The sequence below is a fragment of the Neolamprologus multifasciatus genome, chromosome 9 (genome assembly GCF_963576455.1).
Source record: "Neolamprologus multifasciatus chromosome 9, fNeoMul1.2, whole genome shotgun sequence".
Taxonomy (NCBI): domain Eukaryota; kingdom Metazoa; phylum Chordata; class Actinopteri; order Cichliformes; family Cichlidae; genus Neolamprologus; species Neolamprologus multifasciatus.
The window spans coordinates 20,394,993-20,509,947 of NC_140447.1; the positions used below are offsets into that span (position 1 = coordinate 20,394,993).

Here is a 114,955-nt window from a genome sequence, read left to right on the forward strand (position 1 = left end):
CCCGACATAGTGGCTGTAAGGTTTGCTAATTATAATGTTACACACCAAAACACACACAAAAAAGGTGGGTGCTAATTTTAACTTAAAATCACAGTTCACATATAATAATCGCTTGCCAAAGCTAAACTGATGCACACAACAAAGAGCTACTGTAGACTTGGCTACCAATGATACATGCTATTAGCAGACAACAGTGGGTTGTCCTAGCTTACTCCAAGTCCTTATGAGACTTTCTGGTGCTGCACAGATGGTCAGTATGGCTCTTCTTGTATATTCAGCTCATCATTCAAAGAAGACAAGATGTATTTGCATGACGCAGACAGAGCTAGCTAGCAAACTTGTGGCTGCAACATCAGTAAGTGTAGCGAGAGGAAAACCACTGATGCTAACCTGTTCTGGTGTTTAGGCAACTGAGTACTCACTCTAACTTTATTTTTCAAACATGCATATGTTAAAAAATGATCTGACCTCTAAAACCTAAAAAATCGAATGTTTTAAATCTTACATTTATGTTGCATGTTTGTTTGCTGAAACTAGCATGTTTCTTTTATATAACCACAACTGCGCTTTTAGCTATGAAATCTATATATGTCGTCTCTGTCCATTTGCATTATAAAAACAAGATTTATTTTTTAAACTGTTAAAAAAATTTCAACATACTGTAGTTTATTTTGATGAGTCAAACTCATCATTCAAATACAAACAAAAAGGTTAGCTGAGACCTTAAAAAGCACCTTATTGATTTTGATTAATTTGTAATTGAATCAGAATCATATAAGAAGGCGTTTTAAAAAAATTTCTTTGAGTGGAAATGGAAGGAAGAAGCTGCCTGGAAAACCTAAAGTGAACCCTTTTTTTCTGTTTGAGTCGGCTCCGTGCTTTAAAGGTCTTTGCTTGCAGACTGCCTGAAAGCCTAGCCCTGGAGTAGCATGTTTTTTGTGCCATGGAAGCAGCCTCGCAGTGTCAAGGTGGGTCATCACAATAAACATCTTTTCTCCTTTTTTCTCAGAGAGACTTCTTTACTCACCCTCTTTAAAGAAGCTTCCAAAAGATGTGCAGACAGACACTTCAGTGGACCAGCTAAGCTGTTGCTAGCAGACACGGTCTGTTATGAACCAAGACCATTTCAGTCAACAGGATCGATCTAACTCAGGAAAAAAAAAAATGGGGAAAAAAACCCATCGCCCTGTTTTTTTCTCTTTTTTCTCTCTTCTTCTTCTTCTTCTCTGGATTGCTTCCAGCAGAGTCTAATCACCTCGCTGCTCTGGTATAGATCCGAGTTCACCTTCCATTACAGTGTTATAGGGCCTGAGTCGTAATTGAAAAATTGATTACAGAATAATCACATGACACTTGTTTAATCAGCTCACTCTGAGCCAAGCAAATAAACTTGAACGCACATGCACACACTTTCTGGTGTGTGGGTAATGAAAGCTGCAAGGTGAAAAAGCACTTTATCAAATGAATGGCTGAAACAGTGCCGACCATAGTTATTATCAGTCCAGGCTGGAGGCTGAGACTCCTGTGAAGACAGGGATGCAGCAGAGCGTAATCTCTAACTGGATTTAATTGCTAGGTACAGAATGGCTATAGGGAGGGTGGGGGGATTGGAGGGGGGAGAGGGGGGGGATTGCCATATTTATGAAAGTAAACACGATACCTGGCTTCCATGCTGCCTCCTCACATGTGGTTTCCCAATCTCAGGTCATCTTCCCTGCATCTGCGCCTCATGAAGGCAACTGCTGGGAAATAAAGTATTAATTATGGCTGTGTGGTTGAGTGGTGTCTGGGGGTACCACATTTTAAGTTTTGCCCTTCATAGTTCGTCTGTGTTTGAGCTCAGATGCGGGACTGGGCATGCTTTCGGTCTGCACTGATGTATTCAGGGTCTAAAGTGAATCCTGAAGAAAGCCATACATTTGCATTCATGTATTCAAAATAAAACAATGACCCTCTCTGTGGCTCCAAAAAGGGGATAACACAAGATATTTGACATCCACACTGTGATCAATTTACTCCACCACACAAACATGTTTATTGCTGACCGCCCCGCCTCTTTCTCTCTGATCTTCTTTGGTTTGGGTGACTTGCACTGCACTGCAGACACACGCCATCGCTGAATCCTATATTAGCGGTGTTATCTACATTGTGATAATACGGTCACTCGATATTTTGTGGTTGTCCACATTGCATCAGTCATGGCAGCTGCAGAACTCTGGGAAAAACCATTATGCAGTATGGTTTCATACATTTCCATTACAGTAATTTTCAGGTCTCACTTTTGTTTCAAATTTCCGGCTAGAGCTTTATCATCTGCAGAGCTAACTGTGCATTGGATCACCTTGTTTTTAGTTTAAATTCTCATTTGCTTTTGATGTTTTCTTCCATGAAGGTGAGGCAGGTTAATGCACAGGTATCAGTAAGAATTACAGACAGGTACCTACAAACTGTCAGCCACACTTTCTTGTGGCCTACTAACTACAGCTGGCTGTTGTCGAAGATAAAGGGCTACTGTGAAGTTTTACATAAATAATTATGTATGATTTCTTTTCTTTTTTAAAATGTTCTCTGCTTCTACCTTTGAACACAGGATGTGTTTCCAATGCAAGTAATTAAATCAGGGCACGGCCATTTTCATCCGCAGTCTGTCAAATGACTCAATAGAAACCTACCGACCTGCAAAAATGAAAAATCAATACAATGTAATATTATACTCCTGGCTGCACTATTGTAAATTACTTAAATTGTGTAATGAGGTAATCAAAGCAAACTTAATCCGAGCCAACTTCTAAAACAGTTTCTGCTCATCTGGTAATTTAGAAGTGCCTTGGTTGAACCCATTGCTCTGCATTTCCAAAGTGGATAGCATACTGAAGATTATAAACTGCAGAAGGAAGAAATGACAAAGCAGTTTTTGCAGGATACTGAGCCTCTCAGTGAGACTGGGCATTTGTTCTTTTTTTTAAAAAAAAATACAGTTTTCGTCTGACGTATAGACATATTTCTTGCCTGCTGCTTTTTTCATTTCATGCTAGATGACTAACAGAAGAGTGGAGTTATGTTATTGTCCGTAGGACGTTTCTGTCTGGTTGCATTCGATGTCTTTCACGGCAAACACTAGAAGCACTTTATGAATACAGTCCACATGCATCTCTTCCTACAAACCCCTAATGGGCAAGTTGTTTCGATAGTTTCAATTCAGAGTTAAATGAGAAAACTAAACTGTGGCATCCAAACAGTTTTTTTCTTCTTTTACGAGTTATACGGTGTGGTGGTTTGCATCACCGCCTCTCAGCAGGCAGGTTCCTGGGTTTGAATCCACTGTGTGGAGTTTGCATGTTCTGCCAATGTCTGTGTGTATTCTCTCTGAGTACTCAAACTTCCTCTCACAGTCCAAGTATATTCAATTACGTGGTGATTCTAGACTAGGTGTGAATGTGAGTGCAAATGGTTGTCTGTCTCTGTGAGTTAGCCCTGCGATAGACTGGTTTACTTTCCAGGGTGTACCCTGCTTCTAACCGCTGGGATAGTCTTCAGCCCAACTGTGAGCCTGAACTGGGTAAGCATGGATGAATACTGTTATAGTCACATTGTATATAAGTATATCCTTTATGTGTTAAATCCTAGCATTTACTAATATAGTTGGACAAGATCATAACAATCAAAATCAATTATTCAGTCAAAACAACCACCATGTATACGCCAAAAAAATCACAACAGTCATAAAAAGCATTAGAAAAAATAGCGGGCAGAGTTTTAAGATCTCTCAGTGGAATAAATAATATTTCCCACAAGCTCCGTGCCTCCACAGAAGAGGGAAAACATATAAAAGCAATATACAAAGCAAACATCGCAGGTAAAAAAAAAAAAGAACACTTTTACATGTTAGAGTTGATGAATATTATCAAGATCAAAATCAAGTTAAACTTACATAAATATGAGCACCACACTCTGCTACACAAGAAGTTGAATATTTACATTTAAGTGACATAAGACATTAAGCAAATGATTTTTGGCCCTCTAAAACCATCTGTAGGGCCACCGAAGGATCCTGAACCTCATGTTGGCATCCGCTGCTCTCTGTGCAAGCAGCAGACTGGCTGACTCAGTGGCTGCCCTCACTATTTCATCTACAGTGATGCCTCCAGAGCCAGTGCAGCCTGAGCACCTCTCTATTTCTGCCAGCCAGCAGCATCAGTGATGTAATGCTCATCCAGAGACACAGATATGTGATATTACATCATCGGTACTAAACCTGGGTAGAGAGTACACACACACACACACACGTGTATGCTGTATGCAACTGCACACCCACACACACATTTAGGATAATTAAGCTTTTGCTGCTCAGCCTCCATTGTTGACATTCAGCAGCCTTTCAGAAGTTTTGAATGTGGTGCTAATTTGGCAATGACGGTGCCTTTTATCATTTAGCAGATGCTTTTCAATCATGTGTAATGCTGTGAGGGAAAATGAGTGTCTCAGGATAGTCTAGAGGAGTTCGGTAAGTTGGTGGATTTTGGGGGGAAATGAGGAAGCTTTCAATGTGTCTACACTCAGGGCGGGAATGACAAGACCAGGGTGCAGGAAGAAGCAATTACATCCCCTGAAGAGTTGTTTGACAGTTTTATAGTGCAACATCTATTTTCTCTATCCTCCATATCGACATCTGTCTGAGAAATAGAGTGCTATTAGTTTCTCGAAAACACATCTCAATAATTAATGTTATGCTTCAGAAAATCACTGAATAAGCTGGATGGAGATGTTGGGCCATTGTTTTTTACACTGGTCTAAAGAACGTATCAACCTCAAGGATCATTAAAGGCCAAAACATATTAAATGTTCTTAACATGAGCTCGGAGAATTACTTACGGGATTGTTGCAAAGCAAAAGCACCACTGTATAGCGAACATGCAAACTCCATGCAGATGGTGGAGTCGAACTCGGGACCTCTTTGCTGTGAGGCAACTGTGCTGACAGACTTGCACTTATTGATCTGTGGGCATCTGAGTGCCATTTAACAGCCTCACAGGGATCAGCTGCACTTTGATCAAGGATTTTTGGAGAAACACAAAAGCTATCTCTCTCTTCCTCCTTTAACCACATTTTTAAAACTAGAAACAAACACAAATAACAACCGCAGCTCTGGAGAGCGCCCTGTTAGGGCACTCAAGGTTTTTAAACCAGGTGGATATGAGTTATGGTTTGGATTTTATAAACCAATGTCTACGAGTCATTTTGCTAGTTGGCAACTTGCTGCCACATCACAGGTGAAAGCAACTGACAATCTGATTGGCTGATTTGAGTGGTTCGCTCTCTGTCAGAAGATATTTGATGCTATAGCTGCTTTTTTTTTTTTTAGCCACACCTGTTTACCCTAAACTTTTTAGCAGCAGGCTGCAGACCAAGAAATAACAACAATCCCACCACAATTGCCCCAGAAACTGCATAGTTTAGTTTTAAATTATTTTACAATTATTTTAGTTGTCAGTTGTCATTTGAATAATTTAATAATAAGAATAATAATTGAATTAAAATCTTGATATCTGGGTGATGAAGGATCTGAATGGCTGGCTAAGCTCTTTTATATGGAGTAAACGCAGACCAAGGGACTTACTGTTCTTTAAGAACTTTAAAGACATTAGATTGAGCTGTGATAATCCAGTCACACTTAATACACTTAAGGCCTGGCGGTCAGTATGTCGAATTGAGGTTTAAGTTAACATCTGTGTTTACCCCTATTGTGAATAATCTTGACTTTCAACCGGGGATGTTCGATATAGGTTTTAAGGAATGGAAGAACAAAGGAATTCACAGACTGAGGGACTTATTCTCCGACAATGTAGTTATGCCGTTTGACCAAATGGTTGAGAAATATTCTCTCCCCAAACATGACTTTTTCCGTTACTTACAGATAAGGTGTTATATCTTGCATAGTACTAAATTTAGTGAGAGTCATGAAGTTTCTCCTGTTGAAAAATTATTATTTCTAACAGATAAAGAGGTACCTGTGAAGAGATATTTTATAAGGCTTTATATTCTGTACCTTCAGTGATGTCACAGAGGCTTAAAGGCACATGGGAAAAGGAGTTAGGTATAGCAATTGATGAAGAGTGGAAAGATGTCTGGAGTTATGCCAAATCAATCTCAGTTTGTAATCTTACCAAAGCAATACAGTTAAAAATCATACACAGAATGCATATATCCATATTTCGCAGACATCAGTATAATCCTACCCTTTCACCCATGTGCCTCAAATGCAAGACAGAAATTGGTACCCTAACTCACAGCTTCTGGTCATGTTTGAAATTGCAAGAATAGTGGTCCAATGTGTTATCTGAAAAGGAGGAGATTTTCGGTTGTGAATTGGAGATGGACCCTCTGTCTCTCATACTGGGCCTCCCCAGCCGGCGGTTAATATCCGAGAATAATAGGAGATTGTACTGTGTTCTCACCTATGTGGCGAGGAAGAATATACTACTCCAATGCATTAATGAAAAAGCACCAACTATTAAAGGTTGTTGGATCTAGTGCCATTGGAATATCTTACATGTGTACTGCACTCAAAAACAGATCAATTCTTTAAGGTGTGGGAACCATACTTGAATTATGTGGAACCTGATGTCTCTAATATTATGTTACAAGGATTCTCTTGAGTGTTCAAACTGCAACGTACTACTGGGACCACAGGTATGGTACTGTATTGTATTTTTTAGATGGACCTGAGCTGGTGTTTTGTGCTTAGTTATCAGTCTGTTTGTTTTGTTTATTTGTTTTTGTTTGTTTTTATTTATTTATTTTTGGTTCTGAATTGTACACTTTATTATGTTATGTAATTATGTACTATTTGTGAAAACAGGAAAACTAATAAAAAAAATCTTGATGAAGTTGGTGGTAGTTGTGAGAGTGCTGCAAAAGAAGAACCGACAGCCTTATTATTTTTATTTCACATTTTATCTTCATCTTGTTTCAAATATGACAAATAAAGTTGAGCATGTTTTCTCCTTACACGCAGCTCTAAGTTACCTTTGTGCTTATCTTTACTTTTCCAGGGCTGAAGAAGGAAATGAGGCACCTCAGCCTGGCCATATGTAGTTTAGTTACACAGGTGATAAGGATGAATTTCCAGATATTGCAGTCTAGGACAGCAAATATTTACTTCTCCCTGCTAACCTGCTTTACTTCTCCCTGCTAACCTGCTTGCCAAAGTGCAATTACTCCCCATAACATGCTCCTAACACCATCTAATGACACTCCCAAGAAGATGAGATTAAAATCAAAACCAAATTCCTCAGTTCATATGCAAACAAACCATAACATTTTCTTTTGCTTAGAGTTATTAATAGGTTAATATTTTCTTATCAGGCTGTTATATATTATTTAGAACTGCTAATATTTTTGCATTTAAAAGGAAAATTGAAAAAACTCCAACATGACATCACAGGGTTAATTGTCCTCATAGAAATAGGGGCTGAAATCTTTTTCAGCTGAACAATAAAGTCATTTTAACTGTGCACAGTAAGGTGTAGTATCATCCGTCCCTTTAGTGAGTGAGCAGACTTTGAAATGCCTCAGGTCGCACTCTCTGGGCCAAGTTGTTTCCTCTCCACTTAACTGTTAAAACAGAGTAGGCCTACATAAATACACAACATATTACATAAAGTGTCTTCATTGTAGGCTGAGATGTTTTTAATTAGCACATCAGGATTCACGATCAGTGAAGCATTCCTGTCAGATTTGTTAGGGCCTGCAACATTTAGAGTTTTTATCCCAGCTCATTGAACCTGTAAGACAGAATATGCCCATCAGGGCCTCCAAACACACCACAGACTGTGTATGTTTTTACAAAGAGACGGTATGAAAAACCTGCTACTATTCAGTCTAGAAAAATTAGGATACTTGTCTTGAATTTTTATTATAAAGTAAATAAATAATCAGACATCACAAATTTGTCATAACTGCTTTCATAGCACCTGTATTATCTACAAAAGGGAGATACTTTTGGTCAGTACAAACAAAGAAAAACATGCATTTTTTCCCCTTTAGGTCTTGGAAAGTAAAGAAAAGTGTGTAATTTATTTGCTGCAAATTCAAAATATCCTGTTGGATTAATCGTGGGGCCTGGTAGTGTTACGATCAGCCCTCAGCTATTTGCTTCTCTAATAAAAAGACAGTACTGCTCATATCTGTTTGTGAATGTTACTTTAGACCAGTAAGCAATGTCAGTGCAGGTAAGGTTATGTTTTAGTTGACACCTGTCCACTTGTTTTCACAGATGTGGAAAGTGACTTAATTGGAAAAATAAAAGCTCCCTATTTAGCATGTGGTAAATGGTAAATGGACTGGTTCTTATATAGCGCTTTTCTACTCATCTGAGCACTCAAAGCGCTTTACACAACTTGTGCATTCACCCATTCGCACAAGCACATCTTTCTAAGTGCTTTATAGCTAACATCCACACACATTCATACTCCGATGGATGCATCGGAGAGCAATTTGGGGTTAGTATCTTGCCCAAGGATATTTGGCATGCAGACTAGGGGAAGCCAGGAATCGAACCACCAACCTTCCGATCAGTAGATGACCTGCTCTACCACCTGAGCTACAGCATGTGACTACAACAAAATCTAACCCTAACCATGCGGATGTTAAGAGGTTAAAGTTTCTGGATAACATCATTTTTAATACACCGTATCAACTTTAGCCATTTCATCATGGCTCTTAGAAGGTGCTTCTTTTGCCTGTGCTTAACTAGCTCCTCAGCATCTTATTCCACATAATCTTTTGAGGTGTGGGTACAGCGAAGGGCTGCAGAATAAAAGCAAAGTCGCTTGAGAAAGGCTTCATTGTGTTGAAGTATGAGAACAGTGTAACCTGTGCGGCACGTCTGCAACTCCTAAGTGTGTCCAGACATAGCCTTCTGCACATCACCGTTCCCCTAAGCTGCTATTGTCTTCAGACTCATCATCAGTGAGTGTAATCCAGGGATGTGCCACTAACTGGATGTTTATTGAGCCAAAATTGGCCAAGTGGAATCTCTGTACTTAAAAATCTTACGGCTGCTGAAGCTGACGCATCTCATATCAGCAATCATATCATGTTCAAAGTTGCCTAAATCACATGTTTTGCCCATTCTAACATTTAGTAGAAAAGAAGCTAAATGCTGACTCACTGTCTGCAGGATCAAGCTGTGTGTGCAAACAGGAAGATGTCCCCAATGAAGTGTCCACAATGTATATAGACAGGGAGTATCTTTCATCCACCCAGTATTTTCCCATGGAGCAAATTTCATAACTGTATTGCTGTGACGCATATACTTCCTTATATAACATAGGCGTAAATGTATTACAGCTTTTGTAAGCAGTGAGAGTCCTTGTTGTCTCTCACAATTACGTGTGAGTGTCATCACTACTTAGCTGAATACCCTGTAATACTATTTCTTCTCACTGTGAATTAGGGACTACGAAAATTACAGGCTGGAGGGCTGCCTCACAGTTTTATGAACTTTAAGTGCTGATATTGATGGAAGGGTAATGGTAGACCTCGGCCCTGAGTGTAAATAGTATCTAAGGTGATTACTCTTTTATCACGTGTGGAAAAAAAAAAGGTGGAGGGGGAAAGATGTGAGACATGGCACATAACAGAGAGAGCCACAGTCTGAGAAACTGAGCACTGGTATAGTTACATTGTAATGTTTACATGTTTTAGTTGACGGAGATGGTCTACAATTGAAAATCACTGCTTTAATACTGACAATAGTTAATATTGCTCATTTCTTTAGAAAAATTAGGTAAAATAAAAATTATTATTATTGTAAGGATGCTTACCATACCTACCATTAAGCATAAATACACCTAATCAAGGTAGACTAGAGCCTAAGTTGGGAAAATATATCCCTGTGTAAGTACGCCTAAATATAAATTCAGTTGTAAAAGTTGGGATGCTGTCTAAAATGTAAGTAATGCATCCATTTGTGCATCATTGAACATATTTATTTAAAATAGCACAAAGACAAAAAAGAAGAAAACAGGAAAAGTTCTGTGATGTTTCAATAAAAACTAGTCACATGTTAATTAGTAACAGGACTAGTTTTAAAAAAAGGCACCTGTGAAAAACCTCGTGAGCAAACAGCTCAACAATGTCGATTAACCAAATAACTAAGAATTTAAGGATTTCATCATCTATGGTGCGTGATGTCATTAAAAGAGTAACAGACTCTGGATAAATCACAGTACACCAGGGAGACACTAAGCTTTTGTTTAAATTAAAATATTGTCTGTGATCTTCGGGCCATCAGCACTGCATTAAAGTTCAAACTGACTGGGGTTAGGAACATGTCTTCAAAGCCCTGTCTATGAAAACAACTGTAAACTATTATGCAAAAAAGAAAATGTACTCTGTGGATAAAATTACTGGGTCACGTGAGTTGTTTGGCCATGGAGAGCCATGCAGCGAAGCTCCCAGTGCACAGTTTTTGTGCTGATGTTAATGCCAGAGGAGATGTAGAACTCCATAGTTACTCAGTCAGCAGACTGTGGGTGAATTTGTGCAGCGTTCTACAACCCTGCAATGCTAGCAGTACAATCATGGAATATAAAGGAGAGACAAAATTATGCAGACTTGATGCATCATATTCACTGAGCTCCTTAGATCAACCCATTCTTTCACAATACACCTGGAGCAATGACCCTGAAAACACCTAAACTCAGACATTCAGATGTTTTTCCCAATAGTTTTATTAATATATTGTATACAAACAACACCCAGAGACACAGATACCGTCTCTTGATCTTTGCTCATTTAAGATGGACAGAAGCAAACTGCAAATCCAGGAAGGTTAGGAAGCTGGACGATGTACTGTAAATGCAGGTTTTGGAGCAACATATGCTGCCATGCAGATGTCAAAGCACATTCTCAGTGCATTACAACGAAGTGGGTTGCCTGCAATCCAGACCTTACACATATTAATAAATTATGTTAAAAGAAGAGCTAATGCAACACAGTGGGAAACATGACCTGGTGACCAGATTTTATGATTTTACTTGCAAATTCCCCCGTGTGTTTGCTTTGTTGTTAGGTAAGTAAACAATTACTGTTGAGAAAATCATAATCTACATAGCAATATAGCAATATATATATAGCAAATTTAATACTCAGTGGATTGCTTCACAATGCAATGTCATGATGATGCGCACCAAAACTTCATCATTTATCACCATTTTGTTCTGTTGCTCTGTTTTCTAAAATTTAAGCATTTTTATGGAGATTTATATCGATAATAATTTGATCAATAATCTTCACACCTGCACCAGAAAGATTAAAAAATTTGTGCTAACCGTTAAAATACGTGTTGTGACAAACGTAAAAAGACAAACACTAAATGTCAACAACTGTGTGTACATAAATGCTGTCGCAGTTTGGTGCTCAACTGAATTATCAAATTTAAAATATTTCTGATTCTGATATTAAAATCATATTGCACCAACTCATATAGCACCAAATCACAACAGCAGTTGCCTCAAATTATTTTGTACTGTGAGGTAATGATCTTACAATAATACAGAGAAAGCCCCAACAACCAAACAACACCCTGTGGAAGCACCTGGTGACAGTGGGAAGGAAAAACTCAATTTTAACAGGAAGAAACCTCAGGCTCAGGAAAGGGCAGCCGTTTGGGGGTAAGATTGTGGGATATATATAAATATTTCTATAAACCATGTAGATGCTGACACTTACGGTATGTAAAGGTCAAGATTGGTTGACTTGTGTATAAGGAAATAAAGAACATATAAGTACCATAACAACAGCAATGGCTGCCGTGACTCACAGATGCTCCCCACAGTATGCGAAACGTGACTATGGTATGACTGTAAGCTTCCAGAGAACATTGTAAGTTTTATATGTAACCCTTTATATTTAGCTTTATATTTATATAAGTATTTTAAAACTTATATGGCAATTACTTAAAAAAATAGCCTTGTCAAATCGGCAGATTTTTAAAATTAAAAATAATTCCTGTAGTATGATAAGTTTACGTTTAATCCAAAATAAGCTTAGATTATTTTTAGGTGCTTCACTTGTATTGTGTATTGTATTTACACCACATGTCTCCACAGTCTATATGTCAGGCCATGTAAAGTAACTGAATTTTTGTCAGTATTTGTATTGTTGAAATTGACATATTAGTTGTGTGTCTTATATATGATGTTTTTGTTAAATGTTTTATGATTGTTTCCATTATTATTATACATGCAGTTTAAGGTTTAATACCTTGGAAAACACTATAAATGTAGACAAAAGTGATTTACATGCACAAAAGACACATATTACGTTGATTCATATGAATTCCACAGATACACCTAGTACTGAGAGAGTCCAGGTCTGAAGAAGACTGTGATAACTAAAAACATTCAAATATATAGCATTTACAAAGAATAATATACACACAAAATACAACAAGTAGTTTCTAAGACTCCAGGGAAACTAAATCATTACAAATCAAGTGTGCAGCATTTCTGCTGAATACACTTCAGCTGATCTAAAGATCTGGCAGTGGTCCACAATCTGTTCAGCATCGCTCCACAGCTGAGGACTTACCGTTACAGAAAAGCAAAAGGCATTTTGAAAGATGCTCTCCTTTGCTACATTTCCAATCAATCTGCCTGGCAGCTCCTCTGTTCACAGTTAAGCAGCTGTTAAATTGTTTTGGTTAATTTATATCTGAAGGCTCTCGTTACGCAGCTCTCCCTAAAAAGCTCTCTTGACACCCATGTCGAAGGGTTAAGATTTTTGATTTTCATCAGCCAGCCGCGTTCCCTCCGTCCTGCCCCTCCACCCAGCTATTGCATTTGGCCCCCTTCTCTCTGCTGAACCTATAGCTGATATCTTTCAATCAAGCGCTCTCCTGTCTTTGCAATCACAGTGTCATTGTTCATGTCATGTTGTGGAAAGCTCTTTTGACAGAGCGCCGTGATGAATCACCTGGCTAAGGCTTTTGGAAAAGAGGCCTTCAGATCCCATCGCCCTCCTTTTTCATAGGAAAAAAACATTCAATTCATTTCTCCTGCTCTTTCATGTCTCCTGCTGCTTTTTTCGTTTCGTACACAGTGTTTTAAAAGTTATTCACTGCAAACCCTCCTCTTTTCTTCTCACCGGGCTTCGCAAAGCAAATATCTGGCAGGTTTAGTTCATAAAAGAAGCGCTTTTACTTGCTTAAGGTGCTGACGGCAAGGCACACTCTGTTATGTTGAAGGCTTAAAAAAACAAAACTTTGCAGGGTAAGTCTCAGCCGCCAAATTAAGTGGCAGAGGCTTCTAATTCTTCTCTGCTCACCCCGCGGAAAACTGAATCCCCTTGCTCTTTTGTCCAGTAAGCCGTAGCAATGTAGAGGAACTCGTGCTCTTTTTTTTAAAAAAAAGTTTGTCATGAAATTCTTGCTGGGTTTTTTTCCTCTTATATCAACTGCTAAAAGTGAAAAGAGGGACAAATATAAACTTGCAGGAGGAGCGTGTGAGCACACGATCATGTCCAGGGTGAGTGTTTTCAAAAGGTTGAACACATCACACAAGAAACCTGACTGCAGGAAAAGTGCAAATGACACTCCCTCCAAACGGGCAAAAAAAGTGAGCACGCTGTGCTTCGAAAGCCTGTAACAGGTTGAAAATGAAAACAGCCACACATGTGCAACATATATCAGTATTTTAATGGTGTCAAGCAGCGGATTGGCAAAAGGCATTTTCCTGTGATTACAAAATATGTATTTAGGATTGTTACCTGTTGAAGATCTAACAGGATGGGGTTGGGTAAAGGTGAGGGATGTCATGCATGGCTGCCAAGGAAAATTTATAGATCCAGACACTGTACCTCCCAGCTGTGCAGTGCTTACTCCGCCCAGCCCACTAAATCCAGACATCTCTGAATGACAGGAGGCAAAGTTTGAACTGGCATCCAAAACCTTACCCTTAACCAAACACTTCAAACTCCATTGACACAGAGATCAAATCTTATTAATACTTGCATATATTATATACACACACACATATATATATATATGTATATATATGTATGTATTTATACATCAAGCAATTTGTGCATTTGGTGATCTGCCAAATGCTTCCAGGCATGACTATTTATACACAGCTGAGCAATTAAAACATATTATTGCAGTATTATACAATGCACAGTAATTATAATACAGTCTTGATTAATGTTGTTTGGAAAGAGTGTAAGTACAGTTCTTAAAAGCTTTGCATACACAACACAAAGCTGGATATTAAACAAATGTTAGTTCGTGAGACTTTAAAGGTTGGAAGTTTTTGTGTAAACACTTTTTTTAAAACACTACTTTGAAAAGTGTTTTGAAAAAGTCTTTTCCTGTTTTTTTCGCAGCCTGAAACGTCTTGAATGCAGGGCATGTTTCAACCTTTCAACGAGTCACACTGGTATTTTGTCACAATTATTTTAGGAGTTTCTTTCATGACTATGCTGAATGAGGCGATTTGTACAATTAAGGCACAGAAGCTTCAGCAATGTGAAGTTCGGAGACCTGGACAAACCCTCTGCTGTCTGCAGCGGGAGGCCTGACACCTGGGCAAACACTGCAGCCCAGTGATCTGTCATCAGCTATGGAAACCAGCACCAACTTGGTCGCTTTTGTCAGTGCACAAAAGAAAATGCCTCAAATTAATTTAGCACTCTGCATTCATCTTCTGTTGAGGCTTAAGACCTCATCTAAGCTTGCGAAACAGCGAGGAGCTCATGGGGCTTCATGTAAGAATTTTGGCTCATAGGTGAAGCCAAACGCTGTTAAGACGTGACATGTTGACTGTCTAGTGAAGTATGTGTATCCTGTTAATTCAGACAGTTGGTAATACCTGGGATCTACAAAGCCCTCAGATGTACTTCTGTGTGTACTTCTCTGATCTCTTTTACTCAGCCTTTCTCTACAATACCAGACCTCTTGAGGACATACAAGATAATTGTCCTTCTCCCACAGACAACCTCAAATAAACCGCTGCCAATTCCAGCCTGTCTTGAGCATAGCAGTGATGACTTCTCAGAAGATTGGCGAGGCTTTGCTGAGTCCTGATGATGCACTGAAATAAATATTCACATGGTCTGGAATGCAAATATTCAATGATGCCGTAACCTTAACTCGTCATTTGACAGATTGAAGTCAATAAGTTATTAAAGTTGGTTCCCTCTGGATAAAAAGTCAAGCAAATGATTATACTCATGCCTTAAATGTGCCGTGACAAGGTGAGTATGCATGCTCAGTGTTTTTCTTTGAGCTGGGACACCAAAGCAAATACATAAACAATTATACATACTCCAATATGTCAGTGGCTTATTAGGGAATTGTGTTTTAGGCCGTCCAAACAATAAGATTAAATGGGATGTAGAAGAAGATTTTTGAACATGTATAAAATGAACCAGGCTCTCATCAGGGAACACCCATTTTAATAACATCATAAGGTAATATTTTAAAAGCACATCTGCTAAATATGATAAAATAATCCAGAATGTGTCTGCAGAGCATTTGTCTTTAAAGTGCATCTCATTTGTATTCCACGCAATATCTGCACATAGCATATCATAGCATCATAGTGTAGTATATCAGAGGGACAGCGCAGGTTCAGCAATTTGAAGTTAGAGAGGCTTGCTGAGAGGTTGAGGTGATTTGCAATGTGCAGAGGATGTATTGGACAAAGGATGTTGAAGAAGAGAGCTGCCAGAGGACACTTGCAGAGGGTTGGTGTGACAGAGGAGGATGCAAGGGATAGGGTGAGATAGAGGAAGATGATCTGCTGTGGCGACCCCTAAAGGGAAAATCTGCACAGTTACACTCATTTTAGTTCATTGGCCTCATACAGCGCAGTATGATTGCAACTGGTTCAGACTAACAAAATGCTGCATATGAACCTACTGAAAAACACCTTCTTTTTTTCTTTTTTTACTTGGCTTTCATTGCAAAGAAGTACAATCTGTAGAGGTTCCTGTCCTTTTAGAAAACAGATGACGAATAGACTGAGATGTCCTCTTGGATCTGCATGATGTCACTGAGTATGGAGATTAATAGGTCATGTTAGGCATACAGCCCACAGTAACAACTGTAGCAGTAGTTTGTTACAGATAGTGGATGAACCAAGGGACTACACCAGGCCCACTTTAAGATAAATAAAGACCATTTTGGAACTGAATCAGCTGGATATTGGAAAGTAAAGGAAAAGGTCTACTTAAAAACATGTATTGGAGTTTTTTCAGCCCAGTCACAGACTGGTGAGACCTGTCGCCAGGTATACTCTGGGCTCCAACCTCACCGCATCCCTGAACTGGGTAAACAAAAGAAAATGGATGAATAGATGGATGTTTTTAAACTGTGAAAAAGAACTAGTTGCCCCCTGAAGAAGGTGTATTTTGTGGTTTAACCCAGACAACATGGCTACAAGGTAGAAAAAAAATGTTAATTTGAACACTTTAACTGTAATAATCACAGTATCACCACTGCTTTTCTCAAATCCTGAATAAATTCAGCCCAAACCGTCCACATCATTAGAACTAGCTAAGAGTAAGTGAGAAAATATGCCTTTTTGGAATCTGAGTGCACTGACCTTTTCCTTTGAATAGCATGGCCATTTTCTATTAAACCTGCAGCTATGAATGCATGCATTTATTGCAGGTATAAGTGTAGCACAAATGGTGTAACCTGATTGCCATTTCCATGGTAACATCATGTGACTTGGCTGCAATCAGCGCTGCGTAGCTGTCACACAAAGCCATTTAGACAGCCAATTGAGGAGAGGCCTTAAGAGTAAGACGGCCGGAGAGCCAGTGCAACAGGACCTTTTTTTTGTCTCGGTGGAGCATTATAGGGCACACTGCTCAGACGTGATCACACACCAGAGGAACTCATCTTAAGCTCTTTAAACTAGCCAGTAATCCGCCAATATGTGCAATGTGACATGAATCTTTTGGCTGGAAAGGAGGGCATGCTACTGCATCACATTCAGGTCACCTAATTCCTTGTCAGTGTTATCCATCCCACATCCATGTTATTATTCTTAACAATACTTGTCTTCAGATCAAGCACTTAAAAGGGCATTAGTGTATCATCTGGATTTACTTGAATGGCAGGAGAATTTGGCAAACGCACCAGATACAAGTGAAAAAATCATTTTATCTTAAAGTCTTTCTCTTAATTTTGGCGTCCGTTACATCATATATGCTCCAATAAAAAGCAAGTTGATCCATAATCACTTCGGCTGTGTGTGACTCACTTATACCTAAATGCACTTATGCAGGGAACAGACTTTATCCACAGCTAAGCATGGCATCTTAGAGGATTGTGAACAGGAAATATGCGGATACTATATGACCAAGTCCTTGGTGACAAAAAGACTTATGCAAGAACAGCACCTCTTTATGACTGTTTATTCTATCAAGGTGAAGTCCACCTTAGGATGAACTTTATAGTGGCGTTGAGGGGTCAAATGGACTGAAACTTAAAAAGAAAAACATGAACAAACAGAAAAATGCCACAAAATCAGACAAAACACAACAGAAATAGAAAAAAAAATGCCACAAAAAGTTAAAGAAACAAATCAAAGAAAATGAAAGTGTTTTTTGTTTGTTTGTCTTTTTCAGCTTTTGCAGCATTTTTCTATTTGTTGGTGTCCTCTTAAGTTGCAGACCATTTCACCTTTCAGGGCCACCATAGACTTTCACCCAAATCCCACATAGGACCATAGTTTAGATCCCCCCCCCCCCCTTAAAACAAAAAAGAAAAGAAAATTTGGGGCTTAAAAATTAAATCAGTGCAGGATTGAAAATATCTGCAGTTTCTTGTGAGGTCACTTGAGGTGAGGCCCAAACACGAGCCAATCCCCACAGACTCACGTGGACATGGGATGATTTTTTTTTTAACACACCCTTTTGGGGCTTAAAGTGAAGGGTGTGTACACTTTGACCAATGGCCACATGCCAACACGAGCAGCTTCGAGTCATCAAACTGGATTTCTTGACCTTGGAGGGTTTTCTTTTGTTTTCTTTTGTTGAAAGAAGTCATTTGACAAGAATTTTGTCTCACTGTGCAGTTACCTGTAAGAACAGACCAAGAAGAATGGGCTTTGTTATTAGTTTTTTGTTGTTGTTGTTTTGGGGGGTTTTTTGCACAAAAACTGCTAATGTTGAAGCACCATACAAACCAGTGAATGCCATCACAATGGCTGTGTCCATCTTTTATATAGTTTGTGATCCATGTAAATGAACAACCAGAAGAATGCAGACAAAGCCTTAAAAGAAAAGTGGGTTGTTGGTGATTCAACACCCAACTTTTAGCAAAATGTAATTTGAATAATGCAATAAACGTTAACTTCAGCCCCTATGTTTATCATTTATAACTAATATATGAATATTTAATGATTAATATTTACTGTAATCTAATTTTGCGTTTTTTAAAATAGTGACATTTTCAAAAGTTGTCTTTGGACAACAAGGTCCTATCTGGAATGATCCAACAGTATGCAAGATTATGTATCTGTCAGGTATCCAAAATGTTTACGGAGAGAACACAGGAAGATCTGATCGGTCACCAATACTTATATGAATATTACCCAGATATCCATTCTCTTCCACTTATCCTTGTCAGGGATGCAGGGGGGTTGGAGGCTATCCCAGCTGTCTTAAGGCAAGAGGCAGGGTACACCCTGGTCCCTGACAGGTTGCCAGTCTGCCACAGAGCTAACACATAGAGACAGACAACCATTCACACTCACATTCACACCTATGGGCAATTTAGAGTTACCAGTTAATCTATCCCCACTAACTGCATGTCTTCGGGAGGTGGGAGGAAGACATGCAAGATATGAATATGAATATATTGTAGAATTCAAGAGACGTGTATCACAAAGATTGAAGATGTGGCAAAATGTCATCAAAGACCTTTCGGGAAACTGAGTATATCGGCTAATTTTACATTAATATAGTTATTACATTTTTCAATACTTCTTACATGCTAGAGAAGGTTAAAATAATGTATTATGTAATGCTAATAGCTTTAAGTAACATGTGAGAAAAGATCTGCTAAAGCATGCAGTGTTTGCCCAAGACAAATAAATACAGTCATACTGGCTGTGTCCTTTAGCATGTAAAATGAAAAGAATGCAAAGTATGTTAATTGTTTACTGGGTTTTAAAGCTGGGAATCACCATGACTGCCTTCTTGCAGGTGCATCATTTTTTTGTGAGAAGCTTAACATATGAATAAAACCATTTCAAAAGCAATTGGGGTGATTGATAAGATATCAACTTTAACATCTCTATCCTTCAGTCCCCGGCTTACAAATCCTTCCTAGATTTCCTTCAATTCAGCCAGAAGATGAACAATATTCTTTGTCTGCAAATCCAGTCTCATGGCTGCCTTCCCCGCAGGTTTCTTTTCAGCAACAGGTTAGCCACAAGGGCAGATTAAGCCTTTTCCCCTCCCCAACCATCCAGTAACGCCAGCAGGCTGTATAGAGCCCATGTTGGGTTTTGCCTGTTGAATAGTGGCTTATGGCAGCTAAAGACCTCTAGAGGGGGAATCCTGAGGGGATTACTCTCACGTCCTCCATGAAGTGGGAAATCAAAACACGTCTTGAGCGTCTGGGGGTGATCTAAAGCATTCAGCATTCCCCCGCATGCACGCACACACACACAAACGCAAGCGAACACGTCTACGCTCATTTGTCAACATGCACAGTTGCACAGCCTCACAGACACATGCATACACAAGTAAACTTTGGGGATATTGGATGCTCCTGTCCCTTTTACCCATTGACACCCAGAGTTTTTTTTGATACCCACGTATAGACATCTAACAAGGGCCAACTCCACTCTGAGAGGATTAGTGTAAGTCGGACTGATAATGAAATCATGGACTGAGTAGCTCTTGGGAGGATTTTATACAAAAGAGACCTGAATTACTTTGTCTTTTCTTTTTTCACATCCTTTATTTTCTATGGTGAGAACATTAAGAACAGTATGAATTCTGCAGCACATGTCATCCTGTGACCCCTCCCCATCCCTCCAAGCAGGGAACCCCAACATTTCCACCATCCATACAGAAACTGCTTAGCCTTCTCTCATCAGCAGCGGAACACATCATCATGGCATTAAGCTGCTGTAAGGCCCGCATCTTCTTTCACCGCAAGAGTTCAGCTGGGATTACACAGACTATCAGCATTCTCCTGCATAAACAGATTAAAAACTAGGCTGTGCCATGGTGAATTGTCAAGCGTCATCATGAATTTCTAAATTATCGTAGAAATGCAGCGAGTTATGTCTTCATTTTCTCCTCCATTCGTCTAGTGGCTCTGCGAGCGGTGCAAGGTTATATGTAAATTTGCATACATAAACTGTACGTGGAGAAACTGCAAAATCATTTCTTAGACAAGAAGAAATATTATTACTATATAAACAATATAATTACCTTGTTGGAATATCCAAAATCTGAAAGGTAGATGTGATTTATGAGCGTTGTTTTAATAAATATTATGTAATTTAAATTGAATTAACTTGATATATTATTAGTTTTCCTGAATTCCTGCTCTATTTCAAAACTTTACTACAGTTTTCCTGATCTGGCGGCGCCTCCTACATCAAAGTTAATTATAATAATATCATTTGTTTGTTTAAATGAATGAAACCCATCAGTGAACTAAGTAGAACAACACATATTGTTAAAGCTGAGCCCCTGATGAGTTTTCAATACAGGCAAGTAAAAAAAGAAGATACGCCCTTTTATACTTTTAAGGTTCACATATCAGGATATAATAAAAATCATATTGTCCTTACCAGGACTTAAAGTTAGGTAAATATAACCTCAGATAAACCTTAGCACATGATTTATTATATCATGCCCTCATTTATTTAACAGAAATTTACCCAAAATGCAGAAGAATTTTCCATTGGCATTAAAAGTAGCCAAGTGCTGCTAATCAAATGCAGCTGATTAATTAATTGATCGTCACAAAGTGTGAGCACCTGTATGAAAGCAGATGGTTTGTCAGTTTGCTGCTCTGAGGTGTGTGTTAACACAATGCCAAGAAGGAAAGGCATAAGCAAAGATCTTAGAGAAGCAACTGTTGCTGCTCTGAGATCTGGAAAAATGTTACAACACCATTTTCGATTGCAAAATTACATGTGAAAAAAGTTGAGATGTTCGGCCATGAAACAGCAAGCACGGTGGTGGAGGGGTGATGATTTATGCTCGTTTTGCAGCCACACGTGGACACCTTGCAGTCACTGATCAATCATAAACTTCTCTGTATACTAAAGTACTCTAGAGTTAAATATGAGGCTGTCTGTCTGACAGATAAAGCTTGGCCCAAACTGGGTCAACAGCAAATCTACAACAGAGTTGCCTGAAAAGAGAAGAATCGAGGAGTTAGGGTTATGGCGCAGTCACGGTCCAGACCTCAACCTGATTGAAATGTTGTGGTGGGGCTCTGCATAAAGAAATGCCTACAACCTCAATAAACTGAAGCAACGCCATAAAGAAGAGTGGGCCAGAATCCCTCCACAATGAAGTGAGAGACTGATAAAGCTAGACAAAAAATGATCACTTCAAGTTGTTGCTAATAAAAGTGGTTCGACAAGCTACTAAATGATTGGATGCGCTTAGTTTTTCTTTTAGTGCTTCTGCTTCTTCGACTCAATGTCACCACGATGTATTATGCCATGTGTTGTTCATTTAAGGTTGTATTCACCTAATTCTAAGACCTAATAATGATGAGATCATTTTTCATTGTAAAACCTTAGAACTGACAGAGGGTGTTCTTTCTTCTTCCATGGCTGCACATACTGTTTTGAGGCTCCAGTATTTATGTGATTTCTGTCACGTAATTACACCATTAAATGTCATTTTACATTATGCCATGCGATGTCACGTTAGACGGTTTTATGTTACCGCTATGCCTTGTCTGTGTTCTGCACAGCATCAGAAGGAACATATTAATGCAGACACTTTATTAGAAACTACATACAGTAGAACGCCATTCAAGGACCTGTCCACCCACATCATCACATCATCAAAAGGAGGATTTTCAATCTTAGGAACTTATCTTTTAGCATTTACAATTGCAGTGAGTCATGCACAAACGCCCTTTTAACTTGCTGTGAGGGAACACGAGCATAAACAGCTGTTACTTGTGAAAAGAAGGCTACACTTCTGTTTGGCAAACATTTAGAAATAGCTTGCCCTCCATTCAGGTTGGTCAGACTCGAGCGATTTGCTTGAAGTGTCGAGTCACAGCTCCAGTGAAACTGACCTGTAGCTTATGCACAAAGAGCTTGGGGAGAAATGTAGGTCAAAAGCTAATTATGTGGTCTGGCAAGTGGGGCTTATATCAAGAAATTTCTCAAGGGCTACAACAGATCTGCCTGCACATGCTTGCTCAAGACACGTACCATGTGATCCATTAGGCTATTATTTGTTTAGGTACAAGACACAGTCACACCTTCACCTCATGAACTTAATGGTCTTCGAGAGCCAAAGTCCAAATGTCAGTGGCGGCTGTCACCATGCATTGTTGACTTAAATTAAAGGTAGAATTCAGCGAGCGCAATCATATTTGTCAAAACCATCCCTCGTGGAGGGTCTCACGTTAGAGCAGTAATTTAGGGATCAGGAAGGGAGAGCCACCTGTTGAGAGACAGAGGGTAAAAAGAATCCGCAGGCCTTCCCAGAATACCTGCGCTCGCAGCCAGGAAGTACAGTTTCGGGGCTTAATGTTGCATTCCACATGTTGCCTCTCGCAAGAATGCTGCTTCCAAAGTGTGTGAGATTAATATTTAACACAACATTGGCTGGAAATGCTGCTGCTGCTCAGATTCTGTGGTTTACCTGGCTGTGTTTTCCTAAGAGCTCTGCTGCCACCGTTATCAAGCTTTCTTCATAACAAAGTCTCAAATGACTGATGCACTGGTAACTGTATAGTCTTGCTCTACAGGATTTTTAAGGGACAGACAATATTTTCCACTGGACATCATAAAGTATGATAAATATTATTTAAATTAGTAGATTACCAACTTAAAATGGATATATGCATTCACAAATATCAATGCTGTTCATGTCTAAATATATAATTTTTTTCACATTTTGAGATACCTCACCAAAGAAAGAAATACACATTTCTGTATTAGTCAATGCCATGTAATTTGTCCCCCCTTGTCTTCCTATTATAACACATTGCTAAGACTGTTTAAAACATCTACTATAAGGTGCCATATACTTGAATTAGGAGCAACCTGGGCCCTTTGACAGATCCACATATTGCTATAGCAACAACAGCCTAGCCATTGAGATATGAACAATGTGGTGGGGCAAATAGAGCAGGCTGAGATTGGAAACACAGGAGAGATTGGAAACTTCAGCTATAATGATGATGTATTGGATGCCGCCTCCGTTTCAGCTGCAGATCATTCAAACTGGCATTCCTCTGGCCTTGTCAACGTGGTATGTTCCTCAAATTTAGAAGGAACTGAATAAATTTGTGATCATTATCAATAAAACGATAAATGGTAATTGTCGTAGAGCTTTAGTTATAGCAATTTAGATGCAAATGATAAAAATGGAGCAACACAATAAGGCTTTTGATCCATTATTTTTATGTATCACAATGACGCTGTCACTATAAAATCAACTGCGTACATAAAAAGGCTCTGGCAGACTCTTATTTTTATTTTCGTGCAATTCTGAATCTGTATTTTGATGCGTTCATTGTCGGCGTTACGTACTCTGCTTGATTGCTCCTCAATATTTCTGAGTTACAAAGCACATCAAGCGGTGCAGGTTCTAGCTGCACAATGAAAAACATCCTCCTGTTATTAGTTTGATTCATTACTGTGTCATTTTAGTTCTACGTGCAAAGGGGACCGCTCACCTGCAAATCAAATATCCCCGTTTTTCATCAGGTCTGCTGTACTGTTTATCCAGCTAGATTGTTTTACTGTGAGCTGCCCGGTTTTGGAGATACTGGGATGTTCCCTTTGTGGATTTGATAGAGTAACCAGGGCCTGATTTCTCAAAGGATATCTCTTTGGGTTTTCCTTTTTAGCTATTATTTTTTTGCATTACATACAAGAGAGGGCAGACATCAACCAAAATGACCAACTCACACCGAATCAGTCTTTTAATCTGAACTGTCTCTGTAAGTGACATAAAACTATAATCAAAAAGAGCTCAAATAGTTTGTAGGTAAAGAATGTGAAGAGTGTTAAGGGGGGAAAAAAACGTGCTGGTCAAACATAACTCCCTTAGAGCGATCATTGCACTGATTGGGTGACAAAGATGAAAAAGGCCTTTCAATATCTCAGACTAATGTTGTGCCTTTGCTCAGACCGGCTGTTGCCCTGGGTGCGTGTGAAATGCTTGGCGTGGACAAAGTAAACCATGGCCGGTGCCCATGCTCCATTGTCCTCAAAGCCTCCTAAAGAGGTCTCTTCACAGGTCCAGCAAACACACTCTCCAGACTCTTGGCATATCTCTGAAGATCCTCCTTTTGTGTGAGGAAACACATTACTCTCTCAAGGAGAGTAACAGGGGAAACAAGGCAGCACTAGTGAAAAGGCTTAAGTATGTCACCCCCCACCCCTGTCAGACCGCCTCTCTTCCTTGCCAGATGATAATTGGGACTGAAACACTTTTTTGGTCGAAGCCTAATTCAGTGAGTAAATTGCAACATGGGAAAAACATGAATGGGGCCCAAGCTGTGTGGTGACTCAGCCACAGAGACGCTAGAGTCGCTCTTTGTGGCGGTCTACAAAAGGGAAATGTTCTGTTAATCAGCATTGTTATATAAGTAAGTGTGCTTTCCTTTAAAACTTCGAGTGAATGCTCATGCCAGACGAAAAATATCGATACCGAAGGACACTGAGTTTGAGCACCGCGCGCAATCTGTGAACATCTTTGCAATGTGTTTCTACCTGCTTCATCTGTTTGCTTCTCAGCAGAAGCCTTTCTGGTTTTAGCCCTTTGTTTTCTGTTTTAACAAGTACAACTGGATCACTTCTCATTCATTTCTCACAGCGGTTTAAGTCCTGGAAGTGGGCATGGAAAACAAACCACAATGCTGACCTGACCAGCTTATACTGATTTGTTTCCCTGTGCTTGTATGAAAGAAGAAGAAAAAAACGCAAAGCAGATTAAAATTTAACAAGGAATGCCAAAAATTCCTCTCTGCACAGATCAGTAAAGGTTTAAACTATGCTACACAAAGACACTATGTTTCTCCATAACAGCAAAAATGAAGGTGTATTAACGAACTAATGCACCTCAGAATAAGGGACTGTTACTTACAAAGCAGCTACATGCTGTAGTTAGGATGGATGCCAAGCAGCAGTTTCAGCAGTACAGATCATTTTAGCAGCGCTTTGCAACTTCATATGTGTGTTTTCATATCAGGAAAAAGGTAACATGGGATTTCCAAAGAAGCCATGTTGCAGTTCTATAAGTCACAGAAAAAAAACACAGTTTGTTAAAGCTCGACCAAAATTTGTCTCCATTACAGTACTGTTGTCATAGAGACAGCACACACAGCAGAGTAGCATCACCGCTAAGTAAACGATAGTTTCATGGTAACTTGATAACTACTCTGTAAAAAAAGGTCCTTCAAAGTTAAGAAAATGACTTAATCATTTTCTCCTTTCAATTTTATTAAAATATACATATTTCTATATTCACCAACTCCCAAAACACGCGGTGTGGCTTTGGATTGTATCTAAAGCCATAAAACAAAAGATCATATTTGTATATATCCACGGAATATTTTCAGTTATTGTCCTAAAATGTTGTGAGAAAAAATTATCATCACTAATATAAGTGAAGATATAATTTTGTCATAAAATTATGAACATCAGCGAACCTTTAGGGAAGGTTTACTGTATCTACTCGCCCCCCTTCCATCAGATCAGGGAAAGAACTGAAGATTTTCCTCTTTGACAAATAAAATTCATCATTAACCTCAGCTCAAGGGGTAGAAAACATAAAAAGAAAAGAAATGTAAACTTTAGTTAAGATCAGAAAAATACTACTAAGCTAAAAGCAATATGTAGCATTGGCTATGCAGCCAACAGGACTGCATAGCAGATGCTGTGCACAACTACAAACAGCAGCTCTGCAAAAGTAGAATCATCTGCTAACACAAACACTAAGAAAGACAGTTACCTGTAAGTGAAAAATATAGTGTGCATGTGTGTGTGTTTGTGCACACAGGGTGCCACTTTAAAATAAAGCCCAAATAATACTATGCAGAGGAAATTATGAATGAAACTGCCTCTTTACATCCTGCAGCAGCTACTAACTCCTTAAACCCTGGGCAGGCTCTGCTTATACCAGGAAATAGGTTGAAAATAAGAACAAGAATATACAAAAGTATAGCTTCAGGCAATCTGAAGTGATAATTTTCCAAATTGCTAGTCTCTTCTTTCTTGTGTCTCACCGTGCAAGTTCAAATCCTTCCCTCAGACAGACGACTCTCTCATTATCTCTCTCTATAGATATGATGCGAACAGGTAAACAGTAGCTGAACTTGCACCCAAAATAAGTTTTACTATATAAGGAAAGCACGGTATTTGTTTAAACTACAAAGACTCATTTTAAATTAGCAGCTCAGCGAACCCCCACTTGTCATGTCTCACCTTAGAGTCATACCTATAGCTCATAAGAACACATTAGATATTATACATTATTTCCTCTTTATGTTTGTCGCTTTCACGTGTTTTAGCAGGATGTAGCCTTATCGCTACTCCAGGATCCTGGGAATGTGCTTTCCTTGTGTATTCTGTATACGCACCACCCGCAATCGGCAGCAAACCCGAGGACATAAAGGATGATAATCTCCTTGGAATTCCTCTGCGTTTTCTTGTAGAGATGAGGGGAGTGCTGGACAGTGGGGTTAAAGGGTCAACGGGACCAGTTTGCTGAGGCCCATCTGTCGGCCCCTGCTCTGTTTACGCACCATCTCAGGAGTGAAAGGCAAGCGTCTCGAGAGCTATCCTGTTCTCATAACATCTCAGCGGTTCATATCTGTGGAGGAGACTCAGAGGGGAGCTCGTGGTGGTCCGCGCCCAGTGACCAATGTTCTCCCTCCTATTCATCATCTGCTCGTCCGATGAGACCTGCAGACAAAACTTAATAAGCAGCAGAAAAGGGTTTGACTCAAGAGGGCTTTCAGCTTTCAGCTTTGAAGCTTAAAATTTTAAGGCTTTTTTTTTTTAAAGCAGATGAAGGTTTGAAATACATGAAAGCATGAAAGCTTCTCTTTATAAAAGGTTATTTTGAGAAACTTCCTGTCAAAACATTCACATTTATAGACTTTAAGAAACACACCGGGCTAGAAACACAACAGAGAGTTAAAAAAAAAAAAATGATGATGATAAAACAACTGACACCGACTGTATAGAACAAATTCCAGGAAATTGGGTTGTCCTCATCTGCATTCATTTTTAATTTAAATTTAATTTCTCCAGAAAAGGAGTTTTCATCATCTTCTTGTTTATCAGTGTGTTTCTGTTTTGTTATAAAACTACACTTGTGTTCGTGTTCAACCTTCCTTCCACAATGACACATTTCAATTTGGGGGCTTGCCAAGTATGAAATAAAAAAAGAAAACTCTAACAACTCTAAGTAAATGTTCCATACCTGCCATTTTGAGCCGTTTCATTCACAAAATCTATGATTATACATTTTAATAACACCAGAGATAAGAGAAAGCGTGGCTGACTGAATATCAAATGGTGATATATATACAAAATGAGATGGTTATCCCAACCATTTGAAACTATGATACTGTATTTAGAGTGCATTTTGCCTTAACTTGTAAAAATTACAGCCCTGGCTATGTATTTAAGAAGAGCTGACTACAGTCGGAAGGCAAAATATGAAGCCTATGACCACATTAAAAAGCACTTTAATATCTGACTTCAAAGTGGCAAAGTAAGAGCACCAGGAGAAAGCACTAAAAACAAAAACAATAATTTCACAGGTCATTATAAATATTAGTTAAAATTAAAATCTGCTTTTGGGTGGATTTTTTTTCATGTTTACTTCACCTATATAAGATTGCTGGATGATGAATGAAACAGGTAAGGATGACATGATCAATTAAAATAGTAGAAAAAAAGGTTTCTTGTTGGCTTAAACACAGTAAAAAGAATAATAAAAAACATCCCCTTACCATTGTTACTAAAGACCACTGTCAGAAGTCTTTAGTTAAAATGTGTTTAAATATGTTAAATTTGTATTTTTATTTTAATGTTTGTCATGTGGTCCTGTAGAAGCCTGCTGGCAATAAATGAATAAATGGCCTTATTTTTGTTTCCACACTTTATGTTTTAAGAACAGGTTTAAAGAAACCACATACAGCATGTTAAGCCATCCATCCATCCATTCGCTTCCGCTTATCCTTTTCAGGGTCGCGGGGGGCGCTGGAGCCTATCCCAGCTGTCATAGGGCGAGAGGCGGGGTACACCCTGGACAGGTCGCCAGTCTGTTGCAGGGCTAACACACGGGTCAGACAACCATTTGCACTCACATTCACTCCCACATTCACACCTATGGGCAACTTAGATTAATCAATTAACCTATACCCACTAACTGGAGAGAGAGCCCACGCAAACACTGGGAGAACATGCAAACTCCACACAGAAAGATCCCAGCCTGATGGTGGAATTGAACTCAGTACCTTCTGCTGTGCGGCAACAGTGCACAAACATGTTAACCCTCTCAGGCTCAGATTAAACTTTTTGTTGCTAATGCACAACCAAGTCCTGCAGTGGTACTTCTGAGTAAAAAAACCTCATAAAATATGTATGTGGGGTAATCAGGTTGTTAGTTTTTAACTGTTGCAAATCGGCAACGCCTGCCTTGAGAGGGTTAAGCGTTGATTATATTCTGCTTGTTGACACAGCTTGAAACACCATGGCTAAACAGCCATTGTAGTTATATTTCTTGTAAGTGTGCTTAGCCCACCACCGGAGGCGCACTTCCACACGTGCATGCAATCACAAAAAAAAGTGGTCAGACATTACAATGGGTGGACATAGCTACACTGGCGTCATCCATTGGTTGGGTCCCGTATTGAAACCTCCAGATAAGTGTTTCCAATGCTGCTGTTGATTAAAAAAAACTGGAAAGGATGGTCTCATTGGCTAGGGACTTGTGATTGACTGGTCCTTAGCCAATGAGGAGACCCTAGATAACCCTCCTTTTTGAAAAGTATGACCAAGATTTGCTAAAAAGACTTAATTTATTATGTGACTGAGCTCCTACACTCAGTGTTAAAGTATTTACAGACAAAAAGTCAGAAGTCTGTTATTTTATGCAGTTAGATTTGATTGGAAGTCTTTTTGCAACCACAGCTGTCGCCCTCTGGTGGCATTCAGATAGAATGCAGGTTTAAGGTATGTCTGCGTTAGCTTAGTTTTTCCAGCCCGTAAGCTAGGTCTATGGGTTTGTTTTGTCTCTGTGATCCACATGTACTCTTAAGCTTACTGTCTGGTATTTTTAATAATTTACATCTCTGTAACTCAAGCGGATAATCAGGGCTTTAGCGGGCACATTTGGTTGCATTTGGGCACATTTTCTGCCTTTATGCTAAGCTAACCTACTCTAATGCTAGGTGCAACCTCTATTGTTTAATTGAATGCCATATTTCTCACAAAGAGTCATGAATTTGAAAATTTATGAACTTGTGTGTTTGTGAGGTAGAAAGCATGACTCTGGAGCTTGATGATCTTCTCTTGCAATATTATATACAGTGGGGCAAAAAAGTATTTAGTCAGCCACCGATTGTGCAAGTTCCCCCACTTAAAATGATGACAGAGGTCAGTAATTTGCACCAGAGGTACACTTCAACTGTGAGAGACAGAATGTGAAAAAAAAATCCATGAATTCACATGGTAGGATTTGTAAAGAATTTAGTCGTAAATCAGGGTGGAAAATAAGTATTTGGTCACCTCAAACAAGGAAAATCCCTGGCTCTCACAGACCTGTAACGTCTTCTGTAAGAAGCTTTTCTGTCCCCACTCGTTACCTGTATGAATGGCACCTGTTTGACCTCATCATCTGTATAAAAGACACCTGTCCACAGCCTCAACCAGTCAGACTCCAAACTCCGCCATGGCCAAGACCAAAGAGCTTTCGAAGGACACCAGGAAAAGAATTGTAGACCTGCACCAGACTGGGAAGAGTGAATCTACAATAGGCAAGCAGCTTGGTGTGAAAAAATCAACTGTGGGAGCAATCATCAGAAAATGGAAGACATACAAGACCACTGATAATCTCCCTCGATCTGGGGCTCCACGCAAGATCTCATCCCGTGGGGTCAAAATGATCATGAGAACGGTGAGCAAAGATCCCAGAACCACACGGGGGGACCTGGTGAATGACCTGCAGAGAGCTGGGACCAAAGTAACAAAGGTCACCATCAGTAACACACTATAACGGCAGGGAATCAAATCCCGCAGTGCCAGACGTGTTCCACTGCTGAAGCCAGTGCATGTCCAGGCCCGTCTGAAGTTTGCCAGAGAGCACATGGATGATACAGCAGAGGATTGGGAGAATGTCATGTGGTCAGATGAAACCAAAGTAGAACTTTTTGGTATAAACTCAACTCGTCGTGTTTGGAGGAAGAAGAATACTGAGTTGCATCCCAAGAACACCATACCTACTGTGAAGCATGGGGGTGGAAACATCATGCTATGGGGCTGTTTTTCTGCCAAGGGGACAGGACGACTGATCCGTGTTAAGGACAGAATGAATGGGGCCAAGTATCGTGAGATTTTGAGCCAAAATCTCCTTCCATCAGTGAGAACTTCGAAGATGAAACGAGGCTGGGTCTTCCAACATGACAATGATCCAAAACACACCGCCCGGGCAACAAAGGAGTGGCTCCGTAAGAAGCATTTGAAAGTCCTGGAGTGGCCTAGCCAGTCTCCAGACCTCAACCCCATAGAAAATCTGTGGCGGGAGTTGAAAGTCCGTGTTGCTCGGCGACAGCCCCAAAACATCACTGCTCTTGAGAAGATCTGCATGGAGGAATGGGCCAAAATACCAGCTACTGTGTGTGCAAACCTGGTAAAGACCTATAGTAAACGTTTGACCTCTGTTATTGCCAACAAAGGTTATGTTACAAAGTATTGAGTTGTATTTTTGTTATTGACCAAATACTTATTTTCCACCCTGATTTACGAATAAATTCTTTACAAATCCTACCATGTGAATTCATGGATTTATTTTTTCACATTCTGTCTCTCACAGTTGAAGTGTACCTCTGGTGCAAATTACTGACCTCTGTCATCATTTTAAGTGGGGGAACTTGCACAATCGGTGGCTGACTAAATACTTTTTTGCCCCACTGTAGATTTATTTTCAGTTTATCACTAAATTTTACTATTCTGCCTCTGTGTGTGAGGCATGTTGAACACATCAAAGTGCCTCGCTTTGTTTGCAATAACTGCATTGAAAGAGGTGATTTTTTTTCCTAGGAAAACTGCAATTTTCACAAACTCCAGCATTTTCAAAGGCTTATATCAGCCATACCACCAGGTTACAGTAATATATTTTAACGGGAAAAGGGGATGCAATTATAAAACAGCTCTGTGAGCAATGCTCCTTACAATAATTGCATTAAGATTAAGTCGGCTCAGTTAAAAGATGCTGAGTTAACAACCCTCAAAATCTTTACTGGCAGGAATCCTCAAAAAAGGAAACAATGAGGCTAAATCTTTACAGATAACTGAGTTGGAGTTGTGTAAACTGGGGAAATCCCTATTGTTGGCAGATGTACCAACAGGTCTTGAAAGTCCTAAAGGCATCTACAGTGCAAGTCTTGGTTTTATGAGCAACAGCCTGAGGAGCTCAGACGAAATATTCAAACTCCAGGCAAAAGAAAAATCACACAGGTGAGAAAAGAAACAAATTATGTCATTATGTCCACATGTGGAAAATAAGCCTAATTATGTCACCTTAATTTTAAACCATTCAGTAAGTAGCTTGTATGAAATAATAATGGAGATCGTGACAAATAGGAACATCAAAGTACTTGTGAAACATTTAGACTTGCTTTGTGTAGCCAGACTGTGAGCATGCCTGAACACGCCTGCATGAACTTTTAATAAATCTTACATTGCAGGAGGAAAACCCTTAACAGATTGATTAACTGCTGACAGCTTTATGACAAAATTACTATTGTTGCACTCGGAGCACTCATCATTAGTTAAATCAATGGTAAGACATCACCATTTATACTATACCACACTTTATAGCGTCTCTGTCAGCCCTCTCATTTGGTCCAAGTCTATCACCAGTCCACAGCAATACAACACACCAGCTCTCCTAATAGACAGTAGTTATGACAGTAGCTGTCATGTGACACCAAATAGCATTTGATATGCACATTATATCTCAGAACAATTTAAGCTACGCTTGTATAGAGCTTACACGTGTCATTTTTAAACAGGAATAGTTTACTTTAGACAGTTAAACTGGCATTAGCCAAACCGAAAAGGCAACCCTTGTAGCAACTGAATCAATTTACCAAAGAGTACTTTTTGCAGAATCGTGTTCTGTCTCACTAGCAATATTAATGCAATTGGCAATTAATCTGCAACACAAAGTACAGTATTTTCCATAATTTGCACATGTGGATGTCATATTGGTACAGGAGCACAGGTATTTTGTTGTTTGGTGGTGGATGTGTAGTGTACACGGGTTTATCTGTTTTTTTGTATTTTTAAAATAAATAAAGCTGCCTACTGTGGCTAAACAATGGGTCATTGGGGGCTTTGATACTAATCCAAGACATAATTATGCCAACTATAAACTCAAAATAATGAGCTGAAAGATGATTAAATACTTTGCAGTGTTTTAGGGACCTGCAGAGTGTGGTAATACTTCATATTTCTCAAGCCTCGCTCTTCAAATCATTTCATCCATTGTTTATACAAAACAAAAAGGTTACTGTAGCTTTAAAATGTTGCTTTTAAGTGAAGTCAGGACATTGTAGGATTCTTCATGGGCGCAGTTTTTTTTTTTTTTTTCTTTAAACCCGAAACTTAAAAACAAGTCGGCCTTAAGAAGGTGAATATCAACAGTCTTTGAGGCAGATAAAACAATATGGTCAGTGGAAAAACCCGCCGAACAATTCCGACTTGTCTGAGTGAAATGATTAGGCTAAATCACATTTGTTTGGCTAAAGCAGCTTAAAAGACGCATGCATCGCCAAGAGTGTAATAACACAGTGACTGGAGGGGGGCTTTAGAAATACCAGAAGTCTGACAACATAACAAACAATTGGGTCCAATGTCCTCATTCAGTCTGTGTTCATGGTTACTGTTCATTCATATCAATTTAAAGTTTACATTAAAAAGTTAAACCGAAACCATCACGTTCTGTCTGTGTTGCCACTGTTATTGTAATCTGCACTTGTTGTTTCTAGATCACACCTGTACAGATGTGATCAGAGGAGATCTTAGAAATATCACAAACCGTGATTTATGTTGTTCTATACTGAAAAGAAGCTGCGTGACTCAAGATAAATGAGATTGATAAATATTTTGCACACTTCTTATTGTCTCATTGGTGGTGTTTTCTGATTTTTGGCTGTGCACTCACTGCGCTCACAGCAACTTTGGATCCCAGTGGATGGGTATCCCTTTCCTTTCAAAACGGTGCAATCTAATATGCCCTCAGCCCCTTCCTTCAGCAGCAGCCGCAGAGTTCCAGCAGTTAGTAACTTCATCTCATTCACATCATCTTCCACAAAAGGTGTGTCTGTTTACAAAACCCCAGCAAATGTGACACTTACAATGTCGGCAGGTACAAAGCCTCCGGCCGAGTGATCTGGGACTAGCAATGAAAGATGAAAGCGTGGACTGACACCGCTGCTGTGGAGCGCGTGTCTGGATGATGCTCTCGTCAGCCGTCAGACAGACAGGTGAACTGGGAAAGATGACCAGGAAAGCAGAACAGGGAGTATCAGGGTTGATTCTTGGCCAAGGCTGGGCTAACCGTTTGATATACTTTGATATGTGCACTCCACCTGAGCCCAGACTGTGAGTGCGAGGGGTGATAAGCAGGGACTTGTCAGGCACTTTATGGGATGCGGCGTTTGTTTATTAATCACTAGGTTCTGTGATGTGTCTCTCATCACCCCAACAGGTATAATTAAGCTTTAAAGGGCATGGGAGGCTTGATGTGTCTGCAATTCATTTTGTTTTATCTCCACGTTCCTTTTGAAGTCACTGCTGCACGAATAAGATGTGCGTGTACAGTGGAGGGTGTGTGCACAGAGGTGAGTAAATCTCTGCATGGTCACACAGGTTCTTGATAAAGATGTAGTCTGTGGTTCCCATGTTGCATGACCTGAACTGTCTGCTTACACGCCAGCTTGTTTAGCCTGACACGTCTTGTTTAGCCTCAGCGGATTCAGTCATTTCAAGGCTGACAGTTCAAAGGTTGTCAGTCTGTGATGGCCAGGTATTGCGGCGCTTGTATGACATCTTGGGTTCCCAGCGGGGCAGCTGCGGCAGCCTGTTTTTCAGCACAAGTATGTGACAAATGTTGAGGGGAAAATAAACAAAAAGCCATCTAGCTGTGAGTGACGTAGCCCTATTGACCGTATCAAAAGGTTAAGCAAATTGCAATATACATCAGAGGAATGTTTGAATTTCACGGGCCCTTCTCCACTTCATCTCTCCTAAAATTGATTTGTGGTGTCAAATGAGATACTTGGAGTGGGACATCATACAGGAATGTAAACACGTTCGCACTACGCCTTTCTAGCCTTAATCTTCTGGCACTTCTAAAGCATTTTGAAATCTAGCCGTTCTTTTATTCCATACAAAAATGGCTTATTTTAAATAGCCAGCTTGAGTCAGGGGAGTCTATCAAAACACCTTTGCTACTTGTAAGTAGGCCAAAGCATCGTCCGTATTGTCTGGTGTGCTTCTTCTTGATTCTCTTCCATGTGATTCCCTGTCAGGAGCAGGCAGAGGTGCGAAAAGATGAGAAGCTCACCTGTTTACTTTGGCAGTGAAGACCGAGCAGGCGAACAGCCAGTAGCTTGTCACTCTTCCCACTGGATCCTCCCGTTCTGTCCCCACGCATGTGAGTGAATCGATGCAAGCCATGCAGAAACGTTACCCGGCGTCGCACTTAACATGACGAGCACGGGTCAGGGGAACATTTCAGTACGAGCCCCTCCTGCAGGAGCTTATGTAAATTAACAGCAGTATATAAATTACATTCCAGCGGAATAAATGTGGCACTGAGAGAATGCATATCTTGGTAGATAGAGTAGATGAATATCGCTGCATTTTGTTTTCCTTTCTATATCACTCGGATCCTTAACTTTACTCAAGTTCTAACTTTCTGATCAGGCAACAGTTTACAAGGTGTCTATCAAAGGCTCCTGTGCACACAGTGTGCAATGGGAAATAGATTTAAGTGGTGACAATCAAAGATTTACAAGTTACTAATTCATTGTGCGCTGCAGGCAACAAAACAAAAAAGACACACTCATTGTAACTTCTCATTAGTGGAAGGAAATCATGATTATAAATGTGCAGACTATTTATTATTTTAGGAATCGGGTTTATGTTGTAACCAGCGGCTTACTTTCAAATAGTAACCATCAAAGCTGAGGCTCACTTCATGAGACAGTTAATGGAAAGGAAAAACACCTGTGGCTGCACCTACCTTTGCCACACTAGATGCAAATAAGTTTTGCTACTTTACTTTCATCCCACATGAAAATTACAACAAGAAACCAAGAGATGATGCATGTTTGGCAGTCTTTCTACATGCTTTGAAGTACATGAGTTATGGTAAGTGAGTTGCTTTCAGGAGATGTTATTTTCAGTAACTGAAATCAAATTGTTTGGTGTTGTTTGACAGGAGCTAATCACTGAACATTGTTGTGGAAAGGCAGTGTGAGCTTTGTCACGTGTGACCTGTTTTGGGGTTGCTTTTTTTGTTATATGAGTGTATGTGTGGAGAGTAGAGGGTTAACATTTAATGAAGGGACAGAAAGATGGGGAATTACGTTAGACAAAGGTACATAGGTATACATAGTTGATGTGATGTCATGTGAACAACCTAATCCTCTAACCCAACAGGACACTTATGTAACCATTAATTTTCTGTCAGTAACACAACGCTAAGGTAAACATGCTCTGTAATGTTTATATTTAGCAGTTTCTGTGATTTCCTGGCTTTGGTTTTGAACATTCATGCAGGTGAGGATTTTTTTTTTTTTTTTTTACTCTATTGCCAGACCAGTGCACATCAGTATTGGTCCCATTACGCTACTTTACCTACTACCCCATTACCTACTAAGTAAGTGAAGTTGTGCCTAACACATATAATCTGCTATTTGGGGGTTTGATCAGCTCACATCTGTAATCAGCGTCCATCCATATACCTGCTTTGCATTGTTGATCTCTGTATGACTGATATGTGTATAAGTGTATTTATTTGTATGGAAATGCAATAAAATAAATATATATGGCTGTCATTATGATAGCATTACGTCTCGTGCCAATTAATGCCTCTTTTGTTTGCTACTAGAGGTGTTTCCATACAATTTAAGTGTGCTAACTCATTATTTGCAAATCTATAAATCAATCAAAGCCACACTGCTTTGTGTGAAAAATTTTATATGGTTTGTGTCAATGTAATGTTGGATCCCTGGTACCTGGTCCCAAGTCCGAATTCCAGACAAGCCCCCAAATTGTTAGACTCATCAAAAGGTCCTAGGGGATGGGGAGTAACAATTTAAAAAGTGTCTACAAATAAAACTGTATTTTTTAAAGGTTTCAATTAAAGAGATAAGTAGACCGATGTGTCCATCAAAAACCTGAAACAAAAAGTTTGCAACAAATCCTCAAAGCTGAAAAAAGTCAAATGGTTAAAAAAGAAAAGACTGTTAGTTATTAAGTAAGTAATAAGTAAAATGTATTCATATAGTGCTTATTAAGATGAGAGCCAGTCACATAGTGCTTTACAGAGGTAATACACTTTCTACTACAATTCTTGTTCACCCAGCGCTTTTATGTATCATTGTCACTGCACTGGGGCAATTCAGGGCACAGTTGCCCCAGTGCCCAAGGGGCAACTATTTCCTGCACAAGGATACTTTGACACATGGACTAGAGGAGCTATGATTATGGCAAATAACCCACAGTTTCTCCTGAGCTATAGTCGCCCTCAAATAAGGAAGCACTTATAACAGTGCCAGAGCTGGCCGGTGGGGCTGGCCAGTTAGTCTTCAAAGCTTTTATACTCCAATGTTGATTGCTGAGTGGAGCCTTCTGTGCACTGTCGTGGCAGGAAGGTGCATACACAGCATTACTGCATGTACCAGAGCCAGACATCTTCTTTCTCATAAAAAAATAAATAAAAATTGCCTTTGTGACTATAATACACATGGCTAGACCACGTAATCTATGTTATAGCTTGTTTATTGACACAAGAGCTGTGCAGATATTTAAAAACAACCAAATCAATGTGTCTGCTACTTAAAAAAATGTTGTTACTGTCCACAGACTATATTTCCCTATCTTATATCACATGTATGCTATATTCTTTTCGTGGTGTGGCTATATTCAATTGTCCTTTTATTATATCAATATAAATGTAATAAAGATAGTCCTCTCTTTGTAGCTTACAAGAAAAAATAAATACCATAAAAATTTGCAGGCCTATGTGACCTTATAAAGTTGGAAGCATCACAAAAGACAACTTGTATAGCCACAAACTTTAGCAATAAACTGCTCTAAATCCCTACTATATGCCTTCTGTAAAGTCGGGGAAATGAGAAGAATTAAAAAAGATGTGAAAAAGATTAATCCACTTTATAACTTGGCCCGCAGCTTGAAACGTTCAGCATACTTCTGTCGTAAGATGGGGAAATATTAATTGTTTTTCAACAAAATTACGACGATATTACAGACTACTTAAAATTATTGTACACTGTACTGAATTTGAATTTACTTATAGTGTAATTTCATTAAATTTTTACAAAAAATGTACAAATCTGACGATAAGCAAGCACTTGGTGACAGCGGGGGAAAAGGACTCCCTTTTAACTCACAATGAGACATCCAGCAGAACTAAGTCAGGGAAGCATAGAAAAACAAGGGCAAAATGTAATGCACACATTTATATAGTGCTTTTCTATTTTTATTGACCAATCATTTAACATATATGGCAAATCTAGAATCACATGCAAGGACATGCATGTGATCCTAGGTTGGATACCCAGAGAAAACCCACAAAGGCACAGGAGAAGGCCTCCAGCAAGAGCTCTACTTCACCACCACATTTTCTACTGCATACTGATGTCTTTCAACTTTCAATTGTGACTGCAGCGTCTAATTGTACTAGAATACAAACTCTAATTTGGGATGCAAAAGGATTCCTGAAATATTACATTCATCATGCATCTTGATCAATAGTTTATTTTACTTGTTATTGTCAATATTTTAAAGGAGTTTTTAATGATATGCATTGGCAGGTTTTATATGTGGCTCATCTTCTTATGTTTCTACACCTCATCACCTTAAAGATGGATTCATTTGTAGTGGTACATGCAAGGTGGGAGGAGGATACAACGAGATCTTGTGCAGACGGGGAAAGTCCCCAATTATGTGGTAAATTTAGAGAGTGGTTGCGATATTTATTCTTATTGCCCAAAGAACTTGGCATTTATGAGACTTGCCGCAAATGCATTCCCCGCAGCACAGGCAAACTTCAGGCTCATTGCAGCAGCTCAATCAGATGAAATAGCTGCTGCTGATGATTTATGGTGGAGTTTGGAAGAAAGTCTCCAGTAGCTCGGCTTATTTAATGCAGGTGCCCTTTCAAAAAATGAAACAAGTTAATTAGGTTTACAGTAGCTCTTCTTTTAGAAGGTCGATGAATATGTTTTAAAATTTCCAGAGCCATGAAAAAAATACTAGAAGTTCTAAGAGTCCAAGCAGTGTATAGTTTATGTAAAATTGATGTATCTGCTACAGATGGATAGGGATTATATCAGGAACCATTGTATGTCATGCTTTCAATCAATAATGCTTTTCTTAGCAGAAATCCTGGATTACATTGTGCCACTAAAACTCTGCAAAGGTCATTTGAGTGTGCTCTGTGCTTAAAAGGTATGATTTGACGCCACTGGATGTTCATTGTATGTAATCAGCATGGAGTCAAAATGTAAGGACTGAAGGGAATGTACAGAAGTTGCAATGCCTCTCTCACACAGCAGGGGTGATGTGATTTTTAAGTGCCCTTGCAGGGACAATTTATGGCCATTACGGTGGACTATTTCTAGCCATAGAGATGGATTAGGGTCAATTATTGTCCATTATGGAGAAAGATGGCCGCACAATTCTACGAGAAATTACTGGTTCTGGCTGCAGTACATTACAGAGAAATTATCTCTTGGGCCTAAAGTAAAATCTGTTGTTTTGTGACTGATTCCTTTAGTTTTGCCTGATGTGTTTTTCCTCATAATGTTCTCATACTTGTGGCCTATTAAATAATATTACATATTGTGGGGATGCGTGCACTTTAAATTAAATGTTGCCTTTTTTTCCCTTTTTCCTTTTCTCTTTATTTATTTATTTAATTTTTGCAGGTCAAATGAGGTGTTTTGTTACCAACATTTTTGGGGGGATTTTTATGACCGCTTTGTTAGACACAACTTTTGGTTGACCAAGGTTTGACCTGTCGTTCAATCAGAGATGCTTGTCTGATCACCTGTAACTGAGTGTATGCAACACAAAAACACTTTCATTTTACCTTTTTTTGGATTAAATTGTAAAAAAAAAAAAATCAGCTTTCAATTTAGCTCTGAGTCCATAAGATCAGAGGTTGCTATCTAAATATAATGTTTTTATTGGTCTCTCGCTGTCTGTTTGGTTGTTTTTTAAGAGGGTATTTTTTAAATATAACGCTTCCAGTTTTATTATTGCAGTTATCTAATGCATTTCCCATACTCCGTGGTCCTGACCCATACAGTAAACTTTTTCCAATAAGCAAACCCTTTACAGCCACCCCCCCCCCCCCCCCCCCCCCGCTTTCAATATGTTTATGTCTAAATAATGGAGAAGAATCGGGAAATAGAGGGTGAGCTCCTATTATTCCTGGCATTAGAGCTCTGCAGTGGCTGTCATCTTGCCAGAGCTCAGGCTGGCAGTCAGCACAAACTGGAGGTAACTGAGAGAAGTCCCTGCCAGCTGCCAGGGTTGGGGGTGGGGGGTTTGAATGCCACCATACCCTCCAGCAAATATTAATCAAAATCCCCGATCAATAACTTCTCAAGTGCTAATAAGCACTGGCAAGTTTCATGATATGTGAGCCCCTTCATCATTTCAACTACCGGGAGATTTATTGGAAATCCATTGTTAGGTCCAAAGTATGAGGTAATGTAGCACTTAGTAAATGAAGTAAAACCCAAAGCCCGGGGTGATTTGTATTTCATTTACAAAGAACATGTCTAATCATTAGTAGCTCCATCTCTCTGAAAAGCAACCAAACTGCCGTAATGATGGCTGTGTTCTTTTATGGCTTACTTACTCAGCAATGTCGCAGGAGATAACAGCAACCGGTAAAGCCTCGCTGTCCTCCACTCCAGGCTGGTTCACTCCAAAAGAGCCATGGGGGACTCCTACGCACCATGGAGTGATTAAAGTCATGTTAGGGAAGCATTATGGGTCAAGTCATAAAGTAATTTGATTTCTGTCCCCCTACACTGTCTCCTATCAAAGTGATTGGTCTCCTGGTCATCTCACTGGCTGACATAATTGTTAATTAACCATTATGGGCTGCCCTCTCTCATCTATATCTCACAGCAATTACTCATTTGACAACAATGCAGTATATCACAGTGCATGATGTTTGGACGCAGACCAGTTTTATGAGTACGAATCAACCTGATATTTTGAAAATGCTGTGCATTTACTCACACGTATGGATTCTTATTTACCCAAATATTAATTAGCATCAAGCACACGATTGTCTTGCTGCCTCACTTAGCGCCAAGACATATGCACAAGCACTGCAGAGCTGACAGATTTAGTAGTGTTTTCAACCAGCTATTGGTGTAAATTTGCAAACTAGTCCTTCACACTGGTTTTCCCTTTTTTCAAACTAACCCCTGAAGTCATCAGCTCACTGCACGTCAAGGCGAGCTGTCTATTTAAAAATACCACAGCTCAGGTAAAGAGGTCTAGGGGGAAGAAAGTTAAATAAAAAGCTCTTTAAAATGGTATTCATAGAGAAAAAGACAAACAATGCCGCGTTGAAAATAAAAGCATGCTCTAAAGTCCATTCTGATGACAGTTGGAAGAATGCGGGCTTTATGGGGGACTTGAGTCCCATCTATGCTGTATCTTTTAAGCGTGATTATTTACTTAAAACAACAAACCAAATCTCCAAGTCTGGCACTGTGGACGATGGCCCTTTGATTGAGCTCTGAGCTTGAATTCTTAACTAATAAATTGTTCCGTGCCTTTGTCTGGGGCATTAGCAGCAGTAGTCTACGTTTTTCTTGTCCTAATCTCAAGAATGTGGCAGCCTCTTGAGAAGCTCAGGGGTTTCCTCCTCTCCCAGAGCCAGTGTCTTCACTTTGTTTTCTTAGAGGACTCCCTTTATTGACAGGCCTCACCGTTAGCCCTCTCCTCGGCCATCTGTTTTCAACGATTCTGACTGAGCACATCAAAGTCAATCAGTGCTGCAAAGCATTTTAAAAGTCGTACTCCTCCCCCCCCCCCCCCCCCCCCCCTCCCTGTATGTGAGAAATAAAGCAAACTTTTCATCAGGCTCACAAAAAGACAGACGGTTTGTACTGTGTGTGTTTGTGTGTATGGTTTCAGTGTAAGGGTGACCTGGGAGGGATCCCTGAGCTCACAGGACAGGTATGAGCAGCTTAGCTTTGTTCAGTGCCTACTCTGACGACAGCTCGGTGAGTCACCTAGACACACTCACCTAGGCTAACCTCCTTTGGTCAGGTTCCAACTAATGACAACTCTCTGACAATAAAATAATCATTAGTGAGACTGAGATGCGCAGCCTTCAAAGAGAGAGACTTGTCTTTGTGTGGTGATGGAAGGACAACGACTTAGAAGACTTTGCGAGCAGTGGTGGAGGAAGTATCAAAAGCTTTTGTTTTGATTAAAAAAATATCCGGCATAAAATCTTGAAAAATTGTGCTCATCCTAAACATACAGACACCTTCACATGTGCGCTAAGGCCACAATAATACAAGTTTTCGTCACTATTGTATGTAATCTATCATAGTTTGTGTCTTGCCCTGTTTATGGTCTTTCTATGCTTTTTTTTTTTTTTTTTTTTTTTTTTTTGCTAGACCCCCAAGCAGTCACAGCTGATGCCCCTCCATAGAGGTATCTTCCTTTTAAAAGGAATTTTTACCTCCCCACTCTCGCTAGGTGGTTCTTTTGCCTATTACTGTGAATTGGTTGTATATAAATAAAATATATATAATAATACAAATAATAAATGATATAAATATATATATATATATATATATATATATATATATATATATATATATATATATATTCATCAATCTATATTTGTTTGCTGATAATGCCAATAAAAATGTTCAGAAGACACCAACATCACTTGAGAAGATATTAACTAAAAACCAAAAGGGTAAAAATGATCACTTACTATAGCTGTCGTACTTTATTCTTTAAGGAAATAAGGTAGGAAGGTTAAAGCGAAGGTGGAGGGAATTGTTGGATTCTATTCTGGTTTCTGGTTGCTCAGTAGATTATATAACTTGCTCATTAGTTTTCGCAGTGGCTCAAGTGAGAACATGTAAATTCAATAAGCTTAGATTAAATCACAGGAGGAAAAAAAAAAAACAGAAGTCTGGACTGCAAATAATACAATACTTACAGTAATACCGTAAATGTAAGCTGCTCAGATTCCACTGCTATTTATTTGATAAAATATTCATCAGGAATCCTAAAACCCGAATAGCGTTAGAGGTACTTGCGATATTGAACATATTCCAGTATTGTGCAGTTATTAATTAACGACACAAAGTTGAATCCGTGCCGTTTTAGTTTAGAAACTATCGACAGCCAATCAGAGGCACTGATGGGGCTGAGTCTTTGGTTGCTCTGGCAATGCGGAGGGCGGGGACTGGTAACCCGGTAACCACCGAAACACTGCTGATAGGATGGCATTGCGGAAGGTTTGGGTTTTAATTTCAGCTCCTTTTCACCCAGAGTTGTGATATTATTTAAACAAAACATTGTAGTTTGCTAATCTGAAAATGTAGTTTTCTTCTACTTCTTTGGTCCTTAGACTTTGACAGACTACATTAGCTGAAGACTTGAAACTGGGCACAGTAGTTGACAAAATTTCTCCCTTCTGTGGCTTTCTGTAGCTCCATACGGGATATATATATATATATATATATATATATATATATATATATATATATATATAATTTCTGGATTACCTAATAATCATTTCCTCCTGCATTTTGCTGTTATTGTAGACAGTATAGCTCACAGTGTATTAATTTTTGTTTATAGCTTTGTGCTCATCCTCACTGAGATAAATAATTCTGCATTCGCTGCTTTTGCCCAGCTATGCATTTACTGAATGTAACTGCAGCAGTTCACATATTTTACAGAACTTAAAATCCAATGCAAGCAGCGAATTGGTAATCACCTCAGCTGCTTTCCAAGACCACATAATGCGAAGCCTGCTGCATCCAGATTTCTCACTTTCTGACCCTTTGCGGAGACACAGTAGAGGCAAACATCCCCAGGTGAGAGAAGGAGTGGAAGAAAGGGATCTGCAAAGGCGACGTGAGCAAGAAGAGAGAGAATACGTGCTTGGCCCTGCTCCACCGCCGTTAACTTTAGGTAGAACAAACAGTTGGGGATTTTAGGAAGACTAGGATATGAATTATAACTATTAAGTATTTTTTTATTTTATTTTTTTTATAGCTCAAAAGTTGGGTTTGGTGGCCTCCCCTAGAGAGAGACTGACAGAGGATGAGTGGACCCGGGTCAAAGAAAGGTCCGTTCAGCAGGAGGAATCAGCTCAGCCCTGTGCAATATGCAGGGAGGAGTTTCAACTCCACCCTCAGGTACTCCCCAACACAGTGGCTCCTCTTAATTCCCTGTGTGGGAGCTCTTTTTTTCCCCCTTTTCTTCTTACTTTTTTTTTTTTACTGTATTCTGTGTCTGGCCTCAGGGAAGCCTGTGTTTCCCTACACACAAACACACACACACACACACACACACATGGAAACACAAAGCATCCCCCTCGCCCCCTCCTTCTCCCCTGCAGTTCCTGTATGTTCTAATCTGTGTAGACAACTGTACAAATTTACCCATACTGCCTTGGAACTCAACTGTGACGTGATGATGTAGCAATCAGTGTGTTACTGTGAGGGTCATTCGGTCTTTTACACCTTTCCGATCCCCTTTTAAGATGCCAATCTCCTCAAGAATGCGGGACCAGAATAGACGGCTTCACAAAGAACAGTTGCCATAGATGCGCGTGTAAATATTAGTTTGACTCAGGGGGAGGGGGAAAAAAAGTTAATTAGAGCCTGCTAACAAGGGAAAGTGACAAGAGGGAATCTTTGTTGATCTGGCATTTTCTTGAAAGTCTTCATATTGTAACGATTGCAATTGTGCTGCAAATCTTATGTTGCATTCCAGCGTTAATGTGACACTTGAAAATGCTTACGACAGCAGTTGTTGTGAATCGTTCGTGTGGATTGAAGCATTTGCTCCTCTCTGCAGCTGATAATGTTTTGATACTTACCGCGAATTGTTTGCAACACTGCAGGAATAAAATAGCAAGAGCTCTTCTGCTTCCCAAATGTTTTATTTCACTTCTATATTGTGTGTCTGATGGCAAAGTGCAGCCTGAAGCTTTAGAGCGTAGAGAGAGAGAGAGATGTGAAATCTCTCTCTCTCTGGTCTAATGGCTTGTCGAGCTCCTGGAAATTGTACACTGCAGGGGGCCCTTTCACTGGTGATGGAGTGTGTTGGTCAGGCCAAAAACAATGGGAAATCAATACGCCTCCCCCCTTGCCCTCTAGAGACCTGAGTAAACTGGTTTGTGTGCCCAGCCCCATAGCTTCAGTGCTCTACTTTCAGGCAATAAAGGAGTCCCTCTTACAGGTAGAAGAAGGCTATAGTCCAGGTCCCAGTTGGCCCACTGGGGGTCATGCTGACTCCTTCTATCCTCTTGGTAAATAACAGTGAAAGGCAGATACAGGTGATCACATATGTGCTTGAATACACACAGATTTAGCATGGCTTAAATCTCACAACCACACACTGTATGTGTTCATAATGCAATCAAGCTTTCCTTAAAACCAATGTGCATTCAGCATCCTTCAGGCTGGAGACAAGTCAGCACCATATATTCAGTCCAACCGTGGAATCTGAGCTGAACATTTTAGGTCAAGAGTTTTGATCTTTTTTTTTTTTTTTTTTGCATGTTTTCCTTACTGTTCTTTTCAGGTTTTGCTATCCTGCTCTCACGTTTTCCACCGAGCGTGTCTGCAGGCCTTTGAGAGGTTTTCTGGGCGGAAGCGCTGCCCGCTGTGCAGAAGGGAGCCGTATGAAACACGTGTCATCAACGATGCAGCTCGCCTTTTCCGACATCGGTGTGCCACCAGGTAGGGGCGATAAGCTAGTAATATATATGTATGTATATATATATATATCTTTAGAGAAATATATATATCGGCAACACTCACTGGAATTTGGATGTGTTGTTACATGTGTGTCTTGTCATGTGATGTATGTGTGCAGGATACAAATGTACTGGCGAGGTTACATGGCTCGTAAATGGTACAGAACTATCAAGAAAACCATCTGCCCAAAAGACAAAAGGCTGAGACGTCAGTTTTTTGAATCAAGGGTGAGATAAACACGGCAGGGATGACATCACAATGATCACAGCAAACAAACATAAGATCACATCACAGGGCATCAAGCCTCAATTTTTTAGTTATTTCTTTCCACATTTAACTCGGACATTCTTTGACTGTGTAGCTGGTCAAATAACGACCGCGATGACTATCACATCTTGAGGGTTCAGACGTGGGTTTCAGGGACTCGCTGACCCCAGTGCTAGCACACACACACGCACACATCTTCACCTGCTCTCACCCTCTTGAGCTCCTTTGATCTTTTGTGAATCATACACTGTTTGTCCACAAATGTGAAGAGAGTTTTGTGTTTTAGTCAAACAGTCTGGACATTCCTGGGTCAACACAACTGCACCAGGTCTCGTGGGTATGCTTGGGTTGCTTTTTCTTTATGTCTGGTGTGTGTATGTGTGTGTTCAGTCCTGTCACTGGGTAATATGGAAGAAGGGGAAGAAGAGAGGGAGGTGAACATGTCTTTGGATGCTTGATGCAGTTTGTGATATGTTGAAAGCTAAGGCGAACTCAATAAGAGGTCATTTTTACAAACCCCTGACCACTGATCTCGTAATCTGTCAGGGAATGGGGTCATTTGACTCTGAAGCTGTGTCGCTTTCATGACGGCTCTCAGGAAAAGGGAACATTGCCACCTAGTGAACCTCCCCCAGCTAAGGCCTTGAATGACCAAAGGCTAAACGGGTCACCATTTTTCTTTACCAAACATCTGTTTTCAAAGTAACCCCTCGTGAAAATTCATCCAGCGGCCATTGTTTGTAATAGATAAAGCTCCAACGCACGTATGTTTTTATGTCTCTATGGAGTGTTGCAATCATGCAAAGTGCTCCTTTCCTTCCAAGAGACTGATTAAGCACAAGTGACAAATGCGTGAGGGCCACACTTACAATGTGTCGTAAGGGTCACAGTGTCCCACCCATCCCCCTGTCCGTCTCCATCTTCTCGCCTATAAAGCATCCCTACAGCTGTCACATAAACAAAGACACAGCCTTTACTGAGCCAATTAACTCTGTTCTAACACATTAGACCACGTCCATGTGCACATTCTCAGGATGGAGTCAGCTGTATCAGCTACTCTACATTCAAGTTGTGTGATTCAGTGGTTGTGGGTGGTCATGAGATTGTCTCATATCTTTTGTCACACCGAGGATGATCTTCAAGAGCCGCGCACCGCAGCGCTGACAGGTCTGATTGACTTGATTTTCAAGAGGGAGACTTATTTGCTTAGCTGACTGTAATGCAAACAGGCGTGTTAGCGCTGAGCCGGGACCTGTATGAGTGGGAGAAACCTATTCTTTCGGTTTTTCCTTATGATAACACACAGCAATAAAGCATCTTTGTATCATGAAGCTACAGGTGTTCCCGAAGGTGTTCCTCAGAAAAAAACACTGACAACAACAGGCCAGTTTCAGAACTCTTATCAGCTTATCCAGATGTCCAGCTTTCAATTTTCGTCCTGTTTCGGAGGTCCGACCCTGAGTCAACACATTACCTCGAGACAGTTCCGACAACTACGTGGATTGCTGTGAGATAACGTAGCGTGCCCCCCTCCCCACTCTCTTGTCCGCATTGACTGTGGAGCGAGGCAAAGTTCATCAGAGGCTGAGCTGTTTGCATTGACTGTCGAAAAAAAGTCCGCCAGCCACATAAAACCCTCCATCCGAATGCTTAACAGTTGTTTAATTAGTGATAAAAGCCTAGCTGTAAAGCAATTCTGATGTCACTGTGGCAGGCTAAGGGATAAGGTTTGTATTTGTGCACGTATGAAAGCAGGTGCTGGGCCAAACGCTCCTCTGCTGTTAACCCACTTACAAATTATTCTTACTTTTGCGAGGTGCACAGACCGATAGTGTGACTGTCTTATGTGATTAAGTGAATCGCTGGAGGTTTAAGACTATTGATCAAACAAGATGAGATTTTAAACACATCACCCCGAGCTTGAGGAAGGTCTGATAAAAATGTCTGCAGAACATCAAATCGCTTGTAGCCTGCACGAAGACACGATAGTTGTTGAACTAGTTAAAATATTCAAATCAGAAGGCTTTAAATGAATGTACAGCCTCTTCATATTTTCATTGAGTATGTTTTAATTGTTGCCTAGCAACAGCTGCTGTAAATGGGAGAAGACAGATGAATTCTGTGTAGATAGACATCATAATAATAATTTAAAAAAGACTTTAAAATGGTCAATCTGACAATTGAATAGCTGACTAAATGCTTCAGAGAGAGGAGTGAAGACGCTGTATTTAAAGTCCACATCCCTCTTTGGAAAATGTTGCCCACACACCAAATAATATCCAAAATAGAAGAATTTGTGGGGCATGCGGGTAGGCTATGTTTTACTTGGTTTAAATGCTGCTTCTTCACAGTAGTATTCTTGTGAAGTGATACTGAATTTTTAAGTAGTTAAATTTAAAGTAGTTAAATCACACTGGACTCAGTCTGTGTTGTCTATGTATCGAAAAGGAAAGCTCAATTCCACCTGAATAGACAGAAAACTGACCATGACAGGTGATATATTCCATCTAGCTGAGAAAGATAAAGTCATGCTGGTTAAGCTGATCCAGAAATATGGCTTTGGAACAAATATCAAGAAATCAGAAGTTGCTTTAGAAAAGAGGAGTTAGTATTCAGTCGTTTAGATTGAACAATTACTGTGCAATTGGTTTGACTGAGTGTCTGCCCAGACGGTGTGTAGCAGTTTGCGTGTGCGTCTGGTGTATGAAGCAGAAAAAAGCGTAAGTGATATGTGTGTTTCCATGTTTCCCAGCACCCTCTTCCTTTTTTTACTGGTTTCCATTAATTCTCCATGCTAGTGGGAGATGTGACTGTATCGATCTGGCTGTTTAACAACTGCACCCTGTCAGCGTGCCTCAGCCATTACAATACACGCACACATACACACACAAACACAATTAGCCTTCGCCGAAAACACGACTCTATTGTGCGGCTGAATGAAAACGTTCGCATCCTTTGTGCCGCTAAAATGGTTTTTCTAATTAGTTGCAGGAGTTGAATGACAGCTTTGTCCGATACTGTCACACCGACACGGAGGCTTTTCTGAGTGATATCGACCGCTCGCTGTCATCAAGCAGACGAGTGTTCCAGCAGCTGGAGAGAAAGAGCGTCTCCGAACCTCAGGAGAACGACTGGGACCGAATAAAGAACCAGGTCAGGGGGCGAGATACACTAGAAGCCGCTTGTATCATTAAACAAGGCTCCATAAAAATATCTAATCCGAGTCTGATTCTTCTTCCAGCCTTGCCTTTCCCTTGACAAGTCAATGCTTGCAAGGGGACCACAGCATCACAGCTGCAATACAGAAAGTACATATCTCTCAGAGGTGATCATTCATTTTTACCAAATGAATGTGAGTGAGTAGGCTAATAATCCTCTGTGTTTATCAAAAAACACGAGCAAGTCTGATGATGCACGGCAGGCTTTTCATCACCTGGCCTACTGCGGAGGAACTGAAAAGACATTAAGATTTGCTGTTCCTTAAGGCCCCATTGTTGGCTTTCATTGCAGTCAGTGCCATTTTTCCATAGAGGGAGTGGGGTGTGTGCAAAGAAAATGTCTGTTTTTTTTCTTTATCTGGTGTGAAAAGGTTGAGCACAAGGCAGGAGTGGCTCAGCCTTGACATGAAGCATCAAACGCTGAATGCGCTTTCAACACATGCCTTGCACCTTTTTCACGGGTACAAACTCTATAAACTGGCGTGCAGCTCGTTATGAAACATTAAACAGCGGGCGCATGCTGGCCCTTAAATACAGGAAGCTTGCCTTTGGTTAATCATTGGTGAATCCATGCATGTGATGCTTTGTTTTGTATAAGGATCGCTGATAAACGTGTTTGATTGCTTTGTGTGCAATCAAACCTGTCAGGTTCTGCCAACAGAACCTCAATGTCCTCTTATTGTGCAGGTACATATGCAGGTACATATTAAGGCAAGTTCAAGGTACATATTAAGGCAAGTTCAAGAGAATTCATGTGATTTACTTCAAACTCTTACAGGTTATCCAGAGAGGTGTGTGGGACTGCCCCATTTGCCTGACTGCACTGAGCAACCTCAGCCTCCCGACAGTATCGGCGAGATCCAACCATCAACAGCGGAGACCAACCGTGCTCCTGTCCTGTTCCCACCTTTTCCACCAGCTCTGTCTTGAGGCCTTTGAGGCCTTCTCTGCAGATAGTAGACCTTTGTGTCCACTGTGCAGATCTGCATACCACAAAAAACTTATCTAATAGGGTGGAGAAGGCAATCTGGATGAATCCATGTGGGTCGCTCAATATAAAATCAGAATTAGCTGTATAAAATACTAAAATAAAATAAGCATTTTTGCTGAAGCTGTGCAGAATTATGCTTTTGTACAATGAATATTCTCTGGGTTACAGCCTCTACATAGAGGTGGGTCACAAACTGAATAAAAAAACATTTTCAGTTTTGTTAGAAACCTCAACCAAATCAGTTTTTCTCTGGGAAACTTCTTGAATTTGTTCCAATTTTTTTTTTTTTTTTGAACCAGTATCACAATTTTGAGAGTTGCACAACTGCACCAATTTAACGTCTGTGACACAGGGTAGCAGAGTGGTAGCCTGGATGTTTTCTCTGTTTTCTGATCACTTGGGAAAACTTCAACAGAATGTCAATATCCCTTTCCACCACATCACAAAGCTATTCGATTGAGATCTGGAAACTCTGGAGGACTACAGTGAATTTTTTTATCATGTTCAAGAAACCAGTTTGAGATGTTTTGAGCTTTGTGACATGATGTGTTATCCTGCTGGAAGCTCCCATCAGTAGATGGCCACACTGTGGTCACAAATGGACGGACATGGTCAGCAACAATACTCAGGTAGGCTGTGGTGTAACAGTCAGTAACAAGGGGCTCAAAGTGTAGCAAGAAAATGTCTCCTGAACCACTACACAACCAGCAACCTGTACTGTTGATGCAAGACAGCAGGGATCCTGACTCTATTATCTCCTAATTACTGCCTAAGTTTGGTGAACCCTTGTGAATTGTAGCCTCAGTTCTTAGCTGACAGGAGTGGCATCCAGTATGGTCTTCTGCTGCTGTAAATATCTGCTTCGAGGTTCAAAATGTTGTGCATACAGATGCTCTTCTGCATACCTTATTTGTAATGAGTGTTTATTTCTTATCAGCTCGAAGTAGTCTGGCCATTCTCATCTGACCTCTGACATCAAAGCATTTTCACCCAAAGACCTGCTGCTTACAGGATGATTTCTTTTTAAGACCGTTCTCTGTAAACCCTAGAGATGGTTGTATGGGGAAAGTCAAAGCAGATCAGCGTTTTCTAAAATACTCAGGCCAGCCCATTAACAACCAACAACCAGTCAGTCACTTAAATCACCTTCTTTCCACATTCTCATCCTTAGTTTGAACTAAGACCACCTTAACTAAGTCTACAAGCCTTAAAACAATACATTTCTGCAGTTTGATTGGCTGATATTTGTATTACTACGCACCTGTACCAAATGAAGTGACCAGCAAGTGTACATATTACACTGACTTTGACTTAAGATTGTGACACTTTGAGTGGGTGTAAAATTGCTTTAGCTGCAGTTTTAACAGAGCATAGACACGATTTTGAGCCCCGGAAATCTCATGAGGTTTTCACCTATAATTAAGATGTTATGAGGGATGAAAAAAAAAAAAATGACGGAATACATAAGGCAAATTGAAAAGTGTCCATATCAGACCCACCCTATTATTGTATGCAAGCAAAATCTCACAAAGTTTCATTAAAATGCTACGGTTTATGTACAATAAATAAATAAAACCAGCTGATCCTGAGGGTTTCAGGTAGGGATAACCTAATCATCTATCACAGTTAAACATTAAATATGAAGCTGGAACCGGCAGGCCATGATCTCGGCATAATCATGCAGGGTGAAGAAGTGAAGCAGACCAAAACCACAACTAAAGCGTACATAAAACTCTGCATCGCTCACGTTTACTTTGTGCATTAAAAAGAAACACGAGAGACGTTATTTACCAAACAGTAGCTAGCCCTTGTGTAGTTGTGCCACCGTGAGAGTTAACAGGCAACCAGCAGCTGTTGTTTGACAAGACATAATTATAGCGCGTAGCTCCCCATTAAACCACAAGCTATCTTTTCATTGCTTATTTATGGATTAAACAAGTGAGATATTATGTTGGTGAGCTTTATAGGTGCCATTTTTCTTTATATCTGAGGACTGAGCTAGGATGGCTTCCCAGTCTTATCCTGAGCAAAGCTAATAACATCCTGCCATCATACCCACAACACAAATATTACAATGGTGTCATTCTTCTGATCCAACACATCCACATTTTCACCTTTTATTATGGGAAGGAAAGAAACTGATTACTGGACAAGTAATAGGTAAACATTTAAGTCACAATTACCCAATGACCGCTGATGACCTGATTGCCACAGTGACAAATGAAAATAAGTTGAAGCATTTTCTTTTATTTGCAAACACACAAACATCGAAAAGAACAAAACATTACATTTAGCAAACTGAAGAATTGTTTTAAAAAAAATACATTCACAAAAAACATGTACCAAAATTATATGCAGGGATCGAGTGTCAGATGGAAAGAAATGAAAGGCTGCTCACTGACATTTCAGAGCAACTTTCAAGTTTTTTGACCCCCGTTTGATTGTGATGCTTTATTAGGGGTGTGACACTTTCCTGCAGTGTGTAGCTGAGTGGATGGACGCACGGGTTTAACCCTTTCACCCAGATGAAGAATTATTATTGATTTTAATCTCGAATCCATCAGTGTCACCCTTTATTGACCTACTACATTAATTTGTGCCACAATGGTATTTTTCCACAGTATGCAGACATCAGCGTGCTTTTACTGGAAACAAATAAAATGACAAGAAACATACCAGGACATCTACCTCAAGTTTCTGCCACTACACAACTTGCACTCTTGATATGGCCTTGATCACAAATCAGACACATGGCTGTACTTTGGATTTGGGATGAAAAGCCGACATAGTCACCATTTACAAAACATTCTCAGGTCTGATTGGAGAAGTCTGTGTCAGTGAGTTTTTTCCTTAATTCCAGTTTTTGTAACAAAATCAAATTGCAGTCAGTTTTTGGTGCAAAAAATTCTCCTTCCCATTTCGATTGCATATACAAATTCAGCTTTTTTTCCTCCTTCTTTTCATCACTATCACTTAAGCAACCATGAAAATACAAAGCGCGCACACACACACACACACACACACACACACACACAAACATCATCATGAGATCACTCTAATCTAACCTAGTCTCAATGGAGCTGATGTGACATAAACATTCATGGCAAAAAGAAATGGCTTCAGACTAGAAACTCTGGCATACAGGAGATCACAGTGGAACTGTCTACACGCTCACAATGCCCACGCACACACGCACGTGTGCACGGACAAAAACTCCACAGAACCTTAACATTAAGCCTGCGAGATGCTTTTTCGTATAAGGCATTTAAGGTGGTTCTGGAGACAAAGAACATCACAGTTCAGAAAATTATGCAGCAATACAACAACATGTAAAAGGGGCCTGAGTCACCTAGTCTTTCTCACAGCAACAAAGCTGGATGTTTTCTTATTCATGCATTCTGTGTGAAGACCTACAGATTTGCATTAGATGAAGCTGTTTATAAAAAAAATATATATATAGGTATATGTACAAGAAAATACAGAATGCTTAGTGATTCAGACCCTGGGTGCGAGCCCAATGTTTACATCCAAAAGAGGTATGAAACAATGAAATATGTACATGTGTATACAACATTTACAAAGAAACGTGACCATTTCTGTGCCCTGTATAAAAAAAAAGTTTCTTTCCTTCTTTATTTATTTACTTATTTTTGAGGATTTTGGGGTGTGGAATAAACAATATTGCGGTGACATTTTCCTCCGATGTGCATAAAGGAATACAACCTCGTCCTTATTTTCAAACCTGCTCATTGGAAGCGAAGTGAAATAAAACTCCCACATAGTTTTCCATTTGTGGAGTCGCTCAAGTCAAATCTGGAGCACCCAAAAAAAAGTTCTTATCCTACTTCATACAAACTAATGACATCATCAATAAAGTTAAAGCGCACTTAGAGTAAAGCCAGATAAAATGACTGATGACAGTCCCGAGTGCTAAAAATTTGAGGCCCTTTTATTAAGAATGACAGTGCCTAATTCACAATATGTGAGCCGTATTGATGCTGTGCAGTTTTACATACCAGCCGTGATGAGTGGGAATAAATGACTCGTCCTCACGCTTCACAAAGCTCTTGGTTATTTTTCACATTTTTTGACAAACTGACACCTCATTACGCCTGTATCAGTTAACATTAGAACAACAACAGCAAAAACCCTCTACGATTAAAGACCCTTAACTGTGAGTGCACCCTGCCTCACTGTCACAGACACACTAACAATAAAAAAAAAAACTGTCTAATTGAATTGTGTAGGTGAAATTTATGTTAGTGAACACAGAGGTAAATGTAAGACTCTGGTTGCTTCTGTGTAGTGTGGTGGTGTAAAGGTTGTAAGAGAATGGGCAGAGGGAGGGAGAGAATGCCCCTGAAGCAAAAGATGGGTGGTTTGAAGTCACAGTCGTGGTTGAGGTCAACTTCAAGGTCACTGCAGTGATGCCAGTCTATTTCAATCCTCAGTCTCAGCCCTGGCCCTGTCCCAGCTTCCATCCGAGACGCAGAGGATGGAATGTCACGAAGCTAAATTGCTCTCAGCCTCCATTTGCAGCATCCGTCAGACACTGCCTGGGTTTATTAAGTTCCTTCCAATCCTTTTCACCTTTCAGCAGTCAGGCAGTACTGTCGAAATCTCCCTTTGGCTGCATTTACGTGTGTAGGTGTCTGTGCGTGTGTGTGTGTGTGTGCGCGTGTGTGTATGTGTGTGTTGATCTATCGTCCCTTTCACAGAGTTTTCTGATGCCCATTGGCCGAGAGCTTCCCAGATTCAGGGTCTGTGGGGCTGTTTGACAGTTGCAATTTATCCAGACCTGGGCAGTGGGAGATAAGGCAGAAAAATCTCATTAAAAAGCCTCAGACTTTCACTTAGACAGAAGTATTGATGTCCTTTTTCCTCCCTCGGTGCTTCTGTCTGGGATTTTCTAGCCCTATCCCACCCTGTGTATCAAACATGCAGGGCCCGTCACCACAAGCCTTGGGGACTAGTCTCATCTTCTGTCACATGTCAGTTCAGCGACACCCTGGACATGTCGCTCTATCAGAGAGAAATAAACACCATTTCTTTCCAAAGCTACCAACTAGGTTGGATTTGTCAGCGTCTCAAAATTAGGATTAAATTGAGCAGTCACATACTATTATCAGACAGACGTAGAACCAACATAGCTGTACTGAGGCACATGAAAGACTACGCACTGTCCTGTACTATATACTGAAAGCTGCTGGCTAGAAACTTTTAGGATATATACAGACCCTGTTGATGAATTTACCTAAAGCCTTCAGGAGCTCTTCCCGGACTGCTGAGGTGAATTTCCTCACGAGACAAAGTGTTGTCACAACTGCAAACAGCAGGTTGTACGAAAGGACGATGTAAAAGTTTCCCAGCCAATTAAATCTGCCAAAGTCTCCCAAAAGATCAAACCTGGTGATGCCTGTGAAGGACAGGGACAGAGACACACACACGCACGCGCACACACACAGACACACACACACACAGAATATAACTGGGTTACAAATGAGGTTGACATTCATTCAAAAATGTGCAATTTCTTACTCAGAACCGTGACCTTTAATGACTCTTCACACAAAGCTGTGATAACCAAGAGTCGAAATGTTTTCTCCTCAGCTGAATTCCACAAAATAAACAAAACCCTGAGAAAAATGAAGTTCATCTTTCCAAGGCTCCTTCTGACAAGACAAGTATTGTTCATAAGAAATCTTCCTAACAAAAGCACAAGGCTGCAGCAAACTTATGAGCCTCTTTGAAAATGTCATTCTCCCCAGGCCCATCTTTTTCAGAAAGTAAAAGAAAAAAGAAAAAAAATCTGAAAAGGGGGCTTATATACAAAAACAATTTAATATGGATTACAGGAATAAATACATTTCTGACTCTCAAAAACTACTTGTAATAGCGTTGGTGCACTTTGGGTCCGAGACCAGCCCCCTGTGTTGTAAGGTGGTACGAAAACAACTACTTCAAGAACTCCACAGATTCACACCACTAGTCTTCACGCATGTTTCTGTTTCTGTTGACAAATCTTCGCATTTCCAAGCAGATTTACGCCCAAATCTGAAATAAATAAATAAATAAACCAAACAAAAACTAACCTACATTAGGTATTTCCACCCTCTTCAATAACCTTTTGCGAAGACAGAGTGTGCCTACTGAAATCTCAAACACTATGGACAATTCATATTTGTCCAATCTCCCCTGTAAGGTCAACTCGTGAACCTCTAGACCACTTTTAGCACTGCTGCCACACTGCTGTGAATATGTCATCATGACCTTTGTGCATCGTTCATCTTCAATTTGTCTCTATCGACGGCCACATTAACACAGTTTACGTTAATGAACTGATATTTCAGCTGTGTTTTACCATTTTGCCACACTGATGGGAATCCAGTGTCCAGTGCAGAGGTATAGTGGTCAGATCACGACTTCAGGGAGTGATCTTAAAATCGACCACGCTAAAAGCAATCCAGAGTTACACACGAGACGGCCTTGAAGGGAGGTCATCCAAATGTACAGCGTGTAAGAATTCTGATTTGGTTTGGACCAAAGCAATTTCACTCAGGCTTGGGTAAACATCCACTGACCCACTGCATGGCAGAGTTGCTGCTTATTTTTATCACTTGGCTGCATCTTGGTTAATGTGAGCACAATTCTCTGAGGAACATAAAAGGATGGCGAGCTAATTATAGCAGCAAAGGTGGCTTGCAGGTGGACTTCATCTCTCCTTCAGACAAAGACAAAGGAGCTCCCTCTTAGCTCTACACTGCCAGACCAATTTCAAACCATCTGTCACAGCTGATCACATGCAGCTTGGAAAGCCATCAACACCCTTTTGTTTTCCTGCTTATCCATCCATGCGTTCATGCACTCTAGCTGCGCCATCCCACAGAGTACTGTGGGGAGATAATTAAGCTTTCAATAACCTGTGTGTACGGATCTGTTTAATGTTATTAAATCATCTTCTCCTATGTTAATTTTGCATGCAACATTGATGAAGGAAATTACTGCATCAATATTTAAAATCCAAGTACCATAACGGTATCCTGTCCTGCTATCTGTAAGCAGAAATCACATTGACATGCATCAGACTGAGGAAGCCCTAGTCCCTGGATATTCAACTTCTCCTGTAACATCTTCACAACCTCTGTCATCAATTAGATTGGGCAATCGATTCAGCGTCTGGAGAGATGTATTTACAGCCGCAGTAAGCGGTTTGGCAAGCATCAAGGACCTTTAACAAAATTGCTTGAGAAAAGATGGGGAAAGCGATGATGGAGACCCCAGTCAATACAGCTAGCCACCGTGGTCGGGCTAAATTCATTTCTAATGCCAAAGGTTTTAAACTTGGGTTAGTAATGTGAGAAAATCTAATTGAGGGTTTAAAAAAAAACAAAAAACATTTCAGTCTCTGAAATGTCGGTAGGGAGACGGAGACATTATCATGCTGCTGTTCAGAGCCGTCAGGACGTTACACTGCGTTTCCATCTTCACTCTGACCCTGCCTCAACTCAGCAGAGACCAACATGTCATGCAGAATTTGTCAAAGTTTTAAATATGAATTGGTGCAAAGTAAAACCAAGCCATAACGTCTGGTGATATTACCATTAATCAAGCTGGATTTGATGGTGATGCAGCTTAAAGTGCACGGAGAGAGACATTAAAGTTCACCCATACATGTGTAACCTGCAGAGGTGGGAGGGGAGGGTGGAGCTGGTTGTGATGTGCATTTGGTGTAACTAAACATTTTTTACTACACTATTAAACATGCTGCGTGCTCTAGCACAATTCCCTTATCTCTTACACAGTGCATATTTACCACCCACCGACATAAAAACGCCTCACGTCAACACACGACACCCTTTCTTGTCTCTTAACATCTCACTTCGTCACACTCAACTCTTTGCACGTTTTTTTTTTTTTATCTTGTGCTGAGCGGCCTTTTCTCTTCAACTCTGTCTCATGCATTTATTCCTTTTCATCCATTCAGTGTCACAAAGCAGAACCTGTTGATATTTTGTAAAGCTCCCAGTGAGTCACTGTATGCTCACTCCATCCTATTTTCCCACTCTGTTGCTCTCACACATACTTGCACACGCAAGCACACACACACACACAAACATTTGCACATGCGCACACACACACAAAAGTAGTGCTATTTAAACAGCTGTGCTCTGCACTCTGCATGTTTATTAGTGCCATTGTGATGGTGCTACTCCTGTCATTTTTATTCTGCCTGCACTCTTTTCTAACATCACCATGACAGACTGTAGGAGAATTCAACTCCTGTGACCTGGTGTTGGTGGTAACAATGAAAATTGTTGTGGGAGAGGAAGATTTAATCTTTCTTCTTGTTTGTGCCAAGGACACAATGACAGCTCTGATAAGTCTGTAACCTACATTTCAATCATTCAGTCGTAACACAGCAAAAATACCAGCTTCTGTAAAGCTCACTAATGAGCATGCTGTATCTTGTTTCTTTCATTAACAAAGTCTGTTTTTGGTTTTTGGGCAGGAATATTTCTTGTCTGTTCTGCATGTTCAGATTATAAAAGGAGATACAGTATGCTGGTCTCAGCCAGGATAACCCTGAAAGAGAGGTTTTGATCTCTTTCAGGAACTTTTGCATTGTTCATTTGGCAGTGAGAGTGGACATGCTTATAACGTGGACAAGCCATAGACCAAAGGTAGTCTGGGAACCCATCGGCTTGCCAATAACTTTGTTCTTTACACACCAGAAGAACCAACTGGAATAGAGGATAACTGATACCATGACCGAACCCTGTTCTGTCCACCAGAATGTATCTGGATAATTAAAAAAAAAAAAAAAAAAAAAGCTAACAGAAAACAAACTGATCTGTAAATGATAGCTGTTTATAGAGATTACACCAATGGGCCTTACTGTCGACCGCTTTCTTTTTTAGACCATTATCCTTTCTTTGAATGCAGAGTTTCTTTTTTCCCCCCCTTCCAATCTGTATTTCTATCAGTGCAGTTTACTCTGTCCCTGGTGCTACCTTTTCTGCCCTCTTCAAATCTGGAAAACCGATTGCTGCTGGTTGCACATTGCAAAAAGGTTGGCCTGTTCACAATATTTAAAACTCTGGTATAAATCAAGTCGGATTTTCCCAGCCTTGCATGTCCTCCCAAATTCCAGCTTTGAATCACAAAAACTGTAGTGTTGGTTGGTGGATTCTCACTTCTTTCAGACAGAGCAAGGCTAGCCGTTTTGTCCCTTTAACCCTCGATTATACTTTCCACATCCAGGAGTCCGCTTTGGTCCGCTCAGGTCAGAGTGGCAAATTTCATCAGACAGTGAGCACAAGGGTCCATGCAGATATCCATGTGTCACCACAAACATTGGTCAAGGGAGAATTTATATTACAATGCATCAACTACACATGCACCCTAGGTAGTGGACTTCAAGTACAACAGGAAGAACTCAGCTGTCAGTGTCCACAATGGACAATAATCAGGGACTTACATTTTCAAGCTATCAAACTAACAAGCTACAGCTTCATATTTAGTGGGTGGACTTGATCACCCACTATCAATGTTTTCATCTAACTCTAAAAAATGTCCTTTCTTTTTGAAAGTTGTCAAACTGCTGCTATTTAATCATTTAATGTGTCTACAAAAAATTGGCTCTGAATGAAAAAAGAAAAAGCAAGCTGCACTCACTCTCCTTACCGCAGGCAAAAGAAAATACAAAAACACTCACATGAAAAAGCATACTCACCTAGTGTTCTGGACATCACTGGCAAGGCTGAGCTCAGCACCAGGATGGAGACACAGCAACCAATGATCTGCAAATAAGACCAAATAATCAAACCTCCGATTTTAGAGCCCTCAACAAATTACATGTAATTTATAGCGAGTGTGAAGCAGGAAAAACACCCATTGCACCAGCAGTTTTAGCCGTGATGTGCCCACACACATACACGCCACTTGATGATAAATTGGTTCCACATATTATACAATTAGTACCTCTGAAGATGCTCATTATGAGGTTCCCTCTATTGTCCTTTCAAGTCCTTTCACTGAAGCATCATGCTAGTTAACAAGCCTCACCACTCCCAAACTCATTACCAAGTGAATAGTTGCCACCCAGCCCCCTTCTCCCCCTAAGAAAAAAAAACCTCACTCTCCCTCTGATGTACAAGAAAAGAGCTTGCACTTTGCTGGTGTTTACGCAACTTACAAACAAATATTGAACAGATCAACTAAGGCCATTGAGGGGCCCGGAGGAAAACATTAGTGAGCAGCAGGGACAGAGAAGACAGGAAGGCAAGAGCAATGAAGACAGAAAAAAAAGACAGGGGAAATAGATGAAACACAGGAGGGGGCAAACACATCAGCACCTTAGGAGCAATTTCAGCACCCTTGCCCCCACTTCACCCCACTCCCTGCCTTTCTATCCCATCTTTACCGTTGTCATGGTTGTGTCATCCTTCCTGGGAGTGAGTCCCTCAAAGACACGCAGACTGTAGAAGCCAACGACAGAAGACACCATCAAGTAGCTGTTCAGCAAATCAATCAAGGAGCAAAAACACCTTGCTGCAAGTAGAAAGCAGCTTTTCTTTGAGTCAACTTTTTATGTGTCAAGGCTCAACCTTTTCAGGTATCATAAAGGGTGATGAAACAACGCAACATGTTTTCCGGAAGGTGTTCAGCTCAACTATGTCCTGGGTAAACAAAGCTGCCTTGGCAATGTTGCTCTTGGCCATGGAGCATGTTACTCAGGCCACAGACAAAGGGGAGGTCACTGAAAGGATACAATATGAGGACAATCTCCAGCACTGCCTGAGCCACACCAAATGTGGACAAAGAGGTGTTCCCAATGGCTCGATCCTAGAAGAGAGGCACAAATAGGAAAACAGGGATATTAAACATCCTACACTACCCTTCAGACTAAAACAGATCACAAAAATGACAACACTTGGTGTTGTGTACGACTGCAGACATGAGCAATTACAGAAGACCTGCAAAGTAAGTACGTGGTGCACGAAGAATTTCCCTACTTGAGAAAGACAGAATCAAATTGGCTAAGTAATGAATGGAACAAGATGAAAGAGGCTCTTCGCAAATCACTGTCGACCATACAATATGTGAACAGGTGTTCAAACAAAAACGGCACATTGCTTACGGTAAGAAGAGTGTACAGGCTGAAAGCATGCCAAAAACATAAAAACAACTAAACAAATCCTTTAGCAAATACACTACGCGAACCCCCTCACCCATCCTCACCCCCTCCAACCCCTAAGGCCTTTTGAAAGTGGAGCAGGAAAAAGACATACATCCACATACACAGCACATACCAAGCATCTGAGTTGTCAAATGCCAAATATTTGCTTTTTTCAGACTTGGCACCCAAGACGATCCTCCAGAGGATTTGTACTAGGGCTGGGTATCGTCACTGATTTCTAGAATCGATTCAATTCCGATTCACAGGGTCCCAAATCGATTCGATCCACGATTCGATTTAATTCGATTCGATTCTATTTAATTCGATTCGATTCACTTTGATTTGAATCTGGGAAATTTTGACAGTCAGAAATATTATAATTCAGATCAGTACATTTACATATTTTTGTATCTATAAAAAGGAAGCTGACACACCAAGACTTTATCAAAGGTGTGAGCATCACAGCAGAGGCCTTTGTGTCAAAGTAGCTGAAGATAAAACACAGAAAAACATGAAGGTGATTTTCCTGTTCTGGGATTTTATAAAAATTTTCTGCAGTAGATCAAAAACGAAAGAAAACCATTAATCAACACATGAACATTACCTCTGAAGTTACAGCGGTTTTATTAGAGACAAGGCTGAGCGTTTTGCATTTTGCATAATTTTAAAAAGTTTAAATTTGTTCAGTATTGAACGGCAGAAATTAGGTTTTATTTTCGGAAGTATATAAAACGAAGAAAGAAAACCGTCGGCCGACAGCGCTGTAAACAACGGTAGACTTGTGCGTAACAAGCAAGCGAATAATGCAGAAAACAGTACAGAGAGAGAGAGAGAGAGAGAGGGAGAGAGAGCGCGCAAGAGAGCGAGCATGCGAGAGAGAGCTGTGCATCTTGGTCGAAGCAAAACAATAAAAGTCAGAGTGAATTCATGACGTTGTTTATGTGAAGCCTAGTTTGGATCTTCTTTTGCTGCTGGTTCGGTCAATATTGTTTGGAGAGAGATAAAACTAACAGCTTTAGAATCAGCGCATAAAGGGCGTGAACACAAAGCGCGGACCGCCGACAGATCAGAATCAGCGCGCTGTCGGCTTTCAGCCCCGACTGTGAGAAAGGCAACATCTCACTGATTCTTATCCGCGGGTCACGCTGTGTGTTTAAGTCTTTGTGCAGAATCCATGTTCCTGCTCTCATTTACTGTCTTAGCTGTTTGGTGGTTGTTGAAATTTTGTGAGATTTCACCTGAGATTCTGGCATTTCGGGCAAAATAAATTTATATTAAAAAATCGATTCAGGATTTTAATGAATCGATTTTACGTTATCCAAGCCAGAATCGATTTTAATCGATAAATCGATTATAAAAACCCACCCCTAATTTGTACATTGAATGGGGGTATCTACAGTACTTCACACAAAGTTACCTAAAACTCCCCTAAAAGTGTTTGCTGCAAATTCAGATTCTTGCTGATACAATAAACATATCTTAACAGAGCTGTGCAGCACTAATCCAGTCATTTTATTTATTTATTTTTTTTACTCTAAATCATAGAGTACTCCATGTACAGTTAGAGTACAGAAGTGCAAGGCAAATGTGCTGTTACCCGTCATGCAATATGCACCTACAGCATATTAAACTGCACAGCATATATTTGGTGTGCTGCCGTGGTTTCTGTTTGAGATTTGCATTTGTATTCTTTTTCCCTTTCCCACTTTATGTGTCTTTATCTTGATTTGTTTTGTAAAACGGGCTGCAGGGGAAAAAAGGAAAGCCTGGCAGGTTGTTTCATGCCTTTTTATGCAACTGTCATCCCTGGGAGCTTACTGCAGAGCCATGGTGCAGTGCCCTCTCTCTCTTACACAGAGAATTAGCAGCATTAGCAGACAGAATCTGATGTCATTTATTAATGGAGGGAGGGCAGGCATGCATTAAGATGGTGTGTGCACTCGCAATAAGCATGCACGTGCGTACACGGACACCTAGCTTCTGCTGTTCACCTCCTTTCCATTCGTCTTTACATTCCGGTAGCAGAAAGAGTGACGGATCGTGTGTTACTGTGTGTGAAAGAGAGGGATATGGGTCCATAGAGGGAAGGATCTATGTTCCAGTCAACTCACAGTGCACATTAAGACTGCATATTGAGGCCGATGAGGCCGTCAATGCCATACATACATCTATACTTCACATTCTTACTTTGTACTAAAAAATTTTTTTTTTAATTTTTTAATTGTATCATGTACCCTATGATTAACATATTTCAAGGCAGTCCCGTGAAATATTCTCATATTTTTCATCTTTCATATAGCCAAAGCCATGTCCTACTCATGTATCCAGCTGCCAACAACCTAATTCCAACCTATAAAAAATCTAAACAAGTGGGAGAAGAAACTGTTCAGATCTCTAAAGTTGCTTGTGCCCATGTAACAACCTTGAAACAGCAACTTTGTTTCAAAGTTTACTTTTACAGTCATACTCATTTAATTTTATTTTATTTACATGTTGCCAAATTTAATAACAGTTGCCTTATAGCACTTTAAATTGTAAGGTAAAGACACTACAGTAATTCAAAGAAATCCTGCCTCCACCCACCCACCCCACTAAGTAGGCACTTTGCAAAAGTGGGAAGGAAAATCTCCCTTTTAACAGGAAGAAGCAGGTACAGGGAGGGGTGACCATCTGCCGCAACCAGTTGGAGTCTGAGGGGGTTTAAGTGACAGACATTTGTAATCCATACATTTCACCGAACTATGAGAGGCTGCCGTCATTTAATCTGACAGAATTTCTGAAATGTAAATATTAAATATATATATAAACATATATATTATATATATGTAATAAGCAACAAGCAAAGACTTAATATTCACATACATTTCCAGATTTTTAGATAATCTTAAAGCCAGTTATAAAGTGAAAAGGGTGTCTGGAGATGGGAGGTCAAGTTGTTAAATACATGCAAGGATAAATGCGTTTGTATGTTCTCTCTGTGCCTATGTGGACTCTCTCCAGGTACTCTGGCTTCCTCCCACAGTCCAAACACATGCATGTTGGGCTAACTGATCATTCTAAACTGGCTGCAGGTATTCATGTAAGCGTGAACTATTGTCTATCTCTACGCAGTCGCACCGCGACAGACTGGTGACTAGTTTTGGGTGTATTCTGCCTTTTGCCCCACAACAGCTGGGCCTAGCATGACCCGGATCTGGACAGGCAGAAGATGGGTGGATGGATGCAAGCCTTTGTGCATTTGGACAAGGTTAACTTTAGTTGGGTGAAAATTACTGTCCAGCCACAGTAATTGACACTCTATTTTGCAAAACAGGCAAGTGCAGTGGCCACCAAAAAGAAGGGCCTGTAGTAACAGTTTTATTGGTGTCTCTAAGTGCTTGTTCATAAAGCTGTAAATCCCTCTGTCCTATGACAGAGGCAGTGCCAACTTCTCATCTATAGCCACCTGCATTTCCTCTCTGCTCGTCATCCTTTTCTTTCCTTACTCCTCGTTATCCTTCTCTATACCCATCCACTGCCCTGTAAAGCTGAGCGGTACACTGCTCAGTATTCTAAAGACTACAGCAGGATGCTTAGCTGGAAGGGAAGACAAACACTGACAGGGCACTTCTATTGTGCTCTACTCCCATAACAATCAGGGCCTCATTTGACTTTCCCACAGTCTGAGTCTCTCTTGCTCTGGCAGTACCTTGTCGAGATGTCAAACCTCTCTCTCCCCTCTTATATCACATTCTCTCCACTGTCGTTATCTTTTTCCAGACAGAGGGCAGAGGGAATTTCTGTGCCAGAGGGGCACAGTCTGAGAGTTAGAGGATAAGGTTAAAGAAGCATGATAGATGATCTCATATCAGTATTGATTGTTTTAGGAAGATGAGATGGCCCCTCCTGCTCGTAGATTTGTGAGATCAGAGGTGTGGCATCCATCCAGCTCAACATAAAGCATAAACCATTTAGTGAGGCTATACTGTCAGGGAGGACAGCTTCAAGCTACATGACAAGTGTAATTTGGGGGATTTTCTGCAATGTGTCATGCCAAAGAAAACATCTCTGCTCAATAAAATAATTGGAATGTCGAGGGCAGCTCTGTCAGATGCCCGCGAGATGCAAAATGAAATGAGGGAGAAATAGGATACATTATGTTGCCCCTTTTCAGACAAGAATGCAACCACAACTGCGCACACATGCAAGCACACACATGCAAGCACACACATGCACGAATCTCTGTCACTGCAGATGAGATGAGATACAAGGAGCTTAAAACACATTGCATGTTAGGCAGAGATGAGAATCTCAGAGCCATTCCACACTTGGTGGAATGGCTGTTTCATAGTAAGAGCCCTTCACTTGCCCCCGTCTGCATTTGCACAAGGGAGGAAAAGCAGCTTATTCACCCACTGAGGGCAGGAGACACATAGCAACCTCATTGAATCTGCACACTGCTGTGAAATGACTTTGAATGAGCTTCCAAAACAAAACCAGAGCCACAACGTTGAAGCCTGATTAACATCTGGTCCAGTCTTTTCTTCCAACTTGCACCTGAGCATATCTGGAATTTGATTTATGTCTCCGCCAGGGACAGGGCAGGCCTGATAGGCAAGCCCTACTGCAGTTTACATTCTAGGTGTGTGATGGTGTGAACGCAAAAGCCTAGTTAGACAGAAGGCTTACTGTGGATCCCTTGGGCATGGCAGTCTCATCTACTAGAAGATAGAGGATGTTCAGTGCCACCAGAAGAACAGAGATTGTCTGCAGACATAGAGGAAGACAAAAATTTGTTCACACATGGTATAATTATAAAAAGATTGATCAAATCCTCCAAGTATCCGGCATCATGATATAATTGAATGCATAATAACAATCTTGTAACTGTAAACTGTGCCAAAATTGAGCTTCTCAAAACTTAAACAATTTGGGGGTTGTGCGATGCACGTGTCATGCCTTGCACATGGCCTTTCTACCTTATCTAACAGTATCAGACGACATAAACAGTATTCACACACTGTAATTTATTTTAAATCACTGTTGTTGTAGGTTGGTATTCAGCATTGTCTTAAAACACCCATTAAACAAAAGTAGTTTCCCCACCCAGACTCTGTGGGAAAAGATGGATTTTGAGGTACAGTGTTACTCCCAGTGGATACCAGCCAGGCTGTAAACGTCATGAGCAAACAGTGTGGGCCTAATGATAGGTCAATCTTAACACTCACCGTTCCTGTGAGCAGGATCAGCATCACTATGGGATACAACAAGTTCTTCTCCCATCCCGATGCCTTCTTTCTTCTCTCTGCAAGGACATGAAAGTGCAACAAAGAGTGAGTTTATTTATTTTAAGAAATGTATGTATGAAGAACTAAACTCCTCCATTACACTTTCCACTACTTGTTAATTAATCAGCTCATCAAAGAACCTACTGCAACCACAAACCCTCTGGCTTTACTTACAGGGTTTGTACCACTTTGTTTAGTAAAACATATCGCGAGTGTGGGGGCTGAGCACAATCTCAGCTCTCATCGCAACCGCCCCACCTGCAGGTAATATACATTTCATAACCTTCAAAAATTACACTCTTCCTCTGTAATTAGCCACACTCATCATTGCCTTAATTAATGGAAAAAAATAATAACTCCTGGATGAAAAGAAATGCTACAAAATTAATTTTATGATTTATATTTAGGAGAAAATACGTATGCATGTGCTGGGGGACTTATGCCTCTCATTCTTCTAAGCCAGATGAAACATTTCAGCTTTATATGTACCTCGTATTTCAACGGCTCATTCATCATGTTTATAGACTTTGCTGACAGCCCATGGACCACAGGCACTATGTCTTACAGACATCAACTGTCCTCTTACAATGTGTATGTGACTGCCCTTTAGTATTTGCTATTTTGACTTCTTTCTCCATTTCCAACCTTGTTACTCCTCCTTATTCTCAAAGTGCATCCACCCAGCCTGCCCAAGAAGTTTGCCAAGTGCACTTTATATGCACCATCGTTCTAAATTAATGACATCACTAAAAGGCTTGGTACAATATAAAGTTTGCATCTTGTCCAATATCCTAAGTGCCTTTGTGCTCTCCTACCCCTCCTACCCTGCTCCCCAAAAGCCTCAGGCTTCATTTATAATATCCTAAAATGGATGGGAAATTATCAGGCAGTTCTGGTCCAAGTCCAAATTAAGAAATTAAGGCAGATGAAGAGAAAGCGGCTGCCTGTCAGCAATATGCAAAAAGCTAAGCTAACGTCTGTGGCATATATTTCCATGGCAATTCAAGGTCTTTCGCCAAAATCTATTTGGCACCTGAACATTATATAACTGTAATACCAATACCAATAATAATGATAATAAACCTAATTTATATAGAACATCGGAAACAAAGCTTAGAAAAAGAAAACTGGACTTTCAAGAGAGTATAAAAACTACCACATACACATACTTACCCAATTTATTCCGCTGATTTCTAATATTGTCCAGTTCTTTGTTGAGCTGGTGAGCAAAGCTCCCTCTGGTATAAGCGTGTGTGGAAGACCCTGTGAAAATAAAAATATCCAAAATGTCTGAAACGTGCTGTATGAGCACATGTTGTGTAGGGATAATATAGAGCTATGTTTCTTCTCTGAAAATGTTTTATTTCACAGAAGACAAAGAAAAAACGATGCCCCTTTTGAAAGGTTTGGCTTTGTTGCTTGGTTAAAACAACCTAAATGACTATCAACAGCAAAAATAACTCACTGTTTTTGTTGCAGCTATAATGTTGTTTAAACAGACACAAAGCTCCTCTTTTGGACACCATAACTTAAACTTCCCTCAAATACTTAAATAGACGGAGAGGATGTTAACCTCTCCCTGTATTCATCCTACCTCAGCATATGGTATTTGACTTGTCTTTATTAAGCAATCCCATCAAAACAAGTAATCCTGCACAGAAAATAACAACGTGATCTCAAACAAGTAAAAATAATCTCTTGTGTCAGGAGCTGTCTAGCACATGCCACAACTGGTTGAGTGGGCTGGATAAGACAGCAAGGGATTCTCCAGGAAAACCACAAGGCCAGCTCATTTAAGTCTAATTTATCTATTTTACTCTGTTTTCCTTCCAGCTTGACGCACTATCACAGAGGCCCCTCGAAGCCAAAGTGGAAGAGTATCCATTTGCATCCCCCCGGGTGATTGGCAGATGAAGACCAATTAGTTCAGTGTTACACCATTACTAACGTGCAATAAAAATACCATCTTTCATCTTTGTTACAGGAGTGAAGGACCAATCACTTTGATCAGACCTTCTTCTTCCCTCTGTTATTATGTCACGCCCTGTCTGGATGGGTTTAAGTAGGTAAAAGAGGGTGAGATAGACGCAGAGGTGGAGAGTTAGCAGTCTATGCCCGTCTAAGGATCTGAGCAAGGGAAAGTTTGAACCCTCCAAGCAAATACGCTCGGAACACAACAGGAAATGTCATAGATAGTTCTCTTTCTCTTTTCCTGAGACAAACTGAACACTTTGCCTCGGGGGAGCCAAATCTGTTCAGCTGCAAGTGAACTTATCCTTTACCTACGTGCACTGTGTATTTGAACAAGGCCTGACGCATCACTGGCACATATAAATCCTTGCTGAAATTTTTTTTTTTTAAAAAGTTTGTGTGGGGTTTTTCTTTTTTTTCTTTTTTTTTTAAACCATCCATCCAAAACAATACTTGACACTGAAAACAAAGGACAATAAAATCGATTGTTCAAAGCAGAGAAAGGGAAATGCTTAGATTTTCAACTGCAGTATCTTCAATGACATCACTGCAAACCGAAGTTAAATATATCCTTCTACTCCTTCTGCTGGCAGCGTCAAGTATAAGACTGAGTTACAGCAAGGCAGAGATGCTGAGTGGGGCTTCTGGCAGTCAGGAAGGCCTGGAGTAATTCAACATATCCTCTCCAACCTTCTCCACAGTCAAAAAATTACGTCATTCACAAATATGCTAAACACCATGCTGAGACAACAGAGGCACTGGCAAGGTCATTGTGCCGCATAGCATCTGGACGAGTGCTCTGTTTTCAGCACATCAGGGTGGTGAGAGGGCAGTCTGTACAAGTGTGTGCATCGCTTTGCCTGTATTGCAGTATATTTATGTGTGCCTGGTGCTGTTTTAATATATTCTGTTCTTCACTATGAGACTACTGAAACAGTATATAAACTGGTCCTTGTAAACTTTGACAAGCACAAATACAAGTTTTTTTAGCCTCTCACACATCTACCATGTGTATGGAGACCTGCAACATCTGGCAGTACAAAGGACAGTTTAGGATTATGTAGCAACAGAAGTGAAAGGCTTGTTATGGAACTAAAAACTGAATTAAGTTACTTTCTGTAACTGAGGCAATGCAATCAATAGTGTCAACAGGACGTTTTATATTTACTGTGTCTCTCCGACATCATAAAAAACCCCAAAACATTTATTTCTGGTACAATGCACCATTATTCTTGAACCTTGGTTCACATTGGCTGCACATAGCAGCCATCACTAGGTGCTCCTTTTGAAGCAATGTTGATGGATCTACAGCTTTGACTTCTATATCTGGAATCTGAGAAAACTATTGTGAAAACACAGTGTACAGGAATTAAGATATGAAGACCACTGTAATTTCTGCTTTAGCACAACAGTAGCAACAGTGATGATAGAGACGAACAAGGACTTTGTTAGGAATTCAACTTTTTGAATGTCAACTTCTTGAAACCCATCTATTAGTTTTTGGGGCTTTTTTTCTGGTTATAAATGGAATAGTTAAAAAGCCCATCAAAGAAAACACAGATTACTGGTAATCAGACTTTATCATTGGGGTTTGCATACAGAGATAAACGAGTGGAGTAATAAAGTCAGCATCTCTTGCTTTGCTCTGACCTTTTTTTCCTTAAAGTTTGAACATAGAGAAAGTTGAAGAGCAGCAAGAGGAATCGCAGGCTGACTCCATCCTGACTTCTGTGTCACCAGACTACTTGTGCTGTTGGGATAAATTCATCACCCTGTATACATTTAAAAGCAATATAGTAGGGGTGCAACAATGTGTTATTACTTGTAACAATTGCTAAGCACCATCCATCTTTTATCTGGACATTCTCCTTTTAGGTTCATTACACTCGTTACAAGAAAAGCAGACACACATAGCTAATGAGCCGGTTTAAACCACAATGTCGTGATCAGCAACACATAAACTACCAACATGTCATTACAAATGGGCAATTTCATGCCACAGGAGGATAACAAAAGGACCAGACATGTAAATAAACATGAATGCATCAACTGATTAGGCTCAACAGTCCACATCTACAAACACAAACTTTCTAAGATGATAATTTATTAGAGAGGCCTGATGCAAAGCGGACACCGGTGAAGCAAGAAGACAACATTGCTCGTCTTTGGAGTGTGTCCCGTGAACTGTTCCTGACCTGCTCTCTACTTAATGCCCTGAGCAGATCAAAGGAACCGCGCTTAGACGTTCAGTTGCACCTAACTATGACCATGAACAATGAGTATTTGCATGTGCACATACTTGCATGCATATTGTATCTGCATAAAAACATTATGTCTGATAAGCAACGCTTTAAGCTTCACTGAACATTACCCTTGCTTCTCTCTCCAATTCCCACCTCTCTAACAGACAAAAATGAACTGCAGCTTGTCCTTAGTACACATACTGGGATGTTGACCACTGTTTTTTGTTTTGTTTTTTTGCCCCACCGTGACGTGTAAAGATCAAACGGCCCTGGAGATGATAAGGAACAGATTACAATTATTCTATCAGGTAGTTCAAAGCAGGGCACTGAGGAATGAGCCCTAAGAAACTGTACGCATTGGTGGCACTCTATGGAGGTGGCCGGCAAAGCGTTCAAAAACATGTGTTATCTAGGAGTGATCTCGCTTACCTCCCGGGTTTAAAAGGACACTCCTTTCTGTTCATTTACTCACATCTGTACACTTGGTTGCGTGCTTGAGTTAATATTAAAGTAGGTTTTGGAAACTGGCCGAAATACTTCCTGCTTTTTTTAAGATTATTTAACGTCAAACAAGGAATTTGGGAACACAGAGAGCTGGACGTGAAAAGGAAATGCAGGCTAAAAAAATATAACATCTTCAACATTCTTCAACACTTCAAACTTTCCCTAAAAAAGCAGCACAAGGCTCCCGGTGTCCTCTCAGAAGAGTTATGGCTCTTTAATGTCTACAGCACCAAACCCTTTCGTGAAAAATTTCATTTCCATCCTATTAAACAGGCTGCCATTCGAGGCCTGACATTAAATGTGGCAATCATTTCACCAATAATGGCAGCGGCAGTGGATTTTCTTAAGTGGATTCTTAAGAAAAACTTCCTAAACAAAATATAGTCCTTGCCATAGTGGCTGCTTTGACCTTAAGCAGAAAGTTATGAGAGTGTGACGGTGTCAGGGAAAAGCCAGTGACAAGTGTGTGTGAATGTCTGTGTGTGTCTGTGTGCCTAGCTGAATTTTCAATGCTAATTGATTCCAGCGTGGCCTACTCCATCACACCCAATAGGGCAGTCAACCCCTCCCCTCCCCTATAATGTGCCAACATGTCTCCCACAGACATACCGTTTAATCTCCTCTGAAGGGTTTCCTCCTGCAAATGGATGCAGTAAATCTGCTCATCCAGGTCCTCAAGGATCTAAAGGGGAGAGAGCAGAGTAGGAAGAGATGAAATGGGTTATAATTAGGCCCGAAGTGGGACTGGAGCAGTGGCAGATGGGAAGATGAGTTGGTGATGTATTTGTAGTCCTCTGTTGTGATTTTAAATGGCTAAATGAGACATCTTTCAGAAAAGAAGAGCAGACTCGAGTCTGTTACGGCCTGCAGTCTTCTAGAGAAATCTGAACAACAACTGTTTAATAAACTCTTTTCCATTGACTCAACTTTTAGAAATGCAGTAAATACTTCATCCAAGTGATTACTTACTGTCGGCTTCACTAGCAACTGGCCCATGACGGTAAACATCCTGGACAACCCCACAGGAGTGCACACTACACAGGAGACAGTACAATGCGGTCAATTTGTTTAAATATAATAAAGGCATGTTTCCACATATAGGGTCTGGAACTTTTAGTTCAAACTTTTCTGAGGAAGTATAAAAAGTATCTTTTAGACAGTTGATTGTCCACAGTGGACACCAGGCGGTGACTCCTATGGTTACAAAAACACTTTCAGTTGTGCACAAGTGTAAAAGAACAAAGCCCTCAGCTTTCCCTTCAGTAACACTTAACTAATGCTCCTCTCTGAGGAGTTCATGTCAATAGTTTTGGTTCATACTGAGTGAATCACATTTTAAGTTCTAAATTATCCAGGGCATGCTCAACTTGGCCATCAGAAGAGGGCCACCCCCATGCCCATCACATTCAAAACACCAAGCGGGCGATAGTGAAAATCCTCAACTCGAGGCTTTGAGTTATAAACCTGTGAACCAAGTTAACAGGAGTTTATAAAACCAAGAGGATAATATTAAGGTTTTCTACCTTGGCGTTGTAGCACCTTGGAGACTCAGTGGAATAGAAGTGGAGTGAAGCAATTTGTTGTATAGTCATACCCAAAAATAACATACAACCTGCCTAGCCTATAAGGGTGTTGAAACCATGGTGGAAAGACAGAGCTTTGAGGTTTTCTTGTTTGTTCCGAAAAGTTTCTCGGACTCAAAGTTTTAGGTACTTTGAGGGAAAACACTGCTCATAGAGATACATTTTCTATTTGCATCATTTTGTAAAATTATAAACACACTTACTTAGTAAAAGGAGTCCTCCCATCAGAGAAATACAGGAATAGAGGTATGGCAGGTAGAACTCCCAAAGATCTACAAAATATGTATACTTTTAGTAAAAATGAGACTTGGGAACAGCTCATCACTTTGGAAAATGCTCTGAATGGTTCTGATGCTAGAAGGGATTAAACAAGCCAAGATGTGTGTTCATTTGAGTTTTAGAGCTGCTAGAAATCTGATTTCCTTCCTAAACAAACTCTCAGCCTAGATTCATAGTTAATGCACCATCAGATTGGTAAATCCTAAAACTATTCCTTTATTTAAAAAACAAAAACAAGGGGTTTAAAATGACCAATCATGTAGAATATTACAAAAAAATCATACCATAGAGTGACTCCATACTGGCTGCATCATTATCAATGAGGGCTGATGCCACCCACACAATTCCAAGAATGAGCAATGCCAGGAGAAAGAGCATCACAAAGGTCTCCAAAATGCGTGCCTTAATGCCCTGACAGGAAAAAAGCAGGAATAAGAGAGAAAATTATTTCAATTAAAATGATGCATATGAAATCATAATGATGATACACAAAAGTTATATTATCAACCATGTCAAATTTTTACGTTTACATATACTGGCCATTACAAAACAACAACAACAAAATTCACACAGGACCCAAATTCTTTTAGAAATATTAAATTTAGATTTTAGTCAGTCTTTTAACTAAAACATTATTTAGTTTTAGTCATGGTTTAGGCCTCAAAATTCTTATATTTTAGTGAACTAAATATCTTAAGATTATTGTAGACTAAATCTAAAGTATAAAGTACAAAAGTTTGTTTTATTTTTATTGGTGAGAGTTGTAAGTGTCTTATTTTCCTCAACATCAAATGTGAAATGTGTCCATATGTCTACTATTCTCTTCCTCCCATGCACGGGACCATGCATGTTGGCGACTGATCAAATTGTGCACATCTAACCTGACTGCACAATTACTTCTGGTTACTTCCAAACTCGTCCCGTCTTTCTACACACATTGATTAAATCTGATTGGACCTTGTCTCTCCATTTTCATCTCGCTTTCAATTTGTCAACTAAAGTGTGAATACATTTCCTCATAGTTTTTGTCCTAGAGCATTAGTTTTCTACGTAGTTGTTTTTGTCAAAAGAAAAAAAAAATTGTTGACAGAAACTACAAAAATTTATAAGTCAGCAAAACAAACACTGGTGCTTACAAAATATTTTCTTGGGATGTGCGTTTTTGAGCACACAAAAGGGCACAAACATGTCTCAAAGCTGACAGAGTGCTTCCATTTAAGAGTGAAAAGGTGAAAGACAGAAGATGTGTCAGAAAAACATCAGAAGGTAATTTGCCAGAACGAGTTAGTAAAAAATGTTGGAGAGAGATGACAAATCTGTCAAATATGGTCTTGGTTCCGTTATGGCTACGACTGCTAACTGAACTGGCACGTTGGCATTTGATGACTTTATTCTTCTCGGGAGAAACAGGATTGATGCAGGGGTATGAAAAAAATCTTCTGTGTGCTCCGATTCAGCCAAAAGCACCAATCAATCAATGGACAACATTTCAATATCAGCAGCATAACACAGCTAAACATGCAACCAAAACATCAGCATGAGCTACACCTGCTGAGGACCACACTAAAACCGGGGAGCTCAGAAAACTACAAGACAATATTCAACATGATGATTTGTTTGACCTTATATGTACCATGTAGTACTGTCTCCCACATATTTCTATTTTGCTATAACCCACCTCTAAATGAAGCACTAATATGGTTCTCGTTAATTCAAGCAGAACATCTGTAAAACAAATCTGTATAAGTGTTCAAATACTTTGTATAGTCAGGAATGAACTTTAAAGGAGCTAGAAGTGCTGTTTCCTACATTTCATATTGAAGCACTGAACATGATTACTTTTACAGGAAACCTCGCTTCCACCCATCCTCCTTCACTTAAACTAAACAGCATCATTTCCATTCACTCCACACAAACATAACATAAACGCTCTCATCCACTCCTCTGTAAAACAGCTCTTTTATATACACATATTGTGGTCTATAAAAATGGGTCCAACCAGGGATGGTGGTAGTAGAAGTAAAATTAAAAAGAGGAGGGAGGAGGGGAGGGGTTCCTGGGGTGTTGCAAGGAGCATGAAGCCTGGCTGGGTCAGCTACTGTCTGCGATCAAGAGCAGACCTCCCATCTGGGACCGATTAGGAGCTCCCTTAGCACCGCAGCCATGTCTCAGGCCGTGCAGAAGAGAGGGTTTGGGGTAATTTGGGTTTTCCGGGTCACAAACTGCTGAGTGGTTAATAAAGTCCTCCTGTACCTGTTCACACACAGTTTCCATAACCTCCCACCCCCGCTGGAGAGCTGAACTGTCTAGCACTGCAAGACAGATTGGTACTCTCATACGTCAGCTTAGGCTACCGGGAATGGGATAACAAGGGCTCCCTGCTTTTGAGCATTGTTTAAATTAGGTACATACGAGTAATTTGTTACCAGCTAACATAATGGCTGTGTGGGTGCTGTTCAGTATTTGCCATCAGGTACACTCGCTGTGTGGCTGCTGTTCAGTATTTGTCAACAGCTACATGGAAGTCCATGAATAATAATGAAGCCTATTTAAAGAGTGGAAATGGCTTTAATTCTTGAGATTAATTTTATTTTTTTAAATGGGGGGCAGAGTTATTAGTTCCTCACAGTTCTCAACCACCTGACCTTCAGCATCTGCATTTTAAAGTGGAAACATTTTAACATTCCCTTATTACCCACTCTGCAGCTCAATGTGCAAGTATGCATTAGTCAGATATTCAATATTCGTATTTAATATTTAATAAATGTGATCCCTACACATTGCTACAAACCTACTCAGTATATATTTACTATAGTAATGTAAGGAAGGAAGTTTCTTTCTAAGATTTCATTAATTTTCTGTTGTAAAAATCCCCTGTAGCATCCCTCTGCAATTACTGAGAAATGACTCCCGCTTCTCGCCTTCTCTTGCGGTGTTATTCTGGAAAAGCCTCTGGGGTCAGTGTAGAATTTTCTAGCATGGCAGAGAGTGAAATGGGCAGGGTCTGGAGTGCCTCAGTGTGGCCGAAGTGGACACTGCAGCCACAGGTAATGTTAGAGGGGGTGGGACCTTTAGTCAGCACGAAATAAGTGCTATGGAAAAATACAGAGCCTTAATAGAGACATCATGGTGGTGACATATAAGTGAACTACGCATGCCTTTCTGTTGTGATATTTAGCAATGAATTTATCAGTCAATTGAAATTAATAGGCTACAATTACAGTAACAAGCTGACATAAGCACACATTTTGCTGACCTTCTCATGCTCAGTGTCTGCACGTTAAATCGATGTTGCAATCAAGCACATCACAGATCAGCTCAACTGTGCAGTTGGGAGCACACTAAACACTGCTGAATAGAAAAGATGGAGGAGATGAAAGAGAGAGAGAGAGACTGGTGGAGGAGAGGAGTCAACGTCTGAGCATATCGCGTTCCCTGGAGGTAAGAGAGGTGAGAGAGGAATGCTTTCAGGGACTTCAGCCACGTCCCTCACGTGGTCTCTTAAGGATGCATGAGAACAAGCAGAAACCACAGGCAGGACGTGTGTCCGCTCAAGCGCACCAGTCCACCTTAACAAGATGTCCAGGCCATGCTGAAGGTGTATTCCCTTTAGATATGTCTCTCAATCATTTATAAGACTCAAATCATTACCCATTCAGATCATTTAGGGCAAAGGCAATGCTTGTCACCTCGTTTACTATCACCCCTGGTTCTTGCTTCGCAGGAAGAACAATCCACTGTGTCAGAAACGATTTGGCGGGTCAAGAGAACGGGGGACACTGAAAGTGACTGATTTGAATGGTTTTATTGATCCATTTACATGCATGACATAGCACAGTGAAAATTCTGCTTATGATCACATATTCGTGCAAGGAAAAATGTAGCCCTTTGCACCTCATCGCAGAATATGTGGTTTAAAAATAGGAAAATCCAAGTCAGTCATCATCAGTGATCAAAGAAAACTGTCAACTGGTGAAGGAAGGGTGGAAAAAAAGAAAAAGACTGCGCCTTGGCATCTAGAGTGCCCGTTGAAAGTTTCTATTCTTGCCTTTCTAAATGTGTAACTACCTCTAAATATAGCAGCTCTGAAATATTCAGCATCCCCCGATCCTCACACTGACATCGAGTGAGGGGCTGCAACTTTGCTTGTACAAGACAAGGGAGATTTTCTAAGAAATGTGCGTAGTGGCCAGAGAGGAAAGTAATCACTTCATATGCGGCAGCAAACAAACATGCATGGATTGATCTACCCACACACACAGAAACGCAATCAGACAAGTTAATCTTTCTCCCAATCCAACCAGTCACACAAAGCTACAGAGGGCTTTGGAAACAGTTCACAAGCTTGTTGCCTGGTGTATTCTGCAGACAAACTAAAGCCAATATTTCATGACCCGTTTCCACTTCCAAGTAAAATCAAGTTGCAATCAAACACAGGATGAAACTAAGTTGGCACAGGAGTTTCCTAGTCGCTGTGATCATTCCATAACAGGTCAGCAGGTGATGGCAGAGATCATCCAACGGACCATCCTTCTGCTCACTGTCAGGGACGTGTGCAACAAGGGCCAAGAGTGTAATAAGTGAGGAAGGGGGCAGGGTCCTTTTCACTTCCAAGCAAAAAGACCTGCCCTCTTTGCTAAAGACATGCCAGATGCTCAGGGACCTTATTAGCGTATCCTTCAACCAGTCGGTAGCACTGTTGTGATTGGTGTGGGGGTAGGGTCGGGCTTAGGGCGTCAGGCGGTTCCCCGGGAGCATCTTCCTTGGGGGGCTCAACCCGGGGTAGCGGTCATGGCCAATTAGGGGCTCTGTTGGCTCTTAGGTGACGGCTTCCTCGTGGCTACGTGCAGCGGGGCTAGGGGAGGGTCTGTGCTGACGGACGGGGGTTACTGACCTGGTAGCCTGGCTGCCCCTGGGTGGGTCCGGGACGGGCGTGAGGTTCTGGGGGCGCTCCGGCTCTGGCCTGGGGCCCTGGCCGGGCCTCGGGGGCCTGGGTCCTGGTTGGTGTGTTGCCGGGGTTGTGGGCCGGTGGGTATATGGGGGCCCGCCACTGGCGCAGGGTGCCGCCGGTGCGCCGAGCCACCTGGGGGGCTCTTCAACTGGTGGGGGGGGGGTTGTCACATCTTGCAGGAGCTTTCCTCTCTCAGGAACTCTCTCTGCAAAAGGGGGAGATACAGGAGAGGTGGAGGAAGATCTCAGCCTGGGCGTCTATTGTCTTATGTAGTCTGGAAGATGAGTGGATGATGGGGTGGGTGTAGTTTTCTCTGTTGTGGGGTTGGGTGGACTGCCCCGGGCTCTGTGGGGCCGGGCGGCGCCGCTGCACTGGTCCCCGGTTCGGATGGGCCTGGGCCCCCCTTCCCTGGCGGGTCGCGGAGTATGGGGGTGCCTACTGGGGTCAGCGGGGGAGCTGGCCCCAGGGAGGGGTCACTTGCCCCTCCCTTCCTTCCCTCCCCATCTCCAGCTGCCTCCCTCTTCCCGCTCCACCACAACCACCCACACATGCAGGGCCTTGGAGTAGGGGTGTGTCACCAGGGTGCAGAGGAGGTAACCCCCCCCCCCCTCTGTCCCCTTCTGGCTGCCTCTGCCTCAATTTTATCCCGCAACTTAGACATTCACATTACTCACACTCTCATTACACATACATATAGGATCTTGGGGGTGGGCACGCTACACGGAATCCCAATTACCATCAGGGTGTACACCTCACCCCCGGCGTCGTTGCCCACCTCTCAATTTTAAATACACGTAGACATTGAGGGCTAGCAGGAGGGACTATGCGCTTACCTGCTGCTCTCTGGCAGGTAGCTCCATGCCCTCCTGGGTTTTAAATGCACCTTAGAACACACATACATCAACACTACAATGAGCGGGTGGAGGGAGGTTAGGAGTCTTCTCTCACCCTCGTTCTCTGCTTCCTGCTGGAGCAGGGGGGCTAGGAGGAGGAGTTGGCCGTCCGACTGGGATCCGGAATGTGGGGCCTCCCTGCTGCTGCGGAGTCGGGGCGGTCTGCTTCTCCCCACCGCAGGGAAAAGGGTAACACAACCTGGGTCTGGGTGCAGTTCCCCCCTCCAGGGGCAAGGGTACCTAGACCCGGTTCGTAGAGTACGCTTGGGGAGTGTGATTGTGTGTACAGCGTCTCTTTATGTCTGTCTCCACGTTGGTTGAGTGTGGAGTAAGTGCATATGAGAGCATGAGGGTGGGAATGGATGTTTGTATCTGTGTGTGCCTGTATGTCTGTGTCTATATGTCAGGTTGGGTATCAGATGCCACCTCTCTGAGGACAGCTCAGGCCCTCCAAGGTTTGGAGGCCTATCTCCCCCCACCACTTCCCCTGCCGGGGGCGGACTCCCTCAGACATCGGTGCGTTGGTGGTTCTTTGTGTCCGGGGGTGGGCGTCCGGGTACACACCGGCTCACTCCTTGGCGGCTGCTTATCGGGGCCTGGAGCCTGGGGCTCGCTTGGGCCACCTCGGAGGTGGGGTGCCCCCGGCCTCTCGGCCTGGGGCTCGGTCACTCAGGCACAGCTGGCTGCCGGCGGAGCTCACGGGCACGTCACTGCAGCCCCCCCTGGCTTCTGCTCCGTGGCTGCTGGGTGACCCCTCATCTGGGACTCTCCTCGGCTCTTTCTGGGACAGTGGCGCGGCTGCCCCTCTGTTGGTCTTCCTTGGTCTCTTGTGTTCTGGGGGCCTCTGGATGTCTGGAGTTTTGATCTCCTCCATACCTGCTTCATGCCCTGGAGGACGGGGCAGTGGCCCCCCACACCCTCTAGCAGATCATTACATGAGGGAACCTTTTAAGAAAACAAGCGCGTCCATGCTCACAGGTGTACACACGGGTGATCACACACACAAACTACACCCTTTTTGGCTCCTACCTCAATGCACACTGTGCTGTCGATCTTACGTGCTGCACAATAATGTTTAATATTTAGTAGTTACTGTCATATTCCCATATATCATTGTGATGTGGTTTATTGTATTACTCTCGTTTTCTTCTGCTTGTTTTCTTTTTTCTTTCTCAACAGGTGATCCAGGTGATCGATATATGTATTTATTTTTTTATTTATTTATTTTTTTTCTTCTGCTTATTCTGTTGGTTTTTGTTTTTGGCCCTTCTCCCCCGTCCCTCTTCTCAACTGTCTTTCTTTCCCTCTTTCTTTCTCCCTTTTCTTTCCCCCAGTCAAATCTGTCCCGTATTCAGCAAGTGAAAATAAAATAAAGAATAAAAGGTGAATCAAATGGACCATTACGGCAAAGCTGGGATGGTCAATTTGGTAAAGAAAAACCGTTGGGCATCTTTCTTCGCCTTTAGACAATAATTCTGATGGCAAAAGAGCCAAACGGGACAGGCAAAAAAAAAAAAAGAAAAAAAAAAAAAAAAAAAAAAAAAAAAAACCAGTCGGTAGCAGCGCAATGACCGTGTCAAAGACAGAAAGCAGAGGAGAGGGACACTGCCCTGTAAAGCTGCGCAATCAACTTCTAAGGACTCCTAAGACTTCTTAATAAACAGGGCAGAAGGGAAATGGCTGGTGTCAAGTCATATCATTCAAACCACAGTGAAGCAGCTTATCTGTTTGAGTACAGATGCTTAAGCAAACAGAATAATTTTAATGAATAACATAGCTTTCAGATGTTTGTCAAGTCTCCCTCTCGGGTTTTTTTTTTTTTTTTTTTTTTTAAATCATCCTATTGTGGCAGCACCTTGTGATTATATAAAGTCCTTATATTAATAAGAATTCAAATAGATGACTGCTTCCTGGGTTTTGTTAAGCGGAAAGTAGGGACCAAGCACACCTAATGACACATAATACTCTACCTAACTTAACACAATGCAAATAAAGCTGTGCAACCAAGTCAACGTGAGTTACAGATTACTTTAAAATCTTCAAAAACAGCTACAAAATCAGCAGAGACTCAGTTTTGTTTCAGAACTTTGCATTTAGATTTGAAAAACTGAGTCACGAGAGGAGGGGAAAATCTTGCTTGCTCGTTTTTACAATTCCTAGCTCAAGCTAATATGTCGCCATGGTAACGAACATTGTAACAGGCAGCTTTAGGGAGACATTGTGACCTTAAAGGAAGGTATGTAAACACCACTTTATATTCCCCGGCTGGCCCTACCCAAAAGAAGGCCTGGGAAAAATGTCTGCATGTGCAGGAGATTTGAAATAAATATCCAGGCCCCTATTGTGGAGCTCCAACAAAGACGAGTATCTTAGTAACACCACACTGGTTTACTCGGCGAGACGTTTTCTCTTTCCCCTCCTCCTCCTCCTCCACAATAAACACACTTCTCATCATCGGCGGGTTAGGGCTTAGGATGAGATTGATGAGGAGTTTCTTTAACTACCAGATGAAACCTGTTGGCCCTTTGCTGGGTCAGTCAGGGGGTCAGACTCGTTCCAACTCGTTTGAGGATCAAACACATTTCAATACTGTGGGTAAGACCAAAAGACTATTCCCTGCAAAGCACGAGTTCCTGTACAAATCCTGTTTCACAGACTTTATGCATGCTTTAATAATCGTCACTTATTTTGGTTGAAATAGAACAGGAAATTGTCACCATCAAAACCCTTACCCTTGATTTCACTGTTTTTGAGTAAATATAGCGCTGAGATATCACACTCATCAATTATATCTATTAATGTGATTACATTTCCTTGATATGAATAGAAGACTGACTAAAGGTTTATGTAGATGTCTTCAGTCTTTGTTACAGCATACTGATCATCTCAATAAGGACGACATGTATGGTTCTCATCATTACAATGCCACCTATTGGTGATGTGGAGACAAGTAACAGAGAGACAATAATGGCAATTTTCTTTTTTTAATTCTCTAAATTCCTTTGCTAATGCTGCAAAAAAGAAAAAGTGGACAATATTTGATAAGCACATCACCAACAATGTAGTATCTCAATTTCTAAATATGATCAGAACCTAAAAACAAACTAAACAACAACCTTTACTTGCCTCAGTGATGCAGCTCTTCGGCAAAGATTTGAGAACACAGCAGTAAAGCGGTAGACATTTTACAGCAGCAAATAAAGCTAAATCATAACATCTGACATCAAAACCTTAAGTCGCTCTGATTCATCCACAATTTGGACAATTTGTTAAACTATCAATCATTCAGGTGACAGAGCCTCTAAAGAGTTGAACATTAAAAAACAACAACATTAAAAAAAAAAACATCTTTAATCTGTTGGCATCTTTTAGTACATCGTCAAAAGTAAACACAGCCACATGAAAAGGCTGACTTACCATGTTAGAAGTGAAATTCATCATTCACTTCATTTCCGCACTCAAAGGGAACTCGCAGTGCTATAACATTAGCCCAGTGGGTTAAAATGCCACATAAAACCTTATGGCATAGCAGTCTAATGCTGTTATTGGATAAAGGGATAATATCACATTATAAAAACACAGATCTGCGTTTTACATTTATCTTGCTGTCGGCTGTATAATTCACTCTGCAGGCAGCTCGGGTTCGGGGTTTTTTGTTTTGTTTTTTTGGAGGGCGATTAAATAGGGGAGTGGGTATATCACTTCCACCCTTGCCTTAGCACAGAACCAACAAAATATATACCTGGAAGTGCAGCTCAACACTGAACAGTACTTCCTCTAGGCACATTTATGGAAGCTGTATTGCAAGAAACAGTCTTGCTGAAATGAAAAAGAACAAAAGGGAGAAATGTGAAAGAGGCCCTCATCCTGCTTCCTACACATCAGGGCTTGCCCTCTACTGAAGAAATCCAACCGAAACAAATTAGTGGGCTGAGGAAGAAAAGAACTCGCTATACACTACAGTACAAACTAATTTTTATGTGCTTTTGCCAGGAGGGACATAAACCAGAGAGGTTTCAAACTGTGACACAGGATAGAGGCGTATTAAAAGTAAATCTTTGGCCCTCCATTTTGCAAGGCTCTATTGTGCTGTCATGTTGCTGCAACTTTATGGACGTTTGGAACACGAGCCCCCAGCCCATTTTTTGGGGGGGTAATCAATTAAACAAGGAAGTTCGCTGAGCCTTACAACTCGATTATTAGCTTGTCCTTTTGAAGTTTTATTTTAGGGGGCTGGGGAGGAGGTGACAAGGAATCAGGCTTTAAATCAGTGGGGCCGATGCAGCAGTGTTGAAGCGTTTGCAGCCTATGGCCTTATTGAAAGGGTTTGTCAGGATGTGGCACTGGGTGAAGACCAGATTCAGACTTTCATGGTTAATGAGCTTTTTGCGGTGGCAGTTACGGTCAGTGGCATGAGTCAGGGAGAGGGCAAGCACTAAGCACCTGCTGCTGCTCTGGTTGCTAAGAGAAAACCTCTTGCATAGGTATTAGAGCATTCAAATACATAACAGCCTAGAGTACAGTACCACACAAAATTTTACTATGAACTTTTTTAATGACTTCCAAGTTTGTTTGTTTTTTTTAAACCAAAAGAATTGTCCAAATAATTTTTTGTAATGAAATTCTACCTTGTCCATAATTTTTAAAGGCATCAATAAACATATATTACAAAAGAAATTATATGCTGCTAACAGAGATTTAGAACAGTTGGATAGGTTGGCAACTTTTTTTTCATTTTTAGATAAAGACCCATAGTTTGTACCTTTTTCGATCCTGCAAATCCCTCAGACTCCAAAAAGAAATAGGCAAATGGCATCAGGACGAAGAGGCAAAGATTGGAGAACAGTGACACCAGGTTCCACAGACCTGCAGTAACCAAAGAGACATATACAGAGACAATATATTATTAAAAAAATGTTTCATTATGAAGGGGACATGTGCCAAAGATTCATTCACAGAGTTTCCTAAATTGCAATTTAAGTTAAGACAGTTTTGTCTGTTGAGTGCCCTCTTGGCAGTTTCTAAGTCATGGACTCTACTGCCACCTGGTGGATACTTGAACATCAAACAGCCTTAACAGAAGCAGGTAATTAGCACTGGCAGTGCAAATAAATAATTCTCAATCTCAAATGGTTTAAGGGGAAAAACAAACTGGCTTGTTTCATTTGTTAGCACCCCTTCTGGTGACACATCTATTCTTTTTTTCTTTGTATAGCAAAGTCATGTTTCAACAAATACAACAGTCATAGGAAGCAAACTGCGTTAGTGTTTGTACAAAAAGACCACATTTCTTATTATCTAATGCATTACTTGGCTTAATCAAAGCTTTAACTTACTCTACAAAATTCTAGCACATAAGATATTTGTAATAAGTTTCACCTTTTTTTATCCCTTTATAAACATCTAAAAATTCTCAAAGTCAGCATGTTTTCTTTTAGTTTTAGTGCAAACACAATGGAACTGATTCATGTTTAGACTTTGTGCACCAAAGGACACTTAATGTTATCTTTTCTACACAAACATAACCCAGATAATTAACATCATTGGTGTTTAAATCTTCATAATAAGATGTGTAAGGTGAGTGAATAACATACACTGTCACGTAGTTACTCTGAGATAAATGAATGTGTCACCATAAAAGCGCATTAATATGTCCACAAATTGAAACTAGATACACTGTATGATAGAGGACTTTATAGACTACAAGTGTCAAATCTTACAGCTGTGGATCTTCATACTACACCAAGTAATTTATCTACTATAGAAAACATTTTATGTGCATTAACAAAAACTTTGTTTATTAATTACTGGGCATTCTTTTTTGTGGTATTACACATTTAATCCTACAATTTAAACCCCTAAAGCTGTGCTGACAACTTTGTGATACTGTTTGAACTACATATTTGTCTCTTATATTAAGATATCTCGGAGTATAACTTTAACACTGACAGAAAGGCACGTTTCACTGATCCAGGTTGACATTCCTTCTATATACAGATCCTGTTCGGATGCTATTAATGTTGATGAGTCACCAAATAATTACTTAGTGAGAATTACTATAATTAGTTTTAGAAAACTCTATTGTCTGAATTTATATTAATCTCTACTAGGAACTCCACAATAAGTACACTCTTAGGGCATTTTCACACCTACAGTTCATTTACGTTGGTCCGAATTAGTTGGCGATTCGTAATTTGGTTTCTTTTCAAAAAGAAGAATCCAAGCAAACCAAATTTCATCACTACAAACCATGTGAAAATGTTCAGTCTACTTAATGGCCAGATGTGTGTGGAGTGGGAGCAACAAAGACAAATGCAAGATAGAAGATGCTGTGTTCTGGATGACTGGTGAACACAGAGAAATGCTAGCCTGTACAGACCACATCTATAGTACATTGCTGCATCACAGATTTTTTTTTTTTTTTAAACCTCAGACTTGCAATGTACAACTAGTAGCTGATCCAGACTGAGGTTGGATCACATTCACACCACATCTGTGGTTAGCAGTCCAATGTAATGTACGTAGAATGTTAATGAGCACAACTTTTTTATCCTGACATTAATGTGAAAAGCTGAACTGACTGTTATTATGATCAAATACGTTGGAAGACAAATTTTCTTTACAGTGAAGTATTTCTTAAACAAAAAGAGAAAATTAAAACTGGGACAAACTGTGTGAACTACTGACCGTGAATGAGGGAGCCATTGAGCCACTGAATGTAGTAGTTTTGGGGGAAGGAGAGCAGGATCTCATTACTAATGATTGAGAAAGGCAATAGGAAGACGGCACCACCCGACACTGCCAGAGTGAAGGTGCACAAGTACAATCTGTAAATGTAATCAACACACAGACATAGACACACGTACAGACTCATGTTAGGACAATTCCACATAACAACACCAAAAGGAAAAATCGTTTACTTACTGAAAGATTAGATTAGATTAGATTATTGTATATTCTAAAAAAAACTTCCATCAAGTGGGAGTGTGTCACACGGATAAACATTTACAGCAAGCAACATATTAGCTTATTTAGAATCAGCAGCCACTTAAATAAAACTAAACCTTCACCACCTTTGCCTTAGTCCATGAACAACAATAGGCATAAACTGGGTATTTTTTCACAGTATAGTGTCCAGACTCTGCCCAAGACAGTGACCAGCTGCTCAGTGGGCCCGACACCCGTTTGCTATAACACTAAAAAAGCATGTTAATCAGGCATGCTATCTATTGTGTGCGTAGGACCCTAAGGTACCATGTCCTCCAGCTGGAAATAAGCAGGCAGGACGAATGCGATGACAGCAGTCATAAAATGAAGGGTGGATGTAAGATCCTAGCTGGAGTGATGTGATACCTTCATCACTGGTCTAGAAAATGAAACCATTTTTGAAACATACAGATTGTTGGGGAGCAAATTTGTGAAAACATTTTTCTGATTATTAGTAATTAATGATTATTTTGCTTAAGCTCGTCTTCTTCTTACTTTCTACATTAAATGAATTAACTGATTTGGACGCAGTAAATTCTGAATTGCAGAAAATTTATTTAATTTAATTAAGAAAATTAATGGTTACCATCTACAAATAAAGAATTTTTTTTTTTCATTTTTGTACGAAAAAAATCCCACACTCACGATATTCTGTTGACAACAGCATCTTCATCCTCATGGTCATCTAAAGAGGGAAACAAAAGTACTTCAGTTTCAAGGAGAAATCCTGAGTCGGCCTATAGACTCTGCAAAGACTACACTGTATATGTAAGTACAGCAGAACATAATCTAACACAGGTCATTTCAGCTTTGTAATACAACAGCTTCCTCAAAGCACTTTACATTATGATGTAAAGACCCCACAATGTCAGGAAATCCCAGCAACCATATAATTCCCTTACAAGTGAGCAATTGGTGACGGTGGAAAAGAAGAACTTCCTTTTAATTTAAATTCAGAGAGGCAACTATCTGCCACCCCTGGTTGAGGAGTGTGGGGGAAAAGAAAAGAGAAAGGAGAGCTCAGGAAGACTACGAAAAACAAACAAGACAAAAGACAAACTATGGGCAAACATAGAAGAGAAAAAAAAATGCAACATGGATATAATAACATAATGAACAGTTTCATACAGATAGCTCAAAGTATGTGATATTCTCTACTCACCATACAAAACCAAAATGTATGATTAACTATCAGTAAAAATACAGAACAAATTTCAGACAGCTGGGGAAAAAAATGGATGTAGCGTCCAGGTCTGAAAACTAAAGCCAACAGCCTTCACTTTTTGCAAAAAAACAAACGTCGGCCAATGAGCTTCCACCTTCAGTCAGACCCATACCTCACTTGGCACATTGAGTGTCAAAACACTAAGAGTCAGCGAAAACATTTCACAAACCAACAAGTAAACAAGAGGCTACATGGATTTTATATACGTCATCAGGGGAAAAACGTCAAACAGCAGGCTAAGAATTAAGACACAGTACCCTTAAATATTTTGTACCACTTTTGTTACCTTGGGTTTCATTTAATTGTGGATAGTGGAAATTTTTATGTCACAAATGGTTAAGAGTAACAAGGCAATCCAAAGAAGTCCCACCCAGAACCAGAATAACCCTTGGACCTGTACTAATAATGCTTTTTACAACCATATAAGTGTTGATATTCTCCACTGACAGTAAACAGCTGGATGCACATGGTCACACATCCTGTCTGAGCCTTCTTCCTGTTTTAAAAGAGCTTTTCCTCTACACTGTTGCAAGTGCTTACCTTATCATGTTAAGTGCCTTGAGAAGACTTGTGCTAATGCTTTGGCACTATATAAAGAAAATTCATTTTCTTTATATAGTAAAGAATATATATAGTAAAAATTCATCAGACAATTGAATCAAATCTCTGATTCTATTATCTAAAGCAAAAAGAAAATACCCACTTGATGATGGAAGCTAAAATATTCAATATAAAATTAGAAATGTGGTCTAAAAACAGTCCTAATGCCATGTAATCTAATGTAACACAGTAAATTTTCTGAAAATACTCATTGAGATACACATTATTTGCTCTATAACCCAAAACCCAAACCACCTGGTGCAGCCTAGTTTTCTACAGTTTAAATCTCCAGAAGGGATTTCTGATGTGAAGTGGTCTACTTTTAAAATAAGACAAGGTAAGGCTGGGTGACCTGGACAAACTATATTAGTCTTGGGAAAATGGGAAAGAGTTCACATTATCTACATGGCTATTTTTGTGCTACATGTTTGTATTTTTCTTTTCTTCTTGTTCTTATCACCTTGTTTGTCACACAGGTTACAATCATTGTTTTAGGTGACGTGGCTGAAGTTATCAACCTCACAGGACAGGTTATGCCAGCAGTAACCTAACAGCTTTTGTGACCAAGTGGATTAATGTGACCCTACCAACACAAAGCAGGCTGTGTTCAGGCGTGGGTGTTACCCTAAGCAAACAACTATAGTTTCCTTGGCTGTAAAAATCATGGGTTCTGAGTGTGAGCAAACACAGCATAAATGACAAAATAAGCAAACCTCTGTGATGCTTGGTGTGAGAATTGTTTCACCGCAGACACAGCGCTGCTTTTTACGTGTTACAGACAGGCGAGAGTTTTAGTCTGAACTCACATTTTGCACAGCACTTACCACTCTTCCTCTTGTATCTGGTTATGATGCAGTAGGACACGATGTAGAGGACGGCAAACAGGAGGAAGCAAATCTGAAACAACATCACAAGAATTTTAATGCAGGATTTATTATGACAAGGGATGAATCAGCACATTGGAGACACCATATGCACCATCCACCCAGCAGATTTTAAACACCAAAATATCCCACATTAAGACTATGACACACTTACGCATTAAAAGGATTGTCAAAGTATTTCTTACAACAATGCTAATGCCATTGTGTGCAGCTCAAAATCAGTAATACGTGGTCTTAGGTACAGAGTAGTTATTGTGTTTTTATATGATGAAGTTGAAAGATCAAAACCTTCTTCTCAGAGCTTTACTGCGATACCACTGTTAAATGTACAAGCTGTGCTCCCCCACTCTGAGGAACACACTGGGAATTCATTTATATCTAAGGCATTATCAGGCTTGACCATCTCTCCCAATACTGTAAAATAATAGGATCAACAGAAGTAAATACAGGAAGAAATTGATGTGTTCTGAACTAGTAGATAACAAAGGAGACTTCAATCCCAACATTTGTATTTATCTGAATAATATTTTAGGAAAAACTCGACTGTCTATGGTGTCTGTCGCAAAGCATAGCTGGCTATAAGAAGGCATTTAGCTCAAACTTGTAGCCTACACGTCACTCTGGAGTTTCTTTGGAACTGGACTGAGACCACCTCGGGAGACCAGTTGTTTTGGTCCACACCCAAAAGCGATTACCGTGTTCACAAATGAACTGCACCAAAGGGAAAAACAAACCAGAGTCTGATATGAATGGACTAAACGGTGTGGATGTTAAAAGATCAAGACTGCAGTTTAACAGCAATGGCAGATTTCTTACAATGACCAACATATTCTGAGCTCACACAAGGTAACTTTTAGTTGTAATGGTGTAACCTCTAATTATTTGCATAAAAGCAATTTTGCATTTTGCATAAAAGCAAGTCAATAACTTCTCATGCTCTAATATTGAGCAATTTACTTTTTTTGTGTACCAGTAAATGATTACTGCAACTCACTTGTGCATGTCCCTTATGTCAGTTGCAAAGTTTATGCAGAAACCTTAATTGCAACCACATGATGACACATTAACAGTGACAACTAAGATGTTTAATATGACCCATTTATTCGATTAAAGTAGGAAAGTGAGAATTGCATTGTTGCTCTTATTTGTCTGATGACACTAATTAGGTCGAAGCTACATGCAAAGTGGTCCACAAATTAGATAACCACAGCCTGAAAACAAGCCAAAGAAAGATCACTTTCCACATTCCCTTCTTCTCCTGTGACAGTGACCAGGTCGCAACTAATCTTAGAAGCTCCCACTTCAGCACTTTGCACCTTGTCAACACCACATAGTTCACAGCGGCCGAGCTGGGGTTATGAGAGGATTCAACCAGATGCCAGGCGGACATACACATTACAGACAGGCAAACTGGCATAATAAGAAATGCCAAATGTCATAATGTGACAGCAGCAACAAAAACATTTTTTCCTATCATATGCAGTCCCCTATCAAATGAAAGACTGCTCATATGTTTCTAGCTATAAATTATCTAGTGATGCTAGTGCAAGCCGAATGATGTCCACAAAGTGGCAAACCCTGAACAAGACATCATCAGGTGCACAGAGCTGATAAAGCAGCACAGACACAAAGACACAGCAGTCTCTGAGGAGATAGCAGCAACTTTCAGGCACAGCAGTGAACGCCAACGCTACTACCCTTCTTATCAATCCATTTTCCCTCAAAAAAATTTAAATTTGCATTCTATGTAAAGGAAAAATCAGCGAGTGTTGACAAGGGGACGTCATTTAACCAGGTTGCAAACCATTTCCAAAAGCTTATTTTATACATTCACTCACTGGGGCAAAATCCATAACCTCAATTATTTTTGCCCAATTCAACAAAATTTAGGGGCCATAAAACAAGGGAAAATGCCTTTTCATGTGAAGTGAAAGAAACCTCCCACGGCCTTGCCGGAAGTGAATTTTGACCTTTATGGAGGGCAAAAGTAAAGGAAAAAGATGCGCTGAGAGGGCAAAATGAGCTTTTTTTGAAAAACAGAATTTGGCACAACAATCGTTTCAGCATTATAATCCTATGTTAACAAATTGGTGGAAATTGGCTTGAGCTGAAGAACAGCAATACCTTTTTCCCCCCTAAAAGGGGCTTAACAGATAAATAATCAACTTGTTTTCATGTACTGTAGCAATAAAACTCATTCAGGAGTAGTTTGATTTCAGAGACAAAAACCTGAAATATCCATCTATTTTGCAGATTAAGTTATTAAAAACAATATTATTAACAGAGGTACAGTCTGGGCAGTACTGTATACCATTAGCTTGAGTGTGTTTTTGATGTGTGCATTACCTTAAAAAGCGTTATCTTCAGACTTCTCTAACACATTTCCGAACTTTAATTATTGCCAGATTATCAGAAAGATGCTTATTAGACAAGGGAAGGATATTTCCTAATGCTGTGATGACCACCACAAGGCAAAAACGTTAGCAATAAACCAGAATAAACTGGTGAAATTAATAATTTGTCCCTCCTTTTGGTTAAAGTGTTACTAGTCTGGGTATTTAATATTGGAAGAATATGATTTTGGTTTAGCATCACAGATGAATATACTGAAAAAGACCAGCCTTTTCAGAAACTTAAGTAGTAAAAAGTACTTTCTCATAATGGTAACGATCTCATAAAATTATTATTATTATTATTATTATTATTATTATTATTACTACTACTAAACAATGGCTGATTGTGACGTTAATTATAATAAAACATTTTATTTTGTAAAATACAATGGTTAATAGTCTACAAAAAAAAATGTGAAAGCCTGATAATGACCTACAAGCTTTGTGATGAGATGACAAAGAAATATGATTACTGTCCAAAACATGTGTGAACTGTGGTCAAAATTATTCAACTCTAACCTGATTTTTCTCAGTAACCTAATTTATGCATTCTTGCTAAACATAGGCACAGAATTTTTGCGTTATTATTTACAAGTGGTTTCATTGTGGAAGAAAAATGATTCCCAGTTAGGGCCAGATGAGAACATGAGGTCCTGTCACTGAGAGATGTTTACTGACTTTAAGCCTAACCTACAGTAACCCCAACTGCAAAACAAGTACACACAATAACTGGAAAATATCAGTCGCCTGGCACCTGTATTTAAAAAAAAAAAATCCATTCATAAGCTGACTCACCACAGACATCAAGATGAAATGATACACTGATGTTAATCCATCACACAGAACGATTTGCAATTAGAAATGTTGATATAAGATACTGACATCCAGGCGTACAGGCTCAGGACAAAATGTGCAAGCTAAAGCTCAGATGTTGGCCTTGCTTAGTGCTGAGATATCTGATAGTCTCTATATTACACAAGATTCTGACAGGAATAATTAAGGAGACTTACGCTAAACCTCTGAAAACTGAAACCTTTTTTATTCTTTTAGTTTTCCTTTATTTGTTTTTTTTCTCCCACCTAGAGCTATGGAGACATCAAGACACCACAATTCAATGAGAAAAGACAGGAAACTGTATAGCCAAAGGCTAATTTTGGAAAAACACTGATAGACAGTATATTAAAGTTGTTTTAAAAAAGAGAAATGAATGGAGTTTCTAGCAAAGCATTTCACAAATAGGTAAGTCCAGAGCCACTCTGCTGGACAAACTTTGTGTTGATACATCTAAATGAAATTAAACAGCTTCTACCGTATGCTGTGTAAAAAAGAACAGGTGACACACTGCTGATAAGATAACAGCCACATGAATAAATTAGGTGGTTGTGTTACTTAGCAATGCTATATTTTTTGTGTTGTGTGCTTAAAAGTTACTATAGACAGTCTCTAACACACAGAAAGAGAGACTTAATGAGAGAGATATGACATTCAAGGAAATCCAAATTTGAAATCTATGGAAGAAATCTGCAACAGCAAATACAGTGGTAGAACATTTATAAAATCCTTATTTTGGATGAAAAGTCAGTAGACAGTCTTGACTCAAGCAGCCTTTATGTCCCAGGGACCACTGAACTCTAATTTAATTTAGATGGCTGGTGATTGCATTAGATTGTTTCTTGAAAGACAGAATGTACTGTTGCAGTGGGGAAACATCTCTCCGATAAGAACCTAACATACATGCATATTGCATTGTCACAAATCCCCTTTATATGATTTGCCAAATTCAACAGACTGTAACATGTCAACAAAATGGTCTTCTACATAAAATACATAGATATAACTATCAAAACATTAACAATGTTAATTCTACTAAAGCAGGAAGGCTTTAAATGATCATATAATGGGATTTAATCACCCCTAATTACACAGTGAATGACATATGAGACAAACTGGTTACATTTCCAGGGTGTACCCTGCCCCTTGTACTGGATAATCAGAAGAAAATGGATGAACGGTCTACACTGGGATGTGGCATTACACCGATATTGACTGATGATACTGGTGAACGCCAGTGCTACCCCTCAGCCTCCTGGTAGATACATGTATGGTGTCAATTAGAAAATCCTACGCCACCTTCTTCTCAAGTTATCGCTTTCACAAGATTTTCAAAACACAACTTAACCTCTGACCTTGAGGTTGAGGTCACTGACATTCAAACTTGTCTGAGATTTTTAGCTACACCAGTAGTATTAATTTCAAACTCCTATACCGCCTTGAGTTGTCGCAGTCACACACTTGCTTGTCAACAACATCTAACCACTCGGGTGATGATAATACCCCATCAGCCTTTTACAGCTGGGAGGTAAAAAGGAAATAATGGTACTGTGTTTAAAAATAAAAACATATTAAACAGAGGTTTTATGCTCAAAATGGAGCTTTGACGAGTGACTATGAATGTAATCATGATTAGTCCTCATGCCTCACTTGACAAAAGCAGGTGCATTTTTCTTGTTATTTCTAAATTTTTTTAAAAAAACTACAATAAACCACTGTATAATATAACTTATGTTAATAAACACATCATAAGTGAAGATGGATTTTTCCACAAAGATATCACTGTAATTATCAATATCATCTGGTGAGCAGGATAAACCTGCAGTCAAAATCTGATATGGTTACTCTGTACTAAATTTTAATTTATTTAATTTAAACTAGTTTGTACAGATTACGTTTTATATGGTGGCTTCTGTAACACAAAGATTACCCAACTTTAAAGATAAAGTATAGCTTATCTTTGCAGCCAAACTCTACGATAAAATGTAAAAACCAAGTATTACGATAATATCATGCGATAAAAATCTGATATGGTAACTGCGAAAACGTGTACGATTTTTAAACGGAGCATCAAGCAGCGAGAACATAAACACTTCATCCTGATTTGAAACATATGCGACACATAAAGCTTGAATTAGACAGAACCCTGACATTTTGTCAATGCCACAGTTACAGTCACCTCTACTTAACCGTGGAGATGTTTACATGCCAAATAACATCATATAGTGCGTTAGCCAAGTTCTCCTCCTGTGATTAACTTGGTGGCAGCTAGCGTTAACGGAAGCTAGTGTTAATTAGCGGGTTCACGCGCTTTTTTATATTTAAACCCAACTTGGTGTGTGACATAACCGGGTATCAAATTTCATTGTTTCTTTTTACATTTTTTTAAGTGGGTCTTAAAATACAATATCAAGCTTAAACGAATACTGCCGAGTCAAACTGACAGGCGAAGCTAACGCTAGCAACCGTTAGCGAGCTAGGCTCGACTAGCCGCTCCGCTACTTACGATGTACTCCCGAACTTGGCTGTGGAAATTCTGCTCTCTAATAGTCACATCGTCTTCTTCCATTCTTCATATTGCAAGAACAATTAAAGCTACTGAGTCCCTACATTCTCGTCTGTACAACTGACAGCAACCAGGGTAGCAACTCCTCCTGCTTCGTCTTTACTGTTCTGCATAGACTGCTCTGACTGGTTAAAGACAGTTTACATCGGAGCGACGTAAACCACCCCGAAAAACCGCCCCAAAATAAAATACGTCATCAGCTGCCCTGGAAGGGAAAAGGTCACGTGTTTCTGGGTCATCCTCATGGAGGCACATGTGCATTGTAAGGTATTTATATGATCATAATAGTTCAGTTTCTTTTATTTTGTGTGCTTGTAGCAGTTTACAGGCTAAGCTATCTCTAAGCTAGCTACCGTTGAATTCGTAGAAATGAAAGGGAACTGGAAGCATAAAGGTAAGACGAAGAATAAGAAGAAAGGCGATGCCGTGTTACAGAAGTACAGGGAGGCAGTGGATGTCTTCCTTAAAAGCAAAGGTGGCTCGGAAGAAGCGGAGAGTGACCAGAGGTTGAGATTTGTGAAAAAGAAGAGCCGAAAGGAACTACGCAAGGAAAAGCGGAAAATGAAAAAAGCCAAAATGAAAAGTCACTACGAGGGCAAAAACACCGTCTCTCTGCCCCCAAGTGATGAAGGAAACCCGAAAATAAGAGCTGACAAGCATCAACAACCACAGACGCAGAAAAAGGAAATGGAGAAAACAAAGAAGGAAGGGTCGAAGTCGCATCCAAGCGAGCCTAAAGACGAATCAGACAAGTCTGAGACACCACCTCCTTCCAAGAAAGGCAAGCGAGTCAATAAGCTTCAGGAAACAAGAAAAATGGCGCTTATGGAGGCAAATGAACAAGAGGACAGAGAAATAAAGAAGCTGGAGCGATGTCTTGGATTAAATAAAAGAAAAAACAAAAAAAGTCTCCCTCAGTCTTTTGTGGCTGATGGACTTGATTACATCCTTGGGGTGCTTGACTCTGGATCATCAGCTGTGGGGTTGTATGAAGATGAAGATGATGATGTTGACATGGAAACAGCCAAAGATAACTTTAAAAAGCTAGATGACTCTCAGGGGTCAGGTGAGGACCCGGAATCTGAAGGAGAGATGGCGAGTGAAGGCAGCGATGATGACGGTGAGGATGAAGATGATGACATGTCTAATGAAGAGGAAGCGGATGAAGATGAGGAACTGGAGGATGACCAGGAGGGGCTTAATGATAGTGGCGGGCCTGATTCAGAAGATGAAAAAGAAGGGGAAACAGAGGACGAAACAGATGCTCCCGATACAAAAACAGAGACTGTGAGTGCAGATACATGTAATATCTGATTGTTTCTATCACTTCATTAGATAATATTGCTTACTGATCTATTAATCTAATCATAAACTAATTCTTACAATGTCAAGGTCACCTCCACAAGTGGCAAGTACGTGCCACCTCATTTGCGTAACATGGGAGATGATAAACGCAAAGCTGAGCTAGAAAAACTGAAGAGGAACGTGAAAGGTCTGATGAACAGGTAACACAATGAAATTGATGCCCCAATGGGAATTTTATTTATATAGCACATTTCATTATATGAATCAATTGTTTTGGGTCTTTTTTTTTTCTTTTTTTTTAAATACATGGCTGTAATTGTCTGGTAGAACAGGTCATCTACTAATCAGATGGTTGGTGATTCAATCACTGGCTGCTTCAGTCTGCATTGTTGGTCAAGATGTAAACCTCTAGTTGCTCTCAGATGAATTCATCAGAGGGTCAATGTTAGATGGAAATAATTTAAAGTGGTGAATGGGGCATATATAAAGTGCTCAGGCAGAGTAGAAAAGTGCTATATAAGAACCAAATCTATGAAAGCAGGCAGCTTGTTCCAAAGAACAGGACCACAGTACCTATAAGCAGCTTCACCACACCTTCTAACTCTGGGAAGGCTTAAAAGATCTGCAGCTGATGACATGAGAGGTCTGACTGGGTTGCAAACACTGAGCAAATCTGGGGGCCCGAACCTATTGATATGATAAAACTGCAATCACTGTCCAAAATAATGAGACCTAGATCATAAATATGAACGAATTTTCTGTCTCTGACTTCTTGGACCAACAACATATATAACAGCTAAAGCAGTTAAATAATAACTGATGTGCGACGCTATAGCTGCACTGGTTGAGCAGGTGACCCGTATATCGAAAGGCTGCAGGCTGCAATTTGGACCTGGTCCATTTCCTGAGGGTCATACCCCCCTGCTCTCCCTACTTTCCTGTGTATTCTTGACTGTTATGTCCAATAAAGGCTGAAAACACCCCTCCCCCTTTTTAAAAACAAAATGTAAAACTTTGCTACAGCTAACTGAGAATATTGATAGCAGCCTACAAAGCTCATCTTAGGCATAGGTTGGACAGGTACTCGTATAGCACTAATCATTTACTACAACCCACGTTCAGTCCTTTACACAAATTCATACAGCACTTTATTTGCTTTTAAGTGTTTTCTAACTATCACCCACAGACTCCAGTGTAGAATATGAGCCATAGGTGGTTTGTCTTAGTTTAGTAATACTTACTCATGGTTTTAAATGTATAAATGGGTAATTTTGATGGATTTTAATCCAGGTTTTATACAGAGACTTTTCTGCAACCAACTATTAGAAGCAAACAAACATTTTATAAAATATTAATTAATCACTTCAGGAATTATTCAGTGGAAGGCTCTTGCTTGTTACCTGGTTAGTTAGATGCAGGTACTGAAAGAAGTAGGTAGTTTAAATTCCCACACATAGGAAAAACGAATGTAAGTTATTTAAATTCTGCACAGTTCATTGTTGTTTTGTCATCCTCAGGTTGAGCGAGCCCAACATGTCATCCATCTGCGGTCAGCTAGAGGAGCTGTATATGAGCTCCAGCAGGAAGGACATGAACGACACCCTGACAGAGTTGCTGCTAGTGGCCTGCGTCACCCCGACCCTGATGCCAGACAGATTACTGATGGAGCACATCCTGCTTGTCAGCATCCTCCATCATGCAGTGGGCTTGGAGGTAAGAGCGCCTCCTTTGAGCCCTCAATTTGAGGTTTATGGTCTGCCAGAAATTTTCAAATAGACACAGAGGTATTTAAAATATGGCTTGTAGGCTGGTTTTACTTCCTGTAAACTTGTGGAGATGCTCAGATCTGGTACATGGATAAAAGCGTTAACACGGTTGCTGGTGTGTGCGAGAAATAAAAACCACTGACCTGATTCACATCAGCTCTTAGATTATTTACAGGAGGCTGTTTTTCTAACTGGCTAGCTTCTTTTGCACATCTCAGTTGAAAAGTAATACCCTTTAAATAAATTGGAAGGGGATCTGTAACACTGATTGTTATCTGTCAGTTTGATTGGTTTACGTCATTCTCTAAATGACATAAAACATAAATATTAAACTCAGGCCTACCAGGCAAATTCAAGGTCTGGCTATTCCAGCATGGCATGCTACAAAGACTCTTGTTTATCATCCATAGTGGAGGAATTCAGCGTGGCAATGTGCAGGGTTGTAATGCTCCTTAGAGACTCTACTGATAACAAGGTGACTGACACAGGAGTCACTACAATAGCTTGATGCAAATGCAGGCACATCAGTGGCACAAGCAGAAAGTATGCTGAAATTGAGAGAAGTTACTGGCAACCCCTGCTTGGGGCGTCAGGGATTCGGATCCACTCACTTCCAGTAATGGGTAAAATCTGATCCAAGACAGAGGAGAGACATGGTCCAAGCTGAGGTCCGGGAGTTAGAGGAGGAAGGTAGAGTGTCCAGGGCAAAAGCACTGGGTTTACAAGGAACCTGTATGAAGTGAGATTACTTGGGTTGAACTTTGGAGACTGGAGCCTTGCTCTGCTCAGTTTATTACGCCCTTCCATCACCAACAAGCTACAGAGGGAACAGAGGGTGGCAGGCCTGGCTATTCCCAGTCCAAGTAGGATGCAGGGGGTTCCCTGCACAGTCTGAGTGGAACACACTCACAGCTTTTGGAATAACAGGAAGAGATAAAAAGGCAGCCATCCATAGGTTAGAGGAGGCTGCCGAGAGAGCTTTAATAGTAGCTTTAACCGGTAATAGTTGAACACCACCTGACGACATCTTCTCCTGGTTGAAGTCGCTGTAGCACTATATATAGTTTTATAAACATTAGGCTGATATTTTAAGCCATGTGCTATTGGCTTAAACATTTGGGTTTGTTTATAAACCTTGTCATATACTAAATTTTTGACACTTTTTTATTATTTGGCATATTTTTCCACACTTAAATGTTTCAGATCATCAAACAAATGTTAATATTGAACAAAGATAACCCGAGTAAAATACAAAATGCAGTTTTTAAATGATGATTTTATTTGTTAAGGGAAATAATGCTATCTAAACTAAATGTGGTGAAAAAGTATTTGCAGCCTCTTATTAAATCCTTAATCTGCTGAGATTAAACACACTGGCCATAATCAGTTCATTGCTTTATACTCAAGCACACTTGGGTTCTGCAGCAGGACAATAATCCAAAACAGACCAGCAAAAACCTAATGATGGTTTAGTAGTGGCCTAGTCAGAGTCTGGACTTAAATCTGATCGAGATGTTTTGGCACGAGCTTAAACAGGCCTTTCATGCTCGAAAAGCAGTGCCAAAGGGGGCGCAAGCAGTTATTTGGTTTAGGACAGATTCAAGATTTAACAAGGAAGGGGTGATTATTTTTTTCAAATAGGGTCGCGTAGGTTTGGACAAAAAGAATAAATACAAAATAAACTGAAACATCACATGGGTTGTTTTTGTCATATTAAATTTTGTTTCACATGAAAAATGTATGTGTAAAGAAATAAGAATTCAGGAAAGCAGAAAAAAAAGCAGATACTTTTTCATAGCGCTGTATATTGCTCTCATGTTGATCACATATCTTATATATCGTCTCCTTTTGCAGGTAGGAGCCCATTTTCTGGAGACAGTTGTGCGAAAGTTTGACGAGCACTACAAGAACCCGAGTGGAGGCAAAGAGTGCGACAACCTGATCGCCATCGTTGCTCACCTGTATAACTTCCAGGTGGTACATTCCGTCCTCATCTTCGACATCCTAAAACTGCTGGTGGGAACATTTACAGAAAAGGACATCGAGCTGGTCCTGTTTGTGCTGAGGAATGTCGGCTTCGCCCTGAGGAAGGACGATCCTCTAGCTCTGAAGGAGCTCATCTCTGAAGCCCAACGCAAGGCCAGCGATATGGGGTCGAAGTTTCAGGATCAAACCAGGGTAGGGAGATGAGATCAGATTTTGTTTTTTTTTAAACCAAGATTACGTTTTATTTCCTAACTGATCACAATGCTGTGTCATGATTTCTCAACCATGTATCAAGTTTAGAAGCATTTCTGACTTGTGAAAACCCGTCCTCAGGTGCGTTTCATGCTGGAAACAATGATGGCATTGAAAAACAATGACATGAGGAAGATCCCTGGCTATGATCCCGAGCCTGTGGAGAGACTGAGGAAGCTGCAGCGGAGTCTGGTGGGTGAAAGCCATATTTTATTTGATTTTATTACCTGCATTATTAAAAATAAGTCTAAGCCTGAACTTAATCCTATTAAACATGATAATCATTCTTTTAGCCTCCACTTGTACCACCAGGTGGCCCCAGAGTACCACTTTTATAGACTTAAACTTCTACTTTAATAGTTCACACCTTCAGGAATCCTGTCACAATATTACCAACTAATATACCTGGTGTTAACCAGCTGAGTCTTCTCATGGCTAACACCTTGTGATGCTCAGATCCACAGAAGCGCAGGGGGCAGTGACATGAAGCTGAGGGTCTCTCTTGATAGTCTCCTGGCAGCAGAGCAGGTGGGCCGCTGGTGGATTGTCGGCTCATCGTGGAGCGGCGCTCCCATGATCAGCAAGCAAGAGGACACAACCACAAAACAAAGCCCTGCTCAAGGACAGGTAGAGTACCGGAGCTGCAGAAGACATTAAATTATTATAGCAGAACTCATGTTTAAATTAGGCAGCCTGGAGCACATCTGGATTAGTGTGAGACATCTGCTTCAGATGTGTGTATATCCATGAAAATTCAACGTGGCTGTCTGCTGTGTTCAAAAATGGTAGAAAAACATGTGGGAGGCACTGATTGATTTTCAGAGACTGACTGTTTGTCTTAATGCCTTAGAAGAATTATTGTATTGGTTAGCAAAAACTGATCAATATGAGGGGTGGATATTGATTTTTTTTTTTTCATGACAAAAAAATGAAAGACAACAAGTTGGACAGAAGCATTATTAAATTAGAAATTAAACGTATTCCTATAAGGATCATCATTTTGAAGCAGACCTGACGTCAAAGAGGGCCGCAGATCCTTTCAAAGGTGACATTTTCCATCTTCCGTGTGTGACCTTGGCATGTTCTTCACTGATGAAGCAATGGAACGCTTCACCTAGAGTAAACACACATCCAAGGATATAACCAGTTTTACAGGTAGCTTCACAGCCAGTAGTTTGGGTATTATTTGTAAGATCTATGTTAATAACTGGGGTGTGCGATCAGTTAAGACAATGAACAGAATAAGACAATATTTACCTAGAATAATTACTTGGTAACTGTTAATTTTGTTCTTGCAGAAGCAAAGGAGACAGAGTTTATCATGAATTTTAACCGCTCCACCACTTCATTCTGGCTCCTTCGATCATGAGAACAGTTAATAAAGAAGCAATAAAGCCTCCCTGTGCAAACCCAAGGTTTTGCTTGGACACCCTCCTCATGAGCACAGCTGAGGAGATTCTAGCAATGATGACGCTACCACAATAAACCCTTTAAATTACTCGCTTCAAAGAAGAAAACTAATAGATTTTTTTTCAGTTCCAACAATTCCTGGATTTAAAATTTTCCTTCTGCAGCAAATATGTAATGTGTACATTTTGACACTGTAACTGACCACCTGATGGTTGCCACCATATTTTTTTTTTCCCATTTTCCTCGCCATGTGCTTAAAAAAACATTAGTGCACTTCTAGGCAGATCAAATTAAGATAACATTTTTTTCCTCCTTTCACTTAAGCATATTTGGACGCTGTAAATGTGAATAAGTTGCTAGTACTTAAAAAAATAAGTACCCAAACTCGTTGCCTTAGTTGACTTGAGATAGCCAAGTTAGGGGAACTTGTTCTCTGTGATCGCACAGTGTTTAGAATAACTTGATTTTTCTGAGTGAGCAATACTAAATGAATTAGTTCAACTGAGATATATGTCAATATATATCAGTTACAATACTAAATGAATTAGTTCAAGTTACACATATGACATATGTCAGCTGACATATATGTTAGTTGGCATGTGTCATGTATGTCAGCTGATCTATATTGACATATGTCAGTTGAACTAATTCATTTAGTATTGCTCACTCAGAAAAATCAAGTTATTCTAAGCACCGTGCACTCAAAATAAGCAAGTTGCACAAAGGTGGCTGGACTTGGTTCTTATTAATGCTTTTCTGCAGCAGTATCTCTGTTGGCCCCAAGGAGGCAGCAAGTTTCTTTCCACTCTGCGTCTATGTTGTTCGTCAACATTCCCATGAGTCCGACATTTAGCCGGTTTATCTTTTTATAGAATATTTTCAGGAACTGTACTATGATCACAGCCCTCCATTTGAATCCTTTTATATATTTTTCGCATTTGCATCAAAGTGTTAACCTGCAGCTATGTTGGGACAATGATTAACAAATAAATAAGGTACGAGAAAAGCATGGCTTCATCAGTAATGGCAGCATTTATCGTTCTATAACTGTTGTCATTGTTTTATTTGTCTTAGTTTAGTGCCAAAGTGTTAGAGCTGGCCAGGAAACAGAGGATGAACACCGATGTCAGAAGGAACATCTTCTGCGTGCTTATGACCAGCGAAGATTACCTGGATGCATTTGAGAAGCTGTTGAGGTTTGTTTCATCTCACATCTCTGTTTCTTTCTTCAGTTTTTGGAGTAGTTTAGCCCATTTGAAAGGAAAGCATGGCTTCCTTTCAAATGGGTTAAACTATTTATTTATTTTTAATTTGCTATGTTTAAAGGATGGGTCTGAAGGATAAGCAGGAGAGAGAGATTGTTCATGTTCTGATGGACTGCTGTCTCCAAGAGAAGAACTTCAACGCCTTTTACATCATACTGGGAGAGAAATTTTGCTCACATGACCGTCGCTTCCAGGTAGGCTTATTAGCAAAACCATGTAAGACATGTGCTGCTTGTTCAATCAATGGTTATGGTAGATTATACTGTAAATCCTTCTTATAATATTTTAGTTTTAAGGTCTCGTAAGTTTGCATAATCAGTTTAAAAGGGTTCATTATGGGATTTAATTACCTGGCACGTGCATATGACCACCCGGTCTCTCAAACTGTGTGTGATCTGTGTGTGGCCTGCAGTTCACCCTTGCAGTGTGGGAGCCTCTGACACCTCTGGCTTCTGATTTGACTCAAACTGTGATTACAAACAATGGCGTTGAGACCACACTTCCTACTTTGCTGTCATGTAGGCCAGCAGCTCATATCAGAAACTGGTGACCATTGTCCTCATCAAAGAGCTCCAGAACGGAGCTGGTGGGAATGTTTGCTTTTCACATGTAAACTGGGTCTCGATGAGAGGGTTATCTCTTTAGAGGAGTTGGTTATTTAAGGTGCTTAATTTGGTAATCACTGATGACAGTATTGTGGATATAGTGTTGTGTAAAAGTCTTTAGCTATCCCTCATTTCTATCTGTTTTGCATCAATGAGCCAGACTTATCTTTTTAGTTTAAAGTGATCTTGAGCAATAGTTCTCCAGGCTTTCTGGGGGTTCTTTTGTCATTGGCTGCTTTTTCACTCATTTTCAGTCAAGTCCTTGTAAGTGTTTTTAAGCCACTTAAAACTTGCATATGAATCATTCAAGCATAAAAAAAGCAGAAACACATAATTTGTTCCCATTTCTTTGTCATTAGTAGAATTTACAGAAATGTCAAAGGTAACAGTTTGACACGATTATAATAGTTTTCTTTTCGTACCGATGGGGTGAATCACAAAACGCTATTGGCCAAAAACTTAGGCATCATGTGCAGTGTGTCCTAAAAATTTAAGTAAACTGGACACGTGAATGACAAAAGAAGAAATGGCATTAAGAAAAAACAATATACTGCAGATGAACAGTGTCTAAAAGGCGTCTTCTTAAGAAAAAAAATGGTTTGGAGCTGGTTTTCAGCCAGTGGTGTTAGGGGTCATGTTAGATTTTGCTCCACTATACAGTACTATCTGGAAAGCATCTGATTGCCAGCGGCTTCATTTCTCAGCATAAAAATAATCCCAAACACACTGTCAATGCAGAAAACGCATACCTAGATAATGTCCCATTGTGTGTTTTTTCTATCGGTCGTAGATTGGCCTCCACAGAGCTCGAACCTCAACATTATTGAAGCAGTGTGGGTTCATCGTGACAGAAAAATAAAATAAAAGCCAGCTAATATCCAAAGAAGGGCTTTGAATGTTCTTCAAGAAGCCTGAAGGACTATTCCTGTTCTTTTACACAATACTATATGATATATGTGTTTCTGGATTTAATTATTCCTTCAAACCCTCTCTCCTTTCTCATAGATGACTTTCCAGTTCAGCCTCTGGGACAAGTTCAGGGAGCTGCCCAACCTTTCCAGCAGCACCTTTAACAATCTGGTCCAGCTGGTCACCTGCTTCCTTCAGAGGAAATGCCTCTCACTCTCCATTCTCAAAGTAATTAATATTATGTATATATTACATGTATTTAGTTGATTTTACAGATTAAATCTTTAAACCTATTCTTTGCATTAACCTCTGCTGTTTGTGCCTTTAGGTAATAGAGTTTGGGGAACTAGATAAGCCAACAGTGCGCTTCTTGCGTCAGGTGCTGACCAAACTGCTGAAAGAAACTGAGCCCGAGGAGCTGGCCAGCATATTTGGAAGGTGAGCTGCACAACATCAGGAGAGTGATGTCACACATAGCAGGGGATAGTTTAGGATTTTTTCCATTTGATTTAGAAAGGTTGTCTCTGTAGAGTGCATGGAACTCTTTCTTCCTGTAAAGTCACCAGAGCTATGGTTTTCACATCGGTGCAGTCGGACATCACACAGAGTTTGTAGCCAAGAACTGCTGGTGCACCTCTGTCAAGAAAAACAAAATTAAGAACTGCAGCCATGACTAAAGCCCTGTGAGGCTGCACTGGGGCATAGCTGTGTTAGAGCTATACCACATGGCTGTACCATCCACCTTCTATAAACTGCTATTAGCTCACACCTTGAAAAGTCAACTGTGACTCTTTTTGTTTCCCTTCTGCCAGGATTTCAGGAATTCCCAAGCTAGGAATGCTGAGGGAGGGCTTGAAGCTTTTCATTGACCACTTCCTCCTGAAGAGCGTCCTGTCCCAGGGAGCATCAGAGCAAGCAGCATTGCTGTCAGAGCGTGCCCAACTCGCCACCAAAGCCATGGAGGCAAAAGAGACAAAGCTAAAACTGTAAAACACAGAAACGCACACAGTGATGAAAAAACAAAACGAACTGGAACAACAGAAGACCTTCTAATACCAAAAATAAAAACCTACTGTGTTACTTATAAAGAAAACAAGGAAATGAAGAAGATGTGGTTAAATCTACCAGTTTGCCTTGGTGTGTCTTTGTACAATAAAGAAAGATTTTTACATTTAAAAGTTATTGATTCCCTCAGGCACACACCAGTGTTTAAAGGGTAATCCACTGTAATAAATAATTACATAATGTTCATGCTCTTGTGTATTTGTTATGAAAGAAAATGTCCTGTACCTTCATGTCAAAGAAAACCTCAATAAATTAACTTTCAACTCCTTTATGTGTAAAAAGAACGGTTTTGTGTTGCCATAAGTCTGTCTACGTTTTCTTCAGACACTGCCCTCAGGGAGGCAGTGTGCATCAAGAGTTAATATTGCACAGTTTGGTCACCTGGGTCTATTCTTCTGGGCTTTACTGAGTCTATTTACACTTTCCACATGATAAAGCAACTTTTAATCTGGTCTTTTTTAGCCTTAAACGTGGCTGATTGCTGCATATTTGTGTATGTCTATCCTTTTGTGGATATTTGCTGTAGGAGCAGAGAGAACCGAGAGGTGTTTACACGCCTTAATGAAATGACCTGGAGCCATGAATCTGTCCTATACTGTTCGCTAGCTGACACCAGTGCCTCTCCGCATTGTAAGCATAGCAGCATCAATCTGCTAGATTTGATACTTGCTCCTATTAATTAGCTCTGCTGGTGTGGCCTGAATCAATCCAAGACTTCAGAGCAGTACCCAGAGGTCAGGAATCGGACACTAAGGTCACCCGGGGGAAATGTTGCGAGCTGTCTCAGGTAATTTTAGAGAGCACAATTACTTCATCAATTCAGTCAGTTGAGAATTTTGGTGGAAAAGCTTGAGAATTTGGCTGCTGAGGTGGAGATAATGGGATCAATAGGCTCACTGTGCACTCCATACACTGGCTATTGTCTGCAACCATGAGCCGGAGAGTTTCCTTCAGCCTCACCTGGTGTGTGGGTCTGACCCTCAGCTGAACTTTGATTTAGTCTGCTAAAGCAAACAGCATAAGATAACTAACAGATCCTTCAGTAATCCCTATACAAATGGCACATAATCAGTGAGACCCTGCTATAGATTAACGCTGATGACTGCGGAGGAAATGATAACGCGTCAAATCACCGCTAGCCCTGGTTTCTGGAAAGAGACCCATGCGTAAAAGCGCGCACACAAGGATTATTAAACTGCCTCAGAGGCCAAGTCGGATTAATTGAGATATACATAATATAATAAAATACGTGGTTCGTCTGAAAGAGGGTCAGGCTGTATATCAACACATTAGCAGTCGGTGAGATTTGAGGATGTCCACTCATTTTCACCAAAAACCAGGCGCTAGATTATTTGGCCTGCACACACACACACACACACACATATATATATATATATATATATATATATATATATATGATCTATGCTTACAATTTATAGCTGTTAACTCATGGAATTTAGATGTTATACGGATTAGAATATATTCTTATTATTAAATTATTATTGCTCAAAATATTTGCACCAATACTGCCCATTTTCCGCAAACGCGCATCCTGTGAGATCAATAGTCAATTATTTATATTTTGTTAAGCTGAGTTTATGAATGATTTCAGTACTGAAAATAGTGCCTGAGCAGCCAAGTTTGTCGCTTAACACGCCTTTAAAACGCTTTATTAATACGAGCCCATTGCTAGTGTGGTGTGAAATGTTTCCTCCGTCTGACTGCCTCCTTGCTGTTTGCTCACACTGCACGTTTGCACAGATCTGACAGCGCTATTAACAGTAATTCCCATGACCCGACCTGTCAGAGCAAGGAGGAAAACACAAGCCTCTGTCCGGAAACACACTGCGAGCAAAATCATAAATCAGAGGGAGTGCGTTTGCAAGAAAGAAAATAGTTTTATATAGGAAAAAAAAACCAAAACACTTTATTTCACATTGTTTGCGAAGACGCTAAACAATAATTTAGCATGCAGATGTATTATAAGTAAGATGTATTATATGTACGTTTTATAAATACAGATAGAAAAATAAACATAACATTTTTCCAGTGTGATATAGCAACGAGGAAGTAAAACATCACAAAGAACAAAAATAAAAGAGCCACTATTTAGTGTAAGGGATATAGGATAGGATATAATTGAAAGATTATTGCTGATAAACTAACCATCACAGCAGGTGGATATTGCAAAATCCTGAGCCAGTTTACAGCGTTTGCATATAACCATGCAATAGGCTACGTCACAGTTTTACCTATAGCCGGGTGCTGCACGATATAAACCGCAAATCTTCTGCTTTATTGCTTGTTTATGACACGAGGGTCTATTCTTGACCTACATTTTATTATTTTCATAACAAAAACAAAAATCTCCACAATTCCAAGTAGGTGATTAGAGGTTGGATTACATGCATCTAACTGCATTTTACAGCGAAAGCCCCCCCAGAGTCACTAGAAATGGAAAACGCTGCCTTCGCCCTTTTGCTCCAAGCTTCAAGGCTGCGGACTTATGTCACTGTTGTGATTCCTCTCGTCGTCCGAAGAGCAGTCTGACGAGTTGTACAGGAAATTTTCGCCTTCGTCGTCGTCACTGTCCCTGAAATCTCTTATTCTGCCATTTTTTGAGTCCGTCTTGCTGTGATAATCCGACTGTTCGAGTCCGTCTGATTTCTCTTGGCCGCCCTTGGAGCCTTTCTGCTTCTCGGCCTCCTGGGCGGCCTGCTCTTTTGCCTTCTTGCTTCTCTTCCACTTCATGCGTCTGTTCTGGAACCAGATTTTAACCTGGAAAAGGGCAAAATAAATGATTTAAACTGGTGTGAAGGAGACTTGGGCAACAAATCGTCAACTTCTCCGTATCCTTTCATTTTCTACCACACCCAATGTGCGATATTAGCCTATGCATGAACTCATAAAATTCTCCAAAAATACTAAAAATAGCACACGGATGAAGGTGCTATCGGCGCGTAAAAGTCACCCGTGCGCCTGACATTGACCTTTTGGGTATTGCAGTCATCCTTCCGCCTGAAATGTAATGCAGTGTTTCAAAAAAATCTGTAGAATACTAGTAAAATCAGCTTTAATCGTCTCATAATAATCATATATATATATATATCATATATATATATATATATGTATATATATATATATATATATATATATATATATATATATATATATATATATATATATATATATATATACATATATACACACACACACACACATACATACATACGTACATACATACATAGATTTTTTTTTTAAGTTAAAAGATTTTTTTAAAGCCGAATTTCCATTCTGAGAGTTTAGAAACACGAGTTGAAAAATTAAGTTATCATAACTTAAAGTTATCATTCATATATATGATTGAAAATATTCTTTCAATCATTCTGCAAAATTCTAGTATATATATATATATATATATATATATATATATATATATATATATATGTGTGTGTGTGTGTGTGTGTGTGTGTGTGTGTGTGTGTGTGTGTGTGTGTGTGTGTGTGTGTAATCTGTGTGTGCTGTCGTGCAGTCATGTTTTACCTGAGTTTCTGTCAGCATGAGGGAGGTGGCCACTTCAAAGCGCTTTGGTCTTGACAGGTACTTATTCAATTTGAACTGATGCTCCAGTTCCAGCAGCTGCTGACTCGTGAATGCAGTTCTTGGTCTTCGGCACTTTCCAAGTAAGTTGGACTGCGCCTGAGCTGAATATATATATAAAAAAGAAGAAGTCAGCTTTCACACATCCAGCAATTTATGTCATGCATTTTATGTAAAGCAAGCCATCATATTCAAATATTCACAATCATCACATTAAAACTGTTTGTGTTGTAGAGGATACTTTGAAAAAAAAAGAGGAGTCGGCAGCATAGGCTATTTATTATGCGTTCTTGTTCTCTCAAACAGCAAGCTTGTCTCGCCATCAATACATCCACAGACAAGCTATTTGCCACCCAGTTTTGAGCAAATCTGTTAAAACGAGCAGAAACAAAAAGGCAGTATCTGGTGAGCAAATAGCATGTCGACTGTGGGTTTCACACTCCTCTGCCACTTTCCCACTGTCCATTATCTGTCCATTTTAGTTCCTCTATGAAAAAGCATCAGTGCGTCACGCACAGTTCCCTTCAGACGATAATATCTGATAGAAATTGTGCACCAGAAATTCCCAAATATAACTTTTTTCCAAGTTAAATCACAGTTTATGGGCATCTAGGCCAGCATTATTTTTACTCTTCGAGATATTCTGTTAAACAAGACATAAAGCAGACTACACCACAACCAAGGGCTGAATAATATTTTGGGGATTTACTCAAAGTGAGGGATTTGAAATTTCCAAAATATTGTGTCATGAAACTGCTACTCACAATTAAAGTCAGACATTTTGGGCAGCATCATCCCGGCCGTGGAGACCCGGAGCCAGTGGTCCAGCTGGAAGGTGCTGGCTGTCAGTTTAATGGGATCGCTGGTGTGGTGGTGATGAGAGCCGTGTGGATAGGAGTAGGACAGGGCAGGGTGTTGGCCTGTAAGCGCAGCAGCCGAGTAGGTGTACATGGGATGACCATAGAGAGCCTGTGCTGGAATCCCTGCCGTGCTCTGCGGATGTAATCCAACCATGCTGTGCGGGCTGTTGAGGAAACCCGGTTTGGGAATCAACCCGCAGGTGGGAATCCTCGGAGGAGACGGCGTGTCGGCGCGTAAAGAATCGGCACTGGTGGTCAGCTCCGCGGCTGCCACACTTCCAGACGATGGGATGGAGGAGGAGGAAGACAGGGAAGTGACAAGCGCCAGCGGCGAGGTCTGCGCCTTGGGTGTATCGACTGCTAAAAGCGCGTCAATGCGAAAGTTTTTGGATTTCTCCATCGGTGACCCGGTGCGCGTCCTTCTCGCCTCTGCTGCTCAGACTGAAGGAGAAGCCACAGCCGTTTCCCCACCTCTCAAAAGTTATGATGGGATCCGGAGTGTGTGAGAGGAACTCCGTGTCACACTTAATTCCTGTCAGAAGGAGGCGATTGGTGCAGCCGTCTGGCAGGGGGCTGTCCGAAACGTCACTGCGCACCCAACAAAGCCTCCCTGCTGCAAGCACGGCGCTGGCAGAGTTACTGTTTCCATAAAATATTGCCATTACTGGGGGAAAAAACGATGCAGACATTTTGAAATATTTTTCTGTTTTTGGTCAGCTGGATGCTAATTTTGCTTATATGCGCAATTCTTCAGCAGCAGGTTTAGGCTGGCATGTTTCCAGTGTGACTATTTATAAAATACAGGACCTTGTTCGATTAGAAGTGAGCTGGTAGTATTGGTTTAACTTTGAAAGACAGCAAATATATATTTATATTTAAATATATTATTTCATTAGAAACCACGTATTAAAATCCCTGTTTTCTTAGAACTGAGCGAAATACACGCATTACTACTGCAAGAGCAGATAAAAATAGAACAATTCCCTGTTTCCAGAGGTGAGCTCTGTCTTTGGGCCTGCATGCTTCATGGTTCATTTGAGGACGGGACATGGTTTAGCCGAAGCAGAACAAAACAAAACATACTTACGATAGCCGTGATAATAAGGGGGGATATTACGAAGCGTATAGGTCGAGTTGGATTATGACGCCAACTCAATTTTCAGACCTTACACGTGAAGTGATTTGTGGCTGTCTTGACAACAGTGACCCATTAAATTCAGAAAGAAAAACTGCATACGCAAAAGTGAGCCACATAGGCCAACAGGGAAATTTAAGTAAAAGCCCTCCTTCTGTCGCTCCAAAACCTGAAGGTGACTGACGCACAGCGACACGTTACAATGGCGCTATGCATCTGAATTAATTAGGTCCATGCGTCTCTGCTTGTAGCGTTTACGTTGTTGATTTTTATAACTTATTATTAATTGTAACCTTAAAAAATAGAATCCCTGAACTGTGACGAATAATACAGATGGCTTGATGTTTTTTCAAACATCAAACATCAACAAGGAGGCATCGACAAATTTTGCTTTTGAAAGCCTTAAAATGTGATGAGGAGAGAGATGTAATCGGCCCGTGGCTCCGGGTGACGTGGGTCTAATAAGCCACTTAAAGTTAATGGAAGAGGAGGTCAAAATGAGAATTATTGACACCCCGTTGCCCTTAACTGGTCTACCAATAAAGCTGATTAGTTTTTGTCAATTCATCAGCTAACCGCGCTCCTGGGACGTTTATTTGCTCGGGGGAAATCAACAAGTCACCGGGTAGTTTTCAAGTAAAGGATCGCCATTTAATTGTGGACCTTGATGATCACGAGCAATTACAGAATGATAAGGGGGAGATTGATGTGGATGTGTGGGACGCGGGCCTGCGTGGAAACGTGGAGGAGAGAGGAGGTATGAGAGAGGGGAGACGATCAAATGCGCTTCGAGCATTTCTGCAAAAAATGCGCAGATGTTGATGATGTGAAGATGTTGTACTAGAGTCTCGAATGTATTGACTTGTGAATATTTTACCAAAATGTTTCTGAAAATAGCGCATTAAAAAAAGCAATCCAAATATCCGGTCCAGATGCCCACAGCAACTCTCGTTTAATCTGAGCAGACATTAAAGAGGGTGGTTTAAAATTACTATGATATTGCCATGGGTTTAATTAACATCTCCACCTCTGAATATTTAGCAGATGCGAGTTGCCGAAACGCAAGTTTTCTTTTGCATATTCCTCAACGATTAAGCGCACTTTATCAGCCTTCTGTCTGATTTTTTACAACAGCCGGACTCTTATTCTGCGCCTTGTCCCCCACCACGGGTTTAATTTCATTAAGGAGCCCACATGAATATTTCTATTAAAGCAGCGGTGAAATATGGAGCCATTTAGTATTGGCCTTCGCCGATCACGCAGATTTATAGCTCCTTTTCATCACATCCAGGAGAGAGAAAATTAATAAGGAGCCCAATGGAAACTGACCCTAAAACCCTTTTCTTTCCTGAAAGCTGTTAATTTGCTCCGTAATTACTTTCACAATTAACTAAAATACAAATCAAAGTGACAAATCGAGATAGTTTATATATTAATTACCTTTGGTAAATGTGTTCATTATGAAAAGGCGGTTTAAAGGACCCCGCCCTGTCTCTTTTAACGCAATAAATGCAGAATTCGCTCAAACTGGCAAAACCGGGAATTTTATACTGATTTTATACAATTTCCACGACATTTGTTTTCTATTTAAGGGAAATCTTTGATATCGGTGTCAGATATATCACTGCAATTACGAGTGAGCGACTTAAAATAACACCAAGGATTCAACCCCTTTAGTAAATTCGATATCAAGGTTTTCGTCTCAGACAAAAGTGTTACACGGTGAGCCTGAAGGCGCAGGCAATTTGTTGACATGTGCCATAAGGGCAGTACTTCTATTACTACTCCAATAATGATATGCACTAAAGGTCATATAGATATATTTTAGTACAATTATATCCACATCGACATCCGACAATTATTGTCAGTGTTCACACTCATTATCCAGTCTAATGACGACAGGAAGCTTCTTATGACCTTTAATTCGTGATTGTTATTTTAACACAAACATCATAAATGATAATAATAAATATTAAAAAATAATAATAGCATTAAAAATATTCATTATTCGAGTGCTTTACACGTTATTTCTTTAACTTAAATCTAATTTATTTAATTTCGGATTTCGGATTTGGCGTCTCCCTGCACAATTTTAATACAACATCATCTTTTTAAGTCAATTCATGCGACCTATATAGTTTGTCTTTAACGGCTCTCATAAATACCTCAATCTCAGACTGCATGTGCACTTTTCAAAACCACCACAAAGCTACTGTGCCATTTTATGAAATGTTCAGAGTGGGGAGGTTTTTGCTCTTTGTTTATTAAAACAATGATGACATTCAGAGTCTTGCGTGTCCCTTTTACACGTTCTGTTGACTCTGTTAGGGAATTGAATCATATGGTATTATTATCATTCATAATCATCGACAGTGACCTTTTGTGTATTAAAGTTATCTTTCACCTTCCACACGAAATTTGTCAGAGTTTCAAAGAAATCAGCTGAATCAAAAAGTTTGTCTAAATATATGAAAGGTCCTCAAAGCAGAATTTCCAATCTAAATGGAAATATTAGGTTTCACTACAATTTTTAATTTAAATGCTTAAAATATTTTTTTTCTTCATATCAAATGTGCAACACTTGGTTTTTAATATCAAAAAATTTGTGCATTTCAACAGTTTGACCAAAAAACAAACAAACAAACAAATCTGATCTGTGTGCCATGTGCGCAGAATTTTTTTTTTATCTGTTGACTCTACTAAAAGAATTTAATCTTATTATTATTATTATGAATGTTAGGCTGACATTTTCAGTAATGTTAGCCTTTCTGATTATTGAAAGCACTGATATTGGAAAAAACAGGTGTGAGGTCACAGAGGTACAGAGTGTAGAAGAAACACGACCTCTGTACCGCATTCACAAAAATCATGTTTGTGTAAAACTAATTTGAGTATTTTTGAGAACAAAAGGTATTTCTTCAAAAATAAACATAAGATTAAAAAAAAAGTGCATGTCAAATTACTGGAAATTGTTGTCAACATTGTTATTTAAATGTACTTTTCCTGTAGAAAATCTACTTTTCCGGGAGTTCATCTGAGCTCAGATAAAAATAAGCACAGTACAGTTTCAATGACCAATCATGCAGTAACACTATTACTAGAATAGCAGCAGGGCTGAGGTCATCAGAAGCCTATATATGGACCAAAAATAAAATTCAAAGCAGAACTCTCCTCTGGTTTTAATTTTGCTTTCTCTATATCAATGGTAAGGGTTACTTAAGGGTAAAAATATATATATTTATTAACACTGAACTATCAATTTCCTCTTTAATGATAAAATTCCTGAAAAGTCCAGAGAGTTCACAGAAAAACTGAAACGTAAGTATCTTTATTTTTATCGCATTTTCCATGTGTTTCCAAAAGTCTTTTTTCCCCCTCCCCTCTTCATGTATGTACAAGTCCCAGAGAAAAAACAAAACAAAACAGGATAAAGTCAACAAATGTATAAATGTCTAACAAAAACAAACAAACAAACAAACATTTATTTTGGTGTTTCTGAAGTCCATTGAGCCAAACTGGCGATCGACACAGGACCACTCACAGGCAACTAATACAAACAGTCTTTTAATATATGCAGACATCCTGAGGTCTAACAGGAACAAAACACACCTAAACTAAATCAGGGTAACGACGCAAGAGAAGTAAGCTTAAAAAATACACAACAGACAAAGAATGACCAAAATAAAACAGGAAATAAACAAATATGAAGACAAATAATTTATAATAAGGAGAAAAGAGGCAGGATAACTGAAATAAAAAATATAAACAAACTAAAACCATGAAAATCATGCAGAACTATTAAAACAAAAGCTCAAGAATAACATATGGAAAGCAAGTCCACAGCTTTAAAACACTGTATCAAAAAAATCCAAGGACCATGACAGCCTCACTGTTAGTACTGTGTCAGGGTATACCACACCTTTCACCCAGCGACAGCTGGGATAGACTCCAACACCTCTTGAATTAGATAAGTGGATGATTTATGTAGTTCAGAGCAGGTATTACAATATAAACACAACACCTGATGAAATCAGTTGAATCACAGGCATGCAGGCATCCCAGATATAAATAAATATGTGCATCAATGCCTCATCGGGCTGGTTTTGTTAACAGATATGACCAAACTCACAAAGACTAACACTCAGGATATTTCCTCTTTGATCTTTTTGCCCTCAGGGTTCCTCAGGTTTCAGTGACCTGCTTCATGAAGTTTCCACAGTCAGTTAATT

The 114,955-nt window shown here is 40.2% G+C and overlaps 4 protein-coding genes and 1 long non-coding RNA gene across 7 annotated transcripts; 2 read left to right on the forward strand and 3 right to left on the reverse strand.

Annotated features, from left to right (window-relative positions):
• Positions 1-29,786: 29,786 nt before the first annotated feature.
• Positions 29,787-43,163, reverse strand: LOC146511496 (uncharacterized). The gene is made up of 3 exons (XR_014875988.1): positions 42,958-43,163; positions 30,304-40,702; positions 29,787-30,217 (listed from the first exon to the last, which is right to left on the reverse strand). It is a non-coding gene; the product is annotated as an uncharacterized LOC146511496 (long non-coding RNA).
• A 19-nt stretch (positions 43,164-43,182) lies between these two features.
• Positions 43,183-53,251, forward strand: rnf32 (ring finger protein 32). The gene is made up of 7 exons (XM_085172076.1): positions 43,183-43,258; positions 43,706-43,940; positions 44,025-44,167; positions 45,561-45,718; positions 45,855-45,963; positions 48,989-49,156; positions 50,000-53,251. Exons 1-7 carry the CDS (start codon positions 43,244-43,246, stop codon positions 50,228-50,230), a joined length of 1,059 nt encoding a protein of 352 aa, XP_085028202.1. The 5' UTR covers positions 43,183-43,243; the 3' UTR covers positions 50,231-53,251.
• A 617-nt stretch (positions 53,252-53,868) lies between these two features.
• On the reverse strand, positions 53,869-94,693 carry lmbr1 (limb development membrane protein 1). The gene is made up of 17 exons (XM_085172074.1): positions 94,509-94,693; positions 88,719-88,791; positions 86,715-86,754; positions 85,770-85,909; positions 83,845-83,948; positions 73,523-73,649; positions 73,163-73,231; positions 72,346-72,410; positions 71,986-72,058; positions 67,832-67,921; positions 66,599-66,675; positions 66,060-66,137; positions 60,984-61,057; positions 60,636-60,726; positions 59,946-60,012; positions 55,467-55,628; positions 53,869-55,010 (listed from the first exon to the last, which is right to left on the reverse strand). Exons 1-17 carry the CDS (start codon positions 94,569-94,571, stop codon positions 54,925-54,927), a joined length of 1,479 nt encoding a protein of 492 aa, XP_085028200.1. The 5' UTR covers positions 94,572-94,693; the 3' UTR covers positions 53,869-54,924.
• Positions 94,694-94,706: 13 nt separating this feature from the next.
• nom1 (nucleolar protein with MIF4G domain 1) lies at positions 94,707-105,415 on the forward strand. 3 transcript variants are annotated; one of them, XM_085172073.1, is made up of 12 exons: positions 94,707-94,830; positions 94,936-95,855; positions 95,961-96,073; positions 97,391-97,586; positions 99,494-99,817; positions 99,959-100,069; positions 100,334-100,504; positions 102,362-102,483; positions 102,614-102,746; positions 104,163-104,294; positions 104,395-104,504; positions 104,879-105,415. In XM_085172073.1, exons 2-12 carry the CDS (start codon positions 94,938-94,940, stop codon positions 105,054-105,056), a joined length of 2,508 nt encoding a protein of 835 aa, XP_085028199.1. In that variant the 5' UTR covers positions 94,707-94,830; positions 94,936-94,937; the 3' UTR covers positions 105,057-105,415. The 3 variants fall into 3 exon arrangements, with proteins under 3 accessions (XP_085028199.1, XP_085028198.1, XP_085028197.1); XM_085172072.1 differs by having other exon boundaries at positions 94,727-94,835; XM_085172071.1 differs by having other exon boundaries at positions 94,798-95,855.
• A 1,126-nt stretch (positions 105,416-106,541) lies between these two features.
• Positions 106,542-110,117, reverse strand: mnx1 (motor neuron and pancreas homeobox 1). The gene is made up of 3 exons (XM_085172077.1): positions 109,496-110,117; positions 108,675-108,835; positions 106,542-107,909 (listed from the first exon to the last, which is right to left on the reverse strand). Exons 1-3 carry the CDS (start codon positions 109,989-109,991, stop codon positions 107,622-107,624), a joined length of 945 nt encoding a protein of 314 aa, XP_085028203.1. The 5' UTR covers positions 109,992-110,117; the 3' UTR covers positions 106,542-107,621.
• Between the last annotated feature and the right edge of the window lie 4,838 nt (positions 110,118-114,955).

Excerpts from the sequence above, each read along its gene's own strand:
- rnf32 (XM_085172076.1), top strand. Across the intron at positions 43,941-44,024 it reads TCCACCGCCGTTAACTTTAG|CTCAAAAGTTGGGTTTGGTG; the intron begins GTAGAACAAACA and ends TTTTTTTTATAG. Across the intron at positions 49,157-49,999 it reads GGGACCGAATAAAGAACCAG|GTTATCCAGAGAGGTGTGTG; the intron begins GTCAGGGGGCGA and ends AAACTCTTACAG.
- lmbr1 (XM_085172074.1), bottom strand. The coding sequence starts at position 94,571 with ATGGAAGAAGACGATGTGACTATTAGAGAGCAGAATTTCCACAGCCAA. Across the intron at positions 85,910-86,714 it reads GCTGTTGTCAACAGAATATC|ATTGTACTTGTGCACCTTCA; the intron begins GTGAGTGTGGGA and ends TTACATTTACAG. Across the intron at positions 60,727-60,983 it reads CTGGAGATTGTCCTCATATT|CTACTTGATGGTGTCTTCTG; the intron begins GTATCCTTTCAG and ends TTTGCTGAACAG.
- nom1 (XM_085172073.1), top strand. The coding sequence starts at position 94,938 with ATGAAAGGGAACTGGAAGCATAAAGGTAAGACGAAGAATAAGAAGAAA. Across the intron at positions 96,074-97,390 it reads GTGAAAGGTCTGATGAACAG|GTTGAGCGAGCCCAACATGT; the intron begins GTAACACAATGA and ends TGTCATCCTCAG. Across the intron at positions 102,747-104,162 it reads CACATGACCGTCGCTTCCAG|ATGACTTTCCAGTTCAGCCT; the intron begins GTAGGCTTATTA and ends CCTTTCTCATAG.
- mnx1 (XM_085172077.1), bottom strand. The coding sequence starts at position 109,991 with ATGGAGAAATCCAAAAACTTTCGCATTGACGCGCTTTTAGCAGTCGAT. Across the intron at positions 108,836-109,495 it reads CAAAATGTCTGACTTTAATT|CTCAGGCGCAGTCCAACTTA; the intron begins GTGAGTAGCAGT and ends ATATATATTCAG. Across the intron at positions 107,910-108,674 it reads TCATGCTGACAGAAACTCAG|GTTAAAATCTGGTTCCAGAA; the intron begins GTAAAACATGAC and ends GCCCTTTTCCAG.